At 36.5% G+C, this 107,113-nt stretch overlaps 11 protein-coding genes and 1 long non-coding RNA gene across 14 annotated transcripts; 8 read left to right on the top strand and 4 right to left on the bottom strand.

Moving 5' to 3' along the window:
• Positions 1-6,283: 6,283 nt before the first annotated feature.
• Positions 6,284-20,777, top strand: LOC109019525 (pre-mRNA-processing factor 19-like). 2 transcript variants are annotated; one of them, XM_035692167.1, is made up of 18 exons: positions 6,284-6,416; positions 6,524-6,609; positions 7,551-7,622; positions 7,991-8,053; positions 10,434-10,520; positions 10,898-11,045; positions 11,132-11,253; positions 15,161-15,277; positions 16,673-16,768; positions 16,853-16,912; positions 17,709-17,783; positions 18,448-18,552; positions 18,850-18,966; positions 19,050-19,127; positions 19,208-19,304; positions 19,526-19,577; positions 20,153-20,223; positions 20,318-20,777. In XM_035692167.1, exons 1-18 carry the CDS (start codon positions 6,404-6,406, stop codon positions 20,431-20,433), a joined length of 1,575 nt encoding a protein of 524 aa, XP_035548060.1. In that variant the 5' UTR covers positions 6,284-6,403; the 3' UTR covers positions 20,434-20,777. The 2 variants fall into 2 exon arrangements, with proteins under 2 accessions (XP_035548060.1, XP_035548061.1); XM_035692168.1 differs by having other exon boundaries at positions 6,306-6,416; positions 10,898-11,036.
• An 845-nt stretch (positions 20,778-21,622) lies between these two features.
• Positions 21,623-25,580, bottom strand: LOC108990569 (oxidation resistance protein 1-like). The gene is made up of 8 exons (XM_018964569.2): positions 25,279-25,580; positions 23,891-24,318; positions 23,717-23,789; positions 23,510-23,590; positions 23,290-23,353; positions 22,782-22,869; positions 22,588-22,672; positions 21,623-21,838 (listed from the first exon to the last, which is right to left on the bottom strand). Exons 1-8 carry the CDS (start codon positions 25,381-25,383, stop codon positions 21,800-21,802), a joined length of 963 nt encoding a protein of 320 aa, XP_018820114.1. The 5' UTR covers positions 25,384-25,580; the 3' UTR covers positions 21,623-21,799.
• A 14,438-nt stretch (positions 25,581-40,018) lies between these two features.
• On the top strand, positions 40,019-42,368 carry LOC108990565 (plasmodesmata-located protein 2). 2 transcript variants are annotated; one of them, XM_018964565.2, is made up of 4 exons: positions 40,019-41,280; positions 41,488-41,595; positions 41,699-41,746; positions 42,077-42,368. In XM_018964565.2, the coding sequence occupies exons 1-3, from the start codon at positions 40,494-40,496 to the stop codon at positions 41,704-41,706; spliced, it is 903 nt and encodes a 300-aa protein (XP_018820110.1). In that variant the 5' UTR covers positions 40,019-40,493; the 3' UTR covers positions 41,707-41,746; positions 42,077-42,368. The 2 variants fall into 2 exon arrangements, with proteins under 2 accessions (XP_018820110.1, XP_018820108.1); XM_018964563.2 differs by having other exon boundaries at positions 40,247-41,280; positions 41,699-42,111.
• Positions 42,369-43,463: 1,095 nt separating this feature from the next.
• LOC108990566 (putative pentatricopeptide repeat-containing protein At5g52630) lies at positions 43,464-45,440 on the top strand. The gene has a single exon (XM_018964566.2). The coding sequence runs from the start codon at positions 43,549-43,551 to the stop codon at positions 45,280-45,282; it is 1,734 nt and encodes a 577-aa protein (XP_018820111.1). The 5' UTR covers positions 43,464-43,548; the 3' UTR covers positions 45,283-45,440.
• Positions 45,441-46,420: 980 nt separating this feature from the next.
• LOC108990550 (mitochondrial import receptor subunit TOM9-2-like) lies at positions 46,421-47,175 on the bottom strand. Its single transcript, XM_018964547.2, has one exon. The coding sequence runs from the start codon at positions 47,058-47,060 to the stop codon at positions 46,767-46,769; it is 294 nt and encodes a 97-aa protein (XP_018820092.1). The 5' UTR covers positions 47,061-47,175; the 3' UTR covers positions 46,421-46,766.
• Positions 47,176-51,264: 4,089 nt separating this feature from the next.
• Positions 51,265-51,789, top strand: LOC118348943 (uncharacterized mitochondrial protein AtMg00810-like). Its single transcript, XM_035691536.1, has one exon. It carries the CDS (start codon positions 51,265-51,267, stop codon positions 51,787-51,789), a length of 525 nt encoding a protein of 174 aa, XP_035547429.1.
• Positions 51,790-53,199: 1,410 nt separating this feature from the next.
• LOC108990553 (pentatricopeptide repeat-containing protein At4g02750-like) lies at positions 53,200-55,326 on the bottom strand. The gene has a single exon (XM_018964553.2). The coding sequence runs from the start codon at positions 55,233-55,235 to the stop codon at positions 53,205-53,207; it is 2,031 nt and encodes a 676-aa protein (XP_018820098.1). The 5' UTR covers positions 55,236-55,326; the 3' UTR covers positions 53,200-53,204.
• Positions 55,327-56,833: 1,507 nt separating this feature from the next.
• Positions 56,834-60,543, top strand: LOC108990562 (28 kDa ribonucleoprotein, chloroplastic-like). The gene is made up of 4 exons (XM_018964561.2): positions 56,834-57,461; positions 59,562-59,663; positions 59,911-60,183; positions 60,281-60,543. The coding sequence occupies exons 1-4, from the start codon at positions 57,021-57,023 to the stop codon at positions 60,332-60,334; spliced, it is 870 nt and encodes a 289-aa protein (XP_018820106.1). The 5' UTR covers positions 56,834-57,020; the 3' UTR covers positions 60,335-60,543.
• On the top strand, positions 57,468-59,554 carry LOC108990563. Its single transcript, XR_001996012.2, has 3 exons — positions 57,468-58,270; positions 58,586-58,587; positions 58,932-59,554. It is a non-coding gene; the product is annotated as an uncharacterized LOC108990563 (long non-coding RNA).
• Positions 60,544-61,960: 1,417 nt separating the features above from the next.
• LOC108990564 (nuclear transport factor 2-like) lies at positions 61,961-67,306 on the top strand. Its single transcript, XM_018964562.2, has 9 exons — positions 61,961-62,342; positions 62,448-62,582; positions 64,036-64,342; positions 64,604-64,869; positions 64,956-65,142; positions 65,337-65,458; positions 65,542-65,607; positions 66,256-66,337; positions 66,946-67,306. Exons 1-9 carry the CDS (start codon positions 62,304-62,306, stop codon positions 67,146-67,148), a joined length of 1,407 nt encoding a protein of 468 aa, XP_018820107.1. The 5' UTR covers positions 61,961-62,303; the 3' UTR covers positions 67,149-67,306.
• Positions 67,307-76,533: 9,227 nt separating this feature from the next.
• Positions 76,534-82,024, bottom strand: LOC108990561. The gene is made up of 6 exons (XM_018964560.2): positions 81,309-82,024; positions 80,283-80,455; positions 79,980-80,064; positions 79,665-79,892; positions 77,385-77,557; positions 76,534-76,950 (listed from the first exon to the last, which is right to left on the bottom strand). The coding sequence occupies exons 1-6, from the start codon at positions 81,744-81,746 to the stop codon at positions 76,848-76,850; spliced, it is 1,200 nt and encodes a 399-aa protein (XP_018820105.1). The 5' UTR covers positions 81,747-82,024; the 3' UTR covers positions 76,534-76,847.
• Positions 82,025-83,517: 1,493 nt separating this feature from the next.
• On the top strand, positions 83,518-85,641 carry LOC108990559. The gene has a single exon (XM_018964558.2). The coding sequence runs from the start codon at positions 83,675-83,677 to the stop codon at positions 85,448-85,450; it is 1,776 nt and encodes a 591-aa protein (XP_018820103.2). The 5' UTR covers positions 83,518-83,674; the 3' UTR covers positions 85,451-85,641.
• Positions 85,642-107,113: the final 21,472 nt, after the last annotated feature.

The raw sequence follows: 107,113 nt of genomic DNA, 5'->3' as shown, positions 1-107,113 counted from the left end.
TTTTTTTACATTTTTTTAATGTTTTACGTCTTTTTTTTTGTGTTTTTTATTCCTCCTTTTTTAGTGAGGACGGTTTTTTTTTTTTTGGAGTTTTGCTTTTAAACAGACACAATTGCCTCCATGCATGTACTAATTCAACCTGCAGAAGCTTTTTTTTTTGGCAATTTTGTTTTTAAACCGGCACAATTACCTATATGCATGCACTGATTCAACCTGCAAAAAACAAAAAGTATACAAAGACTAGCATAAAGAGAAAAAGCATGTACTGACACAAAGGCATCAGCTACAGTCAGTGCATCAGAAACTCCAATAACCCCCAATAACATCACAGTCAACGAAATTAATTAAAAGATTCTGAATCATACAACCTGCAGAACAGAAAAAGTAGATAGAGAGAAAATATAAAAATGGTGTACTAACACATCCGAAAAAATATAAAGGATAAAAATAATAAACCCAGAGAAAAAACATATAGCGAAAAAGCATAAAGTGGTGGACTGACATAAGTGTCCAAACATAAAGGAGAAAAATAATAAACCCAAAATAACCTAATACTAAATGGATAAAGATGTGAAAAACTGAAAACTGACTAAAGGATAAGAAAATAACTGCTCCCAAAGCTGCAGTAATGTTGATTTAACAAAAAACTAACGGACAACAAGAATTTCCGTTTAATGATGTTAAATAGCCACTTATATAATAGAAGAGATATAAATAATTAAATATGTTTTTTTATGGTTTAATTACACTTTGCCCCCTCGAAATTTTATTCAATTTACAATGTGCATCCGAAACTAATAATTGCATCAAAGAAGACACTCGAACTTTCAAAACTTCTCAATCCCCTTCAAAGAAAAGATATTGTAGCATTTGCAAGAACGAGAAACATGCTAAGAATAACTGTCCTTTAGTGAGGTACACGATCAATACAAATTTTTTTAGTTTTATACGTCTTAATCAAAGAACTTATTTCTTGTGTGTTTATTTGTGTTTTGATGTAGGGATCTTAGGCATACGACTGACAACATATCTTTAAACTAGGATCTTTAGTTTTACTTCAGTTGTACATTGTATGTGATATTTGTATTAATTTAATTTTTATGTTACGGTGATAATTTTTTAACAATTATAATTGATTTTATTTTTATGTTACAGTGAATGATCATTGGAGTGAAATGGTGAAGTTTTGGCATTCTGAAAGAGTTTTAGCTTCTGTTACAATGAATGAAGAAGGATGTATTGCTCGTCAACTTATTTTTTAATATTGTGGAGTGAATGAGATTTTATGTAACTTATTGGTGATTTTAGGGAACATGTTATGGAGTGAATTCAATTTGCTAGTTATGAAGTTCAATTTATTGTAAGCATTTAATTGTTTGTTATGGTCTTCTGTTTCAGCAGTGGATTTGTTACGCATGTAACTGCTACATTTCCTTCATACATTTGGATTCAGAAACTGGTGGTTTCATTCATGTGAGAAACAAATAAACTAGTTGTCATAAACTGGTGGTTTCATAAAAAAAGGCTAGAAGCTGGATACAAAACAAATATTCTTTGATCTTGAGTCCTCACCTGCGCTTGAACATAACAAGAATAATCCTATTCTGGGTCGGTGGCTCTTGGCATCATTGAAATGGCAGTGGAAGATGATTGTGTCCCTTTCTAAGCTTTTGTTTGTGGGCATCTCTTCAAAACAAGAACCCACAAGATGCCCCATTTCTTGTCTTGTCCCTTACCCATTTCAGAACTTGATCAGTTCCAAAACTTGATAATGTCAAAGCTGAATTGTTTGGCCAGGGACATATGTAATCGTGTGTATGCACTGTGTGGAATGACAATAATCCTCTGTGTTTCTGTTTATACTTGAGTTTTTGTTTCAATTGTAACATGCTTAGAGCATATTTTATCTATTTTTCAAAAAATGAAAAGTTCGAGTTCTCATTTCAGTTCAAGTTCTTGGACTGCAAGAGGGAAAGATGTGGCTAGTTTTGAGAGACATTTTTGCTACCGTGGCATTCCATCGAAGCTACGTATTTTTGACAAGGATATTAGTTTTGGTAGAAGATTTTATAATTATCCCAACTATAAGAGCAACAACCAATGTGATTTTTTTGAATGGATTGATCTTCAAATTGAACAAAACATATGATGCAAGATGACGTTGGAGTTAGCTTAACGAAAGAACAATAAGATACATGATGAACATGTAAAGATTAAACAAGTCAAATTACAAGTCATGGAGAATACATGAGAATCTTGAAAGCGTTATTCTTATCATGTTTTTTTTTTTATTGTGATCTTTGCTATCAGTTTTATGTATTCGGAAAAAAATAATGCATGTCAATTATTGCTAAGACTCATCTAATCATTAAGTCATTTTTTTCAATGTTTAAAGCACTTTTTGTATGTTGATAGACGACATTTTGTATCAAAAAAGTTTCAGGAAATGATAATGGAGATGTCACTTTCTATCTCCCCAAGTTGAATGCATTTTCCTGTCTCATCACAAAATATTTCACACACGGATTCAACGCCATATAGAACATCTAATACAAATAAAGATTTCAACGAATTTGGAGGGCGAATTATGCATAATCTGGTCATATAATTGGCATACACTTTTTATTAACAGCAAAATCCGATCCGAACACGAGCACAGTCATACTTAATAAGTGGTATGGAATACAAATAATAAGTTCCCTAAAATCACCAATAAGTTACATAAAATCAATCAAGAAAAAAATCTCATTCTTGATTTATTTTATGATTACAAATATCATTTCTTAATAAAAATCTCAGATCTCATTTCTTTGTAGTTGATTGGTTGAAATAAATGTGGAGTTAAAAAAAAGGGTTGGTTTGGATTTAGCGATGAGATGAGATTATTTTAGATAAAAGATGAAGGTTGAAAAATATTATTAGAATATTATTTTTTAATATTATTATTGTTTTGAGATTTGAAAAAATTAAATTGAAATTTGAAAAAATTGAATTGTGATTGGAAAATTTTGAATTATTTATTATATTTTGTGCGATAATTTAATAAAATTGTAATAATAAGATGAAATGAGATGAAATACTTTTTGAGTGAACCTAAAATGATATAAATCAAAGCACATATTCTATAACAAGACTAGCTAGTTATAAGCTACTCACGTTAAAAAAGTTGTGATAGCTACGAAAGTGGCATCAGATCCATCTCAAGCATGCTTAGTTTTCTACGTACACACAGATGTTTGAATTGAGAATCATACATCTTGTTGAAGAATATAAATATATAGTTATCGTGTAATATCTTTTTCAGCCAAACAGTCAATGATCTGCTTTAATTTGCAGCAATACTTAGCCATACTTCTGATTTGATAATTTGATACCCTCTCTCTCTCTCTCTCTCTCTCTCTCTCTCCTGGAGATCAACTGCATGCATGGTTTATATATATATATCTTGATCTTCAGTCAAACAATCAATCTGCTTTGCGGAAATTCCGATAAGATACCTAGTTTGACTCCTTTTTAATTTATTTTCCCTGCAGATCGAACTGATCAATAACTCATCGGCCATCTTTTGCATGTGCTTTATCTTTCGTGAAAAAACATCGATGATCCCTACGATAATATGGATAACGATAGATTTACTACATTTTATTATTTGTTTATTATTATTTTTATTTTATTTTTTTATTTAATGATTAAAAAAGTAATTATTAGTGAAATTATATATATATTTTTTTTCTTAATAATTAAGAATGTTAAAAAAATACTTAAAAAAATAAAAATTTCAAATACACTAAGAAATGAGTGTTAGGAGGTAGTAAGCCTATGATCATAATATTCCCTGCAGCTTTGCATGGTCCTCATCAGATTAATTATTCAAGGAATTTTATGCATAAATTACTATTCATTTTTATACTCCACATTTATAAATTTTCTTTTATAGGGTGTATGACTGGTATTTTTCATAAAGTATGAGAGTATTTTTCATAAAATATTGAGTATGAGATAATAAATAATGACTAATGAAAAGAATTTTTCTAATTATTCCTTCCTTCTACTGGTCGTCTACTACTACGCATGCAAGATGAGATCTACAGGTGTTGTAACGCCCAGAGGCCACGGATGATCGGACCCACGTTATATGCATTTCCCATTGCAAACGTTCGTTGGAATTCTACGTACACCAGGAAAAAAGCTCAAAGGTCTATCTCGCACCGTTTCGCACTACGATATTATATCAAGTATTCTTACCTAGTGGCTATTTTATTTCAAAATACCATTCAAATATAATATTTTTTAATTTTTAATTTTTAATTTTTAATTTTTTTATCTAATTATTATCTAGTTATTATAACTGTTCTAATCTCCCAAATAAAACACAGAAAATAATACTATTTTTTCAAATTTCAAATAAAAAATAATATTAACAAATAATATTTAGATAATTTTTTAACTTTATAATATTTGTATTCAAGTTGTTCTCTCATTTTCTAAAATTTAATAAAATATCTCAACTCAAACTATTTAACTACTATTTATAGATATGTTAATATATTCTAAGGCCCCGTTTGGATAAACAATTGGTCTCATCTCATTTCAACATCCAAACACTACTTAAACATAAACACTTTTTAATTTCTCATTTTTCCAAATCTTAAAATAAAAATTACATTAAAAAATTATAATATAAAAATATTTTAATTTTATAATATTTTTATTCAATTTTTTTTCTATTCTTTTTTAAAATTCAATAAAAATATTAATTTAAATTATTTTATTATTATTTACAGATTATTTTAAAAAGAGAATTCCCCTTGGCAAGGTGAGTGAAGGCCCTAGCTTAGGTCCTCCTAGGAATAGGTGTGCAGCCCGACTCCGTATGGATAATAAGAGAAGACTCGGGTCCAGCCCACGGGATATGCGTCAAGCAAAAGATGGTCGTCAAAGCGACCACGTGTATCACTGCCGACACATCCTGCAGGAGAGCACACTGCGTTGATGGTACGAGAACAACCACAATTGACAACAGCAGCAGGAGCCACGCCTTGACTTAGGAATTTTGATAGTGAGCACACTTCCTCCACCCGACATGAAGTGTAGACGTGAAGGACACTAGCATTTAATGCGACAGCGTGGCCATTGAGGAGACATGTAGTCGCCTGCCAGGAATGTAGTGTTCAGTACGGCCTGCAGACAATAGTAAAGAGGGGATCACCTCAGCTGAGTATATAAACCTTTCTCCAAGCTTAGGTAAGGGGGATCTATTTGAAACTCTCTTCATCTTCTTCTCCCTCATTCCTTTTTCACTGCACTCAACATTAACTTTGATATCGGAATTGTTGCACACACATCTCAAACCCTTAATTGTTGTTGTTTTGCATAACACCGCCACAGGAGAAGAGGAAGGTGGCGGGTACAAAACACGGCATCAATACATCACATTACTATTTACTAATTTTTTATTTCGTCCAATCTCAATATTCAAAAGAGGAAGTATCAAAACGGCTTCACTAGCTCCCTCTCCCAATTAAAGTACTCCTCGGCGCAGACTTTCTTCGATAGTTTCTCTTGAGTTTGAAAAGCAAACAAATCAATTTTAAATAACTTATAATTGAGAAATTGCCATTACCCTCAATTCATTTACAAGATATTAATGTTTGGTTTGATTTGATTTGATTATCTCTCAGATATTAATGCTTAAAAGGTATAGATTAGGCACACTTTTTTAAGTTTTTCCAAATGTTTTTTTTCCCTAATCAGAATTAGGAACACTTTCAATCAAGAACAGAACAGTTTAGTAGAAATATTTATATTAACTGTTGATAATTTTTCTCCAATAATTTTTTAAATAATAAAATATTATTATTAAGTTTTGGAATAAATAAGTTTTTTAGAATATTTTTTAAGAATAAAATATTATAATTAATAAATAAGTTTTAGAATAGTCCTTGAAGATTCATGCAAGTACTAGACAAATTATTAACTGTTCTGAAGATATTAATGACAAGATATTTTAATTTTTCATTTTCTTATAGACTATAATATTGACATATTTTTATTTTTTAAAAATTATTATATATCCATAAATTATAATTAGACCGTAATTTCAGTTTGGACTGGTCAGGTCGGAGGCCGTACATCCCAAAACTGGTGTCTATTTTTTTTAATAAATATTATTAAAATATAAATTTTTAATATTAATTTGATGTGATTTAAAATGATGAATTATTTATTTTATTTTAAATAAAAATTTAAAACAATTATAATAATTACGTGAAATGAATTGAATGTGCTGTAAAAATAAACTAGTCACAAAAACCACTTCTCTCTCAATTTCCTCTCTTTTTGTTCACTCCTCTCATTTCGGGCGAGACAGGCTCGGAGCGAAACCCTAGCTCTCTCACCTACAATGAACTGCTCAAGTAACTCTATCTTCTCTCACTTTCTCCTTTTCCTTCTGGTATTCAGTTGCTTTTTGGTTATTATTTTCTGATCTCTGTTCTATGTGCGTCTTACTATGCCTGTACAGTCTCCGGCGAAGTGCCGGAAGAGCCCGTGGTTTCCAAGAAATCTGGGCTGCTCTACGAGAAGCGGTTAATCGAGAGGCACATCTCCGTATGTTTGTTTCTCTTTCTTTGTTCTAGGGTTGTCTTTTGCTCTCTCGTTGTTAGTTGCTTAGTTGCTCAGAAAAGCTCGGGGAGTAATGTCTAGAATAAAATTGAGGTTTCAGGATTTTGGGAACTAAAAATCATAAAAATACCAAAAAGGAGAATTTTTTAATTCAGAAAGACTAATTCTATGGCAGATTATGTTTTCCTGGCTAGTAAGCTGAATGTTGGCTCATACTTGGAAGCTGAGAAGGGCTTGAAAGTGTAATTCTTAATCGTTAGGTTAATTGTTTCTGATTTTTTTTCCCACTTGGAGAGCAAATATTTCGGCACAAGTGTGATTTCAATGCTTCATTTCTCCTTTAATTGGTTTTGGGAAGCAAGCTGGGGTTGTGGATTTATTTGCTTATTCACAGAGCTTAATGATTTCCCGGACGCCAACCAGAATTATCAATTTATCAGCCCTAAACTGTGCGGTTTGGGGAGGTAGTTTGGTGCCAAAATGTGATTTCCCTTTGTTTATTCTCATTCTATAGATCTAATTAATCTAAATGGAGAAATACTTGTAAATTTTTACTCCTGTTCTTCACGGCATTTTGGAATGTTTGGAGTTTCCATTCTGTTGTGAAAACAACTTGGGATTTAGGATGGATGGGAAAACTTTTCTTATTTTCTTTCTTCCGTTCAGAACGTTAATACCTTTGCTTCATACTTTTCTACTCTTTTTATAAGTTGAATGGAGGGCTGCTTTTATCTTTTTCATTCCTTTGGTTCAGTATTTTCTTAGTTAATTTTTCCGCAATTTACTTGTTCATGCCAAAAAAACCTTGATATATGTCTTCTCAATAGTGTCTTGTAACTTTCAGTGATTAATTTGCCCCTTTTTTTTTAATTTTATTTTTATAACAGTTCTATTTTGATGAAATACTGCATCTTTATTTTGAATAGGATTTTGGAAAATGCCCAATTACGGGGGAACCACTTGCGCTGGATGATATTGTTTCAATCAATACAGGCAAGGTACGCTTAGAAAGTTTGTATATTTTCTGTTTTTAACATTATAGGAAGCTCGCATGAATTTTTAGTATGGAGGACCTTCCTATCAATAAACTTTATTGGACTCAACCTGCATGAATTTTTAGTATCTTTTTCACCTTCTAGATAGGTGTCTCTCTTATATACCTCCTATGTACTAGAGTTGCACCTTTTGCGCTTATCAGTAAAAATATTTATTACTCATAAAAAATGTTAAAGGAAGTTCGTGCAATTGGATTTGAACCTAGTCATCTTTTACACTGACAAAGAAATGTATAAGCTAGGTAGTTAAGAGACTTGCTGTTAATTGCATTTATCGTGCACTGATGCATTCTTGGTGGCTTGCCATGCAGATAGTGAAGCCCAGACCTCTACAGGCTGCAAGCATACCCGGCATGCTTGGAATGTTCCAGAATGTATGGTGTTTCGGTCTATGACCATATTTTCCTGATTTGTGTTGTATAGATTCTTTTTATATATATATAAGTAAGAAATTTATTAATCCACATAATTAGGCATAGCCCCAGTACAGAGGGAGTATACAAGAGAAATTGCATAGATTCTTTAGATAGCTTTACATGCTGCAGACTCTTGTCCATTTTTCTCAGTTCGTAATACAGTACTGTTCATTAGATTGTGGTTCTTCATTGTCATTAGTTTGTCATGGCTATGAAACTTGGACTCTAGTTTGTTTTTTATGGTCAGTAGATTTTAGACATGCAACTAGTGCATGTATTGATATCATCATCGTAATCTTCATCGTTAATTCCTCTTGTTGAAACTCTATAGCTGTGGTCAGACATGATGGAAAGTAGCAATTACATCATTCAATATGAGGAAAAACAAAAAATTTGGAATTTGGAGATTTTACAATCCTTCTCCCTTTCACTCTCACATACAATTTTGACCTAATGCCAAACTATTATATATTGAAGATACTCATGGAGTTCACATGGTATGTGGGACAATTTCAAAATTAAAAACATGGTTGTCTGCTGTTAAAATCAATGGGCTATCATGTTGGCTTAAATGGTATGGGAGAAGGTAGAACCAAAACTTATGAATCTTGCTAGGGTTTTAAGTGTTTCATGGATTGACTTCACTGATGTAAACTTGCTGTAATTTCTTGCAGTAAGAGAGAAAATTGTAGAAAAAATTGCTTTGTGAGCAAGAAGAGTGAGGTTTTCTGAATGCCCTTTGGGTTGAATGACACCTCAACCCCCTAAAATAAGGTGACCAGTGGGGTCACGGATATGGATGTTTATGAGTGGTACTTTTGTGCGAGACTGCAGGAAATTAAAACAAGAAAAATACCTGATTTTGTCACGTCACAAGATAAGAGATTATGATAGGATATACTTGTCTATATTCTGGTACTCTTTTGCTTATTAGGTGGATCTCTTGTATACTTTATGTGGTACTGGGGTAGCACCCTTTATGACTCTTAGCAAAACTTATGTTACTTAAAAAAAGTCTAATGCTTTGATTGAAAATCTAGGTTTCAACATTCTGTTATATTCCACCTACAATGGAGATTCTAATATAAGTAGTAGTGAGTGGTGGTATTGTTTTGTTTTTTATTCATTGGGACAACCACGTATGTTCATTGTTGCTATCTCTGTTGTTCACAGCACCATCTCTTCAAAATCACCATTAGAATATTGGTTGCTGTATGGTATTTCCATTCTGATTATTGTCTTTGTGACCATCTCCTCAGTGTTGTTCTAGTGCTTTATTGCCACTACTTCCATTGTTGACCCCTCCACTGTTGCCCTAATTACCTCATGACCACCGTGATTTTGTCAACTATGCTACCATCGTCACTATGTTGCTGATGCTGCTGCGGTCTGGTCCTCTATAACCTGTGGCAATGCTGACACAGCATCCGAGACTATCACAATCAGCATGACCACCACTGACATGATTGTTATCAGTATCACCACTGCCACAATAGCTACATGCTGTCATCACTGTCACAAAACCATATCTGTGTCAAGCATTTCAAATCATAGCCCAAATTCCAAGTCTTGTGGAAATGTTGATCAATAATTCATTTATTAGTATATTTCATTGAAATGGCCTTTTTAGTGCAGGCTTAATCTCTTCAGTCACAAGTTCAAATAACTGCATTGGAAAACTAGATCCAGAAGAAGGATAAAAACTGTATTACTTCCAATGAACTCTTCTTGCCACAGAACTAGTAATACACATAATATGGGTCTGAACTAGTTATAAATGTAATATGGGTCTTCAGTTTTTGTATATGTCAAGTATGCTTGAGCTGAATAAGGTTATCGGGTTTTCATATATCTGAAGTAGGCAATGATTGTATAGATTTATTTTATTCCTTGCAATGGTCATAAGCACAAACTGAGTCATCAAGTATAAGGGATTTCTTATATTGGGTTGGATGATACTGTTCATGTTTTTTCTTTCGTATGTGAAACATACCGTCTGCCCTGCAGGCTGCAACGTCCCCTTGTGTTTTTTAATGAGTTGATCATCTATCAAAAGTTTTTGATTAGTAATTGGAAGCTTTATTGACAATAACAATAGGCGTAGCCTCGGTACACGGGTAGTATACAATATCCTTTTCTTCTGATATGGTGTGTGTGCATACTAATTTATGATATCAATTGGGGCTCTAACTTAGCGAGCTATGTCTTGTACCAATTTGTTAAATAATGCTGATTGCTATAGTGGCTTATGTTTTGCACATTGATTCTATCAATTAAGAAGTAATTGAGTTTCTCTTTATTGTCAAGTCATAAGGTATACTCCTCTCTGTGCTTACAGGAATGGGATGGTCTGATGCTATCCAATTTTGCTTTGGAACAACAACTGCATACAGCTAGACAAGAGCTAAGTCATGCACTGTACCAGGTATTAGCAAAAACATTCTTCTGGAGTTGGTTTATTACTAGAGTTTGTTTTTGAGGCTTTGAGGTGAACTTAACTAAGTTGGAATTGCTTCCGGTTGGGAGAGTGGGGAATGTAGCTAGTTTGGCAGATATCCTTGGATGTAGCATGCAATCACTCCAGCTCGCTTCATTTTTCAATACTTTGGGAATTTTTTTTCTTCACTCTTTTCACAATATCTCATACCCGGTTCCTTATCTTGCACATTCCCGTTTTGCTTTTTAAAATCTCTGATGACTCTTGATTGCTCTGTTATGCTTATATCTTATAGATTTAATGCATCTATAACTTCGATGGTTTCATCTAAAATTTGGTCGGTTCAACCTGTCATTTATGGGCAGCATGATGCTGCTTGCCGCGTGATTGCAAGACTTAAAAAAGAAAGGGATGAAGCAAGGTCATTGCTTGCTCAGGCTGATCGGCAGATACCCATGTCAGCATCAGTGGCAGTTACAGCAAACACTCCTTCAATTAGCAATGGTAAAAGAGGTAGATAGTTCCACTATTCTTGGTTTGTATTCTTTTTGTATTAATTTAAATCATAGCTAATTGGGGTTCTGTTAATGCCATTATAGCTGCTGAGGATGAGGAGTTGGGCCCTGGTGGAAAGAGAATACGGGCTGGAATATCTGCTGGTATTATTGCTGAGCTAACTGACTGTAATGCATCTCTCTCACAACAGCGTAAAAAACGCCAGGTATTGCTCGTTTTGATTTAGGGCAGGTTTGGGGGGTGAGATAAGAATTTTGTGTTTTGTTTTAGTGTTTAAAATATTATGTTTTAGTATTATTATTGTGTTGGGATTTGAAAAAGTTGAATTGAGATTTGAAAAAATTGAATTGTTTATTATATTTTGTATGGGGATTTGAAAAAAGTGTAATGATGAGATGAGATGAGAATTTTATGTCTCATCCCACCTCCCAAACCTGCCCTTAGTATTACAGAGATTGTTTTGATTGCCGCACTAGCTGATTTGTTAAAAGGACATTCTCTTTTACTTATTATCTCTTTTATCTATAGTACATTCCTTTTCATTGCTTGGTTAGGGGGAAGGGGAAGGGGAAGGGGAAGGGGAAGGGGAAGAAGAAGTACGGGAGCACAGAGATTCCTTTTCCATTCCCCTCTAGGCCCACCATTTTACATCCTCCCAAAGTTGCGGGGAAATGGGAGGAAGAAGAGAGGAGTGTGTTTCAATGTTTTTAGTCTTGGGGCTCACAAATCATTTCTCTTCTCTCCAGTTCCACCAAAGCAACTAAACACCTAAAGGGACAATAAACATTTTTTTTATAAGTAAAAGGGACAATAAACATACTTTGTTTTTCCTTCCCTATCCCTCCATTTTGCCAAATGTATGTTTTTTTTTTAGGTAAAAGTAAGTTTTATTGATAAAAGAATAGAAACAAAGTACCCAGGAGTATACAAACAGAACATGAAACCTAATTACATCTAGATACTAGTGAGAGATACAAGCAGATCATGGAAAGTATCCTAATTATATCCTAATTACAAATAATGGCCGAAGCCCAAGAAAATAAAGTATTGTAAAAGAATCGCTTCAGCTCCTCCAAAGAACGTTCCATGTCTTCAAAGCACCTCTTATTTCTATCTAGCCATAAGCACCACATAATGCAATGAGGAATCAATCTCCACACAGCAGCTATATGTGAATTCCCCCTAATTCCTGTTCAGCACCCCAGAATATCTCTAACTGTTCTAGGCATAACCCAAGCCACCCTGTCCTATTAAGGATCTCATTCCATTAACACCTTGGCACCTCACAATGTAACATAAGATGATCCACTGATTCCCCATCACACTTACACAAGAAGCACCAATCTACTATGATAAGACCACGTTTTCTCAAATTATCCGACTTGAGGATCTGCCCAAGAGATGTAGTCCATACAAAGAAAGCGATCTTAGACGGTTCTTTACATTGCCAAATGGCCTTCCAAGGAAAATTATGGTCATTAGAAACTCCCAAGAGGGCCTTGTAGAAAGAGCGCACCGAAAAAATCATATAGCGAGTCAAAAAATCATATAGCGAGTCGAAAAATCCAGATCAGATTATCCTCCAACTCACTGCCCATTGCTATTGCATATAGCGAGTCAAAAAATTCAGCAAGCATATCCAGCTCCCAATCATGAACAGCTCTCGAGAAGCTTACATCCCAATGGACCACACCATTAGAAATTACCATTAAGTCAGCCACGACAGCCTCTGTCTCTGGAAATCTGATAAAGTGTGGGAAACACCTGCTTTAGGACCCGTTCACCACACCAAGCATCGTGCCAAAAGAAAACTCTTATCACCTCTTCCAATTGCAAATCTAAAATACTTGGAGAATCTATCCCATCCCACTCTAATATTTTTCCACAATCCAGCTTCCTTAGAACACCAGTCCCACTCATACTCCCATATTTAGCATCTATGACTTCTCGCCATAAACCCTCCCCTTCTTTATGGTATCTCCACAACCATTTCCCCAATAGTGCTCTATTGAAAGCCCTCACGTTACACACCCCCAATCCACCACATTGAATGGGTAAGCAAACTTCATCCCAACTCGCAAGATGGAACTTCATTTCTTCCCCCATCCCACCCCATAGAAAATTGCGAAAGATTTTCTCCATACAAGAGGCCACACTTTCCGGTAATGGAAAGAGGGATAAGAAATAAGTAAAGAGATTAGAAAGAGTGCTCTTGATAAGAGTCAAATGACCACCTTTAGACAAATATATCCGTTTCCACCCAGCCAATTGTCTTTCAATTCTTTGTAACACACCATCCCAGATGGTTTTTGTCTTGAAAGCAGCCCCCACGGTAAGCCCAGATATTTCAAGAGCAGCGAGGCAACCTTGCAACCCAGAATGTTCGCCAAACCTTCAATATTATGTACACTACCCATGGGAACCATTTCAGACTTTGATAGGTTTACCTTCTAGCTTGACACCGCTTTGAAACAAAGTAGTACAACCCTAAAATATTGCAAATTATCAATGTTAGGCTCACAAAACAATAGTGTGTCATTAGCAAATAAAAGATGAGATATGAGAACCCCACCCACTGAAAATCCAGCAAGAAAACCTCCATTCAACGCCGCACGCAACATTCGACTCAATGCTTCCATAACAACCACAAAAATCAAAGGGGAGAGTGGGTCCCCTTGCCAGAGGCCCCTAGAGCTGTTAAAAAATCCTTCCGGTACTCCATTTACCAAAACCGAGAACCGAGCCATAGATATGCAATGCCTAATACACGTTATCCGTCTATCCCCAAAACCGCACCTCCCAAGTAAGTAACACAAAAAGTCCCAATTAACATGGTCATAAGCCTTCTCCATGTCTAACTTGCACAAGAGTCTAGGTAGGCCCTCCTTGATTCTACAATCCAAGCATTCATTAGCTATCAATACCGAATCCAGAATTTCTCTCCCCTTCACAAAAGCATTTTGAGATTTAGAAATAATGCTACTCATAACTGTGTTCATGCGATTAGCGAGCACCTTTGAGATGATCTTATAAACTCCATTTATGAGACTAATAGGCCGAAAGTCCTTCACATCCACATCACCAACTTTCTTAGGGATAAGCACAATAAAAGACACATTAATGCTTTTTTCAAATTTCCCAAAGATGTATAGTTCCTGAAAAACCTGCATAATATCACCACCCACTACCTCTCAACAATCATAATAAAAAGCCATCGGAAACCCATCCGGACCCGAGGCTTTATCCTTGGCCATCCCACGAATCACCTGAAAAACCTCCTCCGACTCAAATGGCCTCTCCGGCCATGTAGAGCTTAGCTGGTCAATAGTCTCAAAAGGCATACCATCAAGTTTGGGTCTACAAGGAGCTGTTTCAGCAAGATCTGTATAAAAATTAACAATTTGATTCTTAACAGCATCAAGATCCGAGTAAACCTGACCTTCCATCTGAATCACCTCGATGGCATTATTTCTGCGATGAGAATTGGCCACCCGATGAAAGAATTTAGTGCATTTGTCTCCTTCCTTTAGCCATAGGGCACGTGATTTTTGTCTTCAAGAAATTTCTTCCATAAGAAACACCTTCTCCAATTCCAAAGTGATGGCTGTTTTCCTACATGAGTCCTCAGCTGAAAGAGGGAGGTGTATCTCCCTTTCCTCCAAACCCCTTAGAGCCTCCAAGAGGGACAATTTTTTATTAGAAATGTGACCAAAGACTTCAATATTCCACCTTTTCAAGTCAGTCTTCAGGGCTTTCAGCTTACCCGCCAAAGTGAAGCTTGGTGATCCCTCAAAGGAGTATGAGGACCGCCACGTCCTCACCTTCTCCACAAATCCCTCGGTTTTCAGCCACATGTTCTCAAACTTAAAATATCTTTTTCCTTCATGAATACCTCCACAATCCAAAACAACGGGAAAGTGATCCGAGCATACTCTATTCAATCTTTTTTGGATCCGAGCATTCTCAAAATTAATATGTTTTTGTTTCGTTTGTTTATAATGACAATGAGGAAGAGTTTAATGATGTATATTGTACTTTAATCATGTATATCAATTACTAATCACTGTGAATTTCCTCTTTCTCCCCCCTTTTCCTGTATGGTTTCTTTTCAGATACCTCCAACAGTGGCTACCATTGATGCTCTAGAGAGTTATACTCAGATTTCTAGTCATCCACTTCACAAAACTAGCAAACCAGGCATTGTATCTCTTGACATCCATTATGAAAAGGTACAGCATTCACTACAATCTATTTTCTTTTTCATACATATCTTATTGTTATATTGGTATTTCATACCGATCAAAAAAAAATATTGGTATTTCATTGGAGTAAGTTGTCATTGGCACTGTGCCAAATAGTTGCCTGAAATGTATTGGCAAGTGCCTCGACTAATGGTTGCTCCGATCCTCTGCTTTGATTTCTTTGCACGTGCTACCTTTTATGTTTTTGGTGCATTATGGTCTTACTACTGTCAAGTATGATCCTGTTGCCAAAAGTGCTACCAGCAAACAAAAGGTGGAAAAAATACAAAATAAGAGTACACGAGTGTTACAGTAAAAAAACTTGGTTTGATCAGGCTATTACCACCTTTTGTGAGGGCAGATCATCAGATATTCTCAAAGAGAATACAGTTCGGTGTGGTCTTTGGGACCCTATTAAGACAGGATTCGCACACTTTGGTTAGGAAACTGTGAGCTTTTTTATGTTTATGTTGTTGTTTACTTATTGGACAGATGTCATACTATATGGGTGGGGCTTAGAAGCTCTTATATACAAGTCATATGGAGGATTTCCCTATGGACATTGGAGCTTGGTCACTAGCTTGCCATATTGTTTTCTTTCTTATTTTGACAGTATACTCCAAAATTTTCCAGTTGATTAAGAGTTTGCTTCAACCTGTCAGGCTGCAGCCTAGTGGTCAAAGTATGGGCATAGAATGAACCATAGATCCAGACATCTTAGGCTTGATTTTGTACTTGGAATTCCCCTGGATTACTGATGGACAATTATAGAGGGTGGGGTCGTGTATTTGGGTTTTTTTCCTGGGGTGGGTCTGAAGGGCCATGCCTTGGTGAGGTTTCACATCATGAACCAATGAAGTCTTGAATTGCTTATCGAAACAAAACGAACAACTTCTATTCTTGGCGCGGAGGTATATGAAGAATGACCTTTGGGTCTGTTTTGTCTAGTGGTTATGACATTGTCTTCTCATGTCGAAGAAAACCATCAGTAAGAGTAACGTGAGCATTAGAATTTTTGGTAGTACTGGTGAACCAGATGGCCGCAGTGGTGGAATCTGGGATGGAGGGCTCGAAGTATTTCTCTAGATCTGGCAAAAGTGAAAGACCTCCTAATGTAATTGGAATGGGGGCTGACCTGACCGTGAATAAGAGTTTGCTTCACGTGTGCATCTGTATGATTGCTGTAACTATTATGTCTGAATTAGGTATTTGGAGCTTGAGTGGAGTTCCATTGCTGCATGTGATTGGATCTTTTGGCTTTTTAAGTTCTGTGCTATTTTTCATTCAACACTCTTTTGGTGCAACAATGATTTTCATTCTAGATGGTGCTGACATTGACTCAAATATGGTTCTGGCTAATGCATTTTTTCCCCTGCTATCTAGGACATAATTGCAACTGGAGGGCTCGACACAAATGCTGTACTTTTTGATCGACCATCAGGACAGATCTTATCTACACTCAGTGGTCATTCCAAAAAGGTTTTGACTTTTATTCTATTATTCAATTGCTGGAGTTGTCCTGTTTTGAAAATCTGTTGGCTGATTAGACATTGCATTTGATAGGTTACCAGTCTAAAATTTGTTGCTCGGGGTGATTTATTCTTAACTGCCTCAGCAGACAAGGTAAGTATTTGGTGTCCAAGTTTTGTAGTTATGAATCATGAATGTTGACATCAACCGGTTCTTAATAAAAGGAAACATTTTTTTCCGAAATTAATTGTTTAGTTATGGGTTTTTCAGACAATAATGTTTGCCTGACCATTAGAAGTGTGTATGGGTGATTTTGTAAATCTTCTTGACTATTATAGATTAAATGTATGTAGAAAGTCTGTACTTATAAAAAGAAATGTAGAGAGCCTGAATTGCAAATATTGACCTGGGTGCCACCCAGAGGAAATCAGTAGGTACTGGAATGGAAAGCTGCAAGTGAAGGTTTAAGCTTTGCTGGCATTGGCTTTTGCCTTTTAAGTTTGAATGTCTCTACACGTGACATTGAATAGCTTTGATAAAAAAAAGAACACCCATATTATTTCTTGAACAGGTGATTTTGCTGCTGAATTATTAGGTGTTTTCCTTGATTCTATTTTGTAATTTGTGATCACGCTGTATGGTGGGTATTTTTGGTGGTGTTGGTCAACTTTTTTAAGTGCACATTTTCTTAGGAGCTCTGATTGAATTTAGGCTTTCCATTTACCAAATACTAAAGGTCTATAGTTAATAAAGATTGCTTTCACTCGAGTCTCTTACAACTTGCATATTAGAATACTACAGTGCTTCCAGCTGTCTTGATGTAACTCCTTGCCATGAGCATTTAAGAATCAATTTCTCGACAAGTTTTTTAAGAATTATTTTAACAATATATGTATTTTTATTCTTTCCTTCTTTTCTAAAATGTTTTTTTTTCTGTTTTTTGCTCAAGACTGTACGTGTGTGGCAAGAGTCTGATGATGGGAACTATAACTGTAGGCACATCTTGAAGGATCATACGGCCGAGGTAAGTAAGCTTATGATTCTCTTGATGTGTTCCTTCACCAATTTCGACACTGGGTGGGTGTAATATGCCTTTCTATGCTTCTTTCTTTTAGCTGTCCTTTGGGAATAGAAGTGGAATTTTCTCATTCCATCCTTGCTTCTCTGAATTTTGTTCTTAAAGTTATAAAAAAAAATTGTTCTTAAAGTTTGGCTACACAATCTAGTCTGCTGCGTTAAACTGTCACTAGAACATGATACCTGTATTTGGTCGTCAGTTTTTATGTGGACATGCTACGTTAAGAGTGGTAAAAATTGAGCTGTTAATGTTGCGGAACTCAACTCTCTCCCCATACTAATTGCGCCGTGTTAGTCATGTTCTTGTTCATCTCACCGAAGGCAACATGATGCATTATTTCTCTTTATTAACTTCACAATTCATCTAGTATTTTTAGATATTTTGTGATCACGAATAAAAGTGTGGCATTATATGCAATGAAATCTTGAATACCATTGACAACAATGTCTTGGTCGAGAGGTGTTCGCAACTGAAGAAGGATGGCATGCCATGCTTAGTTTTCTTTTTCTCACTTCTAGGATATCATATTTATGTCTTGTTGACTGCTATTTAATTATGATTCATGTGCTCTCATGTGATTCAATAATGATATGCCATTTATTTTTCTAAGGTGCAAGCTATTACTGTCCATGCGACAAATAACTACTTTGTGACCGCTTCTCTTGATAGCACATGGTGCTTTTACGAGCTTTCTTCTGGATTATGTCTCACACAGGTCTGTCTCTCTCCATCTCTGTGTGTCTCTCTCTCACATGCACCCACGTGCACTCTTATCTAGTACCTCTATAACCGTGAATAGCAGGAATGATATGTATCTATAAGTTGACATCAATGAAGTCCAGTACACAATCCTATGTATGTTGAGCATAAAATAAATCAATAGAGGTTGCAGAAGAAATAAAGAATTTGAAATGCTTTCAACAATCATAAGATGCCTTGCAAGCATTTGTATATGTATCCCTTTTGCTCCATCTTTTCTGGTGAGTTGAGTTAATTATAATTAGTTCTGCAGGTAGTGGATGCCTCAGATTCTAACGGCTATACATCTGCAGCATTTCATCCTGATGGCCTAATCCTTGGAACAGGCACTTCAGAAGCTGTTGTTAAAATTTGGGATGTGAAAAGTCAGGTGGAACTTGCTCCTTGTATGGCTTTCTATCTTGAAGTTTTTTTAAATTTTTTCTGATTAAATTTTCTTTGATTGGTTTACAGGCAAATGTTGCCAGATTTGATGGACATGTTGGGGCTGTAACTTCCATATCTTTCTCTGAAAATGGCTACTTCCTTGCAGTAAGTTTTCTGCAAATAAATTATTCCCAGTGTATAGAGGTTGGACATATCTTGTTTGATTTCATGTATGAAATGGACAGACTGCAGCTCATGATGGTGTTAAGCTGTGGGATCTACGCAAATTAAGGAACTTCCGTACATTTGCACCATATGATTCAGATACCCCAACAAACTCGGGTATGTAATTTTAATATCTCCATGCCCAAAATAGATGGCTCCATGTTGAGATCAAACATGGTTTTGTTGATCTATTATTACTCTTTCTTGTCTGTTTTGTCCTGTGCCTTTGTGATGGAACTGGGGAGGTTTTAATCCTTTTACTTATTCTACCTGTTTACTGACATGATACTAGTGTTTGAAAAATGTATTTGGTAATGGAAGCTTGTTTCTGCTTGCAGTGGAGTTTGACAATAGTGGATGTTACCTTGCAATCGCCGGATCGGATATAAGGTGGGTGTTAAAAAACTCCACAACTACTGGGCTTTGATAATATTTAAACTTATTGAATCAATTTCAAATCCAATTTCGCTGAGTCTGGAAGATGTTTTTTTTTTTTTTTTAAATGAATCATCTCTAATATTGAATTAGCTCGGGCTATTTTGATGTATGCTTTCAGTCATTTCTACAAACAGCCTCTAGTAAGTAACTGGAAGGAAATTCATGGCATGCCAGGAGCTCCTTTAGCCACATTCACTCTCATCTTTTCCCTCTATCTGGCCTTATTTGCCCCCTTATTCTTCTATGGTGGGAAGAGTAGTTGGGCCCACATCACAGCATTTTCATGAATTAATCCCAACCTAGCTGATTAGTTAGCAGGTTCATGTGAGAAACCTGACATCTCTATTTTAACCCAAGTCTTAAGATTCAGTTTCTAGCCTTGACTTTAGCAACCCTTCAACCACCTTTTCTTGGCAACCACTTGAACTGTCACTTAGTCATCTTTCAGTGCTAAATGCTGTTTTGCTTCTGTAGTTTTGTGATTTTTTGCAGCCATGGAAACTAATTTGGGGATTGTGCTTCTGCAGAGTTTACCAAGTTGCAAATGTTAAATCAGAATGGAATTGTATCAAGACCATACCTGATTTATCTGGCACAGGTTCTCTAAATTTGGGCCCCATTTTTTTTTTTTTTTAATCAGTGGCTCTTACCTGTCAATCCTTGATGTTCGGTCTGTTCTGCCCTTATTTCAGGTAAAGCAACCTGTGCAAGATTTGGTCCGGATGCAAAATATATGGCAGTTGGATCAATGGATAGAAACCTCCGCATTTTTGGCCTGCCTGGTGAGGATGGTCCATTAGAATCATAGAGCACCCTTCAAGTTGCCCTATGCAGGAAGTGGAATCTTGGTATTTCCTGCTGTTTCTGTTACTGCTACTTGTAATTCATTGGCTGAACTGAATGGTAGAGATTTCATTAATTATATTAGTGTAGGCGCTATTCTCACGTTCCTCTCCATTGAGCAGAGAGTACCCTTGAGCATTCTGCATCGTTCTTGTGAGGTGCGGTGTCAAACTGAGCTGAAAATAGTCATATCTGTCGGCCCATAATCCCATGTCATCATAACTTTCTAAGCGCGTCTAATCTCCTGTATTATCATTTTTTTTTCTATTAACTTTTGGTAATGAGATTTTGCCCTTATTGATTAGCGTTTGAGTTGACCAACATTATTATCCGTGTGTTCAAATGTGGGGTAGCTGATGCGACATTGTTTTGAAAGCTGTTCACATTCGATGCTTTTTTGTTATAAATTGGTACACTGACAAGGTTAAGCAATTTAGAACGGCTTCTAGACCAAGTCTGGCATGCTTGCAATTCATGGTATTCATTATTAACGATGTGGGATGGGCATTCCAAAGTTCAGTTTTTCAATCGAAACAACCTTGTTAATCATGAATGATCAAACTTACAATGGCATTGGATGCCGAGATTCATGCCCAAATCGCATTCCCACGCCCACGGTATGTTTACGGTCACTACATCAAGAGTTGCGGGCTGTATAGAAATTGCTACTTCAGGTCAGCCCTATTAACCATCAGTCGGTGGCTTTGTACTGTTGTAAAGCAATTAGAACTGAATGTTTGAACAGCAGCAGCAGTTAAACAAGCCTTAAATAAAATATTATTAAAATATATTAATATTATTTTTATTTTAAAATTCAAAAAAATTTATTTGTTTATTTTATTTTATGTAAAAATTATAATGATTAGATGATATGAGATGAAAATAACTTAGAAAAGAAACGAGGCTGTTATCCGTACTCTCAACCATTTTCTTTCACGACTTGGCGTCAGTCACCAGTTTGGAGCATTTTATTGTGACCAGTCTCAGTCGTTTTGTTCGCAAGAATATTGTTTACACCCAAATGATCTCTGCCACTTCGTATCCAGTAACTTCTACAACACCAGTAGCTCTGTAAATTCATTTTTTTTAATGGAAAAAAGATTATTTATTCGGGCGTGAGTGATCAAGCACCATCTACTGCCAAATCGATCATGTGGCCAGAAAGCAATTTTTAATTAGTTTAGAAATCTACCAATTCACCAAATGGAAAATCCCTCATCTGAGATCATCATCATACCTCTCCTTTAAATAAAAAAGGAGGCAAATTTAATGTAAATGAATAAAGAATAGGATCATAATAGATTAAGAAAGACAGATCTGGGAGCCTCATCTTAGGTAAGGTAATGCGATGCATGCGTAAAACCCCAAAGCTGCAAAAGACACAACAAGACTTGCATTAAAATCTCTTCGGGTATATAAATTGAAACGAGAGTAAAGTTTAATTTGCAGTTGAGAACATGACTCTGCTTTTGTAAATGGAACAACAGTTCGAAAGAGCTAACATAGGTATGATTTCTATATTTCTTTCATCAAAATGAAATTCCACATGGTTTTGAGAAGTAAATCCATTTTACTGGAGCTAACCAGAGTTGGCATTCTAGCAAATTGCTGCTCGTGTACTACTGTTCCACTTCATTTGTGATTCACCTTATCTCAACACCTAAAAACAATATTTGTCTTACCCTTGTTACCGGTTGTCTGATTTTAGGGATCCTAAAGTTGTGTTTCTAGTCGGCCACATCAGCCACTACACTACAAATGGTTTTAGTAGACAGAAAACCTGTATAATTTAATGGATGGAATGGATTTCAAATATGCATAACATGACAAAGTAACTGTATTATAGGATACCCTGATTTGGAGCAGGTTGGTAAGTTTAACAAGATAAGTAAGGAGTATGAAGGGGGTTGAAGTGGGAGGCAGCAGCCAATACTCAAATCTTTCTTATGAACTACAGTGGATTTATAACTAACAAGAGCATCGACCAATATAAAGGACAAGCCAGAGAAAAAAAGCGTCCCACTCACCAGACAAGGAAGCAAAACTAAAAGTAACAATGTGAAACAGTCACTGGAAGCTAACAATGTACAAGACAGAGTGGTTAAACATCAGGCATTACCTCAACATTCTTCAAATCAAACTCTTGGTTATGAGCCAAGCACAAGCTCCCAAATGTTTCACACGGTCCACTGGTTCCACTTAACCTTTTCACAGAGTTCACAAGCATGAGAAGAGAATCTACTTAACCGCTGGTGCAAATTAAAATTTTGAATTTGACAATTCCAAAGAAGAATATTCAAAGAAACAACTTACAGATCTCCATCCAAGCACAAGGCAAAGTTACCACCGCCACCAAATGCTAGTAAGTCATTCAAACACAAGTAATAATATCGATTGGCTCCTACACACAATTTTGACATGATGTCATTTTAGGCAAAAGAACGGCCCATTAAAGGCTTCTCAGGCATTGCAATACGTTTTTCTTTGATTTTAAGGTGTACTAGAGTTCGTTTAAGACTTTGGTCATTCTTCCCATTCAATGTTCATAAATTCCATGACATCCATATGACAACGAGCATTGATATGGGCAACTCTTAAAGGAACGGCCCTCTTAATGTAGCAGTTGAAGACTGCCAACCAAATCCAGGCTTGAATAAATGTCCCAATTAACATCTTAGTAAATTGGGTATCCTGTCTTCCTATTACCAAACATTGAGGGGTCCAAAAAGGCAACCAAATACTTGGCTCTACCACCTATTCACATGCATGATGCAACTCATGAGAGCAAGCATTACACATGTGATTGAATCAAGGTCCTTACCAGTTGGTCTAAATAGTCTCGGTTCGCCATATATGGTTGTAAACACAAATGTTTGGTTTGTTCCCTATCACAAAAAAAAAAAAAAATCATGCTTCAAATATTGAAAGAGAAAATTAGAGAGACAGACCCAGATAGATGAAATATCAAGGAGATAGCCACTTCATCAAGAAGACATCTATCAAAGATTAATATCAATAATGATTATAACATGTTAACTTACTAGGTATTTTCTCTTTGTTGTAGGTTTCAAGGGACATTCCAGCAACCCACCAAACACAGCGCCTTGCCTATCACCAGCAATCTAGAAGTTGTACATCACAATTACATCAGCTACCATTACTAAAAAGTGAATGTATATATAGAAGATAGGTAATCTCCAAATTGTATCACCACACGAGATCTCATTGGAACTTAGATATTAGCGTACCAGCAGACAAGGGCCAGAAAGGTCAGCACTCTTGCGAATAAGTGTACGCAGTGATATACCATGTTTCAACGTACTGCCCTTCAGTTGAAAGAACCGATATCGAATCAAGATGTGAATACAAGGATACATAACTGCATTTACTGCAGAGTGTATAAGCTTTTCATCAAAACTGACCTGTACAGCAACACCCATTGGCATCCTTTGACAATATTAGGAAGGGAAGACAACAAGAACTCATACAAATCTGTGGAAATAAAAGCAGACTCATCCATGAGATAGGGTAAAGGCTTCTGTGGACTTTTTTGATCGGTTGCATCTTCAAACCCTTCAGACCCACTAGTGCTCCTTCCTGAAGTCAGTTCTTCATGATCTTCTTGATTAATTGGTGTTACCTTCTTGTCATATGTTGGACTATATTTTACATAGTCGTCCAAGGATTCATCTAGAGCTTTAAAGTTCGCATTTCTATGTTGAGCAGGGTGTGCTTGAATTGGTTTGAGACCATGTTGATGCTCATTTGATCTCGATCCAAAGCCGGCTGAAGGAATAAGGTAAGAAAAATATGAAGACAAAGATTTCTCCCCTTTAGAACAAGGCCTGGCCTACACATTCATAAACCTCAAATCATCATGAAAGTAAATTACACATTCAAAATTCAAATAGAATACGAGAAAATCAGTCACTTCCAATTGGAATATACAGCAAACAAGGAGGAAGATGCTTTTTTCATGAATTGTTTCCAAACAAGCGAAAGAATCAACTTGACTAATCCATATAGTTTTAAAAGACATATTTGAGTTGAAACTTTGCTTTTTAGTCATAAACCTCATCTCTATCTTTCTCTCTTAAAGAAATAAAATTTTCACATACCCTGCAATCAAAACCCAAAAGATTTTTTTTTTTTTTTGGATTGGTAATCAAGAAGTTTTATTCATAAAAATATGCAAAGCCCAAGTTCACAAGGAGTATACATGAGAAATACCTAACTAGAAAAGTCATGGACATTTAGTCCGGGACAAACAATGGCCCCACCCAGAAGAACAATGTTTTAAAGAAGAACACTGAAAAATTTAAAAGAATCCATTAAAACAATAGAAAACAGTGGAGTACTAATTAAGAAGCTAACTTCGTCTACAGCCTAAAAACCACATCCGTTCGAAGATCATATAAACCTCATTTCCTTCTAGTGTGTGCACAGGAATAACTCCGACAACAAAAATTACACGCCTGGTTTTTTAATAGTAGGAATGACTCCAACAACCAAAATACCCAGTTTTGGCAGTTATCTTGATAATTAAAAAGATTTTTTTTTTTGGGAGGGGTAAAAAAGAAGCTAGATTTAACGACAATTCAGCAAACACTAGTTGACAAATAAATAAATAAATAATCCGTCTCCACATTGGATCTCAATCGATCAATAGCAAGTTCACCCAAATTCAATTTCAACTGAAGAAACTCCAATTCTTTCAGGCACCCAGATCTAACTTTTCCAGATAGCCAACCTTACAATCAGGCTCAACTATTTACGTGTCAAAGAACAAAAAATAAAGAGGAGAGATTACCAGAGGGGAGGGAGAAGAGGAGGACGAGGACGAGGACGAGGAGTTGGGAGAATCGGCGAAGAAACGGGAGAGCCTATCCGTCACTCTCTCTTTCAACGCGTACATAATGAGTGTCGTGATTTAGACGATGATAGCGAATCGGTCTTGGGGTGTTTTTCTTCAAGACATTCGAGTTTTTATGTGTTTTAACGTTATCGCTTTTGCATTGGGGAATGGAAGAGGAGGGGAAAGCAAACAGGGAAATGTCGGTGGAAGGGGAGGGACGAGTGGTACTAAATACTAATGGCAGGCAGCAATCAACGGAAATTTGGAAAGTTAGGGGCGTTAAAGGTTGCGTTTGGATGTTGAAGTGAGTTGAGTTGAGTTGAGTTGAGATAATAAAATATTATTAAAATATTATTTATTATTATTATTATTATTTTGAGATTTGAAAAAGTTGAATTGTTTATTATATTTTGTATTGGAATTTGAAAAAATTGTAATGATGAGTTGAGATGAGTTGAGAGGAATTGTGATTCCAAACGAAGCTGATCTTGTTCGTTTATGCGCGCGTCTCTGTTGAATTTTGACTTCCGATACTGCTGTTGGCCGCTGGCTGAGGCATCCTATGCTTTTGAGGTTTTCTTTTTTCTTTTTACTTTTTGTTTTCCTTCTAAACAAACACATATTGCAGAGTAAAATATAAATAATTGTATGTACGTCAAATTATAAAATTATAACCCAAGTTTTCACGTTTATATAATTTAAGGCCTTAGTTTCTAGTTTTTGTAAGATTGATATTCAAGTTTCATGAAATTTATAATTAGATACCTCCATCAATTTTTCATTTAGGTCTAGTTTAGATAGCAAAGTATTCCCAACTCATTTTATCTGATCTCAATATTTAAACACCACAAATATAAATATTTTTTAATTTTAAATCTTAATATTTTCAAATCTCAAAACAAAAATTATATTATAATAATATTTTAACTTTATAATATTTTTATTCAATTTTTTCTTTCTCATTTTTCAAAATCTCATAAAAATATATTAATTCAAATCATTCACTAGTATTCATTAGGGGTGGCATTATATGACACGACCCGTTAACCCAACACAAACACGACACTATAATAGCGGGTTTGGATTTAGTTTTAACTGGTTCAGATCAAATGGATTAACCCGTTAAGACATGATTACTTAATAGGTTACTAACGAGTCAATCCGTTATGACTTGTTAAGAAAGTTAAAATTACATTTTTACCCTTATACCTAAAAACTAAAAGACCTTTAGTCCCACCACACTCACAGTCTCACACTCTCTCGGATCCTCAAAATTTACAATCTCAGATTCTCACATTCATCTTCTTACTCTTAACCCTGTTTTGAAAAAACTCTAACCCACATTGCCACCTGAGCCACCTCCCTCACGAGTCGAAGCCTCACCGTTCAGCTGTTAGTCGCTCAGCTGTGTCACAGCGTCCCTGGCCATCTCCCAAGTCTCACTTCTTCTTTTCTCCTCAATCCTGCCTCACAACTCAAGGGTCACAGATCAACCACTTACTACATGTTCATTCTTCTCATCTCTTTAATTATTTTTTTTAAGATTTATAATTTGTTTGGTTCCTGCACGGCTCTTTCCTGCTTCAGAGCTGCTCTTCTCTAGTTGGTAGCAGCTCCTACTTCACTTATTCTCTCCAAATCTCCAACAATAGGGTAACACTAAACCCTAGCACTCGATCTCTGATTCTTTCTCGTTGTTTTGATCTGAAATTGGCTTGATTAGTAGTAAAAATTGTTTTTATATTGGAATTTGTTCTATACTAACTACACTCATCATATTTCTAAATTTATATTCATTTTATTTTTGTAATTCTTGAAGGCTTTGCTTGTTGTGGATATAACAAAATGTTAAACTCAACAACCGAATATGTATGCTAGAAATGAGTTTTGTTACTCATCATCCTTACACACTACACATCACACTTATTTTAATTTTTTTAAAATCTCTTTTAGTTTTATTCTTCCTAAACTAATTAATTTATTCTACTCATCATCCATACACCACATATTTGGTAAGAGAAAAAAATAAAAAAATTATGTATGGTGTGTGATTTGAAGATTATGAGCAAAATTTTTCGTTAGAAATAGGGTTCAAAACAACTTCCATATAGTATACTCAGAATCATTCAAAATTAGCACAATGCTATTACAGATAATTGAGGGAAAAACAATACCAAAGATCAATAATTATATAAACACAACTGTTTAACAACCCAATTGATAATGAAGGACACGAGTAAAAATTAACGTAGCATCTGCTTGTAGTAATTATTCTCAAGAAGATTTTAAAAAGCGGTGGATCAAGATTTGGTCTCCAGCAAGACACAAGTACTAAAACTATCAAAATTATTGCTACTCTTCAAGCTGCTTTGCAGACCATTTGATTTATTTCCTATTTTGCTGATATCTTTCCTTAATTTTCATGATCAATAATTTTCATGTCATATATTGATCATACTTACAATAGAATGATCATCTTTGTTATCTAATGAAAGAAAAGTGGTGATAATTTTTATTTGGTATTAGTTGTGGAAGGATACAACTCTTTTCTGTGCAAAATAAATTTCTTTTTTAATTTTTAGTTTCCATCTAAGTTTTTCATAAGCTTTTCCCATTTATACATAATATGACGAGCATAAAATGAGTTTTTTAGTGCTAAAAACAAAGTAAACTGTTGAAGCTTTTCTCTACTATATGCATCCATCATTTTGTGTGTGTGTGTGTGTGTCTCTCTCTCTCTAATATTCAAATCAATTCTTAACATGTCCATAAGATGCAAATAGTAAGTCTTTTTATTGATTTTATTTTGTAAGTAATAACTACTTTATTGAAGAAAATGAATAACGAATAGTGTGCAGGAGGCACTCCCAACTTATTGTTATTAGTTCATATTAATACAAGTTTAAGTTGAGTCATCTTACGTACTTCAGTTACAATCTCTACCTTCTAATCGTGTATTTACTTCCACTTCCACTTTCCTTTCATTTTTATTTTTCTGCTTGTTTTCCCTTTTGACAGTCTATTGGTTACCAACAAAACAATAAAGGAAAAGAAAAACAATGTTCTTTACTATATGTGCCACCTTATTAGCATCCCATGATAAGATTTATAATTATAGTGTAATTGTTGTGCATAAATCTTGAATTGCGCAGAAATTACATTTCTTCATTTCAATCTTTTAAATTATGGTTAAATACTTAAATAGTTGCTGATTTTCATGTTCGACTTTTTTAAAATGTCAAATGAGTGAGGCATAAGGCGAAAATGACGATTTGATTGACTTGGATGTGCTGAACTCGGAAAGTTTTCCTAATGATGAAGCTAAAGCAAAATGAAAGAAACAGTCAAACATGTGGAGTTTTTTTGAGATGGTTCCTAATTCTGGCAAAGGTGATGATAAGGCTCGAGCCAAGTGCAAGATGTGTGGAGCTTTTTACATGGCAGCAAGCAAATATGGAACCGGAAATTTGAAGCATCACATTGACACATGCCCTAAAAGAAGTGTAAGAGATATTGGTTAGTTGACGTTTGTACAAAATAGTAGATCTGTTTTGGTAAGCACTTCCAAATTTGATTCTGAATAATTTAGAGAAATCTTGGTAGGCGCAATTGTGAAGCATGAACTGTCTTTTTGGTTTATTAAATATTTATAGGTGAGATCTTTATTACAATATTTGCGTCCAGATGTTCCAATTATTTCTAGAAATACTGCTAAGGCTGATTCGGTTAAGGTGTATCATCGAGAAAAAAAAGGATTAAATGCATAACCACTGATGGTTATATGTGCATTACAACACATTTTCTGGATAATAAATGAGTTTTACATAAAATGATTTTGAATTTTTCTTTTATGCCACCACCACATAATGACATATCTTTGTTTGAAAAGTTAAATAATTTGTTACGAGAACACGACGTAAGATTTTTACATTGACTTTAGACGGTGCTTCTTTTAATGACGTTTCAGTAGAGTTGTTAAAAACTTAATTGAACATTAAGAAAGCTGTCAAAAGATCACAAATAATGAAAGAAAATTTTTTAGATTCAAACAAATCAAATGTCTTTGGATAGTAAGAAATGATTGAAATAGGATATCTCCACTAGATGGAATTCTACTTTTCTTATATTTGAGAGTTCTCTTTTCTATCGTCGTGTTTTTTGTCATTTTGGAGTTGTTGATTCTAATTTTAAGTTTTGTCTATCAACATTTGAGTGGGAAAAAGTGGAGAAGATTAACACTTTCTTGGCAATTTTTTATGATATCATTTGTGACTTTTCTGAAACCAATACCCTACAGGCAATTTGTATTTTCCAGCAGTGTTTATAATTTATTTGACATTAAAGGAGCACTTTGAGAGAGAAGATGACTACATGAAGAAAATGTCTTGTTAAATGCTTGCTAAGTTTGAGAAATATTAGCCTGAGTTCAATGTGTTGTTATAGAGATTTATACAAAGTTTGGAGAAAATGATTCACACACTTTCATTAGATGATGAAGACATATTTATATAGATTTTGAAACCAAAAACTGTTCCTAAACTTAAGCTAACATATAGCAAACTATGTGTTGTACAAATCAAGCAAATCAAAAAGAATTAAATGAGTATCAGTTACAATTCCTAATGCAGATTTTGTGCATGATTTGTAGTTGTCATTATATGCCCCCTCAAGATGGATGTGCCGTCTGCAACACCAATCTTGGATATTAAGATTTGAAATCGTTGACGGGATAGTGGTTTTGTGAGGAGGTCAGCTAGTTGATCCATAATATGATGTGATGTACATGAATTGTTCATTTCTTGATGAAATCTCGAACAAAGAGAAGATCGATTTCAATGTGTTTCATTCATGTATGTTGAACTGGGTTCAAACTGAAATGATTGACTCCAATATTGTCACAAAACATTTGAGGTGCTTGCAGAAGTTTAAGACCAAGTTCTTGAATTAGTGATTTAAGCCACATTGTTTCGGTGGTAGCAATTGAAAGTATTCGAAACTCAGCTTCTGTTGATGATCTGGAGATTGCCTTTTGTTTTCTTGCTGACCATGAAATTGGATTTGGACCAATAAATGTTATGAAGGCAGTGGTTGAAACTCGAGTGTCTATGTTTGATGCCCAGTCCGCATCACTATATGTCTTTAGTTCAAATTGAGCTTTTTTTTTGTAAGAGAAGACCATGGAACATTGTTTGCTTGAGATACCTGAGAAGCCTCTTTGCTGCAGCCCAATGGTATTCTTGCATGAACTGAGCTAGTCTATTAACAACAAAGGCAATGTCTGGATGTGTGAGTCCCAGATATTGAAGTGCACCAATTGTTTCTCTATACTCAACCCCATCAACATTCACGGAATCACTTGTAGTTGTGAGCTTAGTTGTAGTTAATATTGGAGTTAGTACTTCTTTAGCACTGTCCATGGAGGTTCTTGATAAAACTTCCCGAATGTATTTGTAACAAAGAATTGTCAATTGCTGAGTGTATGAAACCAACGCAGAGTAGTGCATCTCTAAGAGCTTTGTACCACTGCCATGGTGCTTGCTTCAAACAATATATGCTATTTTTCAACTTGCAAACATGTTTGGGTTTAGATGAATCCTCGAATCCCAAAAGTTGATTCATAAAAACTCTTCAAGTGTACCATGCAGGAATGTATTATTAATATCCAGCTAATGTAGTGACCACCCATGCATGACAACAATGGTTAAAATGAGCCTAATTGTTACTAGTTTCACCACTGGGCTGAATGTTTGAGAGTAGTCAATGCTTAGCCTTTGATGAAAACCTTTGGCAACGAGTCGAGCTTTATACTGACTTATTGTGCTATCAGGATTTCTTTTCTTTCAAAATACAAATTTGCACCCAACCAAGTTTTGATCTAGAGCAGGGAACCAATTCTCATGTCCCATGATGAAGAAGGGTTGTGACTTCATATGACGCAATTTGCAAAATTGGTTCAAAATGGAAGGTATTTTTTGAGATTGATGAGTCAGGAGAGTGAGTTGGGGGCTATTGTTTGAAAGGATAAGCAGACTCATAAAAAATGACATGCCTAGAGGTATAGAGACACTGAGTGGGGAGATGAAGACACAGATAAGCACTTTGACTATTTGAGTAACCAACAAAAAGACATGGTATAGATTTATGTTGAAACTTGTTGGTGTTGTAAGGCTTCATCTAAGGAAAACATAGGCATCCAAATGATCTAAGTTTCTCATACCGAGGCTTTTGATTGAATAAAACTTCAAGTGGTGATTTATGTTGGAGAACAGGTGAAGGAAGTCTATTTATCAAATATGTGGATGTTGCAAATGCATATGCCCAATACTCTGGTGGACCAATAGCATAACTAAGAAGAGTTTGTTCTGTCTCCACAATGTGTCTATGACAACACTCAAAAACTCCATTTTGTTGGGGTGTATGTGGAGCAATAGTGTAATGGCTAATACTATGCTCAGTAAAGAATGGTCGAAGGGCAATAAATTCCCCTCCATTATCTGAGTATACCCCTTTAATTTTTGTGTAAACCAGTGTTTCAATAATTTTATAAAAATGAGGAAATATGAGTTTGACATTTGATTTTTTATGCAAGGGAAAGATTCAAACATATTTTGTAAAATGATCAACAAAGATAACATAAAAGCGATGGCCATTAAGACTGGTTGTGGGAGAAGGTCCCCTTACATCCATATAAATTAAATCAAAAGGAGCTTTGCTAGTTAAACCATGCTTGTGAAAAGGCAACTGATGAACTTTATTGATGACACACGAGTGACAGTGAGTAGAACTAGAATCACAAGAACTAGTCGAAAGAGAAAAACAACTAATGATGCAGTTGACAACTTTTGAATATGGATGACCAAGGCGCTAATGCCAACCGGCTGTTGTTGTTCTTTCATGAATAAGAGCAATTGGTGTAGCAGCAGGTGATGAAGAAATATGATAAACTCCATTTTCACACGGGCTTCGAAGAAGTATCTCCCTCGTTCTTCGATCCTTCACAAGAAAATAATTTGGATAAAATTCTAATAAAACATTGTTGTGCTTTGTGAAGTGATGAACAAATACCAAGTTTTTATTAATATGAGGAACACAAAGGGTATCTTGAACTTGAAATTGTCGTTTTGGAAAGGATAGAGTGAGAGAGCCAGAGTGAGTGATGGGCAAACCTGATCCATCTCCAATAATAACCTCATAAGTACCATCATATTCAGAATGAAAATGTAGATTTGAAACCTGAGATGTGATGTTGTGAGAAGCTGTTGAATCAAGGAGCCAACATTTATCTAAACTAGGAGCAGCAGTGGTGCAATTCACAGTTGCTTCGGATGACTTCAATTTTGGGCAATACTTTACAATATGACCTTGTTGATCACAATACTGGCACTTTGGTGGGTATTTGTATTGTTTGAACTGTTGAGGTTTGGATCTAGATTCAGCCTTTCATGATTGCTGATTTGCTGAGTATTGAGGCTTTGAAGGACGGTAGTCTCAACGTTGAGTATTGTTGGCAGTGAGTACCAACGATTGTGTAGTTGACTCAATTGTTTTGAGATAGGCCTCATGACCAAGTAACAGATCATGTAATGAGAGGGAGGTTTCTCGGGGCTTGAATAGGGGCAACAATATCACGATATTTAGAACCTAACCCATGTAGAACATATTACGATAAAGGTGCATCAATGAGAGCAAGATCATCAGCAATACTTTTAATTGAGTGAAGATACTCTGTTATAGTACGAGTGCCACACTACATGAGGGTGAGATCCTCTTTGAGCTGCATTACTCGAGTCCTGGATCGACTGGCAAAGAATTTGGTGAGTTTGGTCCAGGCTTGATGAGACGTCTTTGAGCTGGCTATGAGTGGTATCACAGCTAGGGAAACATAAGTTAGGATTGCACTTAGGATAAGTTTATCCTAACGGAACCAAATTTGATAAGCTATAGTAGCAGTTGTATCATTTGACGTCGGTTGAAGTGGGCAAGTATGAGTTCCATCGACATAACCATAGAGGTTATAATCGAGAAGAAAGGACTCAAATTGAGCATGCCATAAAGGAAAGTTTGTTGGTGTGAGTCGTACAGTGATTTGCTGAGTAGCATTGGTAGCTATGAGAACACTTTTAGAGGATGAGTTGGTCATGGCAGTAGTAGAGAAAAAAAGGAAAAGCCAAAAAGATACTCGTTAGAGTGTTTGGAGCTTTTAAACTGATACCATATAGACTTATATACAGTTTGGAAAAATGATTCACACACTTTCATTAGATGATGAAGACATATATATACAGATTTTGAAATAAAAAATTGTTCCTAAATTTAATCTAACGTATAGCAAACTATGTACTATACAAATCAAGCAAATCAAAAAAGAATTAAATGAGTATAATTAGTTACAATTCCTAATGCAGATTTTGTGCATGATTTGTAGTTGTCCTTATAGTTGTTGATTATAACAGTTATATTGGATCCTCAATACAAGTTTCATTTTATTGATTTTTCTTATACGAAGCTCTATGGAAATGGTTCCCTAGAGTATTTGAATGTTCGTACCAAATTGGCATCTCTTTCCATGGGATATAATAATTCTAGTGTTCCCACAAGTTCTACAACGACTTTAGAAAGATATGTTAGCAGAGCGAAAAGTAAGCCGTTATCTTTTTAGTAGATTGAATAGACAAGTATTGGAGGTAAACTCTAATAATATTTTTTGTTTAATGATTTATAATATATTGTTGTTTCATATCACATATTAGCTTGAATTTTTTTTTTTTTTTTGTGTATAGGAATTTGATTCATTTGAAAATGATGATCTTGCTGCCTATATACAAAAAACTCAATTGAAGCTTTACTTGGATAAACCTAGGGCAGATAGAAATGCAAACCTTGATATACTTTCCTTTGAAAAAGAAATGGATTTCATTATCCTGATCTTGTTTGTATGGCTCGTGACATTTTGAGTATTCTAGTTTCTACAGTTGCATCTGAATCTATTTTTAGTATTGGTGGGCGTATCATTGAGTAGTTTAGGAATGCACTGAAAGCAGATACTGTTTAAGCATTAGTTTGCACAAGAGGTTGGTTATATGACGAGCAATGTAACATTATTTTTATTTTATTAAATAATTGACTGTAATTTTTTAATACAAATAATTTTATTTGACATAAAACTTTATTGATGCCATTTTTTTAATAGGACCACAAGAAACAAAAGTGGACGAGTTAACTGAAGATGTAATGGAGTTGGAGAACAACAAGAGCAAGGAGTGCGTTACACTTCCTTCTTCAAATTCTAAATTTGTTTAAATTTGTGTGTTTATCATATTTGAGATTGTAATATTAAATATTAATATTATTACAATGTGTGTTTGTCATATTTGTGTGTTTATCATATTTGATACTGTTTGAAATTTTAATTTAGACATTTTTATTGTTTGGATTGTAATTTTAAACTTGTAGTTAGTTTTATATTTTTATAGATATTGTGATTTTAACATTTAGATAAAATTATGTTAAATTTAATCAGGTCAAATGGGTTAATTTCGGGTTTGTTTAACCCATTTACCTAAACGGGTTGAAACGGGTCGGGTTGTGTCGTGTTAACCTATTTTGTAGTATTCACTAACGGGTCAAAATGGGTCGTGTCTTGTCTACCTGTTATGTTAATTAGTCGTGTTATGGTTTGAGATTTTGACAGGTTGTGTTTGGGTTAATCCATATAGTATAATATATATGACTTGACACAACACGAACACGACCCATTAACACGATTTGACACCCCTACTATTCACAAACTATTTCATTACTACTTACAAATTATTTTATCTCATCTCACTATCTAAATGAGGCCTTAAAATCTAAGGATAAATTTGATATATGGCATCAGTGTTCGATATGTCAAGCTTCGAATTATAAAAGTTAAAAACTTGATTGTGTATATAACCCTGAAAAATAAAAATCTTATTTGACAACATGATCTTTTGCATATCAAACATAAGATTCAAGTGAGTTTCATGATTGATAAAATTGATTTTTTTTTTTTAACTTTCTTATAACTATTATAGGTATCACAATAAATGATGTGTCGAGTCACCAATCTTAAAAGTAGCATTGAGATATTAAGATTGAAAATAGGGGTGTACTCGGTCTGGGGGAGGTCCTAGACCAAAAATTTCGATCTATCATTTTTGCCAGACTAGACCATTAGCTATCAGTCCAGTCAGTTCATGAACATTTTTTTTCCTCTTATTTCTTTTTTTTTTGACAAAAATATTAATACAAAAAAAAAATTAAATTAGTAAAATTAAAATTAAATGATCTTTTTAACATTTTATATATGGTTAATGAATATTAAATAATTTCATTTTATATAGTCAATGGTGATCCTTTTGATGAAAATTATATAATTAATTTATATAATTACTATATAAAATAATATATATTATATATAAAGAATATTTAAATATATATACATTTGGTAGGTGTCGATCCAATCCGGTCTAAAACAATCACACCTCAGACCAATAAAATATGAGATGAGATAAAAGTTAAAAGTTAAATAAAATATTGTTATAATATATATTTTTAATATTATTTTTTTTTTAGATTTGAAAAAATTAAATTATTTATTTTATTTTGTGTGAGAATTTGAAAAAATTGTAATAATTAGATTAAATTAATTGAGAAGAGTTGTGAAAACAAAAGAGACCTAAGACTATCAGTCGGGTCCAGACCAAACCATTCAGTCCAATCGATTTTTCTTAAAAACTTACACCCCTAATTGAAAACTATAGCCAACTAGAGTGGTGTATACTTTGGTTTGTTATTGTTTTTAGTAGATTATTGAAGAGATTCACTCCTTCCTTCTCGCCCTCACATGAGAGAAAACTAAGGAATTAGGAAAAACAACTTGAGAATCACCCTTTGGCAGTTTCTGGAGCCCATAGAATGTCTCATGCATGCTTGTGATTGGTGTAAATGATCAGTTGGTACAAAATGCTTTTACCAATGAAACCTCAAACATACATAGGAAGAACTTGTCCCTTCACCGCTTATGTAGGCCTTCTGGCTTTCTTGGTCGTTGATTCTGCTTTTTTATAGATAGATGAGATTTGCTGCTCATCATTTATATATTATATATTTAATAAAGAAAAAAAAATTATATATGATATGTAGTGTATAATGTAAGAATAATGAATATAATTTTTCTTTATAAATATATCTTCTTTTAATTGATACAAAAATATTATATAAAAGTAAATTCACAAACTAACGTGACTTTATAATCTATTAGATTTACTTTACGATAAAAATAATTTTATAATTTGACGTATCACATCAAGACACTTCACTTTACGTATTTACCTTTCTGTAATTTTTTTTGTAACTAAAATATTTTTCTAAAAACAATACAAAAACCTCTACCAACTATATGGAAAAAAAAATATTGTATCCTTTCTCTCATTTCAATGGACCCTCTATTTGTTCTAACAATCCACAATTGTTTGGATATTGGACACAGAAAATGGTGGTTTTCGTTGCTGATGCGACGGCATAAGTTATAACCAGCTTTATTAACTATTGAATTATATGTTCGATTTTTATTTATTTTTAATAGAAAATTAAATAAAAATAAAACAAAAAAAATATGCATATCGAAAGGTACATTAAAGTCTGAGTTCATCATCTGTATTCAAGAGGAAAAGGAGTGTGAGAAAAGTGGCACTGACTTGTATGGTGAATCCATGGTTTCTTCAGTTTTTTTTATCGTCCTTTTGTAACGAATTATTACTTACTTAATGCTCACGTAGTCCTCTCTTTCTATTCTATGATCTTTTCATTTCTTTTTTTCTTTTTATTTTCTCTTAAAGAAATATTTATCAAGACTTGCACTAAACACTCCCTAAGAAGAAAAGTTTCCAATCATCTTCCTCTTCGCACGTCTGATACTTGCCTACCAACTCCAAAGTCAGGCACTTTCTTTGATGAATTAGCTTGAGATTTTATCCAAATACTAGGACTTAAAATGATAAAATAGAGTTATTCTATTTTCGAGTTAATATTATTAATATTAATTAAATAATAAAATTTTGATTATAAAATTTAAATTACAAAATTTATTTTTTAAATTAAATTATATCATGTTACGATTCCATATCGATTAAGTATGAGATTTGTTGATAGTTTATAAGTCCCTAGGCACTCTTTCCTTAGGTAAGTTCTACCTAATGGATTCATAACAAATGGTATCAGAGCCACTCCACGTCTAAGGTCATGTTGCGACGGTTGCAATCGTGCGACACGGGGGTGATGCCGGCATGACAGTATTCGTTCGGAGATAGGAAAAGACCTAGCGCACAGTCAGTCCGTGTGAGCGCCGGGATCGTTGTGGACGTTGGCTGCGGAGCGTGGTGGTTGTTACGATCCTACATCGACTAAGTATGTGATTGGTTGATGGTTTATAAGCTCCTAAGCACCATTTCCATGTAAAATAGTTTTCAAAAATAAGTTCTACCTAATGAATTCATAACATATCATATAAAAATTTTAGTATGTATGCTTTAGATGTCGGTTTGATAATATTCTTTTTATAATAATAATTATTTATAAAAAGTTACTTCTACGGAGACCGATAGTTTACCGGGAAAAAAAATAAAAATAAAGAATACACCAATCTGTGCAAATCCTCTATGGTCTACCTAGCATTTCTCTTTATAAAAAATAAAAATAAAAAATAAAAAAGGAAATCATACTAAGGTTTGGTCGTGTATATACAAACAATATTTTACATCTCTTGGAATCCATTGGGATTAAGATACCACCAACTTGATGCATATCCAATGATGTTAAGCAAGATCTGGCTTTTTATTCAATAATAGTCAGCCACGCGGAATGTTTGAAACAAACAAAGAAAAAAAATATTATTTATTATTTTAATTTTCATCATCCTTACATCATTATATGATGTGATATTAGATGATTAAAAATTATTTATTATATTTTATTTATCAATCTATTATGACACATCACAAAATGATGAAAAAATAAATAATGAATAGATTTAAAAAAAAAACAATGCCAAACAGAATGATATCCGATATATGCCAGTTATTTTCTTGATTGGCCTTGTTTGTTTTCCAAAAACATCTCATCTCATCTCATCTCATCTCACCTCATCATTACAACTTTCTCAAATCCCCACATAAAATAAAATAAACAATTCAACTTTTTCAAATCCCAAAACAATAATAATATTAAAAAATATATTCTAATAATATTTTATTCAACTTTTTAACTTTAATCTCAACTCATCTCATCTCATCTCATCTCTGAAAACAAACGAGTCCTTATTCTTCCAATCCATTAATTTCAATGTCCCAAAACTGAGAAGGATGACAAGAGGGCGATAAAAACAGAACAAAATACAAAAAAAGAAAGCTGGAAGAATCTCACTGTTAGAATAGAAAGGCTTTATATATAATTACTACTACCATTGACATAAAACGACAGATCATATATAGTAAAACAAAGAAATTAACTGGTTTTTGTTGTCCAGTACTGGCCATTCCAGAATGCCTTCTTTACCCATTGAAAGGACAACCGACAAAATAAGCTTATTACATTTTGTACTCTTTAGTTTAATTACGTAATGTATCATTTAAATTAATAAAAATTACATTTTGCAGCCTAAAATGTTTGGTTGTGTTCATTTCGACCGACATGATTATATTATGTCACTTTTGACACCCATTAAAATATATTGATAATTTTGAATGCACCTTAGAAAAATAAGTAAATAAGTTTTATTATTTATCATCTACAGATACTATATATTATATTTATTTTATTTTATTATTTTTAAACTAATTGAGTTTTTTTATTTATTATCTAAACATTATGTATTTGATAAAAGAAAAAAAATTAAAAAATTAAAAAAATTATGTATAGTGTATATAATCTGAAAATGATGAATATAATTTTTGAAATGAAATTATTCTCTATTCAAATTTGAACCTTTCTTATGGCCTAAGTCGAAGTTGAAATATTGAACTTTGCCGGAAGTGAATCAGTAAAGATCTAGAAATAATAGATCTACCTCACCTAGCTTGCTTTAACGACTATCATACCCAAGTGAAGTGTGCCAGATATGTATAAATCATGTACTTGTCGTGAGGTTTTTGCCCTTCTCATAAATTCTTGTGCAGATGCTTGAACGCACAGATGTAATAAAATTTTTATAAATAATAATAAGATAATTTATAAATAATAATAAGATAATTTATAAATAATAATAAGATAATTTAAATTAAATATTTTTTAAATTAAAATATTATAAAATTAAAATAATGTTATAATATAGTTTTATAAAAAATTTATATTATTTTTTTATTTAAAAATTTTAAAAAATTGTAATAATTAATTTTAAAAAATTATAATGATTAATTTAAAAATATTTATATTTAAATTATATTTGAGAATGAAATGATCCGAAAAGATAAGTATTTCCAAACAATAATAGCCTCACCTCTTTCTGGACTCCTCCCAAATTCCCAATGCCTTATGCATAAAGCTTTTACAAAATTTATAACTTTTAAATTGAGATTCAAGCTTCATTTACCCAATTGATTAAAAAAAAAACAATAATTTCAGATCATAGCTCAAGTATTTTGTACTTCAGTCAAACTTCACGCACTTTCTTCCCACAAAGTCAGATTCCTTTCCCTTCACAGTTCATACCCTCCTCGCCTTCCTCCTTCCATGCATTGAGAATATCTCTCGTAAATGTAACCATTAGCATACATATTCAAACCATTTTGTTCTCATTCTCTTTAATTATTTAAGAAATATTACGTTACTAAATGCATAAAAAAAAAAAGAGTTCACTGTTCCAAAAAAGTTTTTTATTATTATTGTATACATGTATGCCCATCAATTGTACGCTGTACTCTGGAGAATAGGAAAATCCACATCCCGCGCCCTCTCTTTCTGCTCATCTAAAGAGATAGGGATGCCCAAAGGGAAAGTAAATCCCAAGCACCGCATCAACAATACCGAAATCCAAAAACTTTTCAGCAAGAAGTAGCAGAAATCAACCCAAGGAGACGATCTTTATCTCTCAGTTTTAACCAAAGCTTCCCGAAAACATGCCATGATTTGATCCATCAACACGACCCCAAATGGGTTTCCCTACAAAACCCTTCTCCTTTTTCCTCTTCTCTCTGATTTTCTTTACCAATCTTGAGCTCATCCCACTTGTTGAATCTGCTTCTGACTACACAGCCTTGGTCTACAAGGGCTGTGCAAAGCAGGCCTTTTCAGATCCGACAGGGGTTTACTCCCAGGCTCTCTCAGCCCTTTTTGGCTCTCTGGTTTCGCAGTCTACAAAGGCCAGGTTCTTCAAGACGACCTCTGGCAGTGGCCAAACCACCATCTCCGGTCTCTTCCAATGCAGAGGCGACCTTAGCAATACTGACTGCTACAACTGTGTGAGCAAACTTCCTCAAATGGCTGACAGTCTGTGTGGCAAAGCCATAGCCGCCAGAGTCCAGCTATATGGCTGTTACGTACTCTATGAGGTTGCGGGGTTTACTCAGGTTTCAGGCATGGAGTTGCTCTACAAGACCTGTGGAACCACAAACGTGGCCGGAAGTGGGTTCGAGGAAAGGAGGGACGCTGCGTTACAGGTGTTGGAAACCGGCGTGGTTAGCGGCCACGGGTTCTACACCACGAACTATGAAGCCGTTTATTTGCTGGCCCAGTGTGAGGGGGATTTGGGGGACACAGATTGTGGGGAGTGTGTGAAGACCGCTGTGCAGAGAGCTCAGGTTGAATGTGGGAGCTCCATTTCAGGCCAAGTTTATCTGCATAAATGCTTTATTAGCTATAGTTACTATCCTAATGGGGTTCCCAGGAGATCATCTTCATCCTCTTCTTCTTCTTCTTCCTCGTCATCATCTTCTTCAGGTATGTAGTTTCTGCTCAACCCCGACTTTAAAGTTTAAAGTTAGAATGATTAAATTAGTATAGATCTCTCCGACTGTGCATAAATTTATGAGTGCATCTGGCTTTTTAGCTTTTAGTGCTGAGTCAGATTAGCGGTTTTCTACCGTTTAAGGATTGTTTTACTGGTGTATAATAACGTGAGATGTGTTTTAATCAATGTCGGGACAGGAGGAAATACAGGAAAGACAGTGGCTATAATATTAGGAGGGGCAGCAGGAGTGGGGTTTCTACTAATTTGCCTACTGTTTGCTAGAAGTTTGATGAAGAAACATGATGGTACGTACATATGTGGAACATGAGGTAGATCTACCTTTTTTTTTTTTGTTCTGCTTTTCCTGGTCCTAAGGTTGATATGGCTGGAATGTGTTATTTTGTGCAGATTTTTGATAGGTGATGGTTTTTTGCAAAGAGGCAAAGTACTTTTGAGGTAGATTCTTTCTACAATATTATTTTTTGTTTTTTTGGTTAAACGATATGGGATTTTGTGGCCAAGATAAGTGCCGAGAGAGAGACTGAGAGAGTGTGTGTGTGTTTGAGGAGGGCTGCTTGACATTCATCATGTTCTTACAGTTTGGTAAAAAGTTGTTTAGAAGCGATTGGGAAGTAAGATTTTAAGGCATGAATGAAAGAAAAGCAAGAAGAAATTTTCACAAAAGAAGTGAAAGTTGTGAGAATGAATGTCTGTGATTTTGTGTTGGATGAAGAAAACAATTTTCAGTGGACTTATAATTAATGGGGATTCGGTCTGTGTTTGCAGGATCCCTCCAAAGCCATGTGGGGGTGTTTGTCTCTTTTCGCTTTCCTCTAGATTAATGCTTCTCTCTATTTTCTTCACAAACTTTATGCTTTTTTGAAAGTTGCAACCTCTCTCTCTCTTTCTCTCTCTCTCTCTCACGCTCCCCCACACGCATTTTGTCTATTTCTTAATTCCTGCTGACAATGACACTGACTATTTTGGTTTAGATCATCGTCATTAATCAGTCACTTTCACTAACTTTGGCTTTCCATTACATGCACCACCTTAATTTGAGTGTCACTCCAAACTAAGCTCTGTAAGGTCACTTTTGAGCTTTTTTTTTTTTTTGTTGGAACTTAGGAGTTATTATATTTATAAACTGTGTAATAATATTTATTGTATATCAAATCTTGTTTAATATTTGATAAAATATTATAGAATACATTTCATATATCCCTCTATCTGACTTAGAGTCGGTTTGGATTGACTCATTTCAATTCATCTCATTTCATCTTTAAATTAAAACGGGGCCTGTAGTGAATTTTAAAGTTTGTCCTTAGGGCATGGGATGTTAAAATTTTAGTATCGGTGAGATGAGTTCAGCGAAAGGCATGCAACAATTATTAGTACGAGATTTCCAAAGAAGAGAGGTCACGTCTGCATTCACCGAACAAGTAATTAAAATGGCTTTGCCTCTCTTTGTTTTCCCTCTCTCACATGAGATACATATCGGACATGCATCTTGATATGATATTTAAACTCTAATACGAAGATTATGATTATGATGAATGATGCTCTTTCTACATGACGATGACGAGAAATTCCACGCGGAGACGCAATTGAACAGCTGTTGTACACGTTATGGAGGTAGGCATGTAGGAATGATGGGTCAAAAGTCAAAGCTGAGAGTGGCTGTGGGTCCTATTTCCTATTTTTATTTAATTCTGGGTTAAAATTGGGTCGAGGTGCTAAAAAGCCCACAGCACTTACTTACGTTTGGGGAAAGTGGGGACGGCCCAAAACTTGAAAAAAGAAAAGAAAAACATCATCAACCAAATACACAAGCATTTGCTAAACCAACAAAGACACCGAAGACGATAAAACAAGCACACTATAAATGATCAGTGGAGCATTTTAGACCAACAATGTTTTGAAAATGTTAAATGTAGTTAAAAGAAAATTTTACGAAAAATAAATTTATCCAGTGAGTTATTGATATGTATTAAAAAATTAACAAATTAAAAATTTGAATTAAAAAAAATAACAAAATAAATTTTATAAGTAAAATTGTAAATAATTCAAAATTAAAATTAAAAAAATTAACAAAATGAAATTGATAAATAAAATAGCATTACTCCTCATAAATTTTTTAAAAGAAAAAATGTTGAAAAGGATACTCCGCCTGCCTCCATATCAGTTTCTTTTTACGAGCGCGCATATGACACGCCAAAACTCTGGCATCCTCTATCAAGATTCAACGTCAACAACATAACATGAACGACCACCTAATATTAGAGTCACAGTCCCACCCAAGCCGAAGTCGAAGCAACGCCACCGACCCACGCGTTGTCCACGCTCAAGCCATCGTTGCCGCCAACACCGACCGCTGTGTCTACAACAACCTCATCACTCTCTACTCCAAATCCGACCTCTTGTCCTACTCCCTCCGCCTCTTCCACCAAATCCCTTCTCCCAACGTTGTCTCATGGACCGCCCTCATCTCCGCCCACGCCAACTCCATCCTCTCCCTCCACCACTTCGTTTCTATGCTCCGCCACCCCACCTTCCCCAACCAGCGCACCTTTGCCTCTCTCTTCAAAACCTGCACTGCGCTCCCTTCCTTCTCTTTCGGCCTTGGCCTCCACTCTCTCGCGCTAAAACTCTCCGTCTCTAGCGAGCCCTTTTCTGGGTCCGCACTCGTTAATTTCTACTCTAAATATCGCTTACCCAATGAAGCTTGTAAGGTGCTCGACGAAATCACTCACAGAGATGAGGTTTGTTATTCCGCGATTATCGTGGGACTTGCGCAGAATTCACGGCCCTTCGATGCGTTGTCGATGTTTGCCGAAATGAGAGCTTGTGATGTGGCGTCCACGATGTATAGTGTCTCCGGCTCGCTTCGTGCAGCTGCAGAGGTTGCTGCATGGGAGCAGTGTAGGTTAATCCATGCCCATGCGGTTGTTACGGGGTTAGATTCCAACGTGATTGTGGGTAGTGCTCTGATTGATGGGTATGGAAAAGCAGGTTTTGTTTCAGATGCTCGGGAGGTTTTTGATGAGAATTTTCCGGTGATGAATATCGTGGGGTGGAATGCATTGATGGCTGGCTATGCACAGCACGGAGATAACAACATGACTCTCCATCTTTTCAACTCAATGGAAGCTCGAGGGCTTGTACCGGATGAATATAGCTTTCTAGCAGTCCTAACATCGTTTTGCAATGCAGGTTTGGCTGTTGAGAGTGAGCAGTGGATGAACAGGATGAAAGTGGATTACGGTTTGGAACCGGGACTAGAGCATTATACGTGTTTGTTGGGTGCATTGGGACGAGCTGGTCGATTACAAGAAGCTGAGAGGCTTGCAATGACTATACCTTTTGTGCCGGATGCTGCAGTGTGGCGGTCACTGCTATCCAGTTGTGCATATCACGGTGCAGCCGAGATGGCTTGGACCATGGCTAGAAGGTTATTGGAACTTAACCCTCATGATGACTCGGCTTATGTGATTGCTGCCAATGTGTTATCAGTTGCAGGTAGGTGGGACAAGGTGGCAGAAGTGCGAAAGATGATGAAGGATAGGGGGGTGAAGAAGGAAGGTGGGAGGAGCTGGGTAGAAGTGCAAGGGAAAGTACACGTGTTTTTGGCCGGGGATAGAAGGCATGAGAGGACGGAGGAAATATACGAGAAGTTGGCAGAGTTAATGGAAGGGATTGAGAAATTAGGGTACGTGCCGGTTTGGAAAGAGATGTTTCATGAGGTAGGGGAAAGGGAGAAAAGGGAAGCTCTTTGGTATCACAGTGAGAAATTGGCAGTGGCTTTTGGAGTGGTGAGTGGAGCTGCACCACCCGGTAAGGCACTAAGGATTGTGAAGAATTTGAGGATTTGTAGGGATTGTCACGAGGCATTTAAGTATTTTAGTAGAATTTTGGAGAAGGAGATTGTTGTGAGGGATGTAAACAGGTATCATAGATTTTTATATGGTAGTTGCTCATGCAGAGATATCTGGTAACTTGCAGGAGATGAGCCATCTAGCATTTTTATTGTCACCATTCGACGTTCGCTTATAAAGATTGTTTTTACGTAGCGTCTGATGAGTTCCTTTTATTGTTAAAATGCTTTTGCAAATTGTAACATAGGTATCCCTTCAGGAAGTCATTCATTTCTATGATCCAAGATCTTTTTCTGCTCTAACGGTGGATGATAAATCCTCTCGTTCATGGGTTAAGCAGAAAAGCTTTTCTTGATAAGCAGGGGGAGGTACCAAAAAGCTAAGAAAACCTGCGGTGAAAGACCAGTGCTAAATCAATCTACCTGAAAGAACTCTTGGCATTTTCAGCTGGCAGTGGAAGTTGTTAAAGAGAGAACTGGATCCCAGATAATCAGCAAAAACGCTTTATCAAGAGACGATCACGAATAAAAAAAATGGACCCGGTTACAGTATTTATCTTCCATGAGCATAAAATGGAAGGTAATCAGACCAAGACTTCATTCCAACTCTACCTACGATCGTCTCCAAGCTTCAGACTATTGTCTCGGCTAAACAGCGAAATATTTCTAAAGCGTCTTAAGCCATAAAGTTGAATGCCTAAACAAAATGAACGTGCCAATTCAAAAATGAAATATAGCCCTTAATAAATAATGGAACCTGAAGGAACGATAGCTCACTATACCGCAAAACATAGAGGCATTACTCGGTCCTTTCAGAGTTCCGACTTTTGTATCTCTAATCAATCAAGCAAAATTCTTAATAGATTTAAACAGATTGTTGGCATGTTTTTCTAGCTAAGGTGCACAGACGAAGACTGACTTAGATGGAACTCTTTATGGGTACAACACTTGCATGCGCGCAAATTCGCAGATGAGCCAAAGCGTAGAGAGAATTTCAATGTCTTCCAATCACAAAGCACCACAAAGAAGAAATCGTTTACAGAATTTCAAGTACAACTCCTGAATTGCAAATCAAATACTTCGATGAATTCAATTTACAGTCTATGGTTATTAAAAGACCTCAAAAGGGGGGGCACTCTTATGGTCTCCATCATACTGCAATGAACACGTTTACCGAGTTGACACCATACGTTAACGATGGAGGCATTATTTCAAAACAATTCTTAACGCAAAATTAAGAAACTTGGGGAGACTTTGAGTTTTGTCCCTCATTTGGGACTTGGTATCAGAAGCAGATTTACTTTATTAAGAAGCTAACTACTTGGAAAGACTTTGTTTTTTCAGTTTTCTCACCAACCAAACGGCATATCATAGATTGTCTCAAAAATATATCAAACAAGCCCAAAAGACAATAGAAGAAAATAGGCGACAATTAAGAACCCTAATGACGGCATCCATTTGCAAAACAGATCCCAAGCTATTAAGAAAAACCCAATAACAATTGCTCTAATGTACCAATCTATGATGGAAAATCCTTAAACCCCAAGCAAAATCCTCTCTCCGAGCTGAGCTGAGATGACCTGAGGCGAGAGGAGAGGAGCTGAGTCACTTGGTGGTGCCGAGGAGGCTGGCCTGCTGGAGTTCAAGGTCGTTGAGCTGCTGCTCGCGGTCCATTTCGATGATGAGTGGAACCACCAGGATCAAGAACGTGGTGCCGGCGATCCAGGCGGCCCTGCCCGTGCTGCGCATCAGCTTCTTGGACACGGTGGCGGCGTCGGAAGCGGCGCGCTTCGTCTGGTTGAGGATGGGGGACTGGGACACGCTGCGTGAAACCCTCGAGATGAGGGACTGGTCGTTGCTGGTGGCAGAGACTCGCTTTTTTCCCTGGGACGACGCCATATTCAGTGTCTGATGGTGTACTGAAGGGAAGGGTTTTGGGGATCGTTGTGAAGTCGCTATATAGGACACCCCCAAGCAGGCTCAAGGGTTTTGAAGCTTCCTTTGCTCTCTCGAGTCTCGGCTCCAGGAAAAATTAAAAACAAAAAACAAATTATTTTCTTTTATTTTATTTATTAGTAATATTTACTTCATCCTTAAAAAATATTTATATTTAATAATAATATATACGAGTCTTAAATGTATAACTTTTGAACAGTATAAAAAATTAATTAATATTTTTATAAAGCCCATTTTTTTATAAAGATTTATATAAGATTTGTGTTTTTAAAACTTATACCTAATATTACTTTTACGTTCATAGATAAATTAAACGGTCGGGATGGATTTAAAGCATACTCCACAATTTTTATAGTAGAAAATTTTCAATCAGACATTATTAGCGGATGCATTACAATCACTTCTAGCTCAACGTCTTCACATCGTGGAACACAGCAGAGCCAGCACAAACAAAAAATTATCTCCAGCTCACTAACTACTACCAAACTTGAAATTGTGTCCAATTCTGAAAATAAAAATGTGTGATTTGTTTTTTGTATTGTAGTGAGAATTCTGTTGTAACGGTCTCTGCCATAGTTTGTTCTAGAATGCTAGCGCACTATAAGTGCTTGATGTATTGCCACAATATTCTAGGCCTCTTATTTTCCTATCAATTCTACACAGCAATGTCCATTACCATCAATGAAATGAAAAACATTATTCTCTGTTTATTCTATTCAATCATGGCATCAGAGCCATTCTAAAGACCAACGTCTTTTTTTTTTTTTTTCTCAAATGGCGGACAAAACGTCTAAACAAAATCCACCACCTTCTTATCCTCTCCCCCATTTTTCTCACATTGTCACTGTCAAGCTCACCCATGAAAATTTTCTTCTATGGCATGCCCAGATGGTACCTTATTTTCGGGGCCAATGTCTTTTTCACTTCGTAGATGGTTCAAATCCTCCTCCTTCTCGCTTTCTTACTGATACCACTACGATCAAACCAACCTTCTTGACTTGGACCCAAATTGACCAAATGATCCTTAGTGCTCTCATCTCCTCACTTTCGGATAATCTCATAGCCCAAGTTGTTGGTTATTCCACTTCTTAGGAAGTTTGGTCTGCTCTTGCAAAATTATTTACGTCTCAATCTCATGCTCGAGTAACTCAGCTGCGTTATCAGTTAGGCACCATTTCCAAGGGTGCTAGCTCTGTTTTAGATTATTTTTGCAAACTTAAACATCTATCTGATACCATGGGTGCTGCTAGCACACCATTAGCTCCAGCTGAGTTCACTTCTTATTTACTTGCTGGTCTTAGCAGTGATTATGATGCTCTTGTCACTTCTGTGACAGTAAGAGTTGAGCCTATGGCTCCTGAAGAAATATATAGTCTACTTCTTACTCATTAAAGTCGTTTGGCACACTCCAATCATCTTCCCATGAATACCAACCTTTCGGCTAACATGACCACTGCCTCTCATTTTCGTGGCCAAGGTACCTACCATGGCAATAATCGTGGTAGCTATCGCGGTTGTGGAAGAGGTCGTGGCTTCTTACCCTCTTCCAACTCCCATACACATCTACCATATTCCCAATCTCCTTCATTTCCTCACTCAAAATCAACCTGCCAAATACGTGGCAAAGTTGGTCATGTTGCTTTGAAATGTTATTATCACTTTGACCATGCTTACCAAAGTGATCCTCCTCGTTCCCTCATAGCTAATCACAACAGTTCCATGCCTTCACCTGATCAGTCGTGGTACCCAGATACTGCAACAACCAACCATATCACATATGACCTTGCCAATTTCAACATCACTTTAGGACCTTAAGGTGGTAATGAACAAATAAAAATTGGTGATGACAGTGAACTACTTATTTCAAATATTGGTGACTCTAAGTTTTCCACTTCCTCTCATTCTTTTATTCTTAAAAATCTTTTACATGTTCATTCCATAACTAAAAACTTAATCTCTGTTTAAAAATTCTATCTTGATAATTATGTTATTTTTGAATTTCATAATTCTCATTTTCTTGTGAAGGATGCAAAGACGGGAACTCCACTCCTTCATGGCCCCATACATAATGGACTCTACTCCTTTTCCTAGCTCTCTACTTCTTCATCTACATCTCAGGCCTTTTGTTGGTGAGCGTACAATTACTTCACAGTGGCACTCACGTCTCGGTCATCCATCTCTTCAACTCGTGTCTCACATCATCTCAGCTCACCAATTTCCAGTTTCAATTCAAGCTTCTCCTCCAATTTGTTCAGCATGTAGAGTAGCCAAAAGCATTCAGTTACCCTTTAAATCATCTCATCAGCATTCTACAAAACCTTTACAATTAGTTTACTCAGATGTATGGGGTCCAGCCCCTGTTCTTTCACGTGAAGGTTTTAAGTATTATGTATCCTTTTTGGATGATTTCACTCGGTACACTTGGTGGTACCCTCTAGTGCAAAAACCTGATGTTATGTCAATTTTCATGAAATTTCAAACATATGTTGAGTGTCTCTTTAATTCCAAAATAATTTCAATCCAAAGCGATTGGGGTGGTAAATATCGTCATTTACACAATTTTTTGCAGTCGCAAGGCATTTTGCATCGAATAACTTGTCCTCATACGCATCAATAAAATGGTACTGTAGAAAGGAAGTACCGACATATTGTCGAAACGGGCCTTGCCTTTTTGCTCATGCATCCTTACCACAACTCCATTGGGCTGATGCTTTTCACATAACCATTTTTCTTATTAATAGACTTTCTTCTCCAGTTTTACATAACATTTCTCCTTATGAAAAATTATTTCACAAACCACCATACTACACTTTTCTCAAAGTATTTGGTACTGTATGTTGGCCTCATCTCAGGCCTTACAATCGCTACAAGCTTGATCTCCGACCCATACAATGCCTTTTCTTGGCTATAGTGAATCTCACAAAGGATATCGATGTTTTCATCTGCCTACTGAACGTACCTACACTCATGAGATGTAGTGTTTGATGAAAACATGTTTCCTCTTGCACAATTTACTCCAGCCTCCGAATCAACACACTTTTCCCTTCCCTCTATTTTAGGCCCACATCCCACATTTGCTCCAACCCACAATATCTCTCTGGCCAGGCCCATTAATCCATCTCCCTTACGTGACACATCAAACTCTCTCGTTTCAGACCCACGTCCCGTTTCAGACCCAAGTCCAGTTTCTCCAGTTTCGTCTTCTTCCTCTGCACCTCCCTCTCCTCTTCAGCATGCATCCTCATCCTCTAGATCCTTGATACTCACTCGTTCAAAAACAAATTCCTTATAGCCTCACCAATATAAAGATGGTACAACACTTTGGTCACCACCTCGCAGTTTTTTGACAATTACCACCATTGTTCCTGAAGAACCCACCTGTTACACCCAAGTTGTTAAACACCAAGAATGACGTACAACCATGGCCAATGAAATCCAAGCCCTTCTCCAAACAAACACTTGGACACTTGTTCCAGTTTCTGATACTACTAATTTAGTTGGCTGTCGATGGATTTTTAGGACCAAGCATCTCTTGGATGGCACTATTGAAGGCTGAAAAGCTCGCTTGATGGCCAAAGGCTTCCACCAACAAGTTGGAGTGGACTATTTTGAGACCTTCAATCTAGTTGTGAAGCCCACAACAATTCGCACCATCCTTTCAATTGTTGTCACTAAGAATTGGTCACTTCGACAGTTTGTTATCAGCAACGCATTCTTGCATGGTGACCTCCATGAACAGGTTTACATGTCCCAACCCCCTGGCTTCATAAATCCCAATTTTCCTCACCATATGTGTTAGTTGAACAAAGCTATATATGGATTAAAACAAGCCCCACGGGCTTGGTTTTCTAAGTTGAGCAACCGGTTGCTGGAACTTGGTTTTAATCCTTCATTGTTTGATTCTTCTCTTTTCATCTATCACCATGCTTCTATTACACTAGTTTTTCTAGTGTACGTGGATGATATCATCCTTATTGGTTCTGATCCTGAGGCTATTAGATGTATTTTGCAAGCTCTCAACAACACTTTCCCTGTAAAAGATCTTGGGCCATTCAAATTTTTTCTTGGACTTGAAATTCATAAACTTGCCACAGGTCTTCATCTCTCTCAAACCAAATACATATGTGATCTTCTAAAGAAAACCAACATGGGCTTTGTCAAGCCCGTAACTTCTCCTATAGTTGGCTCAGTTAAATTGACACTTATAGATGGTCCTGTTTTTGAAGGCCCAACCCTTTATCGAAGCACTGTGGGTAGCCTCCAATACATGTCACTCACGTGTTTGGGTGTAGCTTATGCAGTTAACAAAGTGTGCCAATTCATGCACACTCTGAAAGTTCCTCATTGGCAAGCCGTGAAGAGAATACTGCACTATCTAAAACACATAGCTCATCTTGTTCTTCATTTTAAGTCATTCTCTGATAATTCACTTCATGCTTTCACTGACGCCGACTGGGCAGGATGTCCAGATGATCGACGTTCAACGGGAGGCTTTTGTATCTTTTTTTGTCCTAATCTTGTTTCATGGGTATCCAAGAAACAAAGCACTATTGCAAGCTCGAGTACAGAGGCGGAATACAAAGCATTGGCCAACACAGCAGCTGAGCTCCTCTGGTTTCAATCACTTCTCGAAGAACTCGATGTATTTCTGCCAAAGCCTCCAACCTTGTGATGCGATAACTTGGGAGCAACCTATCTCTCAGTAAACCTTGTTATGCATTCTCGCACAAAGCACGTGGAAATTGATTTCCATTTTGTGCGTGATTGTGTTTCCTCCAAAACTCTGAATGTTGCATTTATCTCATCCAAAGATTAAATTGCCAAAGTCTTTACAAAACCACTAGTATCCACTCGCTTTCTGTTTCTATGTTCGAGTCTCACACTGGTTCCCATTTTGGACTCGCGGGAGGATATTAGCGGATGCAGTACAGTCACTTCTAGCTTAGTGTCTTCACATCGTGGAACACAGCTGAGTCAGCACAAACAAGAAATTATCTCCAGCTCACCAACTACTACCAGACTCGAAATTGTGTCTAATTCTGAAAATAAAAGATGTGTGATTTGTTTTTTGTATTGTAGTGAGGATTCTGTTGTAACGGTCTCTGCCATAGTTTGTTCTAGAATGCCAGTGCACTACAGGTGCTTGATGTATTGCCATAATATTCTAAGCCTCTTATTTTCCTATAAATTCTACACTGTATTGGTCCATTACCATCAATGAAATGAAGAACATTGTTCTCTGTTTATTCTATTATATCAGACATAATATAGAAGGTGTCTTCCACGTTTGTAATTTTCTAGATAATCCTACGAAATGTTCATTAGAGTAACTTAATTTTGGATGACAAACGCCATTAGATTTTACCAACAAGTTAGTGCTGATGCTCATTAATCCGTTCATAGACGTGTCAAAAATGGGATCTTCTGTCCATGTGGGATTGCTCTTGTTTAATTTACTGGGATTGGCAATTCAAACCTTTGGTAAATGCAAGCACACAGTAGATGGACTTAATTAATATCTGGGTAAATGCAAATCTTTTGTCACCAGTCTCTTTTGTTAGATTATGGACAACAATGCCTCATACCGCTGCTCTTGTTACACATCCTCAATATTATATCCCAGAATTTTAAGAATGGCGATCTGCTTGAACATTCTTAGTAGGCATATTTCCATCTCTGTTGGTACGCCTGCCTACACCTTTGCATGCTTTCTATCGATCTGTTGACTGGTTAAGAAATGCATGCTCTCTATCGATCTGTTGACCGGTTAAAAAATAGCGAGTCGTGATTCCCATCTGCATTTCAATGTGTCAATATGAGTATATCAACCCAATATTTCCCACTTCTCCTGCAGGGAAGGACTATTTGATATATGCTCTTATTGGCAACTCCAATCCACAAAGGCAGCAACTAAGATCCATAATTATCAAGTCCTCATTATCCCTTTTACTCGTATCCACTCGTTTTTTGTTTCTAAGTCATGGATTTGAACAATTTAGTACATAAATCGTGCGTGAAAAAGAGAATGTCACCTGTAATGTCCATTTAATGCAACTTGTATTTGTGGAAATTAAGCAGCATCTGATTTTATGATTTAATCTCCATTTCCATGTATATCAAGTCTAAAATACAACAGATTCTACAAAAATCAGGGTGCGAACTATCTCCTGAAAGAAATATACGTGCGCTGTTGTTTACCTCAATCCAACTACACCCCGGTTGCTTCTTGACTCCCTTCTCTTTCATCCGGGCCAGAATTCTACCGGCATCTTCTCTCCTTCCACCGCTCAATAACAATTCAACCAAAATCAAATAAACACCAGAATTACAAGGGTCTACTTCCAAAATCCTCTCGCCAGCAATGTTGCCCACCTCAATGTTCTTGTAAATTCTACAGGCTCCTAGCAGTGCTCCCCAAACACTTACAGGAACTTCAACTCCATCTGCTCTCATTTGATCTAAAAAAGTCATCGCCTCATCTATTAGTCCAAACCTCCCCAACAAATCCATGATACATGTGTAATGCTCACTTGTTGGCTGAAGAGAACACTTGGATTTCATGAAATCAAAGTAGTACTTACCTTGGTCTACCAACCCTGCATGGCTACACGCAGATAGAACACCGACAAAGGTTATATGATTGGGCATAACATCAGTTAATCTCATTCTTTCAAACATCTCTAGGGCCTTTGTGCCATTGCCATGATGAGCATAACCACAGATTAGAGAATTCCAAGAAATAACATCATGGCTTGGCATGGAAGAAAATTCTAGTAGAGCAGAATGCATGTTTCCACATCTCGCGTACATGGTAACCATTGCATTGGAAACTTCAATGTAACTATTAAAACCAGCTCTTATAACATCTGCATGAGTTTGTTTTCCAAAGTGTAAGGTCGGCAAGTCAGAACATATTGTCAAAACACTAGTGAATGTAGCCTTGTCCAGGGATGGACCTGATTCTTTCATTCTAATGAAAAGCTTTAAACCTTCCTCACCTTGACCATTTTCTCCTAATCCGAAAACTGTGGCATTCCATGCAGTTGTATCTCGGGTTGGCATCAGATCAAAAATCTTAATTGCACCCGCAACCTCACCTAATCCAAAATATCCAACAAGCAAATTCGTCCATGACACAACGTCACTGTATGGGGATTTCTCAAGAAATGCATGAGCTTCTTTGATGAGCCCATTTCTTATCAATTCCAATAGGATTGAGTTCCACGTTTTCTGACATTTTTGTGGCATCTCCATGAAAAGCCTTATAGCATCATTAGCCTTTTTGCTCCTGACCAACCCACTTACCAATTCATTCCAAGACTCAAAATCCCGCTCAGGCATTTTCCGAAACAAATCTTTCGCAGTTTCAATATGGCCATTTTCTATATACCCAACCATCATTGCATTACAAGCTCGAACATCCCTAGTGGGCATGTTTTCAAAGAGCTTACAAGCTTCAACGATCCGTCCTGACTTAGAAAGCCCCGAAATCATTATAGTCCAAGACACAACATCCTGAGCACTTGATTGTCCAAAATACTCTTCTGCTAAAGCCAAATCCCCACAATTCACCAGCCCCCCGACAATCAAGTTCCATGAAATCACATCTTTCAACGGCATCCCATCAAATAAACGTAGTGCTGTGTCTATCATTCCGTTACGAATATACCCTGCAACCATCGAATTCCAAGTCACAACATCTCTGGATGGCATCCCATCAAAAACGTACCTTGCACCATCCACATCCCCACACTGCATCAACCCAGCAATCACCGTATTATACGAAACAATATCCCTGTCAGGCATTCTATAGAATAATTGGAGAGCTTCACAAGAATTCCCATCTAAAAAGTGCCCACGAATCATCGCGTTCCATGTGACCGTGTTTTTCTGAGGCATTTTATCGAACAGTTTCCGAGCTTCTTCGACGAGGCCATTTTTTACGTAGCTCGAGATCTTGGAGTTGAGAGGCTTTAGGTTGGGGATCATTGCCTTGGCACGGTTTTGTGTAAATAATTCTGGGTTTGCGAGACAGTGTGTTTTGGCGAGGTTTAGAGAGGGATTTTGGGTGACTTTGAGGGCTTGTGTGGCGCGAGAGAAGAAACAGAAGAGGAACATACTCCATCAGTTTCAACGATCAAACGTGAGGGAAGTAAACTGCAGCAGAAACGACTGTTAAGCGTAAATGCATGGATCCGCCTCCGTCGGTGGGTTCATGGGTTTTTTAGGCAATACGTTGACCTTTATCTTGTCCGGTTTGGATAGTGGATGAGAGCATGGTCGTTGGATTATGCAAAATGTTAATTTAATGGAGTGTTTAAATAATAGAATCTAAAAAAATTTAAAAAATTAAATTATTTATTATATTTTATATTAAAATTTATAAAAATTATAAAAATAAAATGAGATAAAATGAGATGAGATGAAACATTTTCATTATCCAAATGGAGCAATGAAAGTCTTTCGGGTCAAAGTCTCGTCAGTGCGAGAAAAATGATATTTGTAGTCGTAGGATAAGAGCATTCACATCTGATTCTTTAAATTTTTCCTTAAATTTTAGTTAAAAAGGACACTCCCTATAATTTTATCCTAAATTTTACTCATTTTTAAAAAACTTTCTACATCCCATTCCCTATCATTTCTCTATTCTATTAAAATAATATTCTTCTATTATTTCTTTATTACTTTTTTCTCTCACTTCCATTTTCAAACTTAACTACTTAATATTTTTTCTTATGTTTTGAACTATTATTATAGTGAATATTTTAAACAAAAATTTAAATTATTTTTTTAAGGGTTTAATAATATTTTTAAAATTAATATTTTTATATTTTAGTAAATATTTAAATTATTTTTAAAAATATTATTTAAAAGTATAATAAATATGAGTATAAGAGAAAATGTAGTTGATTGAAAAAAGAATTTATTTTATGTATTTGAATAAAATATTAATAAAAAATTATTTAGGGGATGAATAGTGGTTCCCTATATTTAGAGAATCACTGTTCATTTCATAAATCAAAATCTTAAAATAGGGAATAGGATGAGAGATGGTTTTTGAGCTTTTTCCTAAATTTTTCCCTATAATTTAGAGATAATAGTGATTTGCAGAATGAGATGGGGATGCTCTAAGCAAGTGCCGCGCAATCTCTTTAAAAAAAAATGAATAAATACGAGATTCATATAAAAAAAATTTAATTTTTTAATAGTAAATTCTATTCTTTTTAAAAGCAATTATACGTAATATTACTCACTACATTCGATTTTTTTTTTTTTTTTATTTCTTGTTGGCTTGTCATAGTTTTAGACTTTTAGTTTCCTTAAATAGTATATATGTGCCTGTGTCAATTTATTATCTACTTAATATGTGACATGGATGTAAATAAAATTTAACTTTTTATTTATCAAAAAACTTCTCAACTCATCTCATCATTATATATTTTTTAAATTTTTATATAAATAAAATAAATAATTTAACTTTTTTAAATTTTAAAATAAAAATAATATTAAAAATATATATTTTAATAATATTTTATTTAATTTTTAATTTTAATCTAAAAAAATTTAATCTCAATTCATCACCTTAGCTGGTCGTTATTATTTTCCACCAAAATTGAAAGAAATTAATGGCGGCTAGACAGCAGAAGAAGTGAGCAAGACCCTGACAGAAAAACCCATCCATTATATACACCAGTCTGATCTATTTTGGACTCACCTTATCCATCCCCCAGAGTGTGTCACTGGACACAATCTTCCCACATCAGCTTAGATAGCTTGCGGAGCTTTACACACTCCTCATCCCTCCCTCCTTTTCTCGCACATAACCAAACTTTCCGCTCCTCCAACCACCATAATATAAGAAAACCACCGCCACCACGACCACTAGAATCGAGTTCCTGAGCCATGGCAGCCATGGCAGCCACTGCAGCCGCGGCTGTTGGCTCATCTTTCTCTCCATCCATCCACACCCTCAAATGTATCCGCTCCAAGCAATGCCCATCCGACGTCCCTCTCCTTAGAATTTCATCAACCCGCATGTTAGCATCGACATCTCTTTCTTCCAGGATCGAACAGCTTTCACTTAGTGCCATCTCCAGCAAGTGGCGGCTCCTGAGGATATCCACTGCTGTTGCCCAGGAAGAGGTGGCAGTGACGGCTGAGTTGGACGCGGGGACGTTGGTTGAGGATCATCAAGATGATAAGGGAGGAGAGGAAGTACTGTTGGATGGAGAGGCCGAGAGTGCCGTGAACACTAAGCTTTACTTCGGGAATCTGCCTTACAGCGTGGACAGTGCTCAGCTTGCTGGCATAATTCAGGACTTTCGAAGCCCAGAGCTGATTGAGGTAACTAGTAGCATGCACTGTTTTCTTCGGCAAGCTGTTCCTTTTTTCTTTTCTCTTCTTTATTGTTTGCACTGGTTAGATTGTTATTAATGATGGCTGGGTAAGTTATGAGGTTCGACCTGGACTGCATGGGAAGATCAGGAAACAGATCTTCATACTAGGCATAATTGGCAGTTGGGTTTTTTATTTCTTCTGTTCGTTTTTTTTTTTTTTTTGGTTCCTTTCCTTATTAAGACAACATTAATTATTCGTTGATGAATATGGCTAGCTTAGTTTTTGCATCTGCATAGGAAGTAGTGTTTGTGTGTTTCTTAAAACTGGTAATCCTCCCTTATGACGGAGGAATATCTTATACAAAGGGAGCATGGATTACAACCAAAATCCTAAAACCAAGCTCCTAAAGTTACTGACGAAAGTTAGGAGCACCTACATGATTAAGAGAAAACAGACAAAACATATGTTGAACATCTCTATCCATTAATTAATGTATTGGAATTGGATTTGGTAACAAGCTTTTCTCATTCACTAACCCCTAATCAGACAATTCCCCAGTGTGAACATCTAGTTTGATTGCTTGATTAGCCATGCTTGAGCAATCTTAATGAGACATTTGAAAACGCGAAATAGATGCTGTGTTGCTGTGGCAATTTATTAAGGAATGTAGTCTCGAACAAGTGCTATTACTCTAGTGGCATGTGTGATGTTTGGGAGGCCAACAACTAGTTTGTAAATGTAATGGGTTCCCTGATCTTGATTAGTAATGTGCGAGTGAGATACTGTGAGTCAGGTGAATTTGGATCTTGCTAATTGTTATGAGGTGGCTTGAATAAGATGGAACAGTGCATGTGTCGTAGGTTCGCTCGAGCGAAGTGAAACTTGGCTCGAGCGAAGTCAGACAGAGAGTCTCGCTCAAGCATCGCTCAAGATTCAGCTCGAGCAATTTCAAGTCAGAGAGTTTCGAGAGTTTCGCTCGACCCTCGCTCGCATCCAGCTCGAGCGAGTTCAAGTCAGAGAGTTTCAAGAGCTTCGCTCGACCCTCGCTCGAGTGTTAGCTCGAGCGAAGTACAGAAAACCTACGTTCGCTCGACACTCGCTCGAGTGTTCGCTCGAGCCAATGTTCACAGAAGTGAACATTTCTGTTCCTATAAATACCAAACGGCGCCCACTTCTTAGATAACTTCAGAAAATCACTTTTTGTCTTGTTTTTAGTGTTTTCTTGAGAGAGAAGTTATAGAGTGAGTTTTGAGAGATAACTTCCTTGTGAAGTTTTTGTTGTATTCATCTGTACTCCATCTCTGTTGATAGTGGAATTTTCGATACCGACCCCACCAGTGGACGTAGGCTCATTTTGAGTCGAACCACTTAATTCTTGGTGTTCTTTCTGTGTGATTGTCATCTTTTCTTTCGTTTAGTTCCGCTACTATACTTCGAGTTAGTCTTAGATCTACAGTTATTCCCAACACTAATTAGTAAGTTCAGTACAAGATCCCAAAAAACTCAAGGAAGGGTGGTTGTATGATAAACACCATAATTTGTTGAATAAAGCGTGATTATTTTGTCTTGTTGCAATTCAAATGTCCCGCTAACATTTACAATACTTTTGGTTGTGAAGTGAAATGAGTGAAGTTCTTATGAATATTCAAAGAGGATAGGAAAAGGATAGCTCTCTCTATTAATCAATTCATTTTACGATATTTTCAGAGTGATGAGTGCTACACCCACAAAAAGATTTTATAAAAGAAAATTCAGAAACTGTTCACATGACTTTGTGTGATGTGATCAGTTAGATCTACTTCATAATAAAAGTAATTTTACAATCTGACGTACCACATTAAGTCACATCTGTTTATGATTTTACTTTTGTGAAATTTCTTTGTGGCCAAAGCATTTCCCTTTCGGAGTTCAACCTTATCAAAATGGAAATTTAATGCTGCAAGTCTTCAGCAAAATCAAATGCCTTTTGGGGGTTCTCAATTCACATTTGAAGTTCTGATTCTCCTCTTTTTTCTTTGGCATACAATTATATTTGATAACACACCATCACCGGGATACTTATCTATTGAGTTTCACACTCCTTACTTATTGATCAAATTGTGATAGGTGCTCTATGATAGGGATTCTGGGAGAAGCAGAGGATTTGCATTTGTGACAATGAGTAGTATTGAAGACTGTAACTTAGTTATTCAAAATCTGGATGGAAAGGTAAGAAACTAATTCTTTATGCATGCCCATATCATTATCATTAAGCCATGCTTGGATTTAGAGATGAGTTCACTACTATTCACAAATTTTAAGTCATAAATCTCACCACTATTCACAAACCATCTCAACTCATCTCAGCTCAACTCTATGATGACTGCATAACAGGCACAAGTAATTTGGTAGTTTCAGTTCTTTGTTTCTTTCTTCTTTCCATTTCCTCAATTCTAGAAGAATTTGGTTATGGCAGGAATATATGGGCCGAACCTTGAGGGTGAACTTCTCAGACAAACCTAAACCTAAAGATCCTCTATATCCAGAAACTGAACACAAGCTTTTCGTTGGGAATTTATCCTGGTCAGTCACTTCTGAGAGTTTGACACAAGCATTTCAGGAGTATGGAAATGTGGTTGGTGGTAGGGTTCTGTATGACGGGGAGACAGGCAGGTCACGTGGTTATGGTTTTGTGTGCTACTCCACAAAATCAGAGATGGAAACTGCCCTTGAATCTCTTAATGGAGTGGTAATCTCCTCTTCCCTCTTTTCTGAATCTCTTAGACACATCGCACATGAATATTTTGGTCTTACTAATTGCTCCTTATTATTTCTTGGCATTACAGGAACTAGAAGGGCGAGCAATGCGTGTAAGCCTGGCTCAAGGAAAACGATCATAACATGAACAGCAGGGGATAAATATGAGGCAGGCTTCCCAACTCAGTGGCTCTTAAGCAACAAAAAGGATATGCCATTTGGCTATCAGAAACTGTCATTGTGAAAATTGAATGATTGTCTTTACTAATGCTAATCATCGTGATTTTGCTAATAACAAACACTAAGAAATCTCATGATTAACGAATCATACATGTCTGATGCTGTATATTAACGTCTGCTATAAGCAATCAGTACCTAAGACAGGCATAAAAGTTCCTTATCCTGGCCGAAAAAATGAACTTATCATATTACTAGTACTTGGTAGGTTGTACCAATCTTCACTTATTTCCTTTATCTGCCCCAATCTTTTCATGAGCGAACACAGCAGGAAACAACCCATCATCATCTTGAGCTCTGAACACAGGTCAAAACCCTCTTACATGTCTTTGGAATCAAGTTCCAAGAAGTTGAAACTAACTAAAAGAACACTCCTGTAAGGCCTTTGCAGATAACTATTATGTGGGAAAACTGGGTCTCATTCAAAAAGGAAATCAATATATCTGTGATTATTGTGGATGTTTAATGTTGTTGTGCATGAAGCAGACACAATACAATAATAATACTGAATGATCTTTGAAAAGTTTTAAGGATGTCGTGCAAGAGTCATATGCCAATATGAAGTGGGCTACGATTGCTGGGAAAATTGGTGCTCGACTGATTGAATCTTCCATGAAAATAATGATGAAAAATTTGAGAGACAATACGTCCAAATCTCTCTAATTACCGTTGTTGGCCTTGACACTAGACCTACACAGATTGCAGGCCTAATCATGGCGTCATGGATATCAACCACTTCATGCATTTCACCGCTGGACTGTCAAGGTCAATGCCTAATCTCATTTTGTTGAAAAAACACAAAAGAAAGAGGAATGATTCTCTCGTTATATAATTATTATGTTTTAAAATAAAAATATCTATGTAATGTAACGTTATTTTTTTAAAAATTATTTTATAAGATTATCTCTTATATAAAATGAAAAATATTTTAACCACAAAAAAATTATATAAAAATAAACTCACAAATTAATGCAGCTTGATATGATACGTTAGATTGTAAAGTTAATTTTATTATAAAATAAATATAACGGATTTTATGAGATCATATCAGTTTGTAAGTTTATTTTGTATAATATTTTTATATTTATAACCGTTCATATTTAAAATAAAATTATATAAAAGATTGTATTTTATTTATCCTAATTAATCTATCATTCATATTATTATTTTGGCTGCTTTGGATACTCAAAACACATTACAGACACACAATGTCTCATCGTGTAATGTAAATAATAATTAACTTTTAATCTCAGATACCAGAATAAAATAAAATAAAAGAATGAAATTGAAAAAATGTATGAGGACAATGGCCCACCTAAATAATGGAACACTTTGGCATGTACCTAGAAAGAAATTTCATGATATTGCAATCTGATGACACCTGTCCAATTTCTCGTGAGGTAAGAGCTGAAATGTCAACCCAAAAGCTTCCATAATTTTGCTTTATTTAATTTTTAAGCTCGCAGGAAAATAGTGAACCAAAAAAGATAAAAAATAAAAAGAAAAAAGGAGAACTGCGTACGGATAGATACATTCGCATAAGAACAAAACAAAAGCCCAGCAGAATCGCAACCCGTGGAGAAAAATCCTCCGCAAAATCTCTCTCTCGACCTTTCTATCTATAAAGCATCACCACCTCTCAGATCTCTCTGTTTGCATTCACAAGTATTGTTTTCTATACATACTCTGTTTGGGAGTATTAGAATGATATGTAAGGTGTTGTTTGGTGCTGACGGCGGCGGCGGTGTCTGTTTCAGATCTCGGAGGAGCGAGGGGGCCTTGGGCATTCTTCTACGGTTTTGATTCGGAAGCTGCTTTTTCTTTGTCTTTTTTTTTTTTCCCCTCGCTTTTTAGGGTTTTAGGGGGCTGCGGAAAATGGCCGCACCCTTTAGCATTCCGGTCACTGCTCAACAGGTCCCTACTCTCTCTGCTATCTCTAGCTCTCTCTCTCTCTCTCTCTCTCTGTATTTGTGTTTGTGTGCCTGTTTCTGTTTCTAATGGCGATGGTAAATGGGTCAGGTGGGGACTTACTTTGTGGGGCAGTACTACCAGGTTTTGCAGCAGCAACCGGACTTTGTATACCAGTTCTACTCTGAGGAAAGTACCATGCTTCGTATCAATGGAAACACACGCGAGACCGCCACTGCAATGCTCGTATGCCCTCTTGTTTTCTTTTCGTTCATTTCTTTCATTCTTATTTCATGTTGTGTTTTTGCCTTTATTACCCATTTTAGATTGAATTATGTTGGAATTGGTGTTGAATTATTGATATGGACGGTTCCAAGCAAAAAATTAGGAATTTCTATTTTTTCAGTTTTAGGCTTACTTAGCGATTTTTCCTCCTATAAACGAATATTTCCAGTATCTGCTTGGAGTTTTCGCTATATTGTAATACATTTTTCTAGCTCGGTGGTGGGCTTAGGTAATCTTTGTGGTTCATTAGAATATTAGGTGCTAGATATCAACCCCAAGTCTCAACTCTATACAGTTCGGAAAATGGAAAAATAAATAAATAAAGGAAATAAGTTGATGAAGCGTGGGACTGTGGAGTGGACTATAGTTTTGCAAATATGCATAATATCTTTTGCTTATTGGGAAAATTCTAATTCTTGTAAGATAAGTTATATGCTCCATCAGTGGTGTACGTTCCTGGCTGAGCATCCCAAAAGCATGGAAGCGAGATATTTGTTTCTTTGAACTATAAGAAAGCTGGCGGGAGTGAGGGTTTATGAACTACTCCTTGCAAACTATCTGTTAGCTATTGGGGAGCACATTGATATGGCGACTATGTTCAATCAATGTGCTGTGTGATGCGTTAGACTAATTTGTTGCATTCTTTTACGTTTGAATTAGTTTTTTTTACATGGTTGCCACAGATTAATGAAAATCTTATATGCCAACTGCATTGAGAACACATTAGGGTGCAGAGATGAATGTTTTAGTTGGGTTTCTTTTTTCTTTTTGGAATAAATCTGTAACTTGCAGAAGTGTATCTGCTACTAAAATGGTATTATAATTTCATGCCCTTTCTTCACCTGTTACATGACAAAAATCCAATGATACAAGGTTAACATTGATATCATCCCTTTTTTTAATTTTTTTTTATTGGCACCGGTTGTTTGAGAATATTGCCCCAACTAATCCCAGGGGTGCACAAGTCCTCGACAAGGAGTTTCCTGCAAGTGCACGTTGGGTAATTCAAGGGAAAAATTCCTTTTTCCCCTTGAATTTGGTCCAGACATCCAGTTAACAGAGGGACAAACAGTCAATTTTGAAAGAACTTATTGTTTGCCTTTCTTCAACTGTAGCACTCATAGCTCATGTTGGTGCATTCATTACTGAAATAGATCCATTACTGATTAGTTAGTACTGACTTTTCGTGGAATTTGTGGTATTAAATGCTGGTAGTTTTGCATTACTTTGTAGCTGATGGTTGTTTTCCCTTGATATTAGTTGCGCTGATTTAATAATCTTTCCTTATTAAGGCGCTATTTTTTTATGATTTTATTATCACTGCTCTGGTACTCACTTTTTAAAAATCATTTATGAGTGTGCAATTAATAGATCTCCTTGTTTAGCTTGCCTAATTTATTTCTTCTTTTGGCAGCAAATCCATTCACTTGTTATGTCTCTCGGTTATACTGGAATTGAAATCAAGACAGCAAATTCCCTGGAATCTTTGAATGGCGGTGTTCTTGTGATGGTTTCTGGCTCGGTGAAAATTAAGGATTTTAGTGGAAAGAGGAAATTTGTGCAGATGTTTTTCCTTGCACCTCAGGAAAAGGGCTATTTTGTGCTTAATGATATTTTTCACTTTGTTGATGATGATCCAATTCACCATCATCCAGCAGTGTTATTAGCCCAGAGCAAATACGAGTCCAAATTAAACGCTCCTGCTACTGTTTCAGATCCAGGTAATGGTTACTCAACTTAATTTGTCGGGGTGGACTTCTCATCCATCTCTGCATGGAAAGAGGAAATTCTTGATTACCTATCCAAAAAAAAAAAATTTTTGGTCAGAAATTGTTAAATTTCTCTCTACAGTTCAGCATGAAACTGTATTTATGCACGACCAATATCCGTAGGGAATAATCTTTGGTAACTCTCCGGTTGTATAGAGACTAAAGTTTTCCTCCATTCAATAATTTAGTAAATCAAAATGATGGTGGTTGCAGTGTCCAATTATTTGCTTGGTGGAGAAATCCAAGCAAGGGAGTTGGTGGCTCCTACTGAAGTAAAACAAAATGGTATTGTTGAGAATTATAGTCTTGCAAAGCAGAGATTGCAGCAAGTCCCCGAGTCTGAGAGCATCTTGGAGAACAATTTTGCGGAAGAGTCAGATGGTTGGCTTCAGAATACATTGAATTCGGTACAAGACCAACTTCCTCCAATGGTCGAGGAACCTGTTGGAGAGCCCCAAAAGCACACTTATGCTTCTATTGTACGTACTAAATCTAACAATTATCCATATTGTGGGAGATACATTCCCACACGGGACTGATTGTTTCTGCTTGCTTGTTTTGGAAGTTACGGGTAGCTAGAGGACAACCTACACAAGCAGTTGCTTCACAGCCTTCTATAAAAAGTGCACCTCTTAATTCAGAGTGGGATCATGTTCCACAGCCCACCACACAGCAATCAAGTGTGGTGTCAAATACATTTGACAGGTTTGTAGCGGAGGTGCCAGAGGAGGTTCCCTCAATGGAAGATGAAGGTGTGCTTTCTACTACTTCTATTAGATATTTACATTGAATTATAAGAGAATACACTTTCTTATGATTGTTAGGGTTTTGCAGTTCCTTTCCTGCAAAATTGGATAAGATATCATATGTTTGTAATTGCCTTCAAACTTGTTGGTTATGTTGGGTTTTGGAGCCTTTATTTGATTTTATGTATGGATGCTTGCAGACGAAATCAAGTCTGTTTATGTGAGAAACTTACCACCTACTGTATCTGCTTCTGAAATTGAGGAGGAATTCAAGAATTTTGGTAGACTCAGTGAGGAGGGTGTGGTCGTTAGAAGTCGCAAGGTTCATGTCCTTTGCACCTTATTGAACTGTTCTACTTCATTATAGCATAGACTTATATGAAGCTAAATGCTTATTGTGTGCAGGAGGTTGGTGTTTGCTATGCGTTTGTTGAATTTGAAGATATGATTGGTGTTCATAACGCAATCAAGGTCTGGATATGTTTAGAGAATCTGTGATATAATAAATCTTTTAGTTATTATGAACTTATATTTTAATTGGACAAAAAAAAAGCTATTATGAAATTATATACCATAGATGACAATTACTTTAAACTTATTTTGTGAAATGAGCATACTTTCTGAATTTTTCTCAACTTGGTTGATGTCTTTCCAGTTCTCTAGTTTGCATTAGCTTTTGGAAGTTATATATGTTATTTAGTTTAACCCCTAGGGGTTGGCTCAAGTGGTAAAGGCCATGGTATTGGTGGCATGCTCCCTCCAGGCCTAAGGTTCAAATCTTCTTATGTGCAAACATTTTCTAGAGGCCATTGAACTGGGGGAAGTTCCTCTTGAATTACCTGAGGCGCACTTGAGGGAAACTCCTTGCCAAGGGCCTATGCAAACCCGGGATTAGTTGGGACTTTGTTCTTGGACACCCGGTGCCAATAAAAAAATATATATGTTTTTTAGCTCTCTTAAATTTCCAAAATTGGATATATTATAATTTAAAATTAAGATTCTTTGTTTCTTTGGGGAATTTCCATCACTTGTGCAATTTAATGCTTTTAAAAAAATAAAAGGAATGTTCTTGTTTTTGTTGGATTTGTATATTAAAACAACTCTGATTTTTGTCTGTAGGCGGGTTCTGTTCAAATTGCTGGACGACAAGTGTACATTGAAGAGCGGAGACCAAACAGCAATATTCCATCTCGGGGATCAAGTGTGTATTTTTTTTCATTGAGGAAATGGCCCCAAATACTATCATGAATTGTTGCTTAAATATGACATTCTTTGACGATAAGCCAATGACCAGAAATGTTTTAAAACAAAAAAATAAATGTTGATTTAGATTTTGATGATACCTGAGGTGGATTGTCGGCTTCACTTTTCTTTTCTTTTTTTCTGGGAGGGGGGTTGGGGTGTGATGGTGTTTCAAACAACCCTGTGATATGTTTAAGTGAAATGACAAAATCACATTTGAAAAAGTTTGCCGCTTTGGTTTTGCCCACAACAGTATGCCCTTTTGTATTCATAGTGGATATGTCTTGATTACGGTTCTTGGTTATAATATCTTTTTTTGATCGGGATTCTTGGTTATAATATCTTGTCTGACCTGAATTGGTAAGTTTGCCAAGTGGATAGAATGAATACTGTAGCATGGATTTGGTGACATTGGAAGTATTTGAGCTTTGTTTTAGGCAAGTTTATTGTAGCATGGATAATCACCGGTTCCATGTTGGTCTCAACAAAACACTATTTCAAACTAAATTATCAGTTAATTGTATATTGTTTACTTATCAGAAAAGAGCTGTATATTTTTATGAACAGGGAGGGGCAGGGGTAGGGTCAGCTACCAAGCAGAGGCACCAAGGGGACGTTTTAGCTCTCGGAGTTTTGGTAGGGGAAGTGACCAGGACTACAGCAGACTAAGAGGAAATGGTTTCTATCGGCCGGGTTTCTGGCAAGACAGGGGGTTCTCAGGTCACCAAGTATCAGGAAGTGGACAAAGTCCACCAGAGCCATTTAATTAGAATTCTTTTTTTTTTTTTTTTATATATATATAAGTAATTTAATTAGAATTCTTGAACAAGAGAGATTGCAGTTTTTGAGTTGAGCCATGCAGCTCGGCACATTCACCATTTAAAGTCATTTTCAGGAGCCAGCTTTGTTAAATGTTTTGAACAATGAATCACATATGTCGCCCATTCTCTGCCAGGAAATTATTTTAAATCAACAGTAACGTGTTTGCAATTTTGCGCTCTTAATCCAGTCAATCATGTGGCATTGTTTGTGCTATTGAGAACTGCATGTTGAAATGATTTATTTATTCATTTATATATTCCTGTTGTCTTGAAGGTATGACTTTGTCCGTTATTTTTTAATTTTGCTGGAAGTGAGATTTCAGCAACCTGTCCGACTGATCATTATTGTTATTATTTTTCTTCTTTTCCTCAATAGTATAATTGCAAAGAAAAGGAAGTGCGTTCCCTTTTTTACTTTAATCTGAAAGATGGTTTGATTGTCATATTTACCCTTGTATAATACTTGATGAGGAGGAAATCCTTTCGACTATTAAACCAACCCCCTCTCCCAAGGCACCTGGCCTGGATGACTTTTCTGTTTTTTTTTTTTTTTTTTTTAAACAAGCACTACTGGGACATTGTGAAGGATGATTTCATCAGGACCATAAAAAACTTTTTACTAACGGGCATGGTCTAACAAAGCTAAATCAAACTCACACTGTATTAATCCCAAAAATAGACTCAGCTAGTATTGTGCATCAGTACAGACCTATAAGCCTCACCAATGTTTGTTATAAGATGATTGCCAAAATTCTGGCCAACAGACTCAAAAAAGTCCTCTACAAGTTTCTCTCCTCACCAATCTGCTGGCAAAGTCATTCAAGAAAATACCATAATAGCCTAAGAGATCTTCCATCACCTTAAGAAGAAAAAAGGTAACAAAGGGTTGATTGCCATTAAAATTGAGAAAGCCTTTGATTACATGGAATGTAAATTTTTATTGTCTGTTTTTAAATGCTTAAGATTCCACCATAAATGGATCATGTGGATAGAAGAGTGCATAACCACAGTATTTTTCTCAGTGGTTATCAATGGGGAGCCAATAAGGTGTTTCAATCCATTTAGAGGCTTGAGATAAGGTGATCATGTTTCACCCATTTTGTTTATTATAGATAGTGAGGTGCTTTCCCAACTCATAAATAGAGAGAAACAATCGGGCACTATCCATGGTATTAACATTAGTAAAAGAGGGCCCTCCATTACTCACCTCCTGTTTGCGGATGATTTGATTCTCTTTACTTGAGCAACTACGAATAATGCTAATTATCTCCTCAAGTGTCTTGATAAATATTCTTCTTGGCCTGGGCAAAAGATAAACAAACACCAATCATCAATCCAATTTAGTAGAAATTCTTCCACTTCCATCGTTAGACCAATCAAAGAGATACTGGTCTTTAAAGCCTCTAAATCCAGAATCAAATATCTCGATCTCCCATTAAGCTTTGAAAGACCAAATAGGAGTAACTACATTGATATTCTAGAGAAAATTCAAAAGAAACTTTCTGGAAATTCAAAAGAAACTTTCTGGTTGGAAGTTGAAACTCTTATCCCAAGCTGGTAGAACTACTCTGATCAAATTTGTTGCTAGTTCCATTCCGACTTATATGATGTCGAGTAAACTAGTTCCGAAATCTATCTTTAAGGAAATTGACAAATCTCTCATGAGATTCTGGCGGAGTTTTAACCCAAAAAAATTCCATAATTTTTTTTTGATAAGTAAAACAAGACTTTATTAAATCACTAAGTGTCAAGATACAAAGAAAAATGCCCTAATTATGTAGGCATATTAGAAATTAGGAATTCATGAAGGTCCATGCCATTTAAGTCTACAGCAATGACTCAAGTACAAAGAGTCGTAAAAAATAACAATTTTAGCTCCTCCAAAGATCTCTCTTTGTCTTCAAAAGTCATCTCATTGCGTTCCTGTCATAAACACCACATAATACAGATAAGGATTATCTTCCACACTACTTTGATCTATCTCACCCCGCGGATAGAAGTCTAGCACGCCAATACATCCAAAACTGTTTCCGGCATAACCCACGCCATATCCATTCTTTTAAACACCTCGTCCCAAATAGTCTTGGCTATCTCACAGTGTAAAAGTAAATGATTTACCGACTCACCCCCGCTTTTACACATACAACACCAATCTGCAATAATTATCCTCCTCTTTCTTAGATTATCCGTAGTGAGGATCTTACCCAAAAACGCTGTCCACACAAAGAAAGAGGCTTTGGGAGGAGCCTTATGATGCCATTACTTTCTCCAGGGAAACTGTGTCTCTAAAACTTGTGTGAGAACCTTATAGAAAGAGCGAACAGAGAACACCCCTTTTCCCTGCAGGATGCCACCACAACTCATCTTCCTGCTGGATATTTGGACGAACAGAATATAAGAGACTATAAAAATCTACAAAACTCTCCATCTCCCAGTCATGTGCCGCTCGGTTGAAATTGATGTTCCAATGAATGTTCCTACCTGAGACTTCCATAACCTCCGCCACTGTGGCATCTTTGTTGCTTGCAATCAAGAAAAAAGACAGAAACAGATCTAGTAAAACACTGTTACTACACCAAGCATCCTTCCAAAATCTGATCTTGGAACTTGTCCCCAAGTGCAATCTAGTGTATCGATGGAAAACCTCCCATCCTCTTCTAATATGTTTCCATAACCCCATACCAGATGCTCCTCTAACTTCTCTGGTACACCACCCCTCCCGTAGATCACCATATTTGCTCTCGATCACAGTCTTCCATAAGGCCTCTGGTTCCTTGGTATATTGCCACAATCATTTGCCAAGTAAAACCCGATTAAATAACGTCAAATTTCTGACACCCAAACTGCCATTGGAGATAGGACGACATACCATCTCCCACTTAACTAAGTGGAATTTAAACTCATCTCCTAAGCCCCCCCACAGAAAATCTCTCTGTAACTTCTCAAGTCGACCCGCCATACTTGCCGATAAAGGGAATAATGATAGAAAGTAGGTGGGTAGGTTAGAAAGTGTACTTTTGATTAATGTAGTCCGACCCCATTTTGACAAATACATTCTCTTCCACCCTGCTAGTCTCCTCTCTACTTTTTCAATCACTGTATCCCAAATCATACGAGACCTCGGTGCTATACCCAACGGCAATCCCAGATAAGTCATAGGTAGAGATGCTATTTTTACAACCCAAAATGACAACCAGCTCCCTTATATCCTGAACTTTTCCAATCGGTACCAACTTTAATTTATCATAATTCACTTTTAAACCAGACACTGCTTCAAAACACAGCAGCAGTGCCTTCACAGCCCTCAACTGGGCTTGATCAACCTCGCACATGATAAGCGTGTCATCTACAAACAGCAAATGAGAAATAGTTTTATTACCCCTACTCAGTGATCGAAATTGGAAACCACTGATAGAACCATTAGTCACTAAAGCTGAGATCATCCTACTTAATGCCTCCATAACAATGACAAAAAGTAAAGGAGATAACGGATTCCCTTGTCTCAAGCCATAAGAGCTTGGGAAGAAACCCTCTGGACTACCATTAATCAACACCGAGAACCGTACCGTAAATATACACCATCTGATGCAAGACCTCCACCTCTCTCCAAACCCACACCTATCTAGTAAATAAAGAAGGAAATCCCAATTAACATGATCATACGCCTTTTTCATATCTAGTTTGCACATAATCCCTGATTTGCCAGCCTTCAATCTACTATCAAAGCATTCATTGGCAATTAAAGCCGCATCAAGGATTTGTCTACCCTTAACAAAAGCATTCTATGGTTTAGTAACAATCTTCCCCAATATCCCACTTAATCGATTGGCAAGCACTTTTACAATGATCTTATAAGCACCATTCACTAAACTAATGGGTCGAAAATCTGTAATCTCAATGGCCCCTACCTTTTTAGGGATTAATGCAAGAAAAATAGTGTTAAGACTTTTCTCAAATTTTCCTACCAAGAAGAACTCTTGAAATACCTTCAAAAGATCCGTTTTAATCACCTCCCAGCAGCTTGGAAAAAACTCATAGAGAAACCATCCGGTCCGAGAGCCTTATCTTTTGCCATCTTTCTTACCACTTCAAATACATCTTCTTCTTCAAAAGTAATTTCCAATCTGGTAACACCCCCTGGTTCAATAGTGTCAAAAGCCAATCCATCTAAACTAGGCCTCCAACCCACCTCCTCCGTGAGAAGTTTTTCAAAGAAAACAACCACATGGTCTTGAATAACTTCTTCTTCTCTATTCTCGGCCCCCTCAATTCTCAGCACTTCAATGTTATTATTTCTTGTATGTGAGTTTGCAATTCTATGGAAAAACTTCGTACTCCGGTCCCCTTCCTTCAACCAAAGAGCTTTTGATTTTTGACACCACGAGATTTCTTCCTGTAAGATTATCCTTTCAAGATTAGCAACCAACAAAATTTTTTGTGCTTGTTCCTCCTCATTAAGTGGCCTCCCTTCTTGCAGTCTTTCTAAATACTAAATTTCCATCAATTTGGTCTTTTTGTTCTCCTCCACAATACCAAAAGATTGTTTATTCCACTCCTTTAAATCCCTTTTTAAGGCTTTCAATTTGTTTGCAAAAATGAAACTGGGTGTACCTTCAAAATGATACGAAGTCCACCATAGTTTGACCCTTTCCACAAAACCTTCTGACTTCAACCACATATTTTCGAACTTAAAATACTTTATGCTGTTATGAATACCTCCACAATCCAGCAAAATAGGCCAATGGTCCGAGGTTATACGAATCAAACGCTTTTGCCATACATTTGGAAAATGGCTTTCAAACTCAGGAGAAATAAAAAAACGATCCAAGCGGGACCAAGTCTGATTATTTGACCAAGTAGCTGGACCCCCTGCTAGTGGAAGATCTATCAAGTTCAAATCAAAGATACACTATGAGAACTCCAGGCTTGCTGGCCTCAATTTTCTGCTTCCTAGACTTTCACTCTGAAAACGAACCACATTGAAATCCCCCCAATACACCAAAGGAGCTCCCACCAACTTTGTACCCCTGCAAGCTCATCCCACAATAAACTTCTATCGACATCTAAGTTAGGCCCATACACACCTGCAAATGCCCACAAGAAATCATCTGACACACATTTAAAAGAATAAGCTACCATATATCTCCCTATGTACTCCTCCACTTTCACTACCACCCTTCTATTCCACATTACCACAACTCCTCCCGAAGCTCCTGAAGAGGCCAAATATACCGAGTCCACATAAATATTACTCCATAAACTCCGAATAATCCTCCTACTAATCATTTTCAGCTTTGTCTCTTGTAAGCATACTATGTATGCTTACCACTCACGGAGTAGACGTCGAATCCGAAGACGCTTCTCTACCTCGTTTAGACCCCGGACATTCCAAGATACAATCTTGGGCTTCATTGGGGAACATTCAACCCCTTCCCTTTTGCCTTATTCCTGCTGGAACTAGCTTCCGAGTTCATCGACCACATCAATCTTTTTAATTCCCGACTTTTCTTTGTGTACCCCCTCTTATCTTGGTGGTGTCCAGCTTCCATAGTAGTTAACAAGGCTATAAACTGCTCCTCATACCCATCACATTCAATTCCCACAACATGTTGAATTTCTTTAGCTTTATGTATAACCCAATCTGATGCTTGATTCGGAAAATAATAATTTAATGGGATAGGATTACCCATCTTATTATTCTGAAATTTCTGAAACTCACTCCCCATTGAAAACTCCTTCAAACCATAGGCCTCGGGGATGAAAAGTTCACCTTCCACGGAATGCATAAAATTATCCGAGTCATCTTCAACCTCAGCCAACTCGAGCTCCTCAACTGGTTTCACCAACACTGCAACCGGGGCCAGAAACACCCAAGCACCACTCATCGGCGAGCTCTGGATCTCCAGAGATGAAGAAACCAAAGATTCTAAGCCTACCAAGGTCTGTTGCGCGCAGAACTCTAGCGAGACCTCACCGGTGACCCCCACTACCTCCATTGGCGACGTCTATATCCCCGCAACCTGACCCCTCGCCGTTGGTAAGTTATCCGGCACAAACCCGAGGCTGTGAAGCTCGGTGGAGGGTATCGAGCTAGGGCTCGGGTTCTCGATATTTGCTAGCTCAAATCCAGACCCGCCTATTTGGATCCTGGGTTGAGACCCGCCTGTTTGGGCCCTAGGTTGCGACCCACAGTGCTGGGCCCTGGGTAGAGACCCGCTGCTCTTAGCCCTGAATTGAAGCACGCTGCTTTGGGCCCTGGGTTGAGACGGCCCAGCCCCACCAAACGGGTCTTATGACTTGGCCCGACGCCATACATTCCAGCCCTTATCCCTTCTGTTTTTTTGTTAAGCCCCTTTATGTATTTTACTCGGCTCACTTCCCATTTCATTGCTTTTTAACTTATCAGCTCCTTCCTTTTCCTTAAATGAACCGACAAAGGCTACAATTGCAGCCATATCCCTCTGCAAGGCACACAACTGCCCCTGCATTTCCAGCAACTTCAGTTGCACCTCCCATGTCTGACATGCCACAGAGGCCCTGCCATGGGTATGGTTCACCGTATCATCACAACGCCAACGCCCCTTACCTCTGTCAGAAACCTTCGCACTAGCCACCTTCTCCTTCACAGCTTTCGGTATCGACATCGCGAGAACCTCCTTATACGACCTCGCATGGTGCTTCAGTCTCCCTCTTCCATCACTCGGTTGGTCTCCTCCAGTTAGACCACCTACCTTAGTGTCTTTTTTCCCTTGCTCTACCAACACCTCCCTCATCTTCCTCCAACCCCATCCATTCTCACCTTCTAGAATACATAGCATATTCCTTTTCCCCCCTGATTATACTTTGAAATTTCAATATATCTTCATCTCCTATTTGCACAACGTTGAGCAATAATACTACAAAAACCATCGCGTGTTGCCGAGTACACCTCATTTTTCCTGCTTAGGCTCTCCTCTAACACCTTCTCAAGCCACTGGATAGAAGAATATCCCAGCAACACCGAGTTCTCTATTTTCCAACATCGCTCAGTGACTCTCAGACCACCACCTCCACATTTTGCTAAAGTAAAGCACTTTGATTCAATAACTACCTCTATAAAACGACTCATCTTAACCATCACCACGTCAGAAAAACTCAATCAAACGCAACATTGATGATGAAAAATGATACAGGAACCGAACCGATAAGAAAAATGTGCATGTGTACAGAGAGAAAATTTTTTAGGAGAGAGAAGCACCTCAAACTTAAGCAAAAAGAAAAAAAAAATCCATAATTTCACTCCCGAGTCTTGAAAATCCATCTACAAACCCAAGCCCATGAAAGGTCTTGGGTTAAGACAAACGTCACTATTCAATAAAGCACTACTTTGTAAATTGGGATGAAATTTTCTTAGCAATGATACCATTCTAGGGAAATCTCTCATCTTTAATAAATACGTGAAACATGAATCCTGGTTGACTATCTTTGCTAAACCCATTGACTCAAAATTTTGGAAAGGCCTGCTAAAACTTAGAGATTTCCTTGCCTCTAGCATATGCAAACAGATTAATAATGGGGTTAACACCAAAGTTTGGACTAATCCTTGGATTCCTACTTTATCCCAGCAAATCCCAATCCCTTTATCTTCTCTCATCATTCAAGATCCACAACTGAGAGTATCTAAATTAGTTTTTAAAGAACCAGATGGAACACTATTCTTCTTCAAGCTCTATTCCCTCGGGATACGGCTAGAGAGATTGAAAAAATTCCCCTTGCCCAATTGCATTTTCATAACATAAGGGATAGTCTCAAATGGATTCATCACTCTTCTGGTAAATTCTTAGTCAAGTTGGCATACTCTGCTGGTTACTCATAACAATAACACCATCAAATCGTAACATTCGTCAATTTGGAAAAAACTGTGGTCCCTGAAAATTCTAGACAGGCTTGAGCTCTTTATTTGGAAAGTCTTCAACAATATCCTTCTAAAAAGATCCTTACTAAAGAGTTGTATATCCCTTAATGAGGATCAAGTCATCTGTCCAATCTGTAAATCTGCAGAAGAAACAGCCTCCCACCTTTGTTTAGAATGCTCATACTCTAAAATCCTTTGGAGGCAATCCTCATGGCCTCTTAATATCTCCCTCATTGGAAGACGGAATATTAATAATTGGGTTTCGTGTATTCTAGATCCTAAGGAGAAACTCCAGATTTTAGAAACAGACACCCACAAATCCCAACTCTTTGTTGTTATTGCTATGGATAATTTGTGGTTTTATAGAACTCAGGTTATTCATGACTCTCTTAATCCATCAGTAGATCAATTTGTCATAAGAGTCAGTCAATCATATAGGAATCATTGTAATTTTTGGGAATGGAAAGAACTAAGCAATGAAACCAGATGTTCTCCACCTCCTCCAGGAAAATATTCAATTGCATTTGATGTTGCAATCAGATCGAATGGCAGTACCTCTATTTCTATATGCAGAACACACAATGACGAAATTATATTCACCATAGTTGAGCACTTAGGGAGCTGTAATCCAAATCAAGAGAACTATGGCAACGCTCATAGGAGTACAAGAAGCTCAATTCAAGAACCTAAAAAATATCATAATTGAGGGAGACTCCCAGAGAACCATATCAGCATTAAAATAAACCCAAGGAAATCAGGATTGGATCGTAAAAGGTATTATAAGATACACAAGATTAATGCTGGAGAAAGTTGAGAGCTGGGAGGCGGTAAAAATACATTGTTCTCATAATCAATGCGTGCAAGCAATTGCACAATGGGCAGCATCCAAATGTATATATGGAATTGTACCCTTGATCAAAATCCCACCATGTCTGTTGAAATTTCACAGTGGTAAGGATCCACCAAATGTATATTCATAATTAAGTACACTAGCTGTTTATGTTTGAATTATGTATTAAGACCTTGCTTATTAATGAAGTTTATTTTATCTGAGAAAAAAATAAAAAGAATAGGGCCCATAGGCTGGGCAGATATGAGACTTGCCTTCTCTTCTTTCTGTAAGTAGGGGTTGAAAAAAAATGACTTTGTTTGCTTATGAGGTCCAACGGGATTTTCAACGCAGCACAATGTGCTTCTGTGCACAAGCTTCAGGTTTCGCCTTTCAAGATTTCTAACCAAATCTCCCCAGATACATTCTATCACTGTGCAACTCCTTCTCTACTCTCAAACTATAATCCTAAACCTACATTGCGACTAATAATAGATCCTATCTGTCCAGAGCACACAAAAATATGCAAGTTCCAATCACATTCAAATTGAAATGAAACACCAAACATTACTGCCTGTCTTGTTGCATCTGTTCCATGCCTTAATCCAACATTTTAAAATAAAATAATTCATTTATTTCATTATTTTCGGGTACTCTGTTACAACATTGTATTGCACTTTTTGCTAAAATTTCATTTTATTTCACCTTCTCAGGTTTGGACCCCAACATTCATAAATAGGTGACTAAGGAAGCCCTCTGAATAATGATGAACTATATTTCAGTAAACAACCCAAAATTACCGGAAAAGTTTTAACCTTCCAACAGAAGTGAGTGCTGGTTTCATTCTTTTGCACCTTTGAAGCATTACAACTTACTAATGGTCTTCCTTTCTGTGTTGGAGGTAAGCATTTGCTGCACTCATGGGTTATCCGTGAATAAGAAGTGCCTGATTGCAGTCGTGCCTTGGCTCACCATCTTCCTCATCTTCCGTCTCCCAGAGGAAACTAGCATATGCTGCAAGAACATGGCTGAAAACAGAAAACAATCAACCAAAACTGGTAAGGTCATATAGGCAATGTCTTTTTGAGAAATATCCTCCTCCTCTTCATTTTTGTAGTTACGTGAGAAGTTGTGGATTTCGTTCTCTAAGCAACTTCTATCATGAAGCAGATCATCTAGGGCCTGGAGAACAGGATTTTCTCAAGGGAAAAGAGTTTGTGGCAACTATTACTAAGCATACAACTTAAGTGATACCCTGGATCATATTTATTTTAAGCTTGGAATAACCTCCTAGATGGCTAACTAAGAGCTCGGTCCCACATCATCATAATATATTATACATGTGCTAATGTTAAGACGTGTGCATTCAATGCTGAAGGAACATCTTTTTAACACGATGAGAATAAAGGAAACAATTCAAAGTTCAAACACTGAAATTAGGAGTTGTGCAAGAAAATTGTACCTATCTCCAGGAGAAGCCTGAACTGCGCTCTCAAAGTAGGACAATGCTTTATCTTGGTCATGATAGAGTTCCCACACCAATTTAGCATATTGTGACATGATTTCACCATCACTAGGATCAGCTAATATAGTGCGCATGTAAAATTCCTCCGCTGTTTGGAGGTCTCCCTTGGACTGTAGGTTGAACATGATAATTAAACGAGTTCCATTGAGTCAAGCAGAGAAAACAACTTAATGTTATCGAGAGACACTATGTATAATCTTCTCCGTGCATGTTCTTCTTATCCTGATAAATATGTGATAAATGTTCACAGAATATGTTAATATATGTATTGTTTTGCTGCCTCAAATGTGCAATGTCGGTCATAAAATGGGCTTTATACCAATTAGCAATAACCAATCCTCACATAAATTCTTGAGGATCCAACAAGTACATCATTTTTTTTCTTTTCCAATGCTCCATTAGGGCCAAAGGCGCCCGTGGTGAATTTAACGAATATCTTGTAACGGAAATATATGACTTACACAGTAAATTTCAAGCCAATGGATTCCCAAATAATTCAATTCTCTGTCATGAGTTATTGTGTCAATACTTTGATCTTAAGCTTGTGATGATGGGTGCAATCTTGAAGAAAGGTTCGGAAGTTGTTGTTAGTGGAGCTTCTACATACTTTTGTAATCGTGTTCTACATGAAGTCTCGGCTTCCTCTCTTATCAGTTTTCTGCTGTATCCTCATCAAGCCTCGTGATTTTTACACTAAGCAAACTTTTGCTTGCTTGTTCTAAATTGATCCCACTGAAAACCATGATGTGACTGCCATTGATATCCAGAATACTATTCATCAACGTAGGGAGCTATCTTGACCAGGTCCATATATGGACTTTCCCTTTCTGTACAGTCACAAGTAGCAGATACATAAAATGTCTCCTTACTTCGCTCTAAACGAGTCTTCTAGTTTAGTGCTGAACAATGTAATTCTTGTTCACACCCTTTATCCATGGATGTCATCTAGCATGTATGGATCCATATATATATTGGAGCCATTTTTCAGCCATGGGCAAGACAAATAACTCCTTTTATCTGAAATGGGTACTCCAATTAACTAATCTACTAATGTATTTCTAGATTCTCCATTCTACCACTGACATGATTTCACCAGTTCAGCAGGAGGCACGTCCCTATGTATATTGGGACTTGTTCTTGATGCAAACATTGAAATACAACATTAATGCCAATATTTCCCATACCAAATCCGTTGGTGCATAGTTGTATTAAAATTATGAGCAGTTCATGTGAGGGGTTTAAATAACATTCAAGGCTTCTTCTCACAGAAACCCCCACTCCAAAAAAAAAGAAACATTAGACCTGCACAGGCAGCACCCCTACACACACTCACACATACACATGAAAACACTCATGTGAACACACGCACATGAAGTCATGAGCAATTGTATCAAGTTTTCACAACTTAGTGTCTACAGACTATATTCTAATCTGCAGTAAGAGGCAAAGGTCATTTTAGCTAAGTTAATATTGCTAAATGTGAGAGAAACAGTTCATGTGTTCTGTAAGTACTAAACTCCTGAAAATCAAACTATTCCAAAATCTTACTATAATACAGAATGAAGGCATATGTTGATCACAGCACTAAAAGCATGCAATTATTCCTAGTCTTCCACTGAGCTGGATGAAGTGTATTAACCCAAGAGACATGCTACAGAATTGGGTCCCATAAAGAAGCAGAATGAGCTCACCCAAAACAGTTTATGGTGATGTTTAATCCATTAACTATATTGGCCTCACATTCTTGTTAATAGATATCGAGTAAAATGAGCTAATCATGAAGAGTTCACCTTGTTTGGTTACACAGATTAAATGAGATGAGATAAGAAATCTGTGAATAGTAGTAAGATAATTTGTGAATAGTAGTGAAATGGTTTGAGTTAAGATTTTTATGAGGTTTTGGATAAGGAGAGAGAAAAAATTGAATAAAAAATTTATAAAGTTAAAAGAATATAATTTTTTAATATAATTGGTTTTTGGATTTGAAAAAGTTGAATTATTTTGTGTTTTGTTTGGAAGTTTGAGAAAGTTGTAATGATTAGGTAATGATTAGATGAAAAAGTTGAAATTTTGAAATTGAAAAATGTTTGTTTGAATGGTGTTTGGATGTTGAGATGAGATGAGGTGAGGTGAGATGAGATGAGATGGTTTCGAAGGTTTGTGAAACCAAACCAGGCAGACTGAGATGAGATAGGGAATAAAATACGGTTATCTTACCTGACATAGGAACTGAGCATAATTTCTTAGAAACAAGGGGTTGTTAGGATTATCCTCAACCATCTTCTTATGATACTCCTCAACATTGCTGCCTTTGCTGGATTCAGCTGCAGGAAAATCAGCTACATCAATCTTAAGCCCTGCTGCATGTTGGGATGAACTTACCATTTCAACTTTTTCTTTGGAGGTTGACATTTCGAGTTCCTCTGCACGTTTTTCCTCCTTAATCTGCACTTTATCCTGAAAGCATTAGAATCTTTCCAACAATGTGAAACAGTTTTTGAAGCCATCAATTCCTCTGACCAAATGCTACACCTGAATGCGAGCTTGAGATGCTTCATATTCTTCCTTGCCATCCTCTATTTCCCAGAGGAAACTAGCATATGCTGCAAGAACATGGCTGGAAACAAGAAATTAAAAGGTTAACTTTTAGGCATGATTTCTAAAATTAGGTTTGCAAGTTCACACTGGGTCATCCAGTTTCTGAAGGTCAGTGATAGGTTTTGGGGACAAGAGTCTAGAATCTAATACAACTCCATAAAGTATAATCTCCAGCAGTTCAAAGCACAAACTTAGAGCCATATTCTTTTCATGATGCCAGATGGAGGAAGTGCTCACCTATCCTGAGGAGCGGCTTGAGCTGCCCGCTCAAAGTAACTCAAGGCTCTATCTTGGTCATGATGGTGCTCCCACACGAGTTTAGCATACAGCAGCAAAATTTCACCATCTTCAGGATCTGCTAGTGTAGCACGATAATAGTATTCCTCTGCTCCTTGAAGGTCTCCCTTGGACTTGAGGAAAAAAAAAAGAGCATAGAAAAAGGAGGCACGTTTCATAATGTCAAATCTAATCATTGAATTGTACAAAGACTGCTTCCCTTTATTGAAAATGATATGAGCATTATCAGTTATTTTGAAGATTTTTGTTTTTACAATTTAATTTTCCTAGCCATTCTACACTTGCGTTAGTTGTAGTAGATCGTTTTGATCTGTAGAGTTTTGACCAAGTTTCCATATACAATAATCTCAGCTTTCATCACCAAACTATTTCTTGGTAAAAGAAGCTTTAATCGTGAGTAATGCAATTGGGCTTAAAACTGAATGGCATCACTGCTACCCCAGTGGGCAAGGTTTCATCAAATTGAGGCACTTTCGCTCAAGTATAGAGGTAAAGCCTCATGGGAAAGGGTCAGAGACACATATAGCCTACCTTATGGTCAGGCCTAATAACAGGAACATAGCAAAAGCAGCAGCAGCAGCAGCAGAAGCGCCAGCGCCACCACCACCACCACTACCAACAACAACAAACGTAATAGCAGAAATTGAAGTGCGAGTACCCTCTGAGGTGGGGTCTAATTTGGTAATACTCTACTCTGTAATTGGCCCACGATCGAACAACTAGAAAACGATAAAGGCCTCGACCCTGCCACTTCTAAGCGCTATTATCAATCAGATCCGATTAATCAGGAGTTGAAAATAGGAATTCGATATAATCAACCGATCTATGGATGCATAAACGAGGCTAGTATTCACAATTATTAGTAGTTCCCAATTCTTGTAAGATATATTTCCTCAAGTTTTTGTGTAGCTTTAAGACATTTACAAATTAGGAAAAAAGCAAAAGCATGAGGCAAAGAAGACTAACCTGCAAAACTTGAGCATATTTTCTCAGAAACAAAGGGTGGCAAGGATATTCATCAACCATCCTCTTACAGTACTCTTCAACATCGCCACCATCATCAAAGTTCTCCAGAGATAAATTGAACCCATCAACACCAAAACCAGAAGTGTCAATCCCAAGCCCTGTAGCAAGGTACATGGGTGGACTAGGTGGTTCATTCGCTTCTTCTTCAACACTCCCACTCTGAATCCCATCAACAGCTTCATCCTTCTCCTCTTCCCCTTCCACAATCAAGCTCATACTCTTCTTGTTAAAGGTGAATTCACCACTACCTATGGCTTCTAAGCTCTCACCTATGGTAATAGTTCTCTCCAGCGCTTCTTGACTCGGATCTCGAGCCTCTTCATCCTGAAATCCATCCCCAGAATGGTATATCGAAAAAGACGGTGATGTGTGCAACATTGAATTGTTATGTTTCGTCTTGACCAGGCTCGTCGAAAGCTAGAGACTTGTCGATCGAATTCAGTTCAGAGAACTGGGCAGCACAATAAATACTTGCTTGGCCACCCGCGCTAAAGCACGGGAAATGGCCTACTTGTCCGAAGTTGACCCTCCCAATCCGGCAAGCTAATATCTATCTTTATTGACTAGAAAAATCGTGAAAATCCAAATTAGCCAGCTTGAGGTACTTGTGATCCCATTTCAAGCTTGAGAGTCTCCCATCACATGAAACTTGGCTCAAGCACAATCAGGCGGGTACTTTAATAATGTCTCAACCGTCTCGAGTGAACCATGTGCAGTTCGCGAACTGGGTAACCACAAAAAAATTCTATAAAAATAAATTTATAAATTAATATAATTTAATACCGTACATTAAATTATAAAATTATTTTTATTATAAAATAGATCCACCATTGCTACCCTAACTTTCATTCTTGTTTGATTGGAAATGCAAATGAGTAATATTATGAAAAAAATAAAAATATTTTTACAAGCTATTATTTATTGACACACCAAGTTATTCACATTAGCAAGCATACAATGTATTGATGTTTTTGTTTTTATTTTTTCAAACTGAAATGAGTTCAATCTAATACTTTTTTTTCAAGCATATAATAACCTCAATATTATCGTTGGAGATCATTAATGGCGGTCATGGGCTGGAGAACTTGCTGCCCAATTGGCGTTATATCTAAATAAGAACAAAAGAGTGAAAACCACGTATATGGAATGGGTCATAAAGAATGGCCCACTATTAACCATGTCCACGATTGGCGGGCCAATCCCGGCCCGTAACTACTCTATTGGCCCAGTTTCAAGTGTGCCTTCCTAGTTTTTTTCCTGAGTTAGTTTCCTTTTTTTTAAGTCCTATTAGAGTTCTTATTTTTATAATTTAATGGCCTATAAACAGCTTATGCATGAATTTATATTGAGTAATGCTACATATAATTATAGAGTGTTTAAATATTATACAGCCGTTTCGAAAAAGAGTGGGATATATTGTTAAAAAATTAAGTTTTTTATGTGAATATCGTATATATTTATTTTTTTTTAAATAATTATGCGGTACGTACGCACACACGACTGTAACTATCATTTCTTATTTACATTATGAGTTATGGGATTTTCATCTTCAACGGTAAACAATATGCCTTAAAAAATACTACAATTAATTAACATTCAAAATTTTCCATTTAATAAAAAAATAAGCTGGTAACTATTTTATCTTTTTATTCTTTTAAAGAATATTTACATAAACCAAAAATATTTATGATGGATAAAGTTATTATCATTTAAATTAACAGAGAGAATTTCATGATAAAAAAATGTTATTTTTGGGGGTAAATAATTGTAGCATATTTTACAACAATAAACATCCAATTTTTGGGAATCGAGGTGTTAAATTCCAGAACATTATACCATTCTAGAAAGTTCAGTTGAAATGCCGTTGGTGTCAGTTTTCTGGTATGGAAGAAAGGGGGGAGGTAAATAGTACCTGATAACCATTATAACCAGATATAACCATTATAACGAGATACGACGAGGTTTTCTGTTACGAAAAAAACTGCATAACGAACTGGCGCCACCTAAGATGAAAAGAACATCCCGGGTCTTGGTAAAAAACATACCTGGCTAACGGCTAAACATTCAGACCAGGTTAATTTTAGCAAAAACGACAAATCCCCATCCCTCATTAACACCCTTCTCAAATCCCACCTTCTCCCCCAGCATTCACTTCTTGCCATTCACCCATCTCTCGTCGTCTGCCCCTCCATCGGACGGCGAGAGCTGAACCCTCTTTCTTTATCTTCGTACTAATTCAACCAACCTTATTCAGCTCTTCTTCTCCATTTTCTAATTTATTTTTACAGTATCGTCGTATTTTAATCATGTCAGCCATTCTAACCCCCTTCCAGCTCTTGGAACTAAATCTCATATCCGCTCAAGACCTCGCCAATGTCTCCCGGTCGATGCGGACCTACGCCGTGGCTTGGGTACACCCAGACCGGAAGCTTTCGACCCGAGTCGACACCCAGGGAGACAACAACCCCACCTGGAACGACAAGTTCGTCTTCCGTGTGGACGACGAGTTTCTATACTCCGATACCTCGGCCATCATGGTCGAGATCTACACGCTCCACTGGTTCCGGGACGTCCACGTGGGGACCGTCCGTGTCCTCGTCGGGAATATCCTCCCTAACACGCCCCGGGCGTTCCGTCAGCGCAACTACCAGTCGCCAGCTGGGATGCGTTTCGTGGCGCTCCAGGTCCGCAGGCCCTCGGGTAGGCCCCAGGGGATTCTGAACATTGGCGTGGGAGTGCTTAACAGTTCCATGCGGAGCATGCCGTTGTACACGCAGCTCAACTCCTCCGGTGCAGTAGGGTATCGCCACCTGATGGGAGAGGATGACTCGCATCTCCAAGGGAACGGGTCCATTCAGACGGCTGTTTCCAAACCTTCCGGCCTCCGGCGCACTAAGAGTGACACCAGCTCCATGATCAGGTCTGAACTCCGGGCCTCAGAACTCCGAGGGGTCCCAAAGAAAGAGAAACCGAGCTCCACAGTCAACGGGTCCGATGTGGGTCCCAAGAAAAAGAAATTCTGGTCCAGAGCAAGTAATTCGTTGCTCAGCGGTTCAGACGTCGGGAACGGCAAAAAGAGAAAGAATAAGAGCACAAAGAAGTCCAGGCCCAGCTCCGTAATAAGTGGATCCGAAGTCAGCGGGTACGTATCAGTTAAGGAAAAAACCGGAAAATCGAGTTCGATAGTCAGCGGTTCGGAAGTTAGCCGAGACCCACCACCTAAGAAGGGCTATAAAAAAACGGGTAAAGGCAAGCCGAGTTCCGTCCAAAGCGACTCGGAGGCAGCACCTGAAGTAGACCCGCCGACGAAACGGGTGGTGTTGAATGAAAAACCCATTAGACAAACCGACAACTGGTCAGAGTCGGAGGTGGACACGCCGAAAGTGAGACTGAGCACACTTGAAAAAGCGGGTTTCTACATGGATTTCGAGAACCCAAGAAAATCCCGCATGACGCCCATGCACGCAAATGCGACACCCATGCCTGTCCGCATGACGCCCTTACATACACGTGGGACACCCAAGCATCCACGTCTTATACAGGTCCACCCACGCGCTACACCCATTCGTACGAAATCCTTCCACAAGTTTAACGGGCTGTTAGAGTACGGAACACCGCGCAGGTCGGCGTTGATGGACTACAATATTACCCCGCGCAAGTCGGTACTACCTAACACGAGGGTGTTCTTAACAGAGTCTGAACTGGGTCCATCGCCGTCTGAAGTGGCAGCAGAAATGGCTAAGGTGCAGCGACTGGACGAGGAAGGGAGCTCATTGGTGGGCGGGGCCAGCATGGACGAGAGCGTGGAAGGGCTACAGTCTAAGCTAGAGCGTTGGCGAACCGAGCTCCCGCCCGTGTATGACCAAGGTGAGTTCTCGAGCGTGATGTCGAGCAAGAATCATGAACATGAGCAGCATAAACCAGATGGCGGTAACGGCTTGTTCTCGTGCTTCAGCAATATCTGTGGGTGCCAGTGCCAGATCGTTTGCGGTGGCGACTCTGCAAACAAACCAAGCAATAAAGTTGGAAGTGGGAGAATCCACCGACGGAATGCCTCGTCCGAGAAGGTGAGTTTCGTTTGAATGGATGAGTGGGTTGTGGACCGATTGATCCGGATTGGTACTTGGGTTGTGAAGCAGAAGAAGATGAATATCCCAAAAAAAAGTGGGAAAGGAAATTAATTTATACTTTAATTTTTTGCCCTCACGTTGAGTATATATGTACATTTTCGAAATTATCAATATTAATTCTTGTGGTGTGGGCAATTCCTTTTAAAAAATTATGCACTCAGTTTTGTGTATTTTTTGTGCATTCTAATAATATAATTGACTGTATCATTTTTTTTAATATAAAATAATTATTATGACCAATCATATTAGTAGATTATATGAAAAATATTATAAAATAACTGTATGTAATAGAATTTTTTCTTTTTTCCTTACTTGTCTCTGCATATATAGTTCTTGTTGTGCTTTCTATAAATCTTTTATGTTATACATATGGATTCACCCCGTTAACCAAAAATGGAATGTAGAGAAATTTGTCAAAGCGCACGCATGCGGCATATACTATATATATACATTACAACAAGAATAGCTTTTTGCGTCTAAAATTTTTGACGCAAAAAATCGACACCTTCTCACCAATATTAATTCACATCCAAATTCGATCGACGCAAAATGGACGCTATTAACGACTCTCAAAAGGTTTATCCCGTCAGAAAGTGTTAATGCTGCAAAAAAAATTATTTATTGCGGCTCAATATATTTGACGCAATTGTTGATTTTAAGTGACGTAAAAGCATACGTTGCAAGTAGAAAAAATGCATTTACCGTAATACTTTTGTGCCGCAAATACATAGATATTGTCAGGAAAAAGATTAATTGCATGTTCATTTTATGGTCGCAAAATGCATTGTTGCAATAAGTTACTAATATCGTCGATTAAAATCACCTTTTCAACATCAACACCAAGCTCAAACTAATTGTTGAACACAAGGTTTCAAGCCTCATATAATTACATATCTACATATAGATTTTGATGATAACAAATAAATTCAAGCGTAAAGAAATCTCAAGCTCAAGTTGTCTACACAATGAAGTCAAGCACATCAATGAACTAAGCATGAGCAAGAAAGGGAACAAGCTTGCAAATGAAGCTCTTTGCATAATTTTGTACATCTCTTGATAAAATTTAAAATTGGATTAAGGCTCAAAATTAATCTTTTATCATAAAGCATTAAATTACATTTTTCACATGTGTATAATGTTGGTATTTTTTAATAAATAGTATTTATCAATAACGTTTTTCTCTTTAAATTGGTTGATTTTAATGTTTCAGTTGCTCAATTATTTTCTAAATGCTCATTATCATCTGTTTTAACAATCAAGCCGTTTGAACTTTAATTTTATCAGTTAATTTCTTATCGGCTCTTTGTTAATGCTCCCTAAGTTTCAGCCGTTGGTTTTTCTTTAATATTTGGTAATGGCCGATTGTTCATTGTACCGTTTTTGGGAATTACGTTACTTTATTTCATCAAGTCATTGCACCATTACGAGTGTTTTTGAATTGTTTTTGAATTGTTTTTAAATTGAATGGAGGTTGGCATTAATGGGTGGTAAACGTTGACTTTAAAGGTTATTAAAGTGGGCTTTTAATTTGTTAACGTTGGCCATTTATTTGTGGTTCATTTTCCGTTTACGTCCTTTTAGTTTTGGGTCACTTTTTTGTCTTATACACTTTATATATATATATATATATGTATATATTTGGGTAGTCCTACGGGATATATATGTGTGGAATTTTTTGACAAAAAAGTGTGATAAACAAAAATATACTTAGTGAGTATATATTTTTGAGAGATTTTCCAGATAAAAGAAAGGTGTTCTTTAAGAGGAGCTTTGTGCATTTGGTTTATAACTATTAATTTTTAGATACAACTCAATTCACCCCACCTCTTGTGTTAGTCATCTGGGCAATAATAATTCACAAATAAAATGGCGTCGTCGCCTCCTCCTTTTTAAGCTCCCACCGCCTCTAGCTCCTCTTCGTGACCACATTCTTCACCTTAGCCTTCACTCTAACCCTCATCAACTCCACCGTCCAATATTCCTCCTCCAAACCCGCAAGCTTAACCTCCGCATCATTTACCTCTTCGCTTTCGCCCTCCATCTCTAACGCCCTCCTCCACTACGCTGCCACCGTCCTCCATCACCATGCACCTAGTCCAACCACAACCAACCCAGGACGACAACCTCTGCTCAGTCACCGTAGCCCAACCCGCAAACCATCGTGTAAGAGAGCCAACAAGCCACTTGCAATCATATGGAAAGCCTCTGTTTTTCACCCCTAAAAACATAGCAACGCACGTTCAGCAGCTCTTCCACGCCTTTTTCCTCAACCGCAGATAGCGCCAACCAGTCGTGCCATTTCATTGAGCACCACCTTTTGGTCATACTCCTCCGCCTCTCACCACAATTGCACTATTGTAGACAAGCCCCACAGCTTGGTCATGCTACTTCCCACTCCACCTTCGTTTCAATTAACACCCACTCCACCGTACATGAGCCTTTCTCTCTCTCTCTCTCGAAAAAGTTTTTCTTCCTCCCGACTTCAAGCCCTCTGGTTGATTTTGTTTTTCTGTGCTAAAACCGACAGGTGATATAGGGGAGGTTCTTCCCACTCGAAGACAACGTGAGATTAGTGAGGGGTTGAGGTCGAAGACGGCTAGGGGATTGAGGGCTTCTGTTGGATTTTTGGCTTCTCCAAGTTCATGGGATTAGTGAACCCAGTCCCCATGTAGGGTGTGGGGTGTGCATTAGAGGGACCGGATGATGCCAAGATTATTTCTAAGAGCTTTGGGTTTTTAGAGAGGGCAGAGAGATATTATTTAGAGAGAATTTGGTGTGTGATACTACTTATTAGTACGTATGTAGTACTAGTCATGATCCTTTTCCATTCTCCTATACATATTCGTTCAAAAATTTGTAATCCCTCCAAATTAAAATATCTAGCAACTGCATGCATGAATAGTACTATACATCTTCTATTTGTTCAAAATCACTGGAGGTGAAAACCACCACTCCCTCTCCCTCTAGAAAAATCCTATCCTTTCTCTCTAACTTCACACAAACTCCAGTTTTGACGAAAGGGGTTGGAGCTTCGGCTTCTCCAACTTTCATTTTCCTTCCCCATCCATTCTCTTCTGTCCATGTTAATTTATGTGCAGGTTTTTTTAGTTTTTGATTGTGTTTTTTCCGGCCAAATAAAGGAGGATCGTCATTTTGGTGTTTCCAGCCGTTGCCTTTCAACACGCGCCACACCGAGATGATGCTCAGCCGTCGATCTTCAAGACCACCAAATCCGGCGTCTATTGGAGTGGAGCGTAGCCAACACGCGCGGGAAGAAGTTCCGGATCTCATCGGCGAGTGGCTATCACGCGCCATTGAGGACCCCTTTGTCGACGCTACGCTCGGCTTCTCTAGTATCCCTATCTCCGGGACTTCCAAGATTGACTGGCGGTTTTTCTCCCAGAGTGACCAGTGTCCTGCACTCGCCTCTGCCGTTGCACTGTGCACTGTTCATTCATTTTATTTCAGTGTTTTTGTTTTTCTATTTCATGTTGTTCTGTTTCAGTGTTTCATTTTTTTGTTTCATTTTTTTTTTTTTTGACCCGAGTGAGGTGTTGAGTTTTTGGTTTGGACATAATCTGGGGCAAGAGCTGTTTTGTATGTGCGTGAGCTGGGTGCTCGTGCCGTCAGGGCTCGAGATGTCGATGCTTGCGGTGGGCGTTACGTCCGGGATCACACCGGTGCTTGTGGTTTTGTGTTGTTAGTGTGTTTAATTTGTAGTTTTTTGTTGTTTTTATAGTTTTTAATAAATTAGAAATAGGCTACTGGATTTAGTATCCATAGCAGGGTCCTATACTCTTCCTCCCTGTGAGAATATATGGGGTTTTTAAGTTCTGTTTTTACAAAACTCATTTCTCTATTAGGAGAGAGTTTGTTGTGAAGTTAGGACAATGTCTACCACAAAGAAATTTGTTTATGGAGGAGCCCCAGAGCTGATGTGTAGTTGGCTTATAGTCTGATTTTTTCATGTATTTATAAATTGCAGTTGTAACTTTGGATCTTTAATGAAATGAGTCTGTTTCCTTAAAAAAAAATCATTGGAGGTGTATGTGTAGATCAACTGGTAAATATAATATAATATATATATATTCTCTATTATCTATTATCTATTATCTATTATATAAGAGCACTCTCACTGGATTAATCAAAGTTAAAGGACATTTTTTATGAATATAAGAGAAATTTGACTTTTGGCTATTCCATTCACATAAATCTCTACATTGGAATATCTATTTTTTCATTATATAACAATAAAATAATATAAAATGAATTTTATTTTGGTTATTCACATCAAATTTTCACATTAGATTATACATTTATTCATTATATAGTAATGAATAACTAATAATTTCAAAAATATTTAATTTTATCATATTTTACTATTCTACCTATTATATATTAATTAATAATCATATTCTTATTAAATTAATATATCACTAACTCAAATTAATATATCAATTGTGATAACATTTGTGATAGAAAGAAATTGAGAGATAAATATCAACAAAATATATATTTGATGTATGTACAGTAACCTTCAAATTTGGAAAAGCTTTTGAAAGTCATTGTAACTAAATTTCAAATAGCTAATCCATTGTGAGCATATTTTGCTCTCAAATAGCTAAATACTCAATGAATTTAGCTTTTAACTAATCCAATAAGAGTGCTTCAAGCGGCTATGGAGCCGCTACAATAATAAATAGTAAATTCTTGTCCATCCGTATAAAATTTGTGTGTTATATTGTGTCTTTTTTATACTTCTTTATTTCTTTGTATCCGTTTTTGTGAGGAAGTAAATGTCTTTTGAGCCTTTTTTTTGTTGCGTTTCGCCTCGTGTTTGCATTCAAAACCCACCTCAACTCATCTCATCTTATCATTACAATTTTTTCAAATTTTCACACAAAATATAATAAACAATTCAAAAATTTCAAATCCCAAAATTTTTTTTCTAAATTTTCACACAAAATATAATAAATTATTTAACTTTTATTCTATTATTTATAAATTATCTCAACTCATCTCTGAATCCAAACAATTTTAGTGTGTTTTGTTTTTCTTCCTTTCAGTCTTCTTTCTCTATCGTTGGATCAGATTTAGGATCCCTATCCCTCCATTTTTCTCCTCACTTTCCTCTTCTCCCTCTCTCTCCTCTATCCCACGCCAATAGCCTTACCCCCTCCCTCTTGATCTCTTCCCTCTCAGCTTCCCAACCGCCACGGCCAGCCTCAGCCACCGCACCACCACCAGCAGCCTCCCCTCACTCCGACGACCACCCTTATGGACCCAAGCCACCGTCGAAGCCCCACGGCATCCCCATTCTCCCCGCAACTCCCTCTCCCAAATGGGTCTCGCACGCGGCCAAACAATCTAAGGTATCCTCTTTATCCTTTACGATTGTCTAGGTGCATATGGGTGTGTGAGATTTCTAGGTCCAGTGTATGTTTGAGTTTTGTTCTATTGTGTCCCCCTGTTTATGTTTATGGTGGTGGTAGTGGTGGTGGTGGTGGTGGTGTCTTTGATCATGTTGCTAGATGAATTAATGTTTCTTTGTTGCTTCTGTTTTTTCAGTTGATCGTTTTCTTTGAAAGCAAAATCATTCATTAGGGTTTCTCTCGGTAAACAACCTCTGATCTCTCAACAACCCAAGTTCGATCATCTCTCACCTTTCTTTCTATATTCTTTTCTTTAATTTCACAATTATCGTATTGGATCTGAAAATTTTCACAAACCTTTCATTTCAATTTAGTTTTGTTTTTAAACAATATCAATTATCATTTATGGAAACCCAATTAGGAAAGTAACTGTTTGGTAAATTTACGTCGATTTTTTTGGATCGTATAGGCAGTTCTTGTTTTCGTATAAAATGGGGGCCATAATATCGAGATTTTGGTTCATTTTGTTCCCTGCGAAGGAGTACAAGATTGTGGTAGTTGGACTGGATAATGCCGGAAAGACCACAACCCTTTACAAATTACACTTGGGTGAGGTTGTCACTATGCACCCTATCGTTGGGAGCAACGTCGAGGAGCTCGTCTATAAGAACATTCAATTCGAGGTGAGATAGCAACTTCGACGTCTTTTAACTTTTTCCATTTATGTATATTGTATATTTATCACCATTTAGGAAAGTCTTTCATGGGGGTTTTTTAATTTTTGATCCGTAATATATGGAAAGTGAATGTAACTCATGGAAATAGGGAACTTAGGGAAGTGGGTTTTGGTGCTGCGGTAGATGTTTTAATGGTAGAATTTTTTTTGATCGTCAGTTGTAAAAAAAAAAAAAAATTTCTTAATAGTAATTATTGTTTAATTGTCCAGAAATGACATCATTTGGAAAATGTTTGATTTGTATAGTCGATTGTAGTTGTATTGTGCGACTGATGATTTACTGTATAATTGAGGATAGGTTTAGTTTCTCGACTTTATATGTATTGAATTAGTTTGAAGTAAAACGTACTTGGCCATTTCTATTCTTCACAGATGCAATATCGTCTCTTTGGAAACCTGTTGAAAAGCAACTATTGTGTCATTTATTCATCTCAACTATGTATAAGGATTGGCATTCATAAGGATCCCTGCTCCATTCCATTCATAAGATGAGATGAATGGTGAAATGAACAGTAATGAAAATTTTTTGAATCTTATTTTTTCTGTACACTTGCCCGTACCTGTAGCCCCACTTTTCGTAAGATATGTTTTTCACTTGATAAACTAGGCGCACTCGGGTGAGCCAGTCCCAAGGTACCATACAAGATGGTTGCCCCCACCTCTCAAGATCTGGTTCTATTGCATATGTGTCATAAGGCCAGGAAAACATTTAAATTATTTACAAGCATTCATAGAGTCGCATCCTTTCCCCCATCTTTTATTTTCTTTTGCTTTTCATCAAGTACCATAAACATTTATAACATTTTCATTTCATATTACATAACATAAACATGAAATATTATCATCTACATTTGAACTCTTTCTGACATAGTATTGGATGCTTAAAAAGGGCTACCAAAGGCAAGCTATTCTACATCATAATTATTGAAACAATTTTCAGAGAAATATTTTGTTGACATTTGAAGAAAGTAAGGGGATGATCATATCTACTTGCCTCTCCTCAGCTTCTTGAATTCCTATACACTTCACTTAGCAACCTCGATTGTTTACTGAACTTTATTAACCTCTTTTCAATCCTTCACCTTCGAGGCATACCCTTAGAGAACTTTCCTTTAACTTTTCTTTATTTCCTCCTCCTCCTCCTCCAATGAGGAAATTTTGTTCGGCTTTCTTTTAATAATCTGTCTTCTTTTTTTTTCCCTATCTTCTACATATCTATACACTTGTTTGCTCTAGGTGAAGGAAATCAATTCGTCACCAGAGATAATAACAAAGTGACACGTGTCCTCTATAATATTTAAATTTTCATAAATTCTATTTGTACAACTACCAAATTATTGCCAAGTTTTGAAAAAATTACAAAGTGCACTTTTTAAATGTCAAGGTATTACACAAATTGGTACTGCTTTTGCTATATTTGTATGTCCATGGATATTCTTCTATTAATGGATGTATATACAGATTTCACTAGTTAATTGGCTAAATTGAGTCTACTGTATATGTAACTGCGACGTTGAAGCCCGTCATCTAGAATTTGCAGAAACAACCACCTATACTTGTGGTCAGAATTTGAGGCCAATCCGTATTAGAATAAGGCTTAATGATTAGATTCACTGCAACAAAGAATGTGAAGCTGAATTAGTATCTAGACTATGCTTCATTCCATTTATACTTTCTTTGTTCGTGGAAGGAAAAAAAACTTCCTATCGTGAATAGGGATGGAAGACCTTTGATACTTAATACATTGATCAAGATTGCTCTAGAGCTCCTTTTAACTTGTAATTTTGTCTAGCAGGTTGCTGGTGGCCTTTGGGCAGATACAATAGGTGGCAAGCTGGTCATGGGATTTGGCTTAGTTTGGTGGTCGATTGCTATAACTCTCACTCCCATTGCTGCTAAACTTGGATTGCCTTTCCTTCTTGTTGTTCGTGCTTTCATGGGTATCGATGAGGTTTATACTTCTATGATTACTATTATTATTATTATTATTATTTTGTGGAAAGAAATGTCTTAAAATGTGTTTCCCATGAAGTGATCCATAGTGTATAGTTTCATTTGTTTGTTGCGGCACATGTCACGTTATATCATGACACTTTCCCAGTCTTGAGTATGCCCATGAGTAATTTAAGGTTCTCATGTTATGGTTTTGTTAATTTGGTTATGTTTCAGAGTATTGTTATGCCTGCCATGAATAACATTCTGTGAAAATGGATTCCAGTAGCAGAGAGAAGTAGATCATTAGCATTGGTGTACAGTGGGATGTACATTGGTTCAGTCACTGGCCTGGCCTTTTCACCGTTTTTAATCCACCAGTTTGGTTGGCCATCAATCTTCTACTCCTTTGGTTCTCTAGGACAGTTTGGGTTTCTGTGTGGCTAAGTAAGGTAATGTTTGCTGCATTTATGGAAATATGTCTATGAGCATTGAAGTTTTGGATTCATTTGCTCGCTCTTAATATAGCTATATATGCTCATATGTCACCACTTCTCTTCCTCTGGGATTGTTCCTCCAGGCATATAGTTCTCCTCTTGAGGATCTTGAGTTGTTGCTTGAAGAGAAGAAGCTAATCCTTTTCAACAGCATTTCCAAAGAACCTGTTAAAACAATACCTTGGGGACTAATTTTGTCAAAACCACCTGTATGGGCCCTAATAGTGTCTCACTTCTGTCGCAATTGGGGAACATTTATTCTTCTGACATGGATGCCAACCTACTATAACCAAGTAAGTCTCTACTTATCTCCAGAACCCTACAATCGAGGGCTACTAGAACACCACAACTTCACTTCAGTGCATCATATCCAATATTTATTGCATTTAAAATTTTTAATGCAAATGTGGGCAATCAATAATCATTGCCTGATGTGGGCAAATTATAAATATTGTGGCTTCAGGGTCCTTGAAGATAGGAACGAGGTGAGGACTCAGGCCAACACGTTTGACATTTATGAGAGAGGGAAAAGGCGGGGGGTCTTGTTGGTTTGTGTCATGTGGACTTGTCCATTGGCGGATGACGCGCATCTTTTGATATTGTTCAAGTCATCTGCACTGGTATTGTTGTGAATGTTGTAAGAAACGCTGGAAGAGTTGCAAAAATGAAAACCTTGTTAACTTGAAATATTGCTTCTATCATTTAAAGGACAGTCCCGAATTGGGCAAAATATAGTGAAGATGCGTACATGGGACTTCTTTAATACACTATTAATAGACTTAATCTTGCCTTTTATTTTCTGGATGCTGGTTTTCTTGTTATACACTTGTAAAACCATGCTTGTTTGTTATGGACTGTGGTAGTCTTAGCTTCACCAACTTGAATGCTTGGATCTATAGGCCACTGATTACTATTTATTTTTGATAGTAAGTTGTTGAGACCTGAAACAACAGATAGTATTCAAATTTTGCAAAATTGAATAATCTTGTGGGTATCTAGGAGAAGGTATTCATTTATGTCTCCTGATTGTATTTATTTTAAGTGACTGACACTAAACAAAGTGCTTACAAATGACCTTTGATTGACCTGTACTTCGTGAATTTTGTAGTCAATATAAAAGTCATCGTTGAATGAAAATTTGTATCATGTATTCTATTACAATATATTTAAAACTTCAAAATAGATAAAATAAGAATTGAAAGAAGGGAGAGAAGATAACATTTCATATATCCGATCATTTAGAAATAGAACAGTACACATACATATATGCATTCACGCCGCCGTGCATATGCACATGGATATATACATGCATGATATATATATATATATATTTATATATATATGTACGTATATGTGTATGTGTGTATAGACACAGACTCGATCGATCATGATCGAGACTCGAGAGATTCGGTCCCCAACTTAATTAAATTCTAGGATCGCAGAATAGGACTCCAATATCTGTCTTTGACGAGCAGTAGTACGGAAGTATATATTAATTAACCCTGCTAATATTGAAATAATTAGTTCAAAGTTGAAGTATATCAGATCGTTATCCACCGAATATTGACCAATATTTTCAAATGCATGCAACTGATCACATCATCATCATCATCATCATCATAAAGCTTTGATCTGATCTTTATATATACCTCTTTTGTCCTCCTTTGCATATATACCACATGAATTAATGAATTTTCCGTATAATTAAGGATCAGATCGATGAGTAATATTAGAAAATTGAAAGGGAATAGTTTGAAGATAAGCTTATGGATCGATCTGTCATAAAGTAGTACTAGCTGTTGCTCCCGGAAGTGAATCTTAAGGGGTATATATATATATATATATATATATATATATAATATAATAGGGGAGGTGATAAGAATCTTATCACTTAATAATTTCACTATATATGCATACCCTTAATGGAAAAGATCCAGCAGCTTTCAGAATATAATAATTAATTGTGATGGCCCAAGAATCTGTATCAATACTGCTGATTGAGATGAAGACGACGTTCCGATCCTGTCGCATCGGGATGCTTATATAACCAAATTGCTTCTAGGGATCTATATATGGAATAATTCTCGCCTCCACTTGATGATTTACCTTTGAGTACTAACATATATATAATATATATGCAGATATTCCTTCTATATATATATATATATTAAAGAATTAAGCAGTAATCTCTCTCTCTCTCTCTCTATATATATATATTATATATATTATATACATATATATTTATAAAATGCATTAATTGGAACATGTAATTTACAGTAAACAATGTTGCTTGATTCTCAAATTGTTCCTAATTGGGTGAAAATATTATATGTAGCATCATCAATATTTGAGTATTTGGATGCAGGAAATGATGCAGCAGCTAGTTGCCTTGCCCAAGTGGAGACTCATGTGGAGTTAAAGTTCACTTTTCTTTTACGTCCGGGACAGATCGATAGAGATAAATTGGAAATCTTGGTCTTTGAAAAACTTCTTGGCCTTTTACGTTGCACTACAAATCAATAATTAATCCCTTTGGGAGAGTAGTACGTATATACGTTTTTTTTTTTTTTTTTAAGCAAGTTAATTTCATTAACAGAAAATGTGATACATGAAGAAGGGGTGGAGTTCCTCAACAATCATCCCAAAGCATCCCAAAGCAATAGAAAACAGTGCGAAATACATGAAAAGGAGGTGGGGTTTATTTGGGATCAATATTTTGGTCCCTACTCTTGTCCTACAAGAGGACGCTGTTTTATATAAAGACGGAAAAGTGTTCGCAAAAAAGCGAATAATAGAACTACCGCTCCGCTGGAAGCGGTAGTGGTGGCAGATGCACTATCACATATTGTCTGGAGTGGATTTTTGGAGAGGTCCACTATCCATCTTACAAGATCACTAGTTAGGAAAAATAGTAATGTAGAGCAGCTGGAATCCAAGTCGAGTCGACGGCAACAGACCAACACAGGTGGTGGCGCATGTATGACACGCGCCACCTGGGGAGGAGAACGGATGAGCAGATTTGAAGGATCTAAGACCTCTGAGTCCGATGGGGCCGTGGCCGCTAAAGCCCCTCTTGGTACGCAGTTGCGACTGAAAAACCCGCACAGCTTTGGCCGCGCGTGCATCAAACTCGCCTAGCATATTCGCGTTCTTCTTCTGTGAGCACAAAGATCGGCGACCAGAGAGGCTGAACGGGCGTCGCGTGTTGGTCGAAGGTTGTCGGAAGGCAGTAGATCAGGGAGAATCGACGCTAAGGAAAGAAAACTAGATAAAAAGTTAGGAAAAAAAAAAGACAGCAAACTATATACATTAAAAAGCCTCTAGGGCTGGCTAGAGAAGGAGGTGGTTGGAGCCTAAACTCCGAACCCCCTCCACCCAGTGAAAACAAAGGACCGGTAAGCTTTAGAGAGAAAGAGAACTAGGAGAGAGAAATGAGAGCCTAAACTATATATACGTATATACGTTTTTAATTTAGAAATATCTTTTTTTTTTTTTTTTTTGGCTATTATGATATATATAGAAGACGTGTCGTCCTGACCGATGTTTATAGATCCCTGCGAATGCCTCTTCACGATGTTGTCTTGTTGGTGATTAATCTCTTATGATCACAATGGACAACTTTATCAATGGGTATAATAATGTTCTGTCTATCATGTTTTTTCTCCTCTCAACCCCAGGCCATTAATTTATACAAAATTTTCTCCTCTCAATACATGATCATGTTATGTAATCCTACACACACATATAGAGCCCTTAATCTATTTTCAAACCGGTGTAGAGACGTAGATCATTCACATTATTTATATAATATGATTTGATTTGTAAGATTTAATACAAAATTAAATCCTACATCATCAATAATTATATACAGTGTGTACATGTATTCTGCACCGACTTATTAATAGAATTTTTCACATACATATAAAATATAATATATATATATATATATATTTTATCTATATGAATAGCAAGCGCATCGGTAGTATTTATGAATGTATTTATGAATGCATGATCCACGCGTTTTAGCTGGTTTTTGGGTTGATATATAACTTGATATAAAAAAATCCACAAGTTTTAGTATTAGAGCATGAGCATATATAATTTCATAGAGTCTGTACGTGATGAACACCAGTACTAATGATAATTGCTGATCTAATGATCGATAAAGCTGATGATCATGATCATGTATATATATATATATAGCAGTATATAGCTGTCAGCAACATATAATAAAATGCATGTGATTGTATTGATCCAAATTATAATATTGTTGACATGCATGCCTACCACGCTTTTAAATTTAATTGATCATGAGTGTACTATAAAAGTGACAATTATAGCTTTGAAATTCAATTGCTCCAAAAAATTCAAGATAAAATTTTTTTTTAGCCAGCATTATAATTAATTGATTCCATGCACGATCTTTTCCTCGAAGAATAAATGAATGAACAATATCTATATTAATATTGTTATCACGACAATGAACACCATACGCACGCAGAATAATTGCCTGGTTTTGAATGTTTTTTCTAAGCCATGATCGAAGTTTAATAAGTTTTGTTTGGTTGTTTGTCTTCCTTCTGCTTTTTTTCCCTCTATATTGTGTTGTTTTGATAGTTTTAAGAATTTAAGCTCGGTGCTTACATATTATGTTACTTTTCATCTCTTTTAGATTATAGAGATCTTGAATACTGTAAGGATCAGAGCTGATATATAACACCTTAATTTTAATAGCATGCAGTACTTAAAGCATGCATGCAGTACAAAGTGATCGCGCGGCCCTGCATGATCGGCACTGTACTAAAATATATGCAGCGTACCAAAATAAAAATTATGATCTGCTTTTATTTTATTTTTCTTGGCAATTTGATACGCTTTATTCAAAATGTAATTAAAATTTGGGTAATGATAAAAGTAATAATATCTATCACTAGCCTAGACCTAGCTAGCTATACTGGTAGGGATTAAATTGATTGGGTCAAACCCTCTAAAAACCTATCACTATAGAGATAGATAAAACCAAGAGATAAGACAGGAAAGAGATAAATGCAAAGAAGTTGGCTCAGACTTCTAAAATGAAAAGATATAACAAGTCAAATTGGATTCTATCACTCCAAAGAAATAACCTCTATATAAGGAGCTGCTCCCCCACAAATCTAGGTGGCTCTGAACCAGCTCTCTCCATGCACTCTTTACCAACTCTTCTGAGACTAAATTCTCTTATTATATTGAGCGATATGTGAGGCCATGAGACATTATAAAATCACCACCTGATATAGTGGATTTTGCCCCCAACAACCTGTGGACATAGGCTTTTATGCCAAACCACATGAATTCTTATGTTTCTTTTTTATTTACTTTTATTCGCTTATTTATTATTTATGTTACTGATGAACGCGACGAGCACCGTATCGAAGCCCGAATCATCTTGTGCGTCCGGGATGACTCTTTCTTCCTTTCTGGTATGTTGTGTAATTTTTGGCATTAACAGTTAGCGCCGTCTGTAGGATTGACTTTTTCTTTATACTGAAATTGGGAGAAGGATATTCTCCGACTCACAGGATCATCTACAAAAGTTCAAATTCCTTGGTTCGTGAGATCCTCTAAAAAAAAAAAAAAAGCAGAAGAGGTCAACATGAGTTGTCATCTAACTCGTCGTGGTCTTATGTCGCTGTGAATGTATGCTTGCCATGAAGTTGCTGCCAGTCATATGTTCCCTCACCACAGTTAGTTTCCTTCCAAACAGTACTTGTCGCCATAATTCCACTCTAGATCCCGCCAGCTGATCTTGCCACTACGAGTTGCTGCCCATTATGTGTTTCCTCGCCACAAGGGTGATGCTCGCCAGTTGCCAGTTGCCAGTTGCTACCCACACAAAGTGCCACTTGCTAGTAGCCAGTTGTTGACCACACGAAGTGTTGCTCGCTAGTTGCTCAATGCACAAAATGTTCCTCGCCAGTTGCTCTCTCATACGGTGCTGCTCGCCAATTGCTCGCACACAAAATTATGCTCGCCAATTGCTCACCACATGAGATAGCTTGCTAGACCGTAGCTTGCCGCAAAGGTCCAGTCACCGTCTAACTCGCCACCGAAGCTCCTCGCCACCATAACTCCACTGAAGCTCCTCTCCAGCGGTCGTTGCCACTACGAGTTGCTGCCAATTACGTGTTTCCTCGCCACAATGAGTTTACTCGCCACAGTGACTTCAGTTGTTCGTACATGGATTGCTCGTCGAGAGGTGCAGCTCGCTAATTGCTTAACCACGGGATACTCCTCGCCAGTTATGCACAACATAGAGCCTTCCTTGCTAGTTACACACCACACAAAGTGTCACTTGCCATACACATTATTTTTCACACCATATACAAATGAATTTTATTCAGCGATGCAAAAAAAAAAATCAGTCAAGAAATAGTTGGATGCAATAGCCAAATTACTCGGACCGTTTGGTATCACGAGCATCCCATGTCCTCATCGTAGCCAAAACATGGTGGCCAACAGATATCGCCCATATGTCACCAACCTTCATCACTCAAGCGAGATGGACCAGGTTTTCAAACTTCAAACTTGTGGTTTGGATTATTTTACCTAACATGTTTATTTTTGTTTGTACCATCGATCTCTAGCTCCTGCCCCAGATTGCGGTCGTGCTTTGTCTCTCACCTCAAAGGGTTACGTAGTCGAGGCACTCTCCCGCTACACCCATTGCCAGAGTTACGCGGTCGAGGGCAGAGTTATGCGGTCAAGGGCAGAGTTACGCGGTCAAGGGCATCTCCTGCTACACTAGCATCGCCAAGGTTACACTGTCGAGGCACTCTCTTGCTAGCCTGATACTTAAAGGTTAAAACGGTCGAGGGATCTCCTGTTAACACCTTCTCGCCAAAATATGACGTGGTCGAGAGATCTCCCACTAGCCTAATACTTAAAGGTTAAAACAGTTGAGGGATCTCCCGTTAACACCTTCTTGTCAAAAGGTGATGTGGTTGAGAGATCTCCCACTAGCCTAATACTTAAAGGTTAAAACGGTCGAGAGATCTCCCGTTAACACCTTCTTGTCAAAAGGTGACGTGGTTGAGGGATCTCCCACTAGCCTAATACTTAAAGGTTAAAACAGTCGAGGGATCTCCCGTTAACACATTCTTCCCGCTACACTCACATCCGAGTGTCTCCTTCGAGAACGAGTTGACGGGCTCAGCAACTGCCTAAGATGGATCCAGGGTGATCGACGGGTACCCTGACCACTTAAGTGCAGGTTACTATGAACAAACTCTTACATCTACATCAAAACGGAAAAATACCAACAAAAAATACAACACTTAGCCAAATCCACTGAGGCCACCGAAAACCCAAAAACAATCATTGAGCACAAAAATATACACACTTTACTAACGATAAATATTCACATACAATTACTACGCAAATATTCTTACAAACAAACTTCACAAAGGCCCATCCTCGAAGACTCTTATTACAAATTTTATAATTTCTTCTTAAGGATCACTCATGGAGAATTCCATTGCATAATAGTGAAAAACTACCAGCTGTCAGAATAACTTTTTCTGCAGGTTACCTCTACTACAGTTGACTTGAAGATTCTCAAGGCCTACTTGATAAACAAGTTGATCTTAAGAATTAAGGGCATCTGTTAGTGACTAAATTGACTGGGTCAAACCCTCTGGAAACCTATCACTAAAGGAAGAGATAAAACCAAGATATAAGGTAAAGAAGTTGGCTCAAACTCTTAAAAAGATATTACAAGTCAAGTTGGACTTTATCACTCCAAGTAAATCATCTCTATATAAGGAGTAGCTCCCCCACAAATCTGGGGGGCTCTGGACCAGCTCTCTCCATGCACTCTCCACCAACTCCTGTGAAACTAAATTCTCTCATTGTAGTGAGCGATATGTGAGGCCATGAGATATTGTAAAATCACCACCTGATATAGTGAATTTTGCCCCCAACAATTCATAAACGTAGGCTTTTATGACAAACCATGTAAATTTTTGTGTCTTTTTTTTATTTACTTTTATTCGCTTATTTATTATTTATGTTATGGATGAACGCGACGAGCACTGTATCGAAGCCCGAATCATCTCATGAGTCGAGGATGACTATTTCTTCTTTTCTGGTCTATTGTGCAATTTTTGGCATTAACACACCACACTCCACAATGCAATTTTTGATATTGTAGAGTTTTACTACTCATCATCTCTACACATCACACATCATATTTTTTTATTTTTTTATTTTTTTTAGTTTTATTTTTTTTAAAATAATTGATTTATTCTATTTATTATCTATATGTCATATATTTAATAAGAGAAAAAATTAAAAAAATTATGTGCAGTGCCTGTTGAAATTTTTCTACATTGTGGGCTCTTGTGGAGCACTTACGTACCACCTCATGCATGCATTTATTGCATACATGGCCAGAGAGAGAGACACTGCACAGCATGCAGCGCTAGCCCCATCATGTATTTATGCTGGCCCCATCATATATATATATATGGCTGCTTATTTGCTGACTTTTACTTTTTGATGCATACATGCATGCAACCCGTGTGTGTGTCTATATATATATAATTATATATGCTGTACTTCATCATGCATGTGCTGATCACTTTTACTCTTGGAGACATGGCCAGTATACATGCATGCATGTAACCTATATACATATATATAGATATATATATATATATACACACACACACAATAGACATATATGCTGTTTATGTGCTGACTTTTACTTTCGGTTCCAAATCCATGATCCGATCCCCACGGACCACGCATCCCTAAAAATCTCTCATTTCCGTCCAAAATCTTTCTAAGAATTTTTACATGTACTATCAATTTATTGATCTAAAAATTCTAAAATTATTGGATAGTAATTAATTTGATTAATCTTTAATTAGGATCATGACATTTAACTATGCTTTCAAACTTAACATTCACGACGATCTATTCTACCGACACTAATTTAATAATAGTCATTTTTCTTTTAGCTCTAAAATAATCTTCCCAAAATCTGGAGTCAAAATCAACATAATTTCTTATGTAAAATTAAAAATAATGGTAGAAAAGAGGCCTATAATAATCTCCTTATGTATGTATATATATATATACACACATATACATATATATGAGGAGGAAACGAGAGACAGAAATAGAAATGAGTCGGAGCTGTCTAATGTAATGATAAAAGAAAAGAAATATACTTTTGGGTTGTGGTGGCAGCCAAAAGTGGGCGGGTTAGACGCGCGCCTTGTCTGATTATGTGGCGCTCATACAAAGGTTGGAAGCACGTGATGTGGCTCCCACCTTGTCGGTTTGTCCTTCGAAGTTAGTTTACACTTTTCGCCTTCGGTTGAATGGATTTTTTTTTTTACTTTTTTTATTTGATTCTAAATTCCAAATTCGGTAACCGTCCCCCATTAATCTCACATGATCCTTTACCGCCTTCTGGATTTTGTTCTTGGATTTTAATCAATGTGAGATTGTAATGCATTTTGGATTTCTCTCTATTATTATATTTAGAATTTTTTAGATTTTTTCTGAATTTTATAATTTATTATAAAAAAAAAAGAGATACATATATAAAATAAATCTGATCACGTTATTAATGAATGTCCGATGAATTTTATATCATATAATTATAAATGCTATTAATTCAATCAGGCAGCTTAAATATTATGAGACTCGCTCGTAGGTAATATCTCTTTTTTATTCTAAACCCTAAAGTTTAAACAGAAATTCTAAAGAATACAAATCTTTAATTATTATTTTTGACTAATAATTCTTGATGATCATGACTAGTTGCATTTGGATAGTGAAATATTTTTAGATATTCTGTAAATAGTAGTGAAAATATAATGATAGAATATTGAATAATAATAAAAAATAAATAAAAAGTAATAATAAAATAAGAAATAGTAGTGAGATATTCTGAAGTATTGTATTCTCGGTATCCATGCAAATTAGACCTAAGATTAGGTAAATAAAGCGTGTTTCTAAGAGTGTAAATAAATATGCTCTCGACTCTCATGCTCTTATTGAGAAGCTCCCAATATATATATATATATATATATATATATATAATTAAGATGTTGCCTCTAATATTCCTATGATCATTCGGGAATTCTACGTACTCATGAAGTCTAATTAACCTTCAATATTAATAGAACTATATATAGAAGTGAACTGCATGTATATATATAGCACATGAGGCCATGCATGCACGTTGTTAAAATTTAAAAGGAAAAGCTACAAATAAAGTAGTCACGATGCATGCATGCATGCGCGCAATATGGCTATCTATTCATTTCCTTCTTTCTTTTCGTTTGATCTCAACATGCAGTTGATTTTATGACGATAATGAAAGTTTCGAACCCATTAGTAAAAATCAAGACTTTGCATGCAGATAACTAATTAATAAATTAATCTCTCTGTTCTCTTTGTCTTTTTCTTTTCCTTTTTTTTTTTTTTTTTTTTGTGTGTCTGTTTGAAGACAAAATGTCAATGAGATAATAAAGCAATATTAATAGTGAGCAAGATTTTATGAGACCTTTAACTTTATCCCCTTTCTAAAGTATGTAAGGGTTGTTTTTTGTCTATGATTTAAGAGGAAAAGAAGTGAAAAGAGATCAGGCATGCATGATTAACGGTAATTTGATCTAGATCTACTTGTTTTATGCTAATTTTCATTCCCTCATGATCACTGCCATCGAAGATCACGAATTAATCTTACATATATATATATATATATATATGTACATCTCTCCATATATAATATTTAATCTTATAATTATTGTGAGCTGGCCAATTATTAACCTCATTTTGATCTGGATACACCAGCATCATGATATAAACGTCAAATTGGCTTGAGCTAGCTTGAAATACATATCTCAATCTCTAAACATTACATGAGGCACAAGCCATGCAATTTGTCATAAATATATATATTAGACCCAGATGTGCAAACTCGCTAATCTTAGAATATCAATTTGTGTTTCTTAATCTAAACCATTAATATTACGTACCAATATCATAATTAATTAATGTCTGACCCAAGTATATATATATATATATATATATATATATATATATATGTGTGTAAAACAAATTGACTAATTAAATACCAAAAGCTCAAGTTGGGTGTCTTGCGTTTGGATAGTAAATTGAGATGAAAGTTAAATAAAATATTGTTAAAATATTATTTTTTTAATATTATTATTATTTTAGAATTTGAAAAAATTGAATTATTTTTTATATTTTTTATAAAAATTTAAAAAAATTTTAAAAAAATTATAATAATTAGATGAGATGAAAAGAAATACTTTCATTATCCAAATTACGGAACAAGAAGCTATATATGAATGTACATAATCATTTGATCCAAACCCTAAAAATATCATAAATTAGTTTAAACTTAACGAGAAGTGATGGATTTAATTATTTGACGTAAACTTTTCTTTAATATAATAACACGATAAACATGATATTATATAGTTTTAACTAAAATGAAAGGTATATATAATAGATAGTGCCAGCTAGCAAGCTAGCTAGGGTTCCATTCGAATTATCATCCAACTTATGCATTAATTTTTGAGTCTCAAAACGAAATCTGAGTATAAAAAATGGGGTATCCTGTACGCATGCATGCACCTTTCTTTAGGGTATAAAGTACAAAGTAGTGGGTATACTGTATCCATGCACTACGTATATGACGATCACTGTCATGTATAATACAAATTAATAAATGCCATAGCTAGGTTACTCGATTTAATAAATTATAATGACAAAAAGGACGCATGCATGATTTGTATGAAGTGTTTTTCCACCAAAGCTTGGCATTCCAACAGTGCAATTAGGAATTATGCAGACAGGCTCTGGACAATATTGCAAGGATAAATGAGAACAAAAGTACTTCTACTAGCAAGCCAGGATTTTAAGCTGATCTGTGTAGCATTGGCTTAGCTTGATTTGATTCTTAAATTATTTCAATTCATTATTATAATTTTTTTAAATTTTAATATAAAATATAATAAATAATTTAATTTTTTTAAATTTTAAATTTTAAAATAATAATAATATTAAAAAATAATATTTTATTATTTCAAGTTACGTATCAAAATATTGCAGCCTAAATTCTGTTTATTTTTTATTTTTTATTTTTTTTTCTTTCCTTTCTTTCCTAAACAATCAATTGATTAGACCATCTCTAGCAGACAAATGTTTCAGAAGTGGGTCCATGGGAGAATAATTTGCAATGATAAATGAGGTTTTTATGAATAATTAATAATGAATGTGTCTTCTTCCTCCTTGGGAAATTTTTTAAGCTTTTGTTTGGCTGCAGGGACCCACTGTCCACTGGCAATGCATGATCTCTTTAAGGTCTCAACTTTCTAAACAAGTTTTTGGTGCTGTTTGTCGTCTAAATAGTAGACAGCACACAGGAAGAAAGAAAGAGCCGGGGGAGCATTGCATGAAGGAGCAAGTAAAGATAATTAGAATATTAATGCTTTTGCTTGAAAAAAAGACTCGACCTTTGAGAGTACTTAGAATTTAACCAATGCTTTCTAATTTTATACTAAAGCTAGCTCGGATTATTAGAGGTATTGGCAGTACTCTTCATTCATTCCATCGAGTAATATTAATTATTATTCATCCCAATGTTCCTACCTATCTATCTATCTATCTATCTATCTATCTAGCCTTTAATTAGGTTTTAATCTTAATCTTCTTGGAGAAGATATATAAACAGTCCAGAAAACTACAAGATATATAAATAAATAGCTCAAAGAAAAAAATAAATTAAACTAAGATATAATTTAATAAAATCAAGTCTGATAGTCTCAAAATTTTAATTTTTTATGATAAGGCTTATGGTGACCAGTGATGGTTAAAATTATAAATATGATTTGTAAAAGGAAAATATTTTAATTACAAATTAATTATATAAAAATAAATTTATAAATTGATATGATATGTACTGTAAAAATATTTTTATTATAAAATATATCTAATAAATTATATTAATTTATAAATTTATTTTATATAATACGTATGGATCAATTATGAG

The sequence above is a fragment of the Juglans regia genome, chromosome 7 (assembly GCF_001411555.2).
Source record: "Juglans regia cultivar Chandler chromosome 7, Walnut 2.0, whole genome shotgun sequence".
Lineage (NCBI taxonomy): Eukaryota > Viridiplantae > Streptophyta > Magnoliopsida > Fagales > Juglandaceae > Juglans > Juglans regia.
This window is presented reverse-complemented; position numbering and strand designations above follow the sequence as displayed.

Bases quoted from the DNA above. Each gene is read 5' to 3' on its own strand.
- LOC109019525 (XM_035692167.1), top strand. The intron at 10,521-10,897 runs GTATTAGCAAAA...ATTTATGGGCAG, and splicing joins TAAGTCATGCACTGTACCAG to CATGATGCTGCTTGCCGCGT. The intron at 19,305-19,525 runs GTATGTAATTTT...TTCTGCTTGCAG, and splicing joins AGATACCCCAACAAACTCGG to TGGAGTTTGACAATAGTGGA.
- LOC108990569 (XM_018964569.2), bottom strand. From the start codon at position 25,383: ATGTACGCGTTGAAAGAGAGAGTGACGGATAGGCTCTCCCGTTTCTTC. The intron at 23,790-23,890 runs GTCAGTTTTGAT...ACTGAAGGGCAG, and splicing joins CAATGGGTGTTGCTGTACAG to TACGTTGAAACATGGTATAT. The intron at 22,870-23,289 runs GTAAGGACCTTG...AATTGTGTGTAG, and splicing joins GAGACTATTTAGACCAACTG to GAGCCAATCGATATTATTAC.
- LOC108990565 (XM_018964565.2), top strand. From the start codon at position 40,494: ATGGGTTTCCCTACAAAACCCTTCTCCTTTTTCCTCTTCTCTCTGATT. The intron at 41,281-41,487 runs GTATGTAGTTTC...ATGTCGGGACAG, and splicing joins CTCGTCATCATCTTCTTCAG to GAGGAAATACAGGAAAGACA.
- LOC108990566 (XM_018964566.2), top strand. From the start codon at position 43,549: ATGAACGACCACCTAATATTAGAGTCACAGTCCCACCCAAGCCGAAGT.
- LOC108990550 (XM_018964547.2), bottom strand. From the start codon at position 47,060: ATGGCGTCGTCCCAGGGAAAAAAGCGAGTCTCTGCCACCAGCAACGAC.
- LOC118348943 (XM_035691536.1), top strand. From the start codon at position 51,265: ATGGGCTTTGTCAAGCCCGTAACTTCTCCTATAGTTGGCTCAGTTAAA.
- LOC108990553 (XM_018964553.2), bottom strand. From the start codon at position 55,235: ATGTTCCTCTTCTGTTTCTTCTCTCGCGCCACACAAGCCCTCAAAGTC.
- LOC108990562 (XM_018964561.2), top strand. From the start codon at position 57,021: ATGGCAGCCATGGCAGCCACTGCAGCCGCGGCTGTTGGCTCATCTTTC. The intron at 59,664-59,910 runs GTAAGAAACTAA...TGGTTATGGCAG, and splicing joins TTCAAAATCTGGATGGAAAG to GAATATATGGGCCGAACCTT. The intron at 60,184-60,280 runs GTAATCTCCTCT...TTGGCATTACAG, and splicing joins TTGAATCTCTTAATGGAGTG to GAACTAGAAGGGCGAGCAAT.
- LOC108990564 (XM_018964562.2), top strand. From the start codon at position 62,304: ATGGCCGCACCCTTTAGCATTCCGGTCACTGCTCAACAG. The intron at 64,343-64,603 runs GTAATGGTTACT...TGGTGGTTGCAG, and splicing joins TGCTACTGTTTCAGATCCAG to TGTCCAATTATTTGCTTGGT. The intron at 66,338-66,945 runs GTGTGTATTTTT...TTTTATGAACAG, and splicing joins TATTCCATCTCGGGGATCAA to GGAGGGGCAGGGGTAGGGTC.
- LOC108990561 (XM_018964560.2), bottom strand. From the start codon at position 81,746: ATGTTGCACACATCACCGTCTTTTTCGATATACCATTCTGGGGATGGA. The intron at 80,065-80,282 runs GTGAGCACTTCC...TCTTGTTTCCAG, and splicing joins CAAGCCGCTCCTCAGGATAG to CCATGTTCTTGCAGCATATG. The intron at 77,558-79,664 runs GTAAGATAACCG...TTCAACCTACAG, and splicing joins ATGCTCAGTTCCTATGTCAG to TCCAAGGGAGACCTCCAAAC.
- LOC108990559 (XM_018964558.2), top strand. From the start codon at position 83,675: ATGTCAGCCATTCTAACCCCCTTCCAGCTCTTGGAACTAAATCTCATA.